Raw genomic sequence first — 120401 nt, forward strand, 5'->3', positions numbered from 1 at the left:
CCTCTGGTCTGATTGTCTGCCTCCTGATTGTTTCCTCCTGTGCCCTCACCCTGTGTATATATTGTCTGCGTCTCCCTTTGTCCTGTGCCAGTTCATCTTGTCTTTTGTGCCAGAGAACCAGCCATTTTCATGGAATTCATCAGTCACCAGGTCACGATTTTATGTTACTTTGTTCATGTAGATTTTCTGTTTGTATGTTTCCAGTTAATTAAAACTGAGATTTTTGTTGTTACTTTGCTTTGAGTCGTGCATTTGGGTTCTAGTCTTTGTTCGGTCATGACAGAAACATTTGGCAAATTTCAACACTTTTGATTTAATCTGATCACAATGCAGAAGACACTCTTTTTCTTTCCAGTCCAGAAGCTGTCTTTATGAGCCACATCATTGGGCTGATGCCCCTTAGTGCTCTGACACTATCACTGATCTGTGTAATCTGGCTCCGACATAGTTGGCATGCACACTTTCTACCCAGAGAATCACAAGATAGATTCATGACATCGGAGGGGCTGATAACTGTTCAACAGAGGGAGGGATGGACACCTAATCGCCGCGGCTGCTGACGGGCTGTTTTCATTTTAGACAAAGCCCCAATTAGATCCTGTCCCAGGTGACGGGTCCCGCAGCAACAGGCAGGACTGCTCATACCACTGTCATGTTGTAGCATCCTGTATTACTCAAAGTTTCTTAACACCGTAATCCCATTTCCATCTGCCTTTTTCTGGATGTACAATAAAAAAATTACAATAACACACAGCTGACTATGGCAGACATATTATATATATAATGCACTATTTTTTTTATATGTAATACACATTAAAGTACACATTTAGTAGATGCAATAACAGGAACATTGAAAACTATGTCTGTTTACAACTGAGTATAAATGTTGTTCGTTTTTTTTTTTTTTTTTTTTACACAAAAATCCCACTAACAGGCGCACCGTGGTCCGGACCCAGGCGCCGTTGTCTCTAATAACCACAGATAAAGTCCCCGTACACACATTTATTTTTTTAGACGACAAGAACACAAGATCTTGGCTCTTTTGATTGACATCGCAGGACAATTCAGTTAAATATTCTTTTCTAAAATGAAGTCCTATATTTTAAAAAGCTTTCTGTTTTAAATCCAGCATTTATTTTACTTTAAATAAGAGAATATTTATTATTATAATGTTATTTATTATTAGAGTATGTATTATTTATAATTAATCCAGTTCAATTTGAAATCTGTAATAATAAATATTGTTTAGATGTTATTCAATTGAACTTTCTTTATTTAATTTGAGAGTCAGTCGTTGACTATATACAGACGTTAATACAACTGTTGTCTACTCCAAGGCATATGGCACAAAAACATAGAGCGCAAAACTATACATTAATGTGATGTTCCGGTCTGAATTTTAGTTGAATACCCCTGATTTACATTGCTTTTTTTGTGTTATGTTCCCAGTGTTAAAACGGCACATACTGAAATCACAGAATAGGTAGGCTTATAAGTACAGTGGAAAATTAGAGCGTGATACTACACAAAATAACAGTGTACTGCATCACCACCACAGGTTATGTTTATGTCTCTGCAGCCTTCTGTATTTCTGTAGTAATGCTGCACCGGCATAACACAACGTAATGTGAAAAGTAAAAACATATTGCATATTGTTACTGTATAGTTAGAGGCTGGTTATTAAATACACAATACCTTTAGCACACAAAAGTCCACAACAAGCACAACGGAGGCTGGAACCGGCTCAGCAGTTCTCCTTCATGGTATCAATTACACCCGAGCTTCTCCTGCTGTGACATGCAACAATTTGTTTTGCTATATTAAAATTAAACACACAGAAAGGTACTGCATTAATCAACAGTGATGACAATGTCAGCCCTTTGGTGTGTGTGTACAAGACACGTTTTAACGTTCAACATAAGTTTATGCTTTTAGTGGTGGTAAGTTTTTTAAATATAAATAATAATAACATAAACGCACTCTTTACTCAAACTGTAATTCAACATACTAATAAAGAGGAAAACAACGGTTTTGTATAAAAGCTTGTCTTTATACATCTTCAAAGGTGGAACATAGAAGTTAACGTTAGCTTAACTTAACTGTAGTTAATGTGTTCCTACAGACCTGCCTCGCTTGTTGCACACAGAGCTACATTAGCATTCATTTAAGGAGCAATGGTCAGTCTTCTTTTTAGCTCCATTTTGGTCTGCACTCCTGAGAAAAATATACTGTATATCTTTGTCTTAACTTTCCAAATGTTTCTATGCTCATTGACGTTTAGCTGCTAACTGCCGAGCAGGGAGCAAAGTTGGTTTATCAGACATTATTTGCTACTTTGTTACCCTCCTTTCTCCACGGTGTCACTTTATTCAAACCCCTGAATTCGCCCACTTAAAGTGAATCACCTCAAAAACACCCCTCATTACGGCGAGAAAAGAAGAAAACAACAACAACAACAACAACAACAACACACATCTTACTTGTGTCGTTTTCTTTCTCCGCATGGAGAAGCTGTCTTCCCCCGTTGGTGGTGTCCATACTGGAAGGGCCGGAGGGCGATGCTCCTGAACGACCCGTCCTCTGCGGGCTCCTCCAGCCTGAGCTGAGGGATGAAATGCCCAAAGGCCATGCCCTCTTGTTCCAGGTGCGCGCGTGCGCTGTCCACGAGGTAAAGCCCACTTGCTAACCGGCAGTCCTCGGAGCTGGAGGGGGTGGAGGGATCCGCTCTGCCACTTACCGGGCGACTCCGCTGTTATTGACCTGCAGCTGGAGCTTGTCTCTGTGTTTCTGCTCTGCGGCTGCGAGGCGAGGTGGAAGTGCCTCGTGTCCAAAGTGGAGTCTGGGTAACCACGCAGGTGTCCATGGAGAGGGTGGTCAATGTGTCACTATAGTTAGAAGCACACTGTTTATTATGGAAGCCCATTTCCGACACTGTGAGAAAAAAAATTAGGATCCTGTAAGTCATGATTAATTTCGACTACTATCTCATTATAATGAGATACTATCTCATAATTATGACTTACAGGATCCTAATTTTTTTCTCACAGTGGCGAAATTTGGGCTTCCATAGTTTATGAATACACAGTCTTTTCTAAATAATGTTTCACCCACTTTTGTATTTTGCTGTAATTTCAGACACAAACTGTCATAGACTGAACTGTTCATCATGTTCATCCTTTGAAGCTGCTGGGAAAAGTACAAATTAAAAGATTGTCTTAGTGTTTGTTTGCCATGGTTATAATAAGTATTATCCCATCAGAGATGTGTTAAGTTCACCCTCAGCATTCAGATGATCACTCAACGATTAGTCCTCATGAATATGTCAAAGTAATTGTTGTCCTCTGGGTTATGAAATAAATCCATACACAAATCTATGTGCCGATGTAAAGATTACATTTAACCTATAGATTACTTGCTGGTGTAATAGTAAAAATACAAGTTGTACACAGCTCAGTCTGAAGGTGAAATCCTCAGCTGAGTGGTTCTCCTCTGCAGAGCATAGAATTATGAATCTCCTTTGTCTAATTTAGCCCACAGTTAATTTTACTTGCTTGCTCCATTAAAAGATATGGTATCATTAATTGCCTCATTTTTCAATTAGATGGACTAATAGCTTTCAGAATTAAGATTCTAGTTTACTAAATTGATATTGATGCATCTTGCTGTCCGTGTTTAACAAAGAATTAATCATTCGATACTGAGAAACCTTGTTGGCGTCACATCTGTATCTCGTGAAGCTGTAGCCTGCAGACATTTTTTGACAGACCACCTAAAAACAGGTGATTCATCCTCCACCTGGCAGCTCGTCATAAAACACATCACAAATTGTTCTTGTTAAGCAGCACTAAGCGGATGAAGGTCAGATAATCTGAATTTTAAATGAATGCATTTATCGGAGGTGTCATGGGTGCATTAATAATAATCGGGCTTGTCAGGCAGAACAGTATCAGGTATTTTAGAGACAATTGAGTCTCCACATATGGATCTTTTCTCCACTGTCCATCTATTCGCAAAGACAAGTTTTTTAAAAGTGGAATAGCAGTGTCAAAAATAGCATGCTATTAACCTCCCTATCTAAATTCACGGCAGCTCTATAATTAGTGTAGTTGCAGCAGATGTGGGTCACAGTGCAATTTTCATTACCCAGAGATAATCAGTGCAGAGACACACAAAGCACTGGTAAAAGGTCCACAGGGCAATACAAGCACAATTCATTGCCAGCAGTGGTGTGCTGAAATATTGTGCTTTTTACACCGTCCTTATTAAAGCGGATTGTTAAACATAATAGGTGATTAGCTCTCAGATGATTGAAACACATGGATAAAGTTTATTTTTTAACAGTACACTTTTTTGCTGCTACTCCTATTCATGCACTCCACCAGAGGGAGCTATACGCAAAGCCACTCATTTACAGTATCCACTGGCAATATTACTGTTATGCTCCTCCATTGAGCTGTGGGACAACTGTGCACTGTGGCTCCATAAATGGACAACTTCTCTTTTAACAGACCATGTTTCACGGTTGAATCATATTACAGTTTTCTTGCGCGGGACCCAGGATATGATGATCTGGTGATGAGAGATGAGATTAATGTCTGAGAAAGAGGAAAGAGGCCTCACAAAAGGAGATTATAAAAAAAGAATGACACAAACATACAGCTCAACTCCTGTTCCAAAACAAGCTCCACATTTCATTTTGTATAATGGGTCACACATGAGGTTTCTGGTGAACTAATCTCCACTGATGACGTATGATGTGTGACTTATGATTTCTCTCATCTCATTCAGAGCCTATCAGCATCACAGATAACGCCAGAGCTATCCGCCATCAACACCAGGGGGTGCAATTATATAAGTGACTTCAATTATGGGGGCCTCGTGTGGCAATCTCCAAGTATTTACTTTTGCAGATTACAGAGGGAGACCAAGAGCAAAATACGATTTGGTATTAATTAGGCTACAAAGCATGCTCAGAGCGAAATATGTCTTATCTGTGCGATGCCACATTCTATCAATTTTTTTTCTCCGTTTGGGCTAATTAGAGAGTAACTGTCCGTGTTGATCCATAATTGTGAACGCATCACGCTATTAGATGATTCGCAACACCACACAAAGTGTCCCAAATAAGCACAACAAATTGTGTAAATAACACGCACATATGATCGAGAAGACTGGAAGTCACTTTCTTGAGTTTTCCCAGGGTCCGAGCTGTAAACAAACAAGGTCGACAAGGTGTGTGTGTGTGTGTGTGTGTGTGTGTGTGTGTGTGTGTGTGTGAAAATGTGTGCGTGGGCATGGCCAGTGAGATGGGTTTATGACAGCACCAGCACACATGGCTAATCATGTGGAACGATGTGCACAGAGGCACGGAACTCGGGGAGAAATGTGATCTGGCGACAAACAAAATGGGGATCTTGCTAAATATGGATGCCGCGTTTTGAAAAGATGTACATTTAGCAAGCAGTCCTCAACAAACAGATGTCAAAGAACCTCTCGTGTTTTCTTCCACTCGCTCAACCCACTTTACTCCTTGAAGCAAAAGATAAAGTCGCGCTCCTGTCTCTTTAAACCAGGGTTGACACTGACACTCCATCTTGGCAGTTCAATACATTGTCAACATGAGGAGAACTTTTCAGAGGGAGGAGGTAAAATGTCAGTCGATAAGTGGCTGACAGGTCAATAGATATCGCTGACCTTGTTGCAGCAGGCTCGTGTGTCACGTTGAAAAGGCTGGGAGACCGTTGAGGAGGGAGGAGAAGCAGGAGCCCCCGTGAGCCTGCATCCTCAGCCTCGATAACACCACTGGTCTTACTGGGCTTAGTTATACGGCTCTATGTGTCTGTAAGAGAACACGTTGAAGGCCCATACCAGTGTTGTTGAAGCCATGTTGAAGCCATGGATAATAAGTAAGGTGAGAGAACTGGATGGTGCCCCATTCACTCTAAATGAAAGTGCATATGCAGGAAACATTCTTCAAGTTTGGGGGGTTTTGCCCATGAAATAAATATCTTCGAATAACAGTTCTAATACTGAGAGTCTACAGGCTCTGTATTCATTGTATGTAGTATGCAGTGCTTTGAGCTAAATGCACAAAACAGTATAGCATTGAGGACAAGACGATGCTAACATGCTGGTGCTTAGCAGGTATACTGTTTACCATGCTCACCATCTGAGTTTGCCAATTAGCACTAAACACAAAGCAGAGGCTTGCAGTTGTTTTTTCAAGTATTTGACAAATACAAATGTCTATCTGTTGATCCGCCAAAGTTAATCCAGTTCATCCTGAAGGGGACATGAATTAGGTGTCATTTCATGGTCATCCTTCTAATAGTTAGATGGTGTCAACCCTGTGGTGCAGCTGTCAATGTTGAGATATTCTCAGGATAAAGTGAAATATTTCACCTGTGGGCGCACGACCGGAAGCAATCAGCTGATCACCAAAGTTATGATTCATCATCTGGGGATCATGAAAGTCTGAACAAAACGTCACGTTGACTTATAGTTATTATGTGAATATGTACGAGTAAAGAGTATGAAAAGAGGCCCTTGTCACCGGGGAGTGACAATAACTATTATATATAATTACTTGTATCTCACTCGGGTTAAATATACCGTGCTGTTATTGTTCTGCATTTACTCATTTCAGAGAGGCCAAAACCCCAAATCACGATGCCACAAGACCAGTTAAGTTGTCATTGAATATTTTATTTGCAAATGAAAGAGTAATAACTCAGAAGTCGTAAAAATATACATTTTTTTACTTGTGATATTTACATGGATTGTTTTCATCAAACGAACGAACAAAAAGAAATCGTTACTGTTTTTTTAAAATAAAAACCAAAGAGAAGCCACGGCAGAAAAAACAGATGAGAGAAAGGAAAACAAAAGTGTCTTACATTTCCCTTCAGTGACGCCGCGCTGAGCGTGTCTCCCCCTGACATCCAAACAATGCAGTCAGGAGGAGCAGCCAACCACACAGATCCCACACAGGCCGGTGATGAGCATAGCACACAACAAACAAAAAGTGCAAAGTACATGGATGATGAGTTCAAAAAGAAGAAAAAGACCAAAATAAAGCTTCATAAAATCTTCTGTGAATATATTTACAATTGTAGGTTTTCTTTTTTCTTCTTTTTTTTTTTTTTCAAACGCTTTTTTTTTTTCGTATTATTTTTAGCCGAATACAGTTATGTTACATCAAAGCAAAGCATTCCCGTTCGTCTGCTCAATCTCCTAGGACATGCAGGTACCTTTGCTTTCTTTTCTTGAGGTTGAGTAACGCCCCTCCATCTCCTCTCTCAAAAGTAACAATACATCACATTCCCCTATACATACAAGGCCAAGCCACAAAGCCTGAGCCAAAGTCACATGGCCCTGCTCAATAGCTTCAATCAGAAATAAAACTGCTTAATAGAACATAAAACATAGTGGCTACATGAGATTCACACTCCTATCATATAACGCAGGATAACCATGTAATGATGTCATGTTTACTGCACCTCTGAGTGTTGATAATAAGACAATATATAGTGCTGATGGTTACTGTTTTAAAGAATGATACTGGATGTGCCGCTGACACTCTGAGGTGCTTTAAGACTTCCCTCCTCCACGCTCTGCTGAACTGACAAAACCTCCTTAAAATTCATTTTGTTGGAAAGAGCGCACGTTTGTCAGGCCACAAAGCTGCACGCATGAGAGGAGGGATGCAACGCGAGGGCTCATAAACTGGGGAATCTGCCACCTGAGACTTGCCGTTGCCGGAAAGCAAATCAAAAAGCTTGGAGGAATTTAACAGCCGGAAGACTTGAGTCCCGTCCTCCACCTCCGCCGCTACTTTCATCGGTGGTGGAGGGAATGTCAATGGCCTGGCCCATAATCAAGCCTGCTATACCTCTCCTGATTCCCAGTACCACTGTCACACATTCCCATGGAAGAAAAAGTCTGTAAGCATATGCTATCCAGATAGTTACGATGCATAGCAGAGTTTGTATTTCCGAGTGCATGTGCATGTGCGTGTGTGTGTGTGTGTTTGTGTGTGTGGGGGCGCACATGTCCCCTGGGTGATGTAGAGTGTCCCTTTCTGTGCTGCATTCAGTATCCTGGTTCCATCAGTCAGTCGTATTACCTCCAGACATTCGATCCATCAAATTGATTCTGAGGAAGCAGAAATAACAAGGACTGCTGTTTGGGCTTTTGTTTGTGCAAACTGTGTGTGTGTGTCTGTGTGTGTGTGTGTGTTTGTGAGCGCATGCGTGCATGTGCAAACTGTGAATGTGCATGAAGTACACACCTGTGTTTCCGTGCGGACCTGAATGTGCCATGTGTACCGGTTTATGTGTGTGTGTATGTTTATGTGTGTGTGTGTATATATATATATATATACAACTTTTGACCTGTTTTGTATTTTTGTGTGTGTGTGTGTGTGTGTGTGAGTGCCTTGAGATGCCATCAGTACACCCGGGGCCAAGTGCATTCTATGTTAAGAGACAACAAGAGCAAGGAGGGAGCGTACAAGTGGCCTCCAGAGCTGACAATATTATGAATTATGGACGTGCTTTGTCTCGAGACACCACCCCCACAAGCAGAAACATGACTGCTGCCCATGAAGCCGAGTTCAACAGGCATAGAAGTCAGTGAATACTAAAATAAACACTGCCAGTCTGCAGTCACATCAATTTGGATAGAGGTTACTTTGCCTGACTGGATCCTTCTCACTGAATGGCTAACATGAGGGTGTGTGGGTGTGGCCCAAGGGCTTATACTGAATTTACATGCACACACCCACACAGGCGCACTCACACACATTCACAAACATGCATGCATGCACGCAAGCACGCACACACACAGACACACGCGCACACAGTAGCTTCCCTGCTCAAATATGAATCGCTGTCTCTGGTTGAATATAAAAGGCATTTTTCTCTCATCTTCCCCTCACAGTTTACAGGTCACATGTGAAACCCCGCGCGTGAAAGTCAAACCGCATATGCTCTTTAGACAGATGTCATTTTTTTTGTAAAACTTTTGATGTTGGATATCATTCAAACTTTGTTTCAGAAGTGAAACAAGATCGAAGCCCCGCTGCCGTTTCCCAGAGAGAATAGCAACATCCATTGCAAGCTAAAAATATTACATATTACAGGTGACATTTGCTCTTCTTTGAACCAGTAATGGACCTTCAATTGTTTAGTTTGTCCCGAGTCAGTCAAATAAACACTGCTTATTTTCTTTGACAGTATTTAACAGGCTCACAACATTTGTATTTGATATATCTTATGCACATGTGAACATTTTAGCTGGATGGTGCGCCAGACTAAAGGTCAAGGTTCATCAAAGTCATAACTATTAGCTGACTATAAATACTTGTTATGATAATGTTCTGATAATCTGGCAGTTACTATTGAAGATCAATGGGTTCACCAGAAATCTGTATAAATTATACTGGGGGGGGGGTCAATAAAATCCATACAATATCTCATCAGAATCTGGCCACTAGTTGGAAAGAAGTCTTGATTTTGACAAGGTTAATTTCCTCCACTTTTACATTACATTTGTATGCAATATTTGTATCACATGAGAACTGGGTTCAAATGTAAAAAAACAAAAGAAAACTGTCTCATGTCACATCACAATTAGGGGGCTTCACTTGTTTGCACAACATTTGTACAAAAAACACACGGTTTAAATTCACTTTGGGGGTTTCCTATTTGACTCGTAAGGGGTACATCTACCCTCACACGCCTGTATTTATTAAATTAAATGACATCATGTGCGTATATCCATCTGTATGTACAATATAAAACGAGACCGATGACAGGATGTACAGTACAGTGTCCCATGGCATGGGATTGCGTTCTCACCGTGGATCATTCACTCTGCTCGGTGCTCCCTATTGTTCTGCGTCGGGGGCCAAGTTTCGTGAAGTTGAACCTTCTCAGCATTTGCTCAAAGCGTGAAGACGTGAACGGGGACTGAACCACCGGTGCGCTTGACGATAAGGACAAAGACAGAAACCAGAAGAGAAGAGGGATTGCAAAGGCACACTATATAGGCTACTTGCCCCTTTTTAAAAAAATTTTTATTTATTTTTTTAACTTTCAATCAAACTGCACTGGGTCCGTCTGAGGAGGCGACAAAAAAGGGAAGTTGGCTGATAGCGCTGCTCGACCAATGACCAAGCAGGTCCCGGTGATTCGGCGAGACGGCAATCGAGTGCCACTCCATTGTTATGGATCCGGTGGAGAGTACTGACAATGATACCATACACACCCTATACAATTGCAGTCTCGAGAATCATACTCCTCGCTCCCCTGCATTCAGACATAGTAATTGTAAAATTGAATGTCGAGGTCAATTCTTTGTGCCTTAGCTCGGATATTGATTCGGTACCTTCTGAGGGAGCTGAAGAGAATGGGATCCGCCATCTTCGTACCATCACACATTCATGGTGATAGATTTTGGTTTCAGTTCACACGTGTAGCAGGTAAACAAAAGAGTAAACAAAAATCAAAGCAACGATAATGACCCATCCTAGGGATTGGTGGCACTTCTTAATATGGATGAATAGACATATAGCTGTCTGTCACCCTTTACAACCGGTTCAGAGAGAAGAAAACACATGAGAACAGAAAAGAAAAGAAAAACAAGTCCAGCTGGTCTAATAGATGCTTATCCCCTATATTTAAAGTATTGACACGCTATAGGCCTAATACATACTATTTAATTATTCAGGAAAGATATTCAGTTCCATAAAAGGATGTCCACAGACGTAGACAGGATGTGGGAGGGGGAGGAGGGGTATCAATTCCACTGATTGGCTCCACTGTCAATGCTACATCCGTGCACCTGAAGTTTCACCTGCTGATTGGCAGAGCAGATGAGCTGTTTTGGGAGCCAGCTGAGTCAGTCTCAAGACCGCTGTGGTTTCTCAACGGGTTCGTTACGAGAGCACGGAAGACCGAGAGCACTGAGGCAGATGATGTACACGCCACACACACACACACACACACACGCTGTGTCCGTCCACGCGGATGGGCGCAATCGGTCCGGGCCCACGGGAGGCAAAAGGGGTTTGTGGTTTCAGAGCAGGTGCTGGAGGCGGCGAGTCGGAGGTGCAGGGTGACATGAATCAGAGAATCACCCCCCCACGCCCACCTCTCCTCCTCCCAGTGAGAGAGAGAGAGAAAAGAGATCAGCAGCTGTCTTACGCTCTTGCACTCTCTCTTCCTCCTTGTTTCCGTCCCGCTTGTATCCATCTTGTATTCGTCGGCAACCAAAAAAGCTCAACAGCTGCATGACTCCATTGGTATCTGGCTCCGAGTTTTGGATCTACTTCATCATCCAGCTTTTACTGTCTCTGTCCCCCTCCCCCACCCTCCCCTTCCCCCCACTGCATGCCTAAACCTTTGATTTGATGAATAAATAAAAGCTCTACTACTGTAGGGGGCTCCTTCCACCGCGGTGCTTCCCTGTGCCTTCGAAAGCCAAAAGACGGAACTCAGAAAAAAAAGCTCTGCCTTCAGGGATGAGACACAAACAGCGTTGCATCTCAGGTCATGTTTTTTCTTTTCTTTTGTTGTTTTACGTAATTCAGAAGGGGGCAAGCATGTCATATTTTCCCTTTTTTAAAGTATGCATTCATTTAAAGTACTTTTTGGACTTAAAGTATTGATTCTTTTAATTACATCCTTTTAACTAGTTGCATTTCTTTGTTTATGGAAGAGTCTTAGTCTTTGGGAGGGGGCTAGGGGGGCTCGGGCTGGGATGGGAGTCTCACACGGCTGCAGGAAGTGGTTGGCTTTCAGTCCTACACAGTCTGAAAGGCCTTGGTCTGGGCAGGGACCATGAGGGTTGGGGGTGTGGGCCCAGACATGTTCCTGGAGTTGTATTTGGGTGTGGCAGGGGGCTCGGGGGTCTTGGGCACCACTGAAGTGTAGGCTGGAGGGGACTGGGGGAAGCCTGGAGGCTGTCCATTTTCCTTGAGAGCTGCGACAGCAGGTGGGCGGGGGCGGTGGCCACGCTGGGCGCTGTTGTGCACCATGGACTGGGTGGAGGAGGCACCGGAGCGTGAGCTGCCGGATCGGGACGAGGAGAGGGAGTTGGGCTTCACCAGCTTGGCCTTGGGAGCCTCCGCATCCTCCCTGTGGTTAGAAATTACACAGAGAAACACACAGCAAACAATGACGACAAAGCTCCATTTATTTGAACTGTACTCCTTAAAAGAGAGAGAAGGAACCCCCCCCCCCCCACCCACACACACACACACACACACACACACACACACACACACACACACACACACACACACACACACACACACACACACACACAATAGACCACAAAACAGCTCAACACAGTACCATTCCCTCACACTATTCTTAGACTCTATTCACATGGGACCAGTATTATATTGGGACCCCGTGTAATTTATGAGATAGCCCCCAGCCTCTGAGTTTTGTGAAAAAACATTTGCATGAAATAATGAAATCTGCTGAAATCACTAGTTCCCCAGATACAATATTTGAACGGAGAATAATAAAGTTTTCGCTGAGAGCACAATGAAAACTTTCCATTATAATTCTACTTTCATGACACAAGGAGAATATTAAAAAAACGGTACCAAATCGCACAGAAGTAGAGTAAAGAAGTAAATTGCCAGTAACATTAATCACAAAAAATACAGTAATTTGTGCTGTGATTGTTACTTGGATGGTGTTAAAAATTACAGCGGATCTTTGCAGTTATTATAAATCACTGTCACCAAGTCACCAGGGTATGTGGGCGGCTGAGTCAGCAGGTAATATCATCCCATTGATATGAGGCTTATATTCTCGACAGAAAGTCAGAAATAGAAACCTCTCACATGAGCACTGTTGGCTGCGAGATGGTTCTAAAAAAAAATGAAAAATGACATTTTTTAAACAGCAGGTTCCGATGCCGTACCCAAGAGATATGTGTCACTAAGGCTGGTGGTTCAGCAGCACATTGGTGGAGAGGCTCTGACTCTTAACATGGTATAAAAACAGAAAACACTTCACAACATCTACATTATTTACTTAAAGCTGTCCCTCGACTGTTCTGCATTATGAATTGTTACATCAGTAAATGTGCACCTACTCGGATCCAGCAGAACAAAAAAATAAAAATACTGTTTCCGGTACACGGGGGCCTCCACTGCACGCAGGCAGTGAGGAGGGTACTCGAGTGTGATGCCAAACACACGCACACACACACACACACACACACACACACACACACACACACACACACACACACACACACACACACACACACACTCACTCAAGAGGGGTGTGGAAAGAAGGCCACTTTAAAGGTAATCGATGAACACTTGACCATGTAGTTGTTTTTATTTTCAGACACACACGCACACACTCACAGCCAGGTAGACAAGCAAACACAACCAAGCAAACAGGGGCTATTGCTGTGTCAGTTAGCATTTAACTTGGCCACACACACACGCACACGCACACACACACGCACACGCACACACACGCACACACACACACACACACACACACACACACCTATGTACTAAGATTGGTGCTATTGCTCAACACAAGCCTGCGTTCAGCTGAGCTGCAGCTAAATGGGTTCCAGAGGCTCGACTAGTGTGATACTCGCGTGTGCTGCAAATTATATTCTACTGAGTGATTCCCTGCGGACGTTAGACTTACTTTTCCAATCTTATGTTTTTCATTACGTTTTAAAGCAATTGCTAAGCAGTCAAAGCCAGTCAGAAAGCACTGTTGCATAGAACAACATACAATTACAGTTACAGCACGTATAGGCTTGTCACGTTTAATACTTTGGTATATCAATTATTGATGACTGACAGTATATGTTTTTTTCCCCCCTGTACAGATTTGTACTGAGTTCCAATGCAATAGCACACTCAGACATAACATTTTTATTTTAACTCTCGCACTTTAATTCTAGGGAAATATTTCAGTCTAGTCCGGGGGAGTGACCTGCATGAAATGGCCAGAGAAATTTCGACCTAAAAGTTTAATTGTAACGATAACTTCCATCGTTTGTCTGCATTGGTTTTTCACGTCTCACCTGCCAACGTTGCATACAAGCATGTGTATCACAGGGATCTGGGGGAATACAAAGAAATAACCAATTTGTGTCGGCTGTATATTGTTGCGCATTCCCGCATGTTCACCGCATGCGACTAAGCTTCAGATACTTCTCGTCTCCAGGTGCACCGCCCCCGGCCCCGGGTGGCTGAGGTAGCCTATAATTTTATTGTTGCGAGATATCTCTTTTCGGTCTCGTTACACCGCACATGCCTCCGTCTCCCTCACCTGAGATTCCTTGTTTGTGCATGAGATATTGCATCAAGCTGGTACATGGTTGTTGTTTTAACGTTCCTACTCAGTGTGTCAGATAATCAAAGAATGCAACTGGCCTTAAATGATTGAGGCAGATGAAAGAACACATACAGAAACACATGCGTGAGTATCTGCACTCATAATCCCCATATATGAAAACAATTTTCGCATTTTAGCATGTGTTTCAACTCAAACAACTAGTATTTTTAACTAGTACACATTATCAAAGAAAAGTGAACCAGTCACGTAAGAAAAGAGGATGCTTGAACCTGATCTCATTTGGAGTCTCCTCCTCCTCGTACTTCTTCTTCTCTTTCTTGCGGAAGACGAGCCAGATGATTAATATGACAATGAGGACACCGAGGGATATTCCCACCACTGCACCGGCTACCATACCGACATCCTTCACGTCTGTGAACGGAGAAGAGGAAGTGATGAGTGACGAGAGATAGAGTCACTTACTGTCACATATTATTCATCGTCCGCAAATACTTATGGTGCATTCTCGTTCACTGGAAATACCCCAACACTCCCTGCGTTGGGTGCCACGGCGCCCACATTCAATTTAATGAGCTACGATATGTGTTTACTTTCTCCACACCTGACCCCCCCAACCGTCCCGGGCCTCTCAGGAAATGTGTTAGTGACAGTGAAACATAACGGTTGGAGCATAGGTGGTGACCAGTATAGCCACCAGTTTCAGTAAAAGTGCAGTCCCGATAGTGTGAGAGCACTGGAGGGGAGAATGGGGAGAAGGAGGAGTGTGAGAATGGAAAAGGCAGGGAGGGGAAGAAATGTATTTCCAGCTGCAGTATTTGAAACAATAACCATCAATCAGTGTGGCAGTTTGGTGCGAGGCGGACGCATGCCAGGTCGACACTCCCTTCCCTCCCACCCCTAAAAAAAAACCTCACGTTGCATCGTGACCTCGACGGTGCAGTTTTCCTCGCCCACGTCATTGCTCGCCGTGCACCTGTAGACTCCTGTGCTGTCCATGGTGAGATTCCTCAGGGTCACAAGCTCCGGGTTCTTGAGATCTGGGGGAATACAAAGAAATAACCAATTTGTGTCGGCTGTATATTGTTGCGCATTCCCGCATGTTCACCCACAACGTCGGTTACATTTGCAGGACTTGAGAGACTGACGTGTATTTTATGGTGCAAGAAAGAGAGATGGCAGGTGGAAGAGGGAGAGAGAGAGAGAGAGAGAGAAATGTTGATGGAGTGTTTATTTAAGAACGAGGCCCAACACACTGAGGAGGACTTGAGGAGAGTAGCAGGCGCGTGTCTGAGAGAGCGATGGAGCCCCACAGCCCCATGGGATATTTAGTCATCCCCGCCCAATGACAACCATGTGATAGTACCTTTCACCAGACCCATAAATAATGGCCGCTGACGCTGTTTGTTATCGTCCAATGAAAACTAATTAGATTGAACAGGTGTTGTTCGGTGGAGGTCATTAATTTGACGTTTTTTTTCGTCTGAGCACGTGCCGCCACAGATGCCAATTGAACACTGGAGGGAAAACTGAGACGGAGCGAGAGGTCGGCACCCCGGGGATGTTCACGCCGGTTTATAGAATACACAGCAGGGAGAGTTGGCCTACCTTTAGCTTTTTTTGCTGTCAACTGCCTCTGTTGCTATTTAGAGGCGTATATGTCTGGTGATGATCCAAGAAGAATGCCAGAATCCCCACCATGTGAATAAAGTGTGCCTCAGGGCGACTATCGAGCCAACGTTCTTCTTTTTTTTTTGGGTGCAGAATGTAGTGGGAGCTGCCAGATCAGTTCTGTGTGTTATACATTTGATTTTCTCCACTTTACACCCAATCCAAGAAAACACTGCGTTTCCACTGCATTCACGGATGCAGGTGTAATTCACTTGAGCCAGGCTGACATTTCAATGTCACGGACATCGTCATCCGATGTCAGTGTCGGCTGGGATCCTCGTGTTTATATAACTCATCCCAACAAAGTACAACTAGAATATCACAGGGCTGTTTTCTGTTTGATTTCCTTGTGTGCATACTGTGGTGTTTAGCTGATGGATGAAGTGGCACCGGTCTCAAGATAAGAAAGGCGTGCAAGATCAGTGGTCTAATTGGGAGGATGTAGTTGCACTGGGCGGACACGGGTGTCAGTGTTTGCAAATGTATGAACGAGCAGTTGGGAGGAGGCGACGGAAAGGCAGCGTGCTCAGCAAAAGACTTCCTCGGATGAATGCAGCCTATAAAAATCACTAATATGAACATGAATCTTCGTAGCATTACTCTGCAGAGGGCTTGAATGATGAATCAGCACATCAGTGTAGTGGCAATTATTTCCCTTACCTATCAGTGCCAGGTTTGGCAACTTGCCCAGACTCTTGCCTTTGTCCAGCACTCGCTCCCACTTGTAGTTGATGGGGTCAGAACCATCGCTGGACTTGCAGCTCAGCTTGACGTCACTGCCCTCCAAGAGTTTGCCATCCATCCAGCATCTCGGCTTGGAGGGTTTGACTGTGGGAACGCACGGGCATCAGAAACATTTGAATGCAAACAAGCCAATGTTCATTTCTTTGTCACATTGGTACTACAGATGCACTTATTATTTTGAGTTTTGCATTCAAGTTCAACCATCTAGATGCGTTTGACCTCTGGTGATGTAACAGAGCAAACAAAGTGAAGAAAAATACATTTTACATGTACTGTATCAGTGATAGGTGCATTTTGAAAGAACACAAATAATTAACAAAATACGGCAAATAAATACATACACATTTACATACTATTAATTTAATTAGTGGATATTTAATCATTCAATTAGCCAGAGATACAAGACCAACGATTAATTTGTAGCTGTAACTGTGTGGTTGTATGGGAATATAGACACATCTCCTAATTTGGAAGAGTTATTGCGATCATAAAATAAAGCTTAAAAGTTCAAACAAATATTCTTTGAGTATCCAAAATACATCTTCCATTCATTGTCAATTAGTGATGATATTACTATCCAAGGGTTAGGGTTATCTATTTAAATAATATATAAAAAAATACATTATTCCACAATGTACAGTCTCATATTAAAACAACAGATAAAAATGAAGTGACCCAATAAAAAAATGGCTTGTCGCGTTGCGTTTAACACACATTGTAAACTTTATTAGAACAGGTCTGCCTTTACCCATTTCTTATAAGGGGTTATTGTAGCATCGCAGTCATTTCTCCGCGCTGGTGACACAAGCAGAAAAACAACAGCACCCATAGGGAATGGATCAATGTGACCCCAAAGCTGGCTGTGGACGCGTGGTGGTAATATGTTCTCCACAGGTCAAAGGGTTTTGGTCATAGTCCAGCTGCTGGAGGCACACAACAGTATAGTTGGTGCCTGCTGAGGCCTGTGCAGCTGCTCTGTTTAGAAACACGCTGAGAGGCACCGCTCAGCCAGAAAAGCAGGAAAACAGCACACAGTTTCCTCCCTCCCCACTGATGTATTTTTAGATCAGTGGTGAGCTATATTTAAACAACTATTTTGTGTTTTTGTTATGCTGTCATATTAGAGATGTCGACTTTTGTGGATTTACTGTTGCAGTATAAGTCTGTAATAACTCTGTAATGCTAAAATGTAGAAAGTTGGGAGTAAACGGTACACACGGCCTGATAGCTTATGTGCCTTTGTCCGTCTAACCCTCTTTTTTTTTTCTCCATCCCGTCCTCATCCCTGTGTGTGTGTGTGTGTGTGTGTGTGTGTGTATCTCACAGCTTTGTCAGGGTCAGCTAGGCCCAACTGCAGCCGGAGCAGTTGGCGCCACAGACACACACACAATGACAAACACACCTATGTTTGTCCACACACACACACACACACTTGCACAAACACACACACACACTAAACATCTGCACATGCAACTGGACACACTCTGGGACAAGAACGGTGGATGCGTTAACGCGCAAGCTCGCGAGTAAACGCATCCACTGGAGGCACGCATAAACCCTGGCGTGCACACAAATACACTCCCACACCGGCTCCTGCCAAGCCGGCTACCAGCCCGGCCGCCAAGCTATTATCTTAGCGTGGGGAGCTGGAGAAAAATGCAAATGTTTCGTCTCTCTCAAAATGGAAAGTGTCACCGCGAAGCTGAGGGCAATTTGTAAAAAATCGAGGCACTAACTCACTGAAATGTCTTTATGGAAGAGAGAGGAGAGTGAGCGCAAGAGGATTAACAGACTGTTCCATTAGAAAACCAATAACCGCGGGTTGAGCTAATCTCCCATGATGTTTTAATAAATCGCCTGCTTTTCTGACATTGAGAACGCTCTTGTTCCTCCCGCTGGACTTTGCGGCTGGCTTTTGTGGTGCAGCCGCTCCCCCTCTTGCTGTCTGTCCTTCAGAGTTGTTTAGCTATTTGAGACACTCAGGGAGAGACACATATTACCACTGAGCTAGTTGTAAAGCTAAGCCTAAGCCATTTAGATCCATTTGTATATTGGGTGAATGAGGAAAACAAAAAGCTAAAGAAGGGGATACAATGTAGATCCCAAAACAGGCTTTTCCGTAGTTGCAAGGGCTAAGACACGACTTCGCTTATCAGTGGTTACATTGGTGACTTTTTTCAATGTTATTTTCAACTAACCTTCCTTTCAGAAAGCACCCTCAAACTTAGAGCAGGGTCTGTTTTCTCATAGATCCCACAGAGGACTTGTATTAGCCTGTGCTACACAGGCACATAAAGCATTTATCTTGATGCTCGTCCATGTAACTCAGACCCTAACCCAATCAATCATGCTCTTCCAGACCCAGTCGCATGTCTCTGGTCTCACCTCATCAACAAACCAATCCAAACGAACCCAAACAGCATGAGCGAAATCAAATCACACTGTCTGAATCAAATTGAATCATTAGGACAGTCAGCATGACGGAGGAAATGTGCCAGGCTAATGATCCAATGACTAGGTCTTCTGTGTGTGTGTGTGTGTGTGTGTGTGTGTGTGTATAAATGGGTTTGAGTCTCTTCATAACCTGAGTGTGTGTCTATTACAATGTGTCTGACAACACTCACCCAGCACAATGAGGTTGACCTGGCTCCAGTGGTACTTCCCCCCAGTCTTGACTTTACAATAGTATTCCCCAGAGTCGGTCAGCAGCAGGTCACTGATGAGCAGGGAGGCGTCTCCGCCCAGGTACTCCCCAGCGAAGGACAGGCGGCTCGCCTCGCTGCTCGTCGCCTCGTTGGTGTACACCTGGCCCCCAAAGAAGGTGATGATCTAGGTACACCGAATAGAAGAGAATCAGAGAAAACATTTGAAACGTTGTACTGCGTTCACCGACTCTTCTGATTAAATACGAAACTCTCTTGTGTGACAAGCTCCCTGCGCCTCCTTCCGCATTAGTGAAGCTAAACTCTCATTTAGTTGTTGGGGGATGTCAGCATTCATCTAATTAATGCAACCGATCCCCTAAATAAGGCTTTCATATTACTTTACAACACGGTTGGTTAATTTATTGTAATGTCTATATGTCCCATGAGTAATACCCTTGATATATTTGACTGGTAGCCTGCCAGCGGCATTTAAAATGACATAACTCTAATAATGGTGCACATACGGCTCAAACATCTCCACCTAGTCCCTCACGGGGTGAAGAGTGTTGAGACAATCATGGGTAACATTGCTAACAATCCCTTTTTAATTAAAACTTGGGAAATAATATTTTACAAATCAACACGTTTGCTGCCAGTGTTCATTCAGCTGATTATCTGTTATCTCCTTATGCTCTTTCTACGAGTTGGAGCTGCCAAATTGACCAAATACAAATCTATTCTGGTACTGAGATAAAAGAATAAAGTGCCCACAGTAATAAAAGGATTGAAAACTAAACAAATGTCTCACACAACCCATTATGTTTTTTTAACAAGGGAAATAAAAAGGCAAAACCTAACATGACACAAAAATAAATTTTATTTTTGTGTCATGTTAGGTGTTTGTTCAGATATGGATCTTATTGTTGCCTTTTTATAGAACTATGAGGTTATGCAAACCAGTGTTTATTTTAAAATGTGATACTGTTATCTTACAATTGGTTTCCAGAGTTTTGCACTGTGACATAAACCATTAATCTTGAGTGCATTGAGCTATTTCAGTGTATAAACGCTTGCTGCATCAACACATTAGCATTCATAAGCATGTTGGCTAGCTGGCCTGTGTCATGACCCTGTGTGTATATATATATATATATATATATATATATATATATATATACTGTATATATTTAGAATATATATATATATATATATATATATATATATATATATATATTTAGATTCAGATGAACTATCTATGTGGGTAAGTCTTGTATGCAATATTTTTTTTATGTAGGATTTGCTAATCAGATAACTTTTGTCTGAATCACAACAGAAAACCCAAAAGAAACAACCATCAGATGACGTGCATCTTTTTTAGAACTTTGAAACAAACTAAAATTAGGCTGGAACAGAAAAAGGATGTTTGTGTTGCAGTTTGTGATTTTTCATTTTCCCTTTCTTGTGTATTTTTAGCACACGGTTCATTGATGTTTGCAAAGACTTGGACTTCAAACACAAAACCTGATGAGTTGAAGCGTCACTGCAGACATCTAACATCTGTAAACCTGAACTGGAAAGCTTTAATTTGATGTCTTTGTATGGCATATTTCTATATTCTCTTTCCCTCTCTCGCTCTCCATCCACATCCACAAACACAAACAAACACAGCTGTCACAGTGGCCTATTACTCAGGGCAAGTGAGAGCCTGCAGATGGGGACTGCTAAATGCCGGTGCCACAGTGCATCAGGGCCTACGAAACAGGGGTACCTGCTGTGATCACAGGTGACGACTGGCCATTTACACACACGCACACACACATGCTTTTGAGCAAATGTAGAGTAGAAACACTCTGTGAATGCAAACAGACATACATTAGTGTGCCACAGCTACAGGCACAGAGCGACCCGACCCTAAACACCTAAACAAAATGGGGCATATTTTTTAAAAGCACGTGCCTTCGGGCACATTTCAGCTGCCTTCATGAACTCATTTATTACTCACATACACGCGAGTATAGACCGCACTACAAGTGTATGTGTGTTCATGCTCCTGGTTATGTCTGAGTGTACTCTGAACATAAACTTATGACAGCAATAGAGAGATAGTGAAAGTGCCAGTGAGTGTGAGGAATTTAGAAAATGGCCACGGGCTGTTGGCAATTAAAATGAGGTGGTGTGTTTATTTGATGAAAGTTGAAAATACTGTATGCAGACATGGAGCGCTTCTACCTACCCTAGTTTTTTTAACAGATAGTCAGTGGATGAAGCATATCGAGTGTGACAGACTTCACCTGGACTCAAGTATATCAGTTCTTTGTTTATGTATCTTATTTCTATATCATACGTGATACTTTTGTAAAACAGATTGTTAAGGATTATTTGGACCAGATTTCACACTGATCAAAAAATGTTGTTAACATTCAAAACATTCAAGGCACTTGAGGTTTGGTTTTAAAACTGTGGTCCATTACGTGTTCAATTAGCCTGATATATTATTTATAATAAATAAATAAATAAATAAATCTATCTGAATCGTAGAATAACTACAGAAGAAAAGGAAATACAGAGAAATACATATTCTGCATAGTTGCTATTGTTGGACACTCTCTACTCTAACTTCTATTTCATGAAAGAGTATCAGCTAAGTGGGACACATTTGTCCTGGGAATGAACTGACAAAAAAGTAGACCGAAGTTCAAAATTGTTTACTGGATGGGCAGAAATGTTGCATTTTGTTGCATTGAAAATAAACAACCCTAGTATTACACCACTACTGGTGTTTTGCTGTTGCTCTGGTAATATCCGACGTTGCGAGTGACTACAGTTGCGGGTCAGCACAGAGGAGATCTGAGGGGCCAGTCTACAAGAAGGAATCAGATGAACTTTGGGGAGACGTCTCTCGCCCCTACGTGTCTTTAACACATGTAGCCTGTACATTTGTTAACGGAGGCTAAATGTTGACAAGATGCTCTTTCCCTCTCAACACGACCCTACAGCAGAACAAAAGAATGATTTATTCATTCCGCTACAGGCGCAGTCTCTTTCCTAATCAAATTTTCAGATGTTTGATTTTAATTAATGGCGCCTTCAATGTTATCATCATCATCCCGTTAAATATTCATCGCAATGTGGCAGCCCCCCCCCCCTATGAATCATCAAAGCATAAGACACTTGTTTTCTCCTTTCTTTCATTCCTAGCCCCTCTCGGTTTCCCCCTCCACGCACTCTTCTCCTTTTTTCTTTCTCACATCCTTTTGCTAACCAACACATCTTTTTGCTAACTAACACATCGGCGCACGAGCGAACGACTTCGAAAGAGAAAGGAAATCTCTTTCTTCCGACAGGAAGATTTTACGGTCTGTCTATCATCAGATACCACCCTCGATTTGGGTGAGGAAAAGGCAACGATTCAAAACGAAACTACACCAAAGATGTCCCAAGAGGCTGTGAGACACAACACCAAGTTAAGGCTCTTTAAAGACGTTCAGCAGGGGGATGCTTTACTTCGAAGGGAATAGTTGCACTGACATTATGATTACATTACATTACATTACATTACATGTCATTTAGCTGACGCTTTTATTCAAAGCGACTTACAATCATGTTACATTCATACACTGTAGACACAGCTACAGGGAACAATGCAGGGTTAAGTGTCTTGCTCAAGGACACATCGACTAGGGCGAGGATTGAACCACCAACCCCCTGATTGATGAAGTCGAGAATCAGCTGCCGTCTACTGATTTCATGTTTGGAGTTTTTTTTCTAGCGTTCAGGCTGACACGCAGCAAAGGAAAACCAACGAAATATCACTAAGTAGTGTAATGCAATAACATAAATCATGTGTTTGAAATTCAAGTTGTTTTGTTTGACTTTTAAGCAAACAATGTAAAAGATAGAGAGCATATAACAGATGCTTAATATGCCCAGAGGTACTTCAAAGTCATGACGTGATGCCTTGAAAATCACTGGGTAGAAACAAGTGGGCCTCTGATAACTTGCAAATAAAACAGGAGCACTTCAGAGTGACAGATATGCAGCGCAGACTGTCTTTCTTCCAAGAGCTGACGTGTAGGAAACAACAGCATGCCATTTCCTTGGAGCTTAAGGGAGTGTGAAAGCAGTCTGTGTCGATGAGGCAGGCTACAGCGAAAGCTCCAGAGAACCTGGAGTCGCCGCTGAAGCAGTTTTAAGGAGAAGAACTGCAGAGACGCTGCTCCGTCTGTTAGCTAACTTTAGCTTACGTTAGCGGTTTCTGGCTAGCTTGCGGCATTCCAGTTCTTCCGGTTGCTGCCGAGCTAACAGCGACACGTCGGATGGAAAGAGATGCAAACTTAGTTAGGACTGTTTTTCTGTGTTGGAGGTCACATTTGTAAAAAATAATTAAAGAAGAAAACAAATCATGCTAATTGAAAATCGTGTCCAAGTTGTTCTCTTGTTGTGTCTTTAATGCTATAGAAAAACATAGAACATTCTGGGCATGATTTTTCCTTTGAAAAAAGGTACTAAAACTTGAAGTGTCACAGCAACTTTTGAGTGAGGGATTGAGTTAATGTAGGCTTCAACTATTATGACTCAAAAGGAGGAAAGACAGAAGGTAGATACACAAAAAAGGATGTATGGAATTAGAGAGGCAGAGGAAAATAATCATTAGGAGAAGATATACAGTACATCAGCTAGAAAGAATACAGCCATGGTAGACAACATAGTCGTGTTTAGCGCAAGTGTTCTTGTGTTTATGGTCAGCCAGTGAAACACTTTTTTACCTCTGAAGAGGACACAATTCAGGCCACTCCTGTTGGCAATGCACATTTAAAGAAGCATTACCTTTTTTTTTAAAGTTTTACTTTTCAGTACTTCCAAGGGACTCATTTCGATTAATGTCTTCAACCCCCCAAAAAAAACAGGAAAGAAAAAAGGAATCTTATCTCACCACTTTCTGTTTGGAGTTTGGTTTCTGCAGTAGCCACTCAATGTCGAGAGAGCTGGATGATGGGAACTGGTGGTGGCATGGTAAGGTGGCATTGTCCCCAACGACCTTCTTCATCTCAGTCTGGGCACCCACTGACAGCAGGCTGAATAGAACTGAGGAGGAGAGAGGTAAGGAGTGTGAAGGAGGGGGAGAGAGGGGGAGAGAGGGGAGGGGGGGTAGAGAGATGTCAGATGGGGACACATGCTCGATCCAAACTTGAGACAAGAGGCAGATGCTTCAGATAGGAAGCAAAACCATGCCGATAGAGGAAATTGAGACGGAACGGCGCAGCAAGAGATATGACCCAGAATCACTATCTGACAGATGCTGAGATATGTCACACCCGGATGCTGAAGAGAGGGAATTCTTTTTACAGGAAATTGAGTTTGGCATAGGAGGTCAGAGAGAAGTATTATGATCATCTTTTTTTGGTAAACCCCTTTTGACAAAGGCAGTCAAAGAACACTTTCCTCTTCACAGCAACAGCTCTGTGAAATTGTGGCCCGGGAAGAAAAGGGACACAACTAAAACTGATTGGATACAGCCTCGTCCCGGCTACTTTCCTATTATTAAAATGGAATTGAGTTTGGATACATATCCACAAACGGGAACATGCAATCTTACAGTGGTAACACACTTTTCACTCAGTGAAGATCTCGGGTTGCAATGAAAAGTTGCAATAATTAGGATTGTGTGCACAAGCGAGTGACTCAGGCACCGGCCAGACTGTCAGGGCCTGTGTCTCAGTGGGGGAGCAGCGAGGCTAATTTATTGGAGGATGCGGGACCGACCGCCCTGCGGGCTTGAGTGGAATTAGCCAAAGGCGTCAGGGGAGTTTGCTGGAAGCCGAATCTACGGCCAGTGTTGGTGTGTGTTTTTTTGTGTGTGTCCAGAGGGGGTGGGGCACTGCTGAGATATTTGACTCCCTCGACCTGGTCGAAAGACTTTACCATACGGCAGAGCGCCACTGAGCTTACACACTCCAAATGTGACAGAATTTTTTGGCTCAACATCATTTAACTTAACTACCGGTCTTTAATGTGATTGCCGAACGAGCCAATAGCCCCTGGGGATTCTGAGCGTGTAAATATAGTTACATCTCCTTTTCATTGTCAGGCTGCTTAATAGCACGGAGGTTCAATATCCCCCTGCCCGTCTGCACAGACTAAATAAACATCACGGTGTGGAACACATATTTAAAGAAGAAAAAAACAAAAAACTGTACTGTACATTCACAGGTCTTGTGTTCGCGGTGGAGTGATTCTACCCGGAGCCACTTTTTTAAAAGAATTACATTACATTACATGTCATTTAGCTGACCCTTTTATCCAAAGCGACTTACAATCATGTTACATTAACACACCGTAGACACAGCTACAGGGAACAACTTAGGGTTAAGTGTCTTGCTCAAGGACACAAGGACAGATGGACTAGGGTGGGGATTGAACCGCCAACCCCCTGAAGACGGACCTGCTAACCACTGACCCACAGTCGCCCCATCAGAATCCCTTTGTGCTCTACAGACACAGCCACGTGCTGTCAAATGTTCCACGGGAGGCCAAATGCGCATCAGCATTCACTGGGCGCCTGTCCACTTGTTCACTCGTCCACCCTCGCAGGAGCCAACACCCTGTCCCAGAAGTGATCTCTGGGCCAATGAAAATGTCAGCTCTGTGCTGTGAAACCAATGAGTCAGTGCTGACGCAGGACACAGAGGAGTAGCCTCACACAAACCACTTCTTCCAAGGGAGCTTCAGTCATAGGGATGACACCGTGTGGATTTCAGCAGTTATTCAAGTTTTGTTTAAGCTCCGTCTCTACTTTGTGAGGCCTCCGCTATAAGCCAGAGCTCCTCACTGTCAATCAAGTTTAAGGTTTCCAATTGCCATTCACTAGTTGGACAGAAAAAAAAGGCCATTTCATGGTTGAGTGTTTGTGTGTCCATTTGGGAGCACAAGAGTGACAGTACACATTGCTGAGGTCCTTCTCCTTTGTTGGACCACCTGTTCAGTTCGAGTCATTAGTCAGCAGACAAATAAGTGCCACCTCTCCTAACAGCGGTACTTCAGGACCCTGAAGGTATCCCCTTTTAGGACTTTTTAATGCAGCATTTGCAGGGTCATTCATCATGTGGGCTCCCCACTGATATTAGTTTCTGTCAGAAAAGAGAGAGGTTTGCAGTGAAAAGATATCTCAAGAGGGATAATGATTATAGTGTGTGTGCGTGTGTGTGTGTGTGTGTGTGTGTACATTTGGTTGGACCTCATGGTGCGAGTTAATGCTTGATGGTTTTATAGGGGTCTGCTGGGAGACCTGTGCACACTGTCTCCCCTCAGCTCCTCAGGCTAACCTCTATAATCAGTGCTCCCACACCCATCGGGTCGCAGGCCTGATAAGAGCTGCCTGGCTCTTCTCTCACCTTGCACCTTCTACTTAACTTCCCACCGCTTCAACTGTAGGCTCTGTAAATGGAAGAGTTTGCCTGAAAGATAGATAGGACCAGGGTGACCGCTGAAAGCGGGGAATGACAATCTTTATACACACAAAGTACTCGACTTCCCACAAGCTCACTTTAGATTGACCTTCAAACAATGACTGGGGCCAGCTCTCAAACTTTGGAATTGCTGGTGTAGAAAATGTGCTTCATTGCCATGACAATGAGGATTTGAATGCCATAGATTGTACGTATTGTATTTCAGAGTATGCATTTCACAAAAAAGAAGAAAAAAAACTGCAAATGTGCCGTTCCCTATGACAGAAAGAACATTTGGTATTGGTTGGTAGAGCTGCTGCTCCCCACTTGCCCCACTTCCAGTATCAATGGTCTTGGAGAGGGGCTTTTATGCTGTGGAATGGATGAAACAGTGGTCCCAAAATAAGCCCACTTGATGTGCCTTTGCATTTGGATTGGCCTCATTTACACAGATCGTTTGCACAGCTGGGCCGATTGGACTGCAAGACCCCCATCATTTGTGTCAACATTAACTATGAGACAAAACAGAATTCATTGCTGTGGCAGCTATGCACACACAGTAGGAACAAACTGTTTGGTCAGTCAAGTTTGGCTTTATGACCTTGGTTTTCAATTTGCAGTGAGGTGACCTAGAAAGAATAAAACCTGCAAGACATATTAGCTTAAACCGAGATAAACCTCCCAGTCACGGTGCTGTTCATGCATGCACGTGTCTTTATGAGATTCCATAAGGACACGGGAAAGGCCATTTAAAATAAATGGTCATCTTCAGGGAAAGACAAATGTGGAGAGGACTTATGATACGATAGCTTGCACGTTATTCCAGGCCAAGTCCTCCATCCCTCTTTCTCTGTCAATGTGTCCGCTTTGCTCAGCCCTGTTTGGCTTCATGCTTTCATTTCTGGCCGAGGTTCAATCTTTATCCAAAGAAAGAAAGGAAAGAAGCATATCGTATTTAACAAAAGCAAGCAAGTGGAGGCTAAACACCAGAGGTTTGGAGAGAGAGAGAGAGAGAGAGAAAGACATATAGACACATTTGATAAAGCGAGAGAGTGAGAGGCTGTCGTGAAATATGGAAGAACCCATTTCTATGAAAAAGCCCTAGGGGGAGATGTGCTCCAGTAAATCCGCCTGCAATCTTGTTACAGTGTGGCCAGTGAGACGGACAGACAGACAAACAAGGCAGGCCTGGATCTTTCACGCTGCCCAAAGTCAAGCCCCATATCCCTTCAGTCAGCACATTGGCCTGGCTGGGGCCTTTGCTATGTCGAAAGCGTGTGACCTCTGGTACTCAAACACAGCAGATCAGAGAAGGGAGAGGGACAGAGACAGATAGGGGGGGGGAGGGGGAAGTGAAAGGACAGAGAAAAATGGTTTGAGGGAGGGGTGGAGGCATGGTGCAATGCCTTATTTCGAGCACTTACTGTAAGTCACTGGTGTGGAGGATGGATTATACCATCACAAAGGTGGTTTTAGACACAGGTTAGCAGATGCACAATAGGGGGAAATTACTAGGTTTTATTACTCCTGACAATTTCCTATGGTGTGCATTCACGCTGCTTTTTCGTATGTAGAATACATGTGTGCACACCGACATTTCCCGTGCATGCGTGACAGCTTGTGTTTATGATGCTTTATGTGAACACATGCGGCCTATCTACACAGCAGAGATGAGAGGGACTATCTTCTGCTGACAGTAAATAGTGCCTCAGCACACACACACCTTCAAGCCACATTTGAGTAACGTGTACTGCAGCAGGCAGAGGTAACATTAATCTATCTCCCTGCCAATATGTAAAAGGACTGCTTATCTTCTGCCAAATACAGTTTTATCAAGGTCAAGGAACGGGATTAATGGAGAGAGAGAGAGAGAGAGAGAAGGAGAGAGTTGTTTGGGATATGACCTCCGTATACATTCTCTAAAATGTAGGACTTTTTGCATGTAACTAGCAAAATCCTACATGGCAAATATGAATAAAATTCCTCCATTCTTATTGCTGACATACAGCTAGTTTTTAGCTGAATAGGGGACATGCTGAGAGGAGCATGGGGCTGATGAGACAACAGTGAAATACTCACAGCTCAGCGTGCTACAGCAATCCTGACCTGAATCGGCTCTTCGAAATGCCAAACATATATGCCACCAATGAAGCAAAGAGATCCACAGATTGTACATGTAGGTTACATCTTGCCCGCCCCTCTTTTCCAGATATCTTTGGGGATTTCGGGACTTGCTCAAAGAAAAGAAGAAAAATAAAATCTGACAAGAGGCCGCCTCCGGTTGAGTGCTTGCAAAAACAACCCCCGATGCACACTCTACGAGAGAGTCCTTTACGCATACAGCCACAGCTCGCTTTTTAATTACAGCTTCTTAAGGGGTAAGTCTCTTTAAATGTAACAAGTTATCATGCCCTATTAAAACACATGTTTTGCATATGGCACACTACACCAGTCTCCTTGTAGTTTCAAGGTCCAACTCATGAATATATTGCACCCGTGAAAATCAAAGGGGCTGTTTTTTTTCCACTGACTGGAGGCTGACTCTTTGAAGGGATAAAAAACCCATAATCCTCCTCGCCTCACACCCGGCGACCGACGCTCCCTTCTGCTGACACAGAGCATTTATTGGTAACATTTTACAATAGGGTATAAAGAGTCATTAACAAGGAACGAGTAAGGAACAAATAAGCCAATTTATTAGAGCTAGGTAGTAAACATTATCATGTAAAGTAATTATGAAGTAATGATCAATAACATCTAAAATCGAAGGCACCGACTTTTCTTGGCCGGATTAAAAATAGTACAGTGTCACCCTTTTATATCCACCACAAGGGCTACTTGAGGAGTCAGTCATATGGATGAAAACATCTATAAGTGAAGGGTTCATGTTCGTCTTTGACGAGGGGCTTCAAAGAAGTCTGGCTGGAGCAGTAATGGATGGATTTGAGGTAGAAAAGAAGGTAGGAATCATTTCCACGATAATCCTGTGACTTTGGAGGAAGGGGGGACGGTAAAGGAGAGGGAGGACCAATAGCTATAGGGAAAAGGGAAATGAAATACCACTGTGGTCTGAATAATGTAAGGCCTTGTGGTAAATGCTCTTATTGCCTTCATTAGCATCCCTTTCATGGCCCCGTCCTTGCTGTCACTTGGAGCGGTAAGGACGGCGTCCCGCTGACAGATCCCCAAAATAGATACAAAATGAGTTTCGCGACAAGCACTTTTAATTCCCTCAACGTATTCTGCATTTTCTCCCAGCAAAATAAGGAAGCAGGGAGGAGATTGGGAGAAAAGCTAATTACACCATTCCCCAAGGGAGGGAGAGTCAGTGAAACCTGCTCACGCGTCCTATCAATGGCGCATCTGGCGGCTCCACCCACACTCATGGGTGTACCTGTCCAAGATGCTCCAGTTACTCCATAAATCTTCTGGTCCAAAGAGCACAGAGCTTCTCCTTAAGGGTTACACTCAAAGGTCTTTCACTCCCGACTTTGCACCTAAGTTTACTCTCCTGGGTTTGTATTGGTCTCCAAACCAATAACACATACACATATACTAAAATCAAAAGAGACGCTACATATTATTGTGAGCAGCTTGACCTCATCCACCTTATGCAGTTTTTGTAATGGAAAGAGTGACAAGCAAGATACTTAAAACTCCTATCCTGCAACCAGAAAACATGTATTTTTTTTTCTTTCTTTTTTTCAAATGAACAAACAATTCATCATTTGGGAAAGGATGGTGCCCATTTAAAATGTGAATTACAGCAATGCATTTTAGAGACTTCATCCCGACTTGCAGACTAATCTGCCGGAGCTTGTGTGGTGTTAAACCGTTTACAGGGTTACATTTGGCTTAAAAAAAACAACAACACACTATTCCAGACATTTTCCGTCTGTTTAATGTATTCAGACTGAACAAGGTCCAAATGTCAAACGGTCTGTTTTGCACCAGATAACACGCTTCAGTTAAATGGGGCTTGGACAGTGACCTCTCCATTTTGCTGCAGCAACAGTTCCTCCCAACTTCTAAAGTCTAAACAGAGCAGCATTCACTTTTTTTTTTCTGCATGGGCATCTCCAAACCTGAGACCATAGAGAAGCACGCAGCAAGAGAGGGGAGCGTTAATGTCTCGTCGAAAGAATTCATCACCAAGGTTACCAAAGCTGTGCGTGTGTGTGTGTGTGTGTGTAAAGGGCACGTACGGCCGGCAGCACGTGCACACGATCTTGAACAAACCTGCTGTATCGCCACTGGAAAAAAAAATTTTTTTAATAGGGGACAGATGAGAGTGAATCCTGTAGCGTATTTAGACATGCATAAAAAAAGTGCTTCATTCTTTTTCTGCTGTTGCCGCGGACATTTTGCTGAAACTCATTTCCACGAGGCACGTGTCACAGAGGAGAAAACAACTGCCCGATTTTTGAAGTGGAAAGTCAGCAATTTGGGCTATCAAAAGGAAACAACTAAAAAATTCCGGTTCGAGAAATGATTATTTGCTTTGACGGAGAACTTTCTTTGCATTTCTGCAAAAACAAATGCTCCCGTTCCTCCTTCTTCATGAAAGCATCGTCCCAGAGCTAAGCTTATTTCTTGGTCTGTGTGGCGTTAAGGTATTTTTTTTGTTAGCGGGGCTTTGTGAATAAGATCTCTCGCTTCGACCCTGCATGCCTGACAGACGGTGCAGAGAGAAACAAGACGAGCTGCATTCATTAAAACATTGTAGACGACAGGTCTGCCTGCTGCTGCCGCTCAACCTAAAGCTTCCCTGTTGGGCTTTGGTATGGTTTGATATCATATCTCACTACTGCTGGAGTTTGGACAGATGGGCGAGCTTTGATACAAACAGACGGAAATGCCCACAGTGCACATATAAACAACCATTTTCTCTTGCCTCTTTCCATGGCGCATCATGCAACCTTGGGCATAGTTCCCCCGGGGACACAAAACGCTCCTCAATTTCCCCAGTTATTTATGTGGACTAATCTCAATTTGTGGCTGGCATGCGCGTGGACACGAACTCCTCTCTCATTGTTGGAGTGACTGGACATGGGCACTGACCTCAGCGGATCAATACTTAATAAGCTTTTGTGCTGCCAATTCCATTTTTGCTGCAATCTGCACATTTTCTTTTTTATGTCCATTAGGTTGAAAATATAGCTGACTAGGTGTATGGCCACGGGAAGCGGAATGTATCGCGGACGCCCAGGCTTTCTCTGATGATGGATGCTTCGCAGTAATGCGAAACCGATGTAAAACGTAACAAATACTATCTACTTCATGCACTATAAAGCACTACAGCCGTGACTTTTATTAAATGCAAGTCAATACCCCAGTGGTGTTTCAAAGAAGCCTTTAACAACTTGTGGAAAGACAATAAAAGCCACAGCGGGCTCTCTGGTTAAGTTTGGCTGCACGTGACGAACAAAGGGAAATGGGAAAACAAGCCCAGAGCTTGAGCTATATTTGGAGCGGCTCAAGCTTCGGAAGCATTGTAAGATAGCCCCGAACTCGATATGTAAGCGAGTGTGGTGATTCCGGACCCTCCTCGTATTCTCCTCCTCCTCCTCCTCCTCCTCTTCTTCCTTCGCCTCTCTCCGCACGCAGATTAAATTCCATTATTGAGGTCACTGCGATTATTTGTCACCGTCTAAAAGTCCAAGTTCACCTGGGGTTAGATGCAAAGCCTCTCTCGGCAAAGATGCTAATTTGCTGCACTGGGTCCACGAGAAAATAGGAGCTGAACACAACAGAGCAGCTCCCGTGTTGTACATTTAACCGGCTAATTGAAAACAGACGGGACGCTAACTCCCTCCCTCCATCCGCCCGGCTCGAGCGCGCTGCGTCACTGACATATTAGCGCTGTCCCCAGTCCTGTGGTATGCATTTGACATATCACTTTACTCCATCGGTTAAGCAGAGAATACTATATGGGGGACGCCTCATACGCAAACCAGAGGATGATATTGTTTCAGCCGTTCAAGCTCTGGCCGCAGCTGCAAAGGACATCGAGGTAACCTATCCATCCGAGCCCCGTGACTAGGAAGGACACGTCGATGGCTGCCATTTCCCCAGAGGTGAGCAGATGCCACGTCTGTTTTGGCAGCTGTACACTGAGAGGTGTTGACGGGTGGGGCGGCTGACAGAGGCAGAGTGGTGGCTGCACGACGGCCAGGCAGGTCAACAGGGGGATGAGAGGCTTCCAGGAAAGGCCTCACTTAGGCTCATTTAGAAGAGTTAATGGACCAACATACCATCTGTCCTTATGATTAGCTCAGCCAATTCAGGCAGGACACTAACCTTGTTCACCTGCTACACATACATAAAAAACACCTCGTGGAACATGTGCTTTTAATTGGGCTATGCTTTTATTTAAAGTGGTAAATTGCTATGTGGAATGCATGTACCTTGACTTCATAAATAAAGGAAAGGACACATTAAAGGTAGCATATTGAAGAAAGAACAATGTCCGGATTTAGGTGCTTTATAAATATTACATAAAACACTCAATCCAAGGAGAAATTTACACAGCCCTTATTCAGAAACTGGGCCGTTTAAACGAGCCGTCAGGACTTTCATAAGGTTACTATGACGATAAACTATAAAATCTGTGGTAGAAGTGCCGATAAACTCACACACAGAGTGAGTCCCTGACTGCAGTGACGCTGTGTGAAGATGTCATCAGCGCAGATGTGGAAGAACAGAAAGCGCTGACCTATCAGAGGAGACTGGGCCTTTTCAGGATGGTAATTTAAAGAGACAGTCACTAAAACGGAGCGTTCCAGACAGGGCTAAGTCAGCTTATGTTGAGGCACACAAAATGAGAAAAAAAAAGTGTGAACATATTCTAATATAAACCCAACATACAAGGGAACCTGAAAATGAGCATCATTTGTCTCCTTAAAGGGCAGTTAAGAAAAGTTTGAAAGACTTATCGGTGGTTTATGTCCTTTTGTCCATTTCAGAGGAACATACAAAAGCATTAGCACTTTTCTTTTTAAGTAACCAGTAATTCCCTGTCTCCTAACTGTGATACAAAAGACACACACACACACGCACACGCACACGCTCCTCAAAACAAATAAGCTTGCCCTTTGTGCGCCTCAGCATCACTTCTTCCCGCCCCCCCGATGTCTAGAAAAGGAATGCCCACGCGGCCACATCCGAGGGCGGAGAGAAGATTGAAACCAGATGAATGGAGCTCGGGTACAGCCTGCTCGCCGGGCCCATATTTCACTCCCCAAAGCCTGATTAAAACGAGGTGCGGCACTAGCCGGGCCAAGGCAGCTTATTCCGGCTCGGAGAAGGACATTTGCTTGCAGTGACACTCTAGGCGAAAAGGAAACGGGGCGAAGGTCACAACTAAAGTCTGTGCAATTTGCTCACACTGTCCCTGTGGAGGTTTCTTCAGTAGGGCATAGACGGTTCCTACATTTATACAGATACAATTAATCTAATGAAATGAGAGTCTGCCTGAAAACCAGGAGGGATCTGTCACCTTGCATTGTTTTGTTTTTTTCCTTCTTTTTTTTTTGCGGCTGAGGAGGTATAAAGTAGGCCGTTGGCGTGGAAACTGTTAACTGACGTGCCAACGGAAATAAGGGCAAACTGCAAGAATTTCTTTGCATCATACAGTGTTTAGATACAGAACGTGATAGGGATCATAGCGAAAACAAAAGCCATGTTATTGTGTAGACATTGGATTTTTTTATCAGGGCACAAATCCACGTCTTCGCGATGCACTTTTCTGATTTAACAGTTTTGGTGCCAAACAAATAACCTTTTAGAATAATTTAATAATGTCCCGTTGTGAACGTATGGAGTTTGAAAGTGTATTAGGCGTCTTGCAGAATATCACGTGGCCTATAAAGTGTTTCATGTGTTGTAGGGTGGAGCGCACATGTCACGAATAAATGCAGAATTTAACAATTCTCTGAGGCGTACTGTTCATGTCTGTGTCCACAGACATTACAGTCAGTGTTGAGCAAAGTTGCAAACTCAATTCACTGGGACTAAGAGGAGAGAAAAGATGTTTGTTTCCTCCTATATTGACTCGTTAGAGTGCTCACCCAATGGGTGTGTCTTTATGCTGAAGGTCATGTACAGTGACGCTCTTAAGAGTGACATCCACGTCCCCTAAAGCGGAGACGTTTGAAACCGCTGACCCCCCCTTTTTTTTTTTTTTTTTGTTAGAAAAACTCCCAAGATCGCATTTTAAATAGGGACGTTTGAAAAAGGATGACCTTTCTGGAAGAAAAAAAAAACAAATACGCCGCAACAAACGACATCGGCCTCGATCACCGGCGGTTAATTCAAATGTCGGTGACGAATGACATCTTGCTGTCCGCGCTAGCAGCTGTTGTGCAGTCCAATCCTGCATTCTGTAATGCCCACGCGAGACGAGAGCTATTAGCCACCAGACAGAGAGGGAGTCTGGGTGGCGTAGGTGTGTGACTGACTGATTAGCGGCTGTTTTCATCGGCTGTCTGCAGTCGCCTCTCCCCAGATAGCTCGGGCAGAGTGGGAGAATAACGTTTTTTTTTTCCCCGGCGCTGTCTGCTCTCTCCTTCCTTTCCCGTGCAGCTGGTTCGGCCGGCACTCGCCACTTGATGCCAAACACACTCCCCTCTATCCCCTTGACGTTTCAGCTATGTCACCGCTGAGAGAGTTGCGGCTCGCCTGCCTGTCGCCTGCCTGTACACATGAGTAAATAAGGCCCGGCTCATTTCATCGGGGGCCATAATGTTTAATCTACATTTGCTTGGTCAACGAGAGGTTAATCTCATTACCTTTTGCTAAGTGGCCTGCCCGGGCATCCTCTGACAAGACGAAGGCTAGACACGAGTTAATTAAGAGAGCAATTAAAAGAAGACAGTAAGTCCCACTGAACAGCGGTAATATGTTTCCTTGACACCAGCACAGGGATGTTGAGTAACACAGTTCTACGGTAGTTTATCACTAATAACATTTTCCCTTACGAACAAAGGAGACTAGTTATATTGGAACAATAGAACACCCTGGCACGAGATGAGCTTGTTTTGTGGTGGAGCATGTGCTTCCAACTAAGCTTTAACACTGTTTGTGGTTTACCTGCTGTGAGGGGCCTTATTAAAAGCAAGCTTTACCACAATACACACACACACACACACACACACACACACACACACACACACTATTAAAGCAGTTAATCAACTCGAACAGGTTGTTAAAAATCTGACATGCAATTAGTTGAGACTGGATTGGAGGAGACTTTTATGTCATATGACGTATTGGAATCGATCTTGTGTGTGCCAAAAAACACTAGTTTTGAGGCATATAACCTTCAAAGATGTACATTTTTACAGTTATCGAGAAATCCTGAGAATAAAAAGATAGAAAAAGATTCTAACAATGTTGTTTTTGTTGTTGCTTTTAAAAAACAAACATAATATGGTATGATTTACACTTTTTCCCCAAGTAGCAAAATCTAGGTCTAAAAAGTGAAGCAAATGCAAAACTGCCTTAAAGCTGCATTCTTTCTAATGGCCACCAGGAGACAACCCCTCTGGTTGCAGAAAATTACACTTGATTTATTACTTCAGTAAACATTGTAATCATGGGTTTATAGTCTCAATAGCCCGTTTCAAGATGTATTCAGTACTGCATTATGCTCATTTAGTAAATAAGATTCAGAATAAAATAAGACTTAAAAGCAGGATAGGTTCAAGGGTGTGGCTACCATGTGATTGACAGGTCGCTACCACGACATTGTCCCTGTTTTCGTCTTACAACTAAACTAAACTTCAGTCTATGTGAGGTAATTGTAACATTCTTTTAAAGTGTCTTCTTCGGCTTTCGGTTGCTCTTAGTTTGTGTCCACCGTTGGCATTGTTCATTCTTCATCAACTGAAGTTCAGCAAATCTGTTTTCGTGATTCACAGCAATATTGCCAAATGAAGTTGGAAAAGTGTATCAGGAAGCCTCTGTGGAAAAGAAAACTTGAAAACTAGTAAAGTTGAATTTCTACCAACATAATTATTATTATGGCCTCTGATCAATGAAAATCACAAGGCTGGCAGTCTATTAGAAATCTAATATGTGACAAACACCCATTAATATATGCTAACAGACAACTTCACACAATGTAATATTGCACATCATGACGCAGGATTTTACATCATAAAGATTTACATCATCCATGTGTAATCTGACTTTAATCTGACTTTACTTTAAGAGTTCTCCCTCTGTGTCATCTCTTCGAGGGCCATTAGGCACTTTTCAGTGTTCAGTGTCCTGTTGGGGAACAGGAAAGCACAGGAGCTGGGGAAGTAGCCTGCTAGCCGCCTGCCCTGTGGGTACCACTACCGGCTCAAGCCTCCCTGCACATGAATCATAAACAAGTCTCTCGGCCTCCGTGACTTAATCCCCTGTGACATCGCCACGGGGCCGTGGAGAAAGAGGGAGCGGGGAGAAAGGAAAACATGGCCCGTGCTCAACTCTCAAGTGAATTAAACATTAGGACGAAAGCGTATGAGGTGTATCTGAGGATACGTCATTGAGTTGAAGTAGTAATTTAACAGATGATAGCATCTGGATGTGAGGGAGGGGGGGGGGGGGGGGGCAAAGGGACTTACATTTTTTTGCTTCGTAGAAGTAAGAGTCACTTCATCTCAGGCTCTACCTTCGAGCTCCCTGCTTTTCCTCTCCATGTGTGTATTATGCTAATTCATGTCCCACAGTTCTTTCATTTAAATGTGGCCACACAGCTTAGGTCTGGGGAGTCTACCGAGTGTGGCAGCTACAGCTACAATCAACATCGTGCTCCTTTTAGGCATGAGAATGCATACCCAGGAGGGAGCAATAAATGGATTTATTTTAGGAACCTGAATGTAGAATCTTAGTTTGGGCCAGACGTGCTAAGTGCTTTGTCCCTTATGCATTAGCCCTTGGGCAGTGTTTCCTCTCTAATTAAAAAAAAAAAAAAAAAAAAAAGGAACAAGGTGCAGTCGCAAAACAGTGTAGGCAGTGTGCTGTAACCGGCCCGGTGGTGTGTGTGATTTCTTTCTCTCTAAAAGTTTGGGTTATGATTCTCACTTTGCGGGCACTCTGCAGGCTGTGCTGATGCAAGGAGCTTTTGTACTCGAGATTAATGAAAGACGTTTGGCTCTTTGGCATTTTGAATCCCACACAAAAGGTTAAAAACAGCCCCGTGACCAGTGAAAGGTTTATGGGGCGCGCCACTCAGAAGGTTCATGCTCGCTCAGGGAAGCAATTCTTTCATCCTACACTTTCGCGATACCAATTTTTCTTACCGACACGTCAAATAAATGAAAAGGTGCCGCGTCGCGTTTAGAACTTTTCTTTCCAAGTATCTCCGTCGACAAATTCCATTTCAATCGGCAGAATGAAACACCCCATTAACATGTTTTTTTTCTTCTTTTTTCGCTCGCCTTTTCCAACAGGTGTGGAGTGTATGTGTCCGTGTGTCGTGTATTCCAGCATGCTGACGCGGATAACAACAATCTGGCGAACGTATGTCTGTGTCGGAAAAGGCCTCGGTATAACAACTCCCTGAATCTTCCATGGACATGCTGGCATTGCTATTATTATCTGATGGAGTGATTTAGGCGGCCAGGTGTTCCGGGTGCCATCTGTCTTTCTGGCTAACCTCGGGTATTTAAAAAACACTCTGATGTATTCTGAAGTCGCTTTGATTTTTTTCTCCATTAAATAAACGTTGGGCAACACGTTTCAACGGGTCTCGGTGAGTCTGGGTGGTAACGTTCTTAAAAGCTTCCCGAGATAAGCGCTAATCTATCGCGGTGGGACTGCGTACATGTTACTCCAGGTTTTCCTTCCCATAAATTGTGAGAATCTCCTCTTATGATGGGGCTAAAAAGATTCAGTTGTGGACATCAAATATTACCTGACGACAGTCCAGATTACTACAGAACCGTCATGCATGATTAAATAAAAATGAAAAAGAGCAAATCCCTCTGGCTAACCTGGGAGCCTTTGAGGAAGAATGGTCGAAAAAGAAAAGACCCACTGAATGTGATTCCCTGCTCCAGAGGAAATGTGCCACGCAGCATCCCCTCAGGCTGATCTCTTTTGTGAATCGCACCGCCTATGGCCCTCAAAACATTTTCCCCCATCCCTTTGCTCTCACATGGACGAGGCTGAGAGGGAGAGGTTACTACCGCCACCGGCTCCTCTGCCCCGCCCCCACCACTATCATCATCTATCTTACACGGCTCTTATCACTCAGCCCTTGCCGTACATCAGATTTAATAGAGAACACGCGCACAAGCAGCAAATGCTGTGAAAGCACACTTTTTGTTTTTAGCCCCCGCATGGCGCCTGCTCAGCCGAGAGTGCGTAATGCCTGTGCCATGCATGGCTGGACCGATGCCAAGAATATGACAATGTTCTCCCCTGAGTCCAGAAGAAGAAACTGTTCAGACATCTCAGCTTTCCTATTACTTGCCACATGCTAACCACTAATTTCAGATGAAGCAAAATTACCACAGCTGAGATCAAGGCAAAGATGTTAAAACGAAGGCCACAAAGAAGCTTCTTATACCAAGAGAAGTGTCAAAGACAGAGAACACTCACAGATGTTGGAGTCTGAAGTGGCCTGTGAGCAGATCAATGTTAAAAGCAGTTTCTATCATGTTGTAATGGGGGAAAAAAGCACTTTAATTTACATTTTGTAAAAATGCATTCCTGAAAAGTGGACGTTTCATGAAGAACTCACTTTTTCAGAGCTTAAGCATGTACAATTGGGTATCTGAAGTACAGATGTTTGAAAACAGGTATATTCAGATGGACAGTATGAGAAAAATGCTTTTTAAAGCATCCAAACATGTTCCAGTAGAGAGCCAGAATACAAGTATGAACATGAAAATGAACATGGTATTTTGCCATTAAAGCTGGGAGATTGATCTATGTTATCGTACTTTATCTTAAGATGCATTGTAGAAACTCCTGAACCAAATAAACTGCATTTGATTAGAAAACAAGAGGAGTTATGCCACTGGCACAATTCAATTATCTCAGAAAGTACTATCCAGGAGAAGAAATGACTAAAAATTGCCTTCTGCAGTGTAGAGCCATTTGCAACAGACATGTGTTTATTTATCCCAATGTAGCCAATCAGGGACAATTTATCTCCCCTTATCCCTAATGGATTAGGTACTAATCTGTTTGCTGAGGGGGAAAAAAACAGAGAGAAAAAGGAGCTTTTCTCTCTCATCCTCCACATATTAATATTTATATTAGTGTTGGCTCCGAATGATGTGATGTGACACTTGTGGCTCCGCTTGAGAAGCCGGGCTATTAGAGGGGGGGGTGGGGGGGGGGGGAGAAGAGGAGGTCAGCCGGGGAGACGAGGATTTCGCTCCACCTGAGATCTGGCACCGCCGCAAGCCTGAGCGCGTGTGTGTCTGCATAATCATATGGTGCGCGTGTGTGCGCATTAAAGTGGGATCTGCTGGACTCGTCAATACAGATGTTCATTCGGTGTGTGAGCAGGGCGATCGGGGGGGGGGGGGGGGGGGGGGGGGCATCGCATGCCGATCGAGGCTATCTGTGCCAGAGTGACGGGGGAAGAAGACGACTCCCGCACGGTTTAATGAGCAGGAGGGTTTGGCCCCGCAGCGAGGTCTTTGGGAGCAAACACACATCCGTCTTGGAGCCCCCTTTCTCTTCCCATACGCTCGTCATCCATACCTAATTAATGTGTGGGCTCGCATAAACACCGCTTTTGATTATGCCTACCTAGCAGATTTGTAAACACACGGCCCGCACGCGAGTGAGAGAGTAATGCTGCCCGAAGCAATGTGCTACCGACTCCACGGCGTACGACCTTCAGGCCCCGGTGTCCTCCAACCCTGAGATGTCCTTTATTACAGCCTTGCTCCTATCCCACGTTGATGCGAGGGGAGGAGGGGCGGGGATAACATCTGCATGAGCTCGAGAGCGAGGATATGACAAGAGAATGGGAACTCCCCATCCCCATCTCTCTGAGCAGATCCACTCTGAATGGCTAATGTATTCTTGTCACTACAGTAACAACGTGCAATTCCCTTTACTCGTACACAGCGTGCATCTCTTTAAGTAACACAACCGGGCAGTTGCATATTGCGCATGCATACTGTGTTAAACACACACATCTAACATGTTAATGTCCTCGGTAACAAAGGGGATTTGGATTCCGATCACGACTGGGAGGGGGCCGTGTTCCTCCCCTTCAATCCCTCCAGCTACGCTGTGCATTAGATCATCTCAACCGCTAAAAGCACGGAGGAAAGAGAATGCCTAATGACATTTGAAGGGCTGCTCGTTGCCATAGAGTTACCATCGGCAATTTTCGCCGCTGCATTCTTCACTAAAGACCGCAGTGGATTAAAGATGGTCTGCGCTCTAGTTGGCCGACAGTCGCCGTAATGTCACTGGGTTTGAGCAGGAATTAGTTTTAATGTCACTCTGTCTCCCACACCTGAATGTCACTGGCTTTTAATTGGCCTGCTTGTGAAATGCCGGTTTTACTTGTGGCTGAGAGCTATGGATGGGTGGGTGGGTGGATGGATGGATGGGGGTTTAAATATAGTACATGGCATTGTATTTGAGCTAGTTACAGTTCTGGGACCGAGATATGGTACAGTGCACCAGACACTGCGCCAAATATTCAAAAGCACTTGAACATGTTCCATCGCAAATGGGCCGTAAACGGACTGCTCCACTACTGCATTGTTTCATCAGTGCCAGGGAAAAAGAAAGGAAGTGCATAGAAGGTAAAAGTTTAGTTTTAGCTTGCATTATTATCAGCATCCAATAAAAATCCTTCTGCAGAGCCACTGATGCAGTGCAAAGCTTTATACTAAGAGTCCCCCACGCACTTTAGTGGTGCAGCATACATAATAATGTATAGGACCAAATAGATCCTACTGCTTATTATACACTAGAGTCAAGTCAAAAAATACCATTCTGCAGAAGCAAATGCAGAACCCTGGGATGTACCCTGGGTGTAAAACATTCAGAGGTCAGAGGTCAAACCAGTCACAGCTGCTTTAAAGTCCATAGCCGGTGGGCTCTGGGGACACAAGGAGACTAATCAGACACACACATATACACATTGCCGCTCTTGCCTCTTCTCTCTCTCATACACACACATACACACACACACACACAGCCCAACGAAGCTGAAAAGGTCATCAGTGACATTACAGACCGCTGAAATAACCTGATGAGACCTACAGTGTCCAGCATCACATCCATTATGTTCACAAAGAACCGGAGAAGACGGAAGTCGTCTCCAAATGAATTTAAAACATTATTATTATTATTATTATTATTATTATTATTATTATTATTATTATTATCGTGTCGCTGTTGTTATGTCGCCATTCTCTCCTTTCAATTACGTGGCTCCAAATCCCCATTGTGTGCATACACAAGCACACACACACACACGCACACGCACACACACCCGCACACACACACACACACACACACTATCACACCACTGACCATCCCTTACCAAACCTTTTAGCCTCTTTCTCCCATTTAACCACAGCGACACTAATGCAGGATGGGTGTCTCCACTAGTGGCCTCTCAATAACCTCTTGACCTTAGCGGTGCTTCAGGCACACTGCGGTAAAGTGAGCTCTGAGTTCCTACTGTGGACTCACACACACGACGACAATTGTAAAGAAATATTGGAGTCAAGATTTCTTCAACTGAATGGTTCATTTGTATGATGGGGTATGCATTAAAATCCCTATTAATAAAGTTCAATACAAGGGAACAGTGTGCTGTGGCATTCTGAATGATCTTCAGAGTAAGTTGGCCGTGAGTGTGTTCATCGGGCTCCATTAGCTCACTGGAAAACCCATTACATACAATAGCCCCTGTTGATGACAAGAGGCTAATGATCCCTCTGGCTCAAGCAAGTTTCCAAAACCTTGACTGTATTTCACCCCGAAGGAAACTTCAGATCCACTCTCAGTGGTTAGAGTTTTATTGAAATGCAACAGGAATCTCAGGAAAGAGCCAAATGAGAATGTGTTACTGGAATGGAAAAAGAAGAAAAAAGAAAAGTAAATGAGGTTTCTACTTTCAGGAAATAATATGAGTTGTTTTTGTATCTAGACCCTATGTCTCAGAGCAAGCACTTAGACTCGGATTAACACAGGAAGAAAAAGTCACATTGGGATATTGAGAATAATAATACAAGTGTTGCTCTGGTGGATGTGGCTTTACTCCCTTGGGTTTGATTCTGGTGCAGACTGCATATCTTCCGGCAAGAGGGAATTTACCATCTCTCTGTGACTATAGATGGCAATCAAGGTAAGTCTGGGGATAAGTATAGCCCGCCCACCAAGAGGCTCCTTCAAGTTAACACAGCTCTTCGGTGAGAATACTGAGCTACAGGCAAACTCTCTCACATACACACACACACACACACACACACACACACACACACACATACACACACACACACACACTGAAACCCCCCCTCCACACTCATACTGGTTGACCCTTTCCGTCTATGACCAACAGTGCCGACATTCCTCCTTCTGGCTCAGCCTGAGCTTTGTTTGGATTAGCTGAGCGAGAGCTCAGAACCCCTTTGGTCCCTGTGGCTGCACGGCACACGTCAGCCTGCTGCTAGGCTGCAGTCACACAAAGATACACAAAGGCACACACGCGCGCACACACACACGCACACACTGACATGACATATATTCTAAGGAGTGCAGGCGCACATATACACAAAGTCAAACCCAAAAAACTCTTCTTGTGCGCCACTCAAGAGTGCACCGCGGTAAGTGAATTAACGTCCATAGATAAACACATACATGCGCACGCACTAATGCGCACGCACTAATGCGCACGCCTTATACAGGCATGGTGGCGACCCATTGCCTTTCATGGGAGCTGACTTCCTGTCATCCTGTCCTCGGGCTCTGTGTTCTCTGCAGCCCAACTAGTTCACAGCAGGAGTGGAGGGAGGTTGGAGGGAGGGCCGGGGAGAGGAAGATGGAGAAAGACAGATAAAAAATGGATAGGAGGGGGTGAGAAAGGAGGGAAAACCGGGAATGTGACAGGGGAGGGGTGGGGGAGAGATGAAAGAATGGAGGAGCACACGGCAGGAGACACAGGGGATGAAGTGTGCTCTCACAGTGTTTAGGTTTTAGTCATTTGGCACCAGCCTCATCCCCTCACAAAGCCTCTGTTCCCAGACTCCAAAACACCTGAGAGGCTCTCACAAGATCCAAGCCGAGTGGAGATGGCTGGACTGTGACAGCAGTGTGTGCCTTCAACTTCCGCTACACAGTTAATTCACACTAAGTCTCGTCTCCATTAGAGATACGGAGTCATCCGTGTACTGTCTACTGACATGTAACATGAAATGGGTTGGCACTTGTTTTCGCGTGCAGAGCTAATTGGATAAGTCAACTGGATAATGTAACGTAATAAAATGGAATTTTACATAAATAAGTACACAGTAGCGGCAGTCTGACACAATGTTAGAGTAAATGCCGAAGCTAGAACCTAATCAAACAACAACACCCAGACGACATCAGCAATGGAAAATGACTCTTAGCTCAAGCTAATCCAAAACAGCCGAATCATGCTACCGACATAAAAATCACAGAAGGTGCCAAATAAAGGTACCGAGGCGTATAAAAGAAAATGAAGGATCTTGAAACTTGACTAACCCCTCACCAGGCACAGAATCGAGTTCCTTGCTACTTACATGTGTGTCAAGCATAACACACAGCAAGCATGCGTAATTAAAAGGAATCCTTTTTGTAGTAATTGGGCTTCGATGCTGTTTAGTCTGATTCTACATGTGCCAACCTTCTCTACTGTGGACCATGCAGAGGGCTGGCTTTTTGACACACTAATACCACTGCTCTTCTTATGACAGTTATTATGTTTACAATTGTGACTATTATACTGTCCCCTTGTGGAAAGGCTTGTATTAAAAGTCTGATTTCTTGTTTCCTTGACTTTCTGGTCAACAGCTCTTATGTCTCCTTGGAGATCATTTTAAAAGGGCAGAGGAAAGAAGAATGAGTATATATCACTGATGGAAAAGCCTCCGAGGAAGCACAGAGGTCATCAATAAATACTCATAGCTGACAGCTTTGCATGTAAATTACATATGAATCAAGCAGCACCAATTTCACTGTTAAATTCCAAACGTGTACTAAATATAATTTTCACGAAGAGATTCTGCTCATTGCCTCTGGAAGTGTGGGGCAAGAGACTTGTGGGCTTCCTTGAGTGCCTAATATTCATTATGAATTTATACCTTAATGACCTGAACATGAAGCTAGGAAGCTATAAAAGAGTATACGCAACAATATGAATCCCAAAGCTCTTAGTTGGAAAAGTCTAAATCAATCGTGTATAAGGATTAAGGAAATGCTATTATGTATGGGTATGTTTAAACAAAAGCCACCTCTAAAACTCATCTTTGTATCATGTACAAAGATAAGTAATCTTATCTCCTACTCATTTTTAACTGATCTTCGATAGATTACTGTTCCTCATTAACAACCATGGCCTTTTGTTCTGTGGGTTTTCAAAATCAGGCTTCATGAAATTCATTTAAACGGGTCGTATTAAGCTCCAGTCCAAATAAACACCACAGCTGGAGTTTTGTTCTTTCCTGCTCTGTGATGATAAATTTGCAATTATAACCAAATGTGTTTTGTGCTAAATAGAACTGTAATTTTCAGCCCTCTTAAGCTCTAGATGCTTCTATTACAGCAGCGCCTAAACTCCGTATGTGGCACAGCTCTGTCTTCCTGGTCCAACAGGAGGTTTTGGTTGACCGAACTGTAAGATTCTGGTCTCCAGCGTGACTCAGGGGAGTCATCACCCACTCATTACAAACGAATGAGTCGGGCCGAGGCTACAGTAAATATGCACAGCACGACAGACACAGTGTAATGGAAGGGGCAGTTACAGACGTTTTTTCTTTTTTTTAACAAGTCCCAGGAAATCTGCAGGCCCAGAATATTGATTTTAAGTTAAACCATTATGACCTGACTTGAAAGCATCGCAGGAGGAGCAGCTGGGTGGATGTTTACGGCCATTTTTTTTTTTTTTATGTCTCCACCTTGTGTGCTCATCCGGGCGAGAAGGAAAAAACAAAACGGGAAGATTCTACGGTGGGTGGTGGTCGAAGCAATGCATGTGTATGATGTATGACAGGGAGGCCAGTGGGTGTGGGATGACGTCCCATGGTGGAGGTGAGTCACCGGGTAGTGTCTTAGACAAACAGCCTCATACAGACAACACAAACTGCTCTGAAGTCTGTGGTGGAGAACGAAGGTTGTTGGGCAAACCATCAAGGAGCCAATGTTGTAGCGCGCGGCGTTAACATTTGCCAATATCCTCCTCTGTCGCTGCCGCTGGCTAATGCACACGGCTATGAATAGCACGACTCGGGGTTACAGAATGACCATTAAGAAAGTGCCCCCTATCACTGCGCTGAAGGCCTTTTTTAGCGGGTGCCGGCGACACACTACATTCTGGCCCTCCAGGAAAATGAATGCATCGGTCATGCTACACCGCAGTGCTCTGCAACCCCCCTCCGCTTCCATTGCACCCTCGACCCAATCCATCATTTTCTGCAGTACGGTGGCCTCAGGGCACTGTCTGGGAGCTCTCTCCAAAGGAATGGGTGTGTCGGGGGGGGGGAGGGGGATGTGAAGGAGAGATGGCGGGATGAAGGTGCGGTGCACATCGCAGACTGCATGAGGCCACTCCCAAACTGTTTCTGAAACGCCTCCCTGTGGAACTACATTTTATGGCTTGAAAATGGAGTTTTGTTTTCAAATTTCTTCAAGCCGTTCATTGCTCCCCCCTCCCTCGCCGTCCTCGCCGTCTGCTGCTTTCCCATGAGCTCAACTCTGCCTCTCTCTGATGTCCCCTTTACTTCGCATCTGTAGTTCATTTCTTGCCTTATTGTCTCTTTCCCTCTCTCGTGCTCATTTCTCTCACATTTAGTTTTGTTCACCTCCTGACTCCCAACTACTTTTGTCCCTCTGGTTTTATTCCCCCATTTACTTTCTGTTCCCCCCATTTCTTTCTCACCGCTGTCCTCTCATTAACACAGCATCTCTCTCTCAGCTCTTTTATCCGTCCTCTGGTTCCCTTGCTCCCTTCCGCTGTCTCATTAGCTGACAGCTACAGCGGTCCTCCTATGAGAGCGCCAGATGAAACCCGGAGAGTGCTGTGACCTTCGCTTCACGGCGGGGCCACTAACAGTGACAAGCCATCAGCTGCAAGGTGCACACACACACACACACATGCACGTGCAAACACATACAATTGTTCTAATAGGCCACACAAGACCACCACGAGCACCCAAACACACACACACACACACACACGCGCGCGCGCGCACACAAACACGACACATCGTGACCTATCATGATCTGAGTGTATTTCAGAAGCCTTCAACCTTCAACCAGCTATTCACCAAGGCTAAAGAGGTGACACACGCAGCAGAAAGAAATGACAGCCATCTTGGCCCTCCTTCCCCTTTCTCATTCCTTCACATGATGCATTGCACGTCTGGGAGATCGGCGACGTGTGGGGGGGGGGGGGGGGGGGGGGGGGGGTTGTTGTGAGCCCAGGAGCCTTTCTGGGGCTAGAGTCCTTGAGACGCATGCACACGTAAACAAAACACACGGCAAACACACACACACACACACACACACACACACACACACACACACACACACACAAGGGACGTGCTGTAAATAACGGCCATCAACCTGTGTTTTAATCAGCTTCAGGGACGCATGGCTGCTCCCTGTGATGCTAACAGGGCGTCCTTCATCCATACGTTGGGGCGGTCCGGTGGACGAAGCATGGCCGCACAGACCTGGAAGGTCAGTGATCGAGCCCTCTGCTCGACCCCTTCGGCATGATAGTGACAAGTTGGCAAATCGCTGCCGCATTAAGCCGGGATGAAATAGCAGCAGGTCCGAGAGGTAGTAACAACCTTGACATATTTGAAAGGTGAATGTGGGCCGTGGACATACACCTCCTTACGATCTATAGTCTTCACACCGCTATCGGTTGAACCTCAAACTACCTGCAATACAGTCGATCCTGCACTTTGAGAGGGGAAGAGACAATCAGTGTTATGTAGGAGCCTCTGCTGAGATGATTGCAAAGAACCACCGGATGCCAATTCAGCATTAAGCGGGAGGAGCTGCACTCAAGACAGTGATTGGTAATTGCCTTGATTAGGTCCTCCTCTTTCCATTCCCTGAATTAAGACAGGGTTGTTTATTTCATAAGCGCACGCTAGAGCAACATCATACCCCTCTAATAAACAGCGTACCTCGGGGTAAAGAGAAAAAAAGCTTTCTCTGACGGTCTCTAATAAAGCACTTCATCAGTAAAGTAAAAAGGATAGGGGGAAGAAACAGCAAGAGAAAAATGGTTGATGGTGAAATAGTTTAATATAATGACATCATGGGAATGTTTAATGGGGTCGGGGCTGAGGCTGGCGGGTATGAAACGAGCTATGACTCCGTCGCACACGAGCACACTGCGCTGCATTGACGTTGCCAAGCTTTTCCACATCTTGCAGCGCGCTCCAACGGCCAGCTTGTCCACAAACATCTGGAGGACCAACGCGTCCCGGCCCATCGGTGACTCAGAAAACAGGATTCCTCCGGCCCCTCTGGCCCCCTCATTTAGCAAATCCAACCAGGATTTCACAAGCTTCTCTCAAGGTAACACCCTCATCTTCATTCTTCCCTCCATGTCAACACACCAGCTGTGTGACATGCTGAACTTTTCTCCTCCAACAAAATGGATCCCGCATGAAGAATTGTGATATTATATGCTTTATTGTTTTCATTCGCAAACTTAATAGACAGAGATGAATTCTAATGGACTCTCTTTGGAAGAGAAGGTGATTCACACCGATGGGGAAACAGCTCGAGTATAAAAAACCTAAAAAGAGGATTTACACTCGCCAACATCGAGGGATTCTCATTTCCACCTGCTTTGATGAATTGTTAGCATTATTGCGATTATTGTGATTAGCAAATGAGCAGCTACGCCGATGAAGTGGAGCCAGTGTGTCAGAGAACTTTACCGAAAAACCAACTGTGTCAAATATGCAAAGCTTGATCTGGTGCACCCCCCGGGGGCCTCGTGTGGCTTCCTCGCTATCTGTGCTGCACACACCGCTTCCAATACGTTTCAGAAATTACATTTCCGCAATCCAACACAGAACAATAGACAGAGGCGGAAAGAGGGAGACAAAAGAATGGAGTTATTACATAAAAAGGGGTTTTATTGACCAGATCGCTGCCGTCCGCTCGATAAGAAACGGCACACACCTTGAAGAGGCTCCTTACTTCTCCTCAGAGATAGGCCGGGCTGAAACAACATTAACCAAACTCTGTTACCCTCTGTGGCTTGTCTTCAGTGGCACTCTCGGCCAGTCAAAACCGCCTTTCCCTCACTAAATCATCTTATAACCAGTCACGCCTGAGTCTTCGGCTTTGCCGTCATTGTGTATTTGTATGCCGAGCTAATTTTCCATGACGTGGGTGATGCAATTGCTTTAGTAAATGGAGCTTTTGTATATGGTGTCTTAACTGATTAGGATGCAGGTGCAGCTGCTCAAATCTACCAGATGTATCCGTTTCGAGCAAAAAATGAATGTGCTTAAACACGCCCCTTAACCCTCCCTCCCCCCCCCCCCCCCGTTCCACTCAGCCCCGCCTGGGACCTGTGTGAGGGTGCCCGGTTCGACCCCGGAGTAATGGGGGAGGTGTCTCTCTTACTTAAAATGGAGCATTGCGCTCCAGCTCCCGAGACATAATTTGTAGGGACAGGCTAGAGTCTCACAGACGCTGCTGCAGTCGAATAGACAGGATCCCAGACAGATGTACTTTAATTTACACAAAGGAAAAGGGTGAGCAAATGCCATCATACTCCCACCAAAAGGAAATAAATCCTCAGGGTCTGGTATATCAGCAGAAAGCACTCCTAAAATACAAAAAACCCGCACACTAGTCCCTGATTAAAGTACCTGTGATCATTCGTCGGCAGCAGGATCCAATAAAGCACATATTGAACAGTGCAAAAGAGGTCAGCCGGGCTGTTAAACAAGCTAATTAACATACACTCCAATAGCCCATCATGTGTAGGGAGACAACGTTTAACACTTTAAACCATTAAGGCCCCCGTATCATCAGTGGGTTGTACTTCCTCCTTCACCATGCTTGTAGCTCAAAAAATGCCAGCAAGAGCTCCATCTGTCAAAAAGCTGCAGGAACTGGAGTGATAAGGATCGGCTCCCACAGTGGCCACGGCCAGCTTTGCTTCATCATCACAAACAGTCATCTAGAAAAAGTGGCCTCGATTAATCCGCCCCCCGAGTATACACTTTGTTTTTCTTCCATAATGAAATGCTCTGTTCGGTTCTCAATCACGGTGGATGCGGAACTGTGTAGTTCAGCGAAAGTTCCTTCTTCCCATGTTTCAGGCTCAGCCGTCATCTCCAATCGGAGGTGATAACATATTTAGATTTGGTGCGCTACATTTTAGGATTGATTATTCTCTCTTCTCAGCTTGTCTAAATGAACACCCAAAGTCAGCCGGTGTTCAAGAGGTTTGTTTAGCTCGACTTGCTTTGCCAAATGAACTGGAGACACTGAAACCCTGGGTGGTAGCGCTGCAGAGGAGAAAGGAGTCCAGTCACAAGTGGAATACTTCAAAGTTCTGCTGATTGCAGTTTCTCTGCCCGCCAGAGGCCGGCTACATAAACAAGCAGAAACTGTGAAGCAAGCGTAGTAAAATGTGGTCCTGGATACGACCTGGAGAACAAAGAGCCTTTTAGTTTGTGAGCTTTTCGCGATATGCTTCTGGCCGTGATGAGTCCAAGGTAAACATACCTCATGTGCAACCTGGTGCATAATACTCACAGAGGCGAAAGCAGGGAATTATTACTTATTCAAACTTCATGTGTAGTTAAAAAAAAACGAGGACAGCTATGTGCTAAGTTCTGTTTCTCCCAGTTGTACCACACCGAAAAGTTTATAAACTGTGATTTTTTTTCCCCCTCTCCATTTTCAGACACAACAGTTATCTTTGAATTGTTTATGGCTTTGAAATAGACACTGTTATATTATTATTATAGCAATATTGCCAGTGGATTATCAATCTCCTGTCTGACGTTGAAACGGTTGCTCTCGTTGTCAGAAGTGAAATGCAGCTCCTCTCAGGCGATCTGCTCCAATTTCTCTTAAAACAAATGTGTCATTCATGCACTTCCTCACCTAAAGGCAATCAGGCTTCTTTTTTTTTTTGTTTCTCTTCCAAATTCGTAACCATTATTTTTGAGCGGAGGAGTAAGACGTGTACGCAAAGGGACAAGAACTTTAATGATTCAAATCTTCTTCCTTCAGAAATGGCTTTCTGAAAGAAAGATCATGAAAAAAAAACACACACACACAACGGCTTCATATAAAAACGCAGCATGCTCGTCACAGAACAATAACTGTTATGCCTCTTATGGTGTTTGTCCACGGCTATGGAGAGATCTCATTGTGGCTCGGTCACACCATATTTAGCAAAGCTGTGGGATTGACAGACACACGCACACACACACACACACACATGCACACACGCACACACACACACACACACACACACAGCTATTAGGCTTGCAGTGCAGTTGCCCCCTGATGATTATAAGCTTGACTTAATCAGGGATGGAGGGGCTCCAGGTGTTTTTAATTGTGCATTAGGCCACTTTATTATGACTGGCGGAGAGCTTCACAACAGGACTTGCTAAACACTCTCAAACATCTGCACTTTTTTTCACATGTGTGCCTCATTTCTTCCTTTCAACTCGCTGTCTGTTTATTTGTCTGCCCCACATTCAGCCGCTCTGCCTTTCATCCTTTCTTTGTGCCGCTCTCTCTCTCTCGTTTCTCTGGCTCCTCGTTCTCGGTGGTTTTGTTCTCGCTCATGACACACTTCCCTGTGCGATAGAAATCTGCAACGCAGCCCCAGCCTTCCACTAGTTTTTTGGCGCATACTGCAGGGTCAGGTTGTATTGGGACAGGAAATGTTTTTATTTCATATAATATCTGATTGTGTCCTTGAATCAGTCAATCACACACGTGGGGTTCCATTGTGTTCCATTGAATCGCTCCAAATTGTTGCTTGGCTAACTCATATTTTTGGCTTTGTGTTGGTACGAAGCATAAAACGTAGAACTCTTAGCAGCAATTTGTCAAAACACAGAACTGTTTTATTAGGCAGCTGTTTGTTGGTTAGTTTTTATTTTATCACACAAGGTTAAACATGTTGTGCTGCCTGGTTCATTTGTGAGAGGGAGGTTAAGAGCTTTTAACAACGGCTCATTCAAGACATTTTTAAGCACGCGTGTTGAATATTTGCTCATCTTTGCTCTAGTCGTGAACTGAATATGGTTAGGTTTTAGAGTGTTGGTTGAACAAAACAAGCAATAAAATAAAAAATTCTCCTCGCCCCTGGACTTTTTTTTTTTACTACAAATGCAAAGTTTGAAAGGGTTAAATGTCACATACTCTGATTGTCTTTCAATCTCTGACGGCATAGTGGAATGCTTTTTCTCATTTATCTCATGATCTAATGACTAAAAAAAAACTTTTTCCTCGACGACCATCAGCGGATTCGCATGCGCACGTGACGATGAGGCAGACGAGAGCGAACGGAACGGACAGGGGAGACGCTAATGGTTGGGCTAATGCACTGAAAGGCACGCGCACTAATAAATCTATAAACAAATATTCATGAAATGCAGACTTGCGTGACAAAACGGATGGCCACACACATTCATAACACATTAGCAGGGATGTGCATTCATGTTGGTGAGCCGACGTGCAGAGTTACAGTTAAAAACAATCACACATACAGTATATACATTCCCTCACTGACAACGTTTTTAATCACGATATTTTGCATCCACTTAACTCAAATTCAAAGTCAGGACATATCATATAGGTGCAGCCGGATTTGCTGATACAAACAGCTTTGCCTCTGAAACACAGGCATACGTGCACCCCCGCTCACACACACCTATTTGCAGTTGTGAAAAATCAGCACAGTATAATATCTGTGGAGCATCTGTCGCTGCCCGGTGCAGTAGTAAATAACCCATCCCCTTGAAGGGAGGGACTGGCTAATGAAGTCGATCGTATGCCACTGCACTGCGTAACTCACTGAGGCTGGCCGGCCGCAGCGCGGGGGGCTCCTGCTTCACCGGGGCACTGGTCCTCGCTTCTCTATAGTGGCTTTTATACTGCAGCGGCACAGATCGATTCATGAATAAGAGAGATCATGCCGCTTTTACCTCGCGCGCCCTCCTCTCACTTTCACTCTCGCTCTCTCCGTGAGAGCAGAGATAGCTTTGAATGCAGTCATTAGAAATCCCGCTGATAGAGCTGGGATGCAGATGATGCCGACAGATAATAGAAGCCTCTCCAGCGTACGGGGGCCTCTCCTTCTTAATGCGTGCCGAGCTATCGTCTTGATGTCTTTTGTGCCAGTACATTGTTCCCCGGTTTGGAAAATGAGGTAAATCGGATTCAGAAAACAAGTGGATTAATTTAATCACCCCTCGGCTTTGACAATGACCTTCGCTTCTGAGGCATAATACGGATTAGTTGGAAGGACATATGCCACGCAGAAGAAAAAGATTAGAGTTCTCCCGTGACAGAATGATTGAAATGTGCTATTCAACATTCCTTCATGGTGCGAGGCTGTGATAAGAGTCCATGGAGCGATGCATCATAATACTTGTCTGTGATATTCAAAAGGAAAGTAATATTTGTAACCACGCACAGTAGAAAGTGCAGATATCTCAGCTACAAATCTGCTTTCGCTGTATAGAAATGTGCATCAACAAACCACAATAGCATCACGGAAACAGGAAGGGAAGAGTTCACATTTACATTAGAGCTATTGATTCCATGGCTGGCATATATTCCCCCACGAACCCTGTTCATTATAGCGAAATGCCGTAATATTCCTTATGGCCTATGCTACATTATTGATCCCCTGCACAGGAAGGAAGTTATTCTCAGTGCTGTATGAAAGACAATACAGATGCGATAGGACATCTACATAGGACATCGAAGTCATCGAGGTCATGCAAATTAATAACAGGCTTATGACCTTCGTCCTGACTTACGGAAAGGTGAGGTCAGGTGGGAATGTGAGGTCGCCAAGCGGGCTGCTACAGGCAAATGGAGGAAACTAGATCCCCGATAGCGGAGGACGGATGGCCATTGATCAGCAGCGTCAGAACAGGCTGATCAATCTAACACCAAACCCGGCATGCTTGCAGCTCTGGAAACTGATCCTTTAAAAAAAAGAATAAGAAATGAAAAAATAAAATACAGATTTGGAGAAGAGCCGGTGAAGGGAGAATGTGTTGACGTGGGTTGAGTGAAGGACGTGGCTGTCCATCGCTGCTGCTGCTGCTGCTGTTGTTGTGGTTGTCGTTGTTGTTGGGATCAGAATGTATGCTATTGTTGCTATTGTCAGCTAGGGAGGTTATCTATGAAAGGAGGCTTACTGAGGCAAAGCTGTGCATGTGCGTCTGCGTGCGCCTCGGCTGGTGAATCAGTAGATGTGTGTGTGTACAGAGTAGATGTGTGTGTGTGTGTGTGTGTGTACGGTGAATGTGTGTGTGTGTTTCTCTTTGTCTGTGTGTGTGAAGTGGCAGGACTGATGAGCAACTGTTTTAGTTGGAGGAAGGAAGGAACGGGGAGGGCAAAACATGCTGCAGTCCCTCGACCCCTTTCTCTCCTCCTTATTTTCCTCTTTCTGTCTCTCCTTGTCTCCCTCTGTTCTTTCCTTTCATGCCTCTCTCTCCCCTCCCCCCCCCCCCCCCCCCCCCCCCCCCCCCCCCCCCCCCTCTTCCTCCAACAACAAGGTGCCGTTTTGGGAGGCATGACATTAAAATGTGTTGACTGCGGTTACATAATGGGAGCTGGTGGTTGAGCTGTGTCTGCATGCGTTTATCAGTGCCTTCGCAGCCTGTGTCTTTTTGTGTGTATGTGTTAAACAGTGCCAACGTTCTCTCTGTGTGTGTGTGTGTGTACGACTACGAACTAATGTGATTGTTTAACATTGTTATTATTAGCCATGTATAGGTTATCCTCAGAGGAGTGCCTACCTGCATTGCAGCCACACACAAAGCATTGATTTGTACATTCATGCGCCGCACTCACTGTCTTTCTCACTGTTGATAAGAGAGAACGTGGCACTGTGTGTTGCATTAAGTACTACTTACAGCAGTAGATAGGGATCTGGTTCTGACGAGAAGTATACAAGCGGCTCACTCGGGCTGCATGATATATCGTTATACACATGTCCGATAGTCACGGTCTGACCTGAGCATCGGGGAATTCATTGTCATAAAACATTTTAGGATGTTTTTTTTTTAAAACTGTGTTTTACAAGCAGCATACTCGCATTAACTCAGCGGAGTAATAGGTTGTGTGCGTAACGTTAGTGAGTGCACAGTCGAGATAGAGAGAGAGAGAGAGAGAGAGAGAGAGAGAGAGAGAGAGAGAGAGAGAGAGAGAGAGACCCAAGCCAAGTTCCCATGTCTTGCTTGCCACCTGCTGATTAAAGGGAAGTTAGGGACAACTTTGGCCCAAGCTCCCTTAAGGTGGACTGAACTTTAAGGTGGACCAGCTTTTCTCATCTTAGTGAGAAGCTGCTCCTCCGCAGTATCTGCAACAGTTCTGGACACCAACCTTCTTCCTTCAAGGTGAGCAACATGCATTATTAATATCATGACATGTTAAATCATTTAGCTTTGATTGATAGGAGAGTATTGTAAAAAATGCATTGGTGTCAAGGTGAGTGAGCCAGTGTGGTCTATATTAGACCTGCAAAACCACCTTCAGGAGTAGACACAGCGCTCACCTGCCTTTGTGTTTGGTGCATTGCAAATAAATGTATAGCATGAAAGTTCACATGCAAAAAAAAAAAGGTCTTTTGCTTTTTAAAATTATTATTAGTAAAAATGTTCTGTCCAGATGCCTCCTCCCCCACCCCCTATTATTTCTGGATTTCTTTTTATAAATAAAAAATCGCAGAAAGAAAAATATTGCAACGTCAGATTTATCCAATGTCGTGCAGCATAGTGTATCTTCTACAATCTGCCACCCCTTTTTCATTCCCTCTCGTGTTACTAGATTGTTTAGGATGCCCCCACGTCCATGACAACTACCACTCTCAGCAGTGACTGAAGGTCTGCTAGCATGCCGGTGCTGAGAGTCGGAGGACCCGTGCACGCACACACACACACACACACACACACACACACATGCCGCACCGAGTCACGAAGCGTAAACAGATCGACCGGGCCGTTATACTGCAGCTGCTGATGCTGACTCACCCCGTGCATTACCAGCGAGGGGAGAGACGCAGGACGGGGCGGAGAGAGAGACCGCGGGAACGCTCTCTCTCATCCCTCCCCTATTCATGGCCCACCTGCTTCCCCTCCTCCACCCTTTTCCAAGGTTATCCAGCAGTGGGTAGGGGTATAGGGAGGGTCAGAGAAGGTGGACACCCCACCTGAAGCAGCCTCACTAAACGAGCCCGGACAAACAAGGGCCCTCCAATAGAGCGATGGCTCTGATTAGCAATCTGCACCGCTGGATACGCAAAGCTGATGGCGGGGTGGAAGCAGGTAGAGGGATTGTTACTGCGGCGCCTAAGCTGGCGGGTTGGCTGGAGAAGGTGTGTGTGAGTGGGGGGGCTGACGCGGGGGGCGGATGCACCATTTTTCTAGTCCAAAATGAGCCCAATGTCACCGTGACAGCGGCGCGCTCCTCTGAGGGCACCGCGGGCCAGGGGGGGGAAAATGATGGATGAGTGGCCAAGCAGCTCCTCCTGCTTCATCACTGCTCACACAAACTCACACACACACACACACACACACACACACACACACACACACACACACACACACACACACACACACACACACACACACACTCAAAGTCGGGGGAAACACATAGTATACTCACACGATGACAATGCAAACCCTGCAATATGTTCACACAAAGGTATCTGGGGATACACACACACATCCAGTGTGCACACACTACAAATATGCTCACACAAGGCCATCTGGGGAAATGCAGACACACAAACACACAAACACATGCATGTGCAGACACGCTTTGAGTGATTTATTTGTGTCCACATGGGTTATAATTAATCACCGAGATATAACCACCCCAGATGCAGATATTTGCAGGGGTTGTCAGTTATACACACACACACATGCGCACACACACACACACACACGCGCGCACACATACACACTCACAAATAGAGCACACAGCACTGGCTTCATTATGACTGCAGCCAATGCTAATGCCACAGGATCAATGACAGATCCTCTCTCTCTCTCTCTCTCTCTCTCTCTCTCTACCCTCATCACTCTGACCCAAAAGCAGCACCGCGCTGCCACGCAGAGCACCCTGCAGCGTTTATTCCTTCTATGACCGAGCAGCAGCATGCAATGAGGCCCTGGGGTGATCCTGATGCTATAATACTCCACCTCAACGTGTCCATCCATCCATTCCCCCCCCCGCATATCCCAAGCCCACCATTCAACTGCAACACCAGTTATGAGGGTTAGGGAGATTACTGCACACACAGAGGCAATTACCTAAAGTGCTGAATGTGTAACCAGTAATGCTGCTTGAATAGTTAATTCACGTCGCGGTCCTGTAAAAGCATTCGGCTAAATAGGGTTCATATTAATCGACACTTCTGCAAGTTGTGAGGAAGTTCCACAATTGAAATACCACAGTTGTATTGAGCTATGCAACTCTGAAACATCACAAGCATTCATGATCTGATTACCGCATATTTACAGTAACTGCAACAGATTACAGATGTCATCTTTTTGGAATCAGATTACTGTAATTCCATTACACCTAATCAAATACTCCTACTCGGCCCTGCTGAGCTCACAGAAAGCAGCAATCCCTGACTGTCCTCATGCAGATGAAGGTGTATGTGGCCAGTGAGGGAGAAAAGATGGCCAGCCTCTGGTGAGCAAAGAGGGGGGGGGGGTAGCTGAGTGGCCATCCATCAAGACCCTGCGGCGGAAAGCTGTACGCGCTCCATCCACTCAGACCCCTCGTCTCCTAAGATGGAGAGGGGATTGGGAGGAGACAGGACGGTCAAGATAAAGGGCTCATAAACATATTCCCTCAGGATGGGGCTAGTGTGGCATGTAAAGTCCTCCAACATGGGGCTGGAGAAAAGAAAAAAAAAAAGCCAGGCCTCCTAGATTGATGGACTAAGCTTCTGCGCTTGTAGTGTTTTTCTTGCAGCACTATACACAGCGCTGTATGGCTATGATTACTTGTAGTCAAGCCACGGCTGGGAGTGGATGGCTGCTGCAGTCCAAATATTAGGATTAATGACCATGCTGGTCACTCTAGTGAAACATCCTTCATACTTTGAATGTGTTCCAGTGGCATGTAGGCAAACAATGGCAACACGGAGAACGTTAGGGGTCTGCAGGAAAAAAATAACCCCAAAAAAAGTTTTTATACAATCAAATATAAAGCTGTAGATTGTGACAGATTACTTGAGCCGAACTACAGTTGAAGAAATCCAAATGTAAATTGATGTGTGCAATGGTATCTGACAGTGTCTCAACACGGGACAGGGCGGGTTGAAAACCTTCTGTATAACCTCCACTCTCCCTTTCATCAGATCCGTTTCAGAAGGTGAATAAACATGCCGTTGGTCTGGCCGAGAAGAGGACAACGGAGAAGTGAAGCGTCGGAGGCGTCGGCTCTAACTAGGTCGCAAGGAGAGCTCCGCGCTTCAACACAATAACTTTCATTAATAATCCAAATGTGCTGGCGCCGATGCATTATGATTTCCCCAAAGAATCTTTTCGTGGTTCAGTTAGCAGACGACAAAACGGTGCTAACTTGCACGTCGACGGAAATGGCTCCCGAAACACTTCGCAGGGGGGGCGGCGGCGCGAGGGAGTGTGACAGCGCTATCGACTCCGCCCCAGGTCTATCTGCCTTCACGCGAGAGGCCGCTAGCTTGAGCTAAAGGGCCGGCGTCGCTATATAGTCAACATAATGTATTCAACTGTGACTCCAGTGCATTAGTTCAAATACAACACAAGCATAAAGGAGCGTCCCCTTGTCTTCTTCCTCCGCTGCTGCTACGTGAGCTGCATATTGAATGGAAAAAAAGTCCTTTCTGAGTAAAAAGCCATCACAAAAGCTCTCTCTCAAGTACATGTGGAGCCAAAGAATGAAGTCTGGATCGAGCTAAAGAAGACTGTAAGTGTGTGATGGCGGTGCGATTCAGTATATTTCGCAGTAAAGGAATGTAACCTGTGGTGTCCAGTGTCAGTCATTCTAACACACATGGTCTGTTGCCTGTGCAGCCCACTGCCGACTGTGCACTTTGTCCTGGCGCCATTGCCACTATGCATCTTTAGCGTCCTGTAACTGGAAACCTGCCAGTTCTGTCATCCTCCACTTCAGAGACACGAGCGTCTCACACCCCCAGCAGAGGTAATCTCTCGGTATTGATCCGGTCACATGGCGAAAGGCAAATATGTTAAAGTGGACAGCGTAAGCTGCACAAGAGGGCTGACATCTGATGCTTGAGGGAGCCGCAGTGTCGCGTGGCGCTTAAGCACACCGTCGCCTGTTTACATAAGCTCCGATGAATCTTTCGCGATAAGTTGTGGCAGACTGTCGAGGAAGCTTCAGAAGAACCGCCCATTGATTTCTGGTTCGGTACACCTTTCGTCCGCTAATGAGCGGCAGTTTTCATTCCAATGCCGAGTGAGACGTCCTTTTTTTTTTTTTTTTTAGAGATGGAAGAGGGAGAAGGAAAAAAAAAAAGAAGGGGAAAAAAAAGAGTATGATGGTTAAGCCTGAGCTTTAAGACAGACAACTATGTCCCCTAATCCCTTCTGAGCAGTCGTAAGCTTTCCGTTATCGCTCGTTAGAATTGTGCATCCCTTAAACACATTAACTTAGGCCCTAATGCTGGGCCCTTTTGTAGGACTCGCAGCTGCACATAGCAGCCAGCCACTAGGCGGAGAGGGAGGAAACATGCTAATTGCTTGTCATTTAATTGGGTAGCAAGTGCGTAACTTATTTTTTTTTGTATGGATGGTATCAGCACATTTCACCGCAATCGATGTTATCCTGGAAAGCTCTGGAGGAAATTGCATTTCCGTGCTATTCCTCAGAAGTGTCAGCGAGGGGATTTGATGATAAACACACGCGTTGACGGACACTCGATCATGTATGCGCCCACATGCTTGCATGTCCATAGCTTTCTCTTTCCTTCTGCCACACGTGGGGGGGATCGGTCTTCTAGCTATCAGCATGCAGGTGAAAAAAGAGAGGCATAACCTTGCTTTCCTCACAGGTCTTGTGGGACTCGGATCGGAGCTACATCCTCACTCCAGCCCACAATGTACACCGCTCTTCAGTAGCCGAACTACCTCTCAGTCTGTCAACCAGCAAAAGCTCTTTTAGCTGCATGAATAACTCATAACATCAAATAAACATGGTATATACTCGAGTCAACCGGACGCACAGAGGCTTAATACACGAAACAGGCATCAGGCTGAAATGTGATTTCAGATATGTTCATTCATTTGCTGTGAAGCATTGACAAAGGAGACCATGCAGCATTTATTCTGAACTGTGCAGAGCAGGGAGTAAAATCATTGGTTCACTGTTTCATTGCAGCTGTGTTATCCCAAAACGATGTGCAAGCATGTTGTGGCCCATCACGGCGTCACAATAGCTTACTTAACTAAGAGCCATTCCATTTTCCTTTCGCTGCGATTCAGTGCGCATGCATAAATAAATGCGTCCCCGATGCCGCCGCCTGTGATCCCCGGCCGCGCTGAGGGTCGCACCGACGTGGGAGGACCACAACGACCGGGGGCGGCGACGACAACAAAGCGGGGCATTGTTATGCATTCTGACTGCGGCGCGCCGAAGATTCTTGGTGTTTGCTGAGACAGCATATGACTGGCCTTGCTCTTTCTGCCCCTCGCTCAACCAAGGCAGGATAGACTTAATTGCCTCATTAGCAAAAAAAAACGCCAGCAAGGAGTCGGCCTCTTCCACATTGTTCAATGTCAAGAGTGCAACCGTGAGGAAAGGTTAATAGAGTAAACAGCATCTCCCTCTCCTTAATGGAAATTTTTTGAGTTTTTTTTTTAGTAGGATGGGTCAGTGCCCAAAAGCTTTGTTTCCCTCCACAGTGACAGAATTATGCATGTCATTTCATTTTATCCGCACACTGCATAATCTAACCTTCATTATTCCTCATTTCGGAGTATAACACAGCTCACTGTTGCTGTGTGGTAAGTCCTAAAGCCTTGGTCTTCTTTTGAGCGTGGTCACGTCATGAAAAGCAGCGTCGTCATGCCAACTTTAATTATTTTAAGAGCCTGAATTTTTGCAAACTCTGCTATTTCCTCCTCTCTGGCATCTTTGGACCGCAGACAGCAAATCAAGCCAAATGCCAACACTCTTGATTTCCCTCTTGAAGAAAGACACACAAAATTAAAAAAAATAATGTCTGCTGCTGAGAAAAAAAAGATGTGGGATCCAAAAAAAAAAAAACCTCAATGTTTAATGACTTTGAGAGTCATAAAACTCAGCGGGGCTTTCACTCACTAAAGAGCATCACCGGCCTCATCCAGAAACCATAATAAGATAATTTTCATTCAAAGTGTGACAGTTTGGGCAACAACGCCAAACCATGACGGGCATCTCAAAGGCAGTTCTAAGCCCGGGCCTGTCTCTTCACTAGAGATGTGGTGATGTGTAAGTCGGGCCTCACAAAACGCCTGATGGAGCCGAGCTAAACAAGAATGCGCGGGACAGTAAATGCGGGAGATGACGAAAACAAATGGAGGAAAACACGCCGTTACCCTCACTGAATGAGCTGCGAGTTATGATTGGAGAGCTGTTGGCATCATATCGCTAGTCTCTGAGGTACAGTCCATTACTGTAGTGAGTTCACACAACCACACAAGCACCACTAACCCACAGCTGCAGAGAGAGAGAAAGAGAGAGAGAGAGAGAGAGAGAGAGAGAGAGAGAGAGCTTGTGTATGAGTGTTTAGTTGCAGCAACAAGCACAAACACACTCCATGTTGTTTATGCCCATACAAAGCTAATGCTGCGCTCATGGAAAAAAAAAAAAAACATGTCCGCTTTTGGAAAAGCAAAACATTGAATCCTCGTGAGATACAAAAACAGGTTGTGGATTATATCCTCCTTATATGCCCGGGCACGTTAGAAAAATATACAGCTGCACATCTGCATGGGCAGTATAGCGTAAAGGCTCCATTTCATCAACAAGTCGAGTCTAACGACTCGGAAAAAACAAAGGTGGTGGTGCCATCTGTGCTGAACCACTTTGCAGGGAAAGAGGGGGAAGGGAGGGGGGGAGAAGCTTTTTAGCACTGTAAATATAAACTGCACTCTGACCGCAGCCTGAGCTCAACCTTTCCGGCCTGATGGAGGGCTCTGCGCTCTTTGATATGAAATACTGATGCTGGAAAGCAATCGGCGACATTGCGTACATAATTTGTGGACAGCCCAGCAATTGATCAACGATATTCAGATTACAATGTTTTTCTCTGGCCAATGAGAGAGCGAACGGCCGGCATTGCGGTTGGGTAATTAAACCATTTGTCACACAACATCCACTGCAAGAGAACAGGCTACCCAAGACTCGGCCAAAGTTATTGCTTGCTACAGTTCCTCGTGACAACTAAGGATTTCATCCTATACATAATTAATCAGCAAAATTGCCTATCTTCTACAGCTTTAGATGTAATTCCAACTTTGTTTTTTGTTTTTTACAGTCAATAAATAGAATAAGCCCACTGAAGTTACTGCGCCATCGGGTTTTTTTCCCCCTCGGGTTTTTTTCCCCCTCGACCAAAATGAAATCCTTTTCTTTCTCGCACACGGCAGAGATCTAAATTGGTGCTGACTTCAGCGATCATGCACTAAGAGTGCAGAGGATCTTCCAGATGGTGTTCAGGTTGGGCAGGTGACCACTTTGTCTTCCGCCACTCTAATCAATGGCCACCAAATCCCCTGCCTTCCAAACACCATCCATCTTTAAGTCTTTCCGGGCTGCTCGGTGACGACCGAAAGCGTCTGAAGACAAATGTTTAATGGGCAGGAGGGCCGCTGCTGATTAAAGCCACTAACGCTTTAGGGAAAGCCGGCAAGCAAAAGAGGAAATGGAGTGAGACAATGAAGCATGCAGGTTCAAAACACCTAATGGAGTGTACTGCTTGCTTGGGCTGATAAACTGCTTCAAATTGAAAGGAACAGCAGGCGTCTAAATAGAGCGACGTGGAACATTTGCTCCCGTTCATTCAGTCAGCTCCCAATTGGAAGAAAAAAAAAACAGAGGAAGAAGGGGAACAAAAAAAATAAATCAAAAAAAATACTCGCCTGGGTTGCCATTATTTGGCGCAGCGCAAGTTGCTTTTATTCCTCATGCAATCAATTCTGGGGATTGTATTTCAGAGGAGTGTCATGCAGAGTGGAAGGAAAGTCAATGTTGTGTGCTTTGGAATAAATGCAATAAATGCACACTTTGGAATTCTTTCCGTCAGCATTGAAACAAAACAAAACAACAACAAAAACACGCAGAAAGGGAGGACGCCATGTAGTCGCAGTCTGGCTCTCACGCTGATTCTCATCTCAGCAGAAAGAATGTCTGTTTGAATGTCCGCGTTGATATTCCGGACGTGATGATCAAATAATCGCAGTGTGAGATGAGACGCCGCACAGGTCGGGGGTCTGGCAGGTGAACCCCGTGACCAATTAAAGTGCGAAGCGATCAGTAAGAAATGTTCAAATATTGACGGTTCACCGGGGTTCCCCATGTCACTCACTGAAAGTGTCCGTTGGACCAGCAGTAACCACATCAAACGGTTCAATATCTGTTAAGAGAACGGCTTCTTATCGTCTTGACTGCACGTGCGATCGGCGTGATCAGGCGGGGTTAACATGTTACACAGGCTTCAGAGGAAATCTGAGAAAAGACACACGGGCATGACCGCTACTGAATGTCACCCCCCTCCCCCCCCCCCCCCACCCCTGTGCTGCTCGTTAGGTGTACATGTTTTATCAAGAGTCTGCTCTTACTTCCTTTGTGCCATTGATGTAAGCGCCATGCTAAGCTGCTTGAAAGTGGACAAAGAAAACACCCCAGCGATGGGGGATTCTTTTTGGTTTGTTTTTTTGGAGCTGTTTATTTTCCTGCACAGTTGGATTGCGCTGCAGAAACAGAGATATACCTGGTTTCAGAGACAGGGAACATAGATCAAAAGCATGTTCTGCTTAGAGACGACAAGCATGCCAGCTTTATTACGCTCTGCCAGTTTTTCACTAAGGCAGAACGCACTTGAAAGCACCACAACAGGGCTGGGAGCTCTCAGATGATACCATAGACAGACCGCCCCACCCCCCCCCCCCACACCCCTGATAGAAAAACAAAAAAGGCAGAAAAAAAGAAGAAGAAATCAATTTAGATGGTATTTGTGTAAGATGTATGAATTCTCATCACCTTTTGCTCTCGCCGCTGAGGAGCACTCGGCCGGCGACAGATGGAATCCTATTTCCAACAATAAGCTGCGAAGAATTAATGTCAGGACAGACCTATCGGAGGGGGGAATCAATGGGAGACACTTCCATGCTCCACCTCGCTGACAGCATCGGCATTTATCTCCCCGTTTTGTTCACTCTTTGATCTCCCCACTGCCGACATAAAACAATCATAGACCTCGATTCAAATAGTTATGCACACAAGCAGCAAATCGGTTCACATTTTCTAAGAAAATAGAAAGCTGTAATCGCACCTGCACCATTGACTTTCAAACTGCACATACGACAGAAATCCTCCCTTTGGAGGAAATAGCCATGTCGGAAGAGATTAAAGGGAACAAGGCGAAAATGCAACGTTTCAGTGTCTAACAGTGACTAACGGAGGTTGTAAAAGGCTCCTCGTTTAGGTTTTGGATCCTAATTCATCTGCTTTTTGCATCATTTATGTGTTCGTTTGGACTCCATGTGAGGCATTTCATGGGCATATTAAAAGTACGTCCTTGAATCCATAATGTGATGCCCAAACTATTATCTGTACACATCATCGTGTTCATGACATGGTTAACTGAATCCATTTCTGCTCAGCTCAGTCAGTGGGCGGTGGGGTCAAGCGATTCAAGAGGTGAAGGGTTATTTCGGAGTATGATTGCTATCGTGATTGCTGTCTTGTAGTTACTAGATTAAAACAAGCCTCCCTGGTGGCAATGTGGTTTTTATAATGTGCTGATCGGTTTAAAATGTGTTGCCTAATAAAAACTAAATGCTGAATTAGATAAGACATGCTAATCAAACCAAAACAATGTACCTGACAATACCATAAACAACAGCAACAAGTCACAAATCCTCATCATTTAGTGTGATGCTCACCACAATTTATTCACCATTTAACAGTCGCAACAGCCTGTGGCGTATACGTGTAAGTGAAACACACGTGCGGCATGCTTTCAGCAATTATTTCTGACGGGTATAATGTGTTAAGAAACAATTACTTTGCTTTAATTTGACATGCCTGGAATTTAACAAATGACTCAAATTATTATATGGTTAGATTAGAGGTCCTATTACCCCAAATACCAAACTGTAAATATCATTTGTATTCCTCATTTTAATATGATCTTCCTCACAACATTTGACGTTCTGATAACCAGCTTACCTATTGTATAAAACAGCTGGCAAGTTGTCATATACGTACGTGTTAGTGTCTCTGCCTATAATTGTTTGTGTACAGCAGTATGCTAGTGCAGTGCCCTGTGTATACTGTGCATGTGGCTCCAGTTAATGTGAATGTGAGCCTCTCCCGAACATCTGTCAAAGATTAGCAGTAAAGTGAAATAGGCAGTTCCTGTTCATACATTCCAAAATAATCTGGCAGTAATTTTCCCAGTAAAGGATGAAAAAGGGGGAGGAGGGCGCATCGGACCCGAAGCTCCACACAAACCCAGCTCCGTCGATGCATGTGTCCTGTGTTTTACAAGATGCAAGCGCCAAGAGGGCCCCCCGCGCGTTGGACGGCGTGGACAGTACGGGGGCGCGGCAGGAACACACACGGGGAGAACGTTAAAGGAACCGTCTAACCGAGAGAAATGTTGTGCAGACGCGTTCAAGAAAAGCCTACGTTCACTCCGACCTTTATTTTTCACCTCGGATGTCATCGGGCCGCTGTAAAAAATCAACCGGCGTGGGGCCCCTCAAGTAGTAGGAATAAAAGCACTTATAGTACAAAGGAGGTACACTTTCACATACAAACACTGGCATCCAGCTTGCTGCGACAGAACAGAAAGACCGTCGGACTAAAAGCACTAAAATCAATGAAACATGAAGAATCCCTCAGGTACAAAAGGAGGACGGTTTGTTATTCAGGGAAGCACGCTGTCATTCAAAGGCCGTACCCATCGGGGGGGGGCGGGGGGGGGGGAGTGTTTGTTAATGATATGGGTCAATTGTTTTGAGGACGGCTTGACCCCCCCCGGGCTCACCTGGAGGCCTCTTCTACCACCCTTGGTCGAGGTTTTGTATCCCAGAGTGCTCTGTCCTTGCTGAGCCGTTCAGTATTGCGACTTTTGCTTTGAGTAATAAAAATCCTTTTCTTGAAGGGAAATCTGTTTACACTTTGTTCTGCATGTCGAATCGCTGACACTGTAGGTGGAAGTCAGTTCACTATGTGGAGCAATGCATTGCCGGCTGTTTGCTATTCTTCCCTCAACAGCCACATCTGTACTGCGCTGTGCTTGTGTAGCTTGAATATACTATCTACTTGATGCTGATCCCCTTGTACACGTGTATTGTGATGCTTTTGTCCTTCTGTTTTGTGTGCGTGCGAGAAAAAAAAAAGCGTTGGATGTGTCTGCATCGCTCCTTTAAATGAATTCGACCAGCCAATTATTCATTTAAAAAGGTCCGCGCTTCTCCAATGTGAGATGAAGGTTAACCCGCTGCAGGGCTCCACACCTAACTGACGAATGCTTTAAATACCGCGCACGTCCCGCGTCCCGCAAAGCAGATCTGCCACACGTTTCTCTCTCTCGAACAAAAAAATAAAAAATAAAAAAAAACATGTTCCAAGCTGAGTGTGTACTTATAAAGGATGGCGCGTGATAACGCTGAAGAATAACGCGCATCAACAGGGTGGGGGGGGAGATCAAAAACAAGACTTAATGTATGGTAACTAGACGTCAAATATCGAAATGTCTCCGAAGGTTTGAAGGAATGTCAGGAGTCTGTGGCCGGTTGTGTGTGGGAGTGTGTGATTCAGCCGCGAACACATCAAGATGTCACTTCATAACCTCTGGCTCGGGAGGCTCCTGTCATCTTCACATTTCAGAGATCCTCTGCCTACCCCCGGCAGACATGCTAAATATAGAATGGGCACAGAGTTTCTGTTTGGAGCCACTGCTCTCTTTATCTACATCTAACACGAGCAGGCGTGCACGTGCGCCACCATCTTCTCATTGTTGTACACGATGTATATCGCGCGTGCGACGTGGACAGTGCGCTGTGCATCACGTCAAGACTTGCGTCGCAATCGTCTCGCCGATTCAGGGAAAATTAGACTCCGCCGAGCCCCCGAGTGCAGAGTTTTTTTGGATCTCACAGTAAAAGCTGCTCGTTCTTTCCAATTACATTTCTGTCAAGTGACTTACGCGATGTTATTACTTCTTGGACAGTCATTTTCAAATCCCCCTCACTCCGAATCATTTAATCGTTCCTCAAGGACAGATCGGCGATCCATCACCCGCTGCGTCCCTTTACCTGGATGGATCTGCCACGCGGGTTACTCAGTTACTCTATTTGACCTTGTTCTGTTTCTTACGCCGTATCGAGCTATGGAACTCCCCGTGGCAATTAATTGTGCTACTTATCTGTAATGTGAACAGTGGATATTACATCTCCAGCAGATATTAAATTAAGGATGTCTCAGAACTCGCGAGGCCACAGCCAAATAAAAAGGAAATGAGCCCCTATTAATGACTATCGATTCCTTTATAATAAAACAGCCACTTCCTCTCTTAACTGTTGATCTTGAACTAATATGGGCTATATAACTTTTGGAAAATGCCCTTCAGTCCAGTGCAGCAGAGCAGCCCAGCCGGAAAGGTAAAAAAGCTCTTTTTGGCTGACTGGCAAATAAATTGTTCTCGAATGAGAGACACATGACCCAGGTCGCTGTACTGTACTGGACATTGACCCTTATGGTATTGTTTTCAGCTGCATTGTTTAATATAGTCATATCTTGTGACACGACAGGGCACGCAGACAATGCCTCTCACCATGGCAACAACAAGCCATTTAATACTCTAGGCACAGCCTGATGGCTATTTTAAGAAAAGCGCACCGTTATCATAAATATTAGGGAATACAATACTGCTGTATGATTTCCGGTGTAATGTGTTCAGCTGTGCCAGCTAAGAATTCTGTGTTTTAAAAAAAAACTCTTTGTCATCATCATCAGTAGGGAACTGCTATTTAGATAATCTACATTTTTAGCCAGAATCACATCATAATCTAATACAAACCAGGCCGATGGCTGACACCAAAATACACATTGCTATGCAGCGTCCAGTACCGAGTCAGCTGCTTGCATTGGATCAGGGGCCCCGCACCACGGAGCACTACTGTGGATTCACTGGTTGGCCAGTGTAAAGCTCGACAAGTCCGCTTGTATGCAGGTCCACGTAATGTCTCCATCCTTCTATTTTCTTTACCCCTTATCTGATTCAGGGTCACAGGGGGACTGGAGCCTTTCCCAGAATGCATTAAGCAAGGTGCAGGTGTGTTCTCTTGAAAGGTCACCGCAATACATAAGCAACTGAATAATGGGTGACCACAAACTCTGGAGGCATTTTACAAGCCTTTCCGAGCGATCCTTCGTCCAGCATAAGCAAATAATGCCAGCTGTATATGTTCAATCTGAAAAAAAATGACACGCAAAAGACTCTCTTCTTGATTCCTCTCCAGACTGCGACGCCACGAAACAGCGAGCACCGCTCAGGCCAGAGCACGACTTTTGGAGTCAAACCAAAGCAGACGAGCCGCCAGCTCTCAGTTGTATTTTTCCCTCATATCACCACGCTTCCAACGCCTGTTACTTTAACTCTGGGGCTTCCAAACTTTCTCATACCAAGCACCCTCATTCGGAAGAAGAACTCTGGTTTAACCCCCGCGACACCCGGATCATGTCGGGATTTCGCTGCAGGTGATGAGACAGCAGAACGGAGGGTGAACCCTCTTACTGGAAGTCATCTTTACACACGGTCTTTCCGTGCGACAGTAACTTCCAGTAAGTGAAGGAGCAGTGATAAACAATCCCTCGTTTAGCTCGGAACCTGGAATGTCCCTTATTCCTACATTACTGTGAAATACTGTAGAGCTTGTTGGAAACAGTATCAGCAGCAGTGGTGCCGATGACATAAATAGGCAAACGGAGCTTCATTTATGATCGTAAGAACTGTTTTACCATTAAAAACATTTTTTTTTGTTTCAAATAAATGATGTATCCCAACAAATTCCAACATGAAAATGATATTCAGTACACCAGTAAGAAACATCATATAGAAAATATCGACCTTTGTGGGGTCTTTAGTTGTTACTGTACTGTTATGTTCTTTTTTTTTTGCTTTTGTCAAAATATAGTAAAATGCATTTTGATCAACTGCAGCAGATCTGTTTTTTTAAATAATTATTGTCAATACAGGGTCAATAGATCTGGATGCTGTTTGCAGATCTAAAGGGAGGGGTCAGGTGAACTTTTATCCCCTTTAATTCCACCAAGTAGAGCAGCCGTGCAAACCGCTGTTGACTAGTGCGTTTTCCAAGAAAATATAATATATATAATTGTCAGAAATATAAATAGCAATTTCTTAACATGTGTGCATTGTCAAGCCCGAGCTTGAACATAACATTAAGACACATACATACAATCTGACATCATTCTGGTTTCGAGGCTGACGTCTGCCTTGCCAGATTGTGTCTTTACAAGGAACGTCCCGAACAATACAAATGCATAATTCATACATCATGTTGCCACAATAACGAGCGGCGTCCGAGTCCCAAAAAACATCGTCCGAGTGACGATCGTGAGTGCGAACACGCTGCGCCGCTTCTTGAACGCATGCGTTGTCTTCTACGGGAATGAGAAGTCGACTTACCCAGAAACAAAGAGCGGAATATTGCAGACATCACGGCTGGAAATCCCATAAAGCAACGGAGCTGGAAAACAATGCGCTCGGGCTGCCGTTCACGCGCATTCGGCTGGCCGAAGCGGCAGCATCGGCGAATAAGAGGGAGCGAAATCGGAGGAAATAAATCTTCAAAGAGCACGAGAGTCCAAGGACACTATATGTTGAACGCGGCCGACATATCTCTATCTAAGCCTCCCGAGGAGCGGAACAAGAAACGTGGCTCTTCCTCTTCATCGTCAGTTTCAGGGCTCAGGATACTTGGCGTCAGATCAAAGTTCCCTGGCTGTCTGGCTGCTGGCGTGGGACGTGTTGTCTCCGGGTCCCCTCTGTCTCCTCCTCAGCAGTATCTCCTCCTTCCCTCCTCCGCTGCACAAAATGCCAAAGAGGAGGAGGAGGAGGAGGAGGAGGAGGAGGAGGAGGGAGGGAGGAGGGAGGAGGAGGGCGAATAGGTGGATGATGAGGGGATGCTGAAGGATAGAGACCTCTAGAGTCTGAAGTTCTCTTACACAGCCCGAGCATCGTGCAACACACACTAAAAGGCTGGTTGAGAGGATGCCCTCTTGTTTAGGTGGGAGCTGATTTCCTTGACATGAATGGAATGATGTTCCCATTAATGTAAATCTTTTTTTGAGCGAATACATATTCCTCCAATACTGTGGTTCTCAACCTTATTTTCAGAGATGTACCACCTGTGAAATAGCCGAGTACCCCCCCCCCCCCCCCCCCCCCCCCCCGACCAGCGCAAAGCATTTTGGGTTGAAAAAAAATGACCCATCCGTGTCTGATTTGATATAGACTATATTCAATTCAGTTTCTCACACGCTCAAGTATACACACACACACACACACACACACACACACACACACACACAACCCCATCTCTCCTTTTCTCCCATTCTCAATGCAGACACAAAGGAAAACACATGTAAGCAGAGAGCAGCTGACGAAACACAGAGAGCGAGGCGACACATGTACATTATTCCACCACGCCGGCGTGATGTCTTCGGTCCTGTGCGTGTATACTCTGTTCACAATGACACTCGTCTGCAGTCTTCTTCTCTCCTGCTTGTGTTGCTCTGTTTACCTTTTTTGCATTTCGCAGCTGAATATATAAAAGTTCATGGTCTCATTGCAACTCATCTTCTGCAGACGTGTGTGTGTGTGTGTGTGTGTGTGTGTTCTCAGGAGCCAGCTGCAGTGGAGTTAAGTACAAAAGAGGAAAAACTACTCGGAAAAAGCTGTCGCAAAATCAGCTGTCAAGCTTTGATGGATGGCTGCTTGTAACAGACATGTTTGTCCCTGCAATCACCACAGTCCTCCTGTAATCTGAGTTCTGATAACTCTTGATTGATTGAAAACGCACCTGATGACCAACATATATTACATTTCTGTTTCCCATTTCCTAAAGCAGGTGCACGATACGGTCTGGATACAGGGAGAGAGTATGCAGCCGTATACAGTGCATTACATCGCACTGAGGTTATCGTGATTGCGCCTTTTAAGAGAGTAACCTCACTTAAGGGACGACAACCCCAACATAAAATATGGGGGCAGATCCACGGTTGATAGTGGTGATTCTGCGATGTGTTACTACAGTGTAGATAGTGCCATGGGAGGAAAGCTGTCTGTGTTTGGTGGCTTGGCCTTGGTGCATGATATAGCACCCCCAATGCAGATGGCCTCGCAGATGGTTGATATTTATACCACGCGGGGGCCTTGAAAAGTCACCAGTGTGGAAAGTGCTCTTTCTCCCTGATTAGTTTCACATCAACAAGAACACGGCAATCTCCACAGACCCCTTTCTCACTGCACTGAGAACATATGACCAGTTGTAACAACAATTATGATGACATATTAGGAGGAATATAGTGATTTAGAATCACTAAATCACTGTGTGGGCTCTCTCCCCCCCCCCCCCCCCTCCGCCTTTTTCTTCTTTTCTAACGCATGAAAACGTAATCCTCCTAAGTGCAAGGTCCATGATTTTTTTAAAGTCTTCCAGACCCAACACGGCTTGCATTTTAGCTGCAGAGCACTCTTGACTTGTGTACTTTAAGTGGATTTGCAATTTAAATTTGGGCAACAAGACGCTCCTCAGACCTTCTGGCAGAGTCGGAGTGTTCCCATCCGCCATGAACAGCTGTATCTCCCTCACCGTGACATCACAGGGAAGCGTTGATGTTTTGTTGACGCACGGGACGCCACCCTGCGAACACACACACCGACCGGCAGGCTGCGATGCCTGGATTTGGCCCTGTTGTATTTACGTTGTTAAAACACGTTGATCCATTGTTAAAACACACACACACACACACACACACAGAAGTCATGGTTTCTGTGACATGTACTTATACGGGCATACAGATATGTTAAAACGCTTCTGGGACCTATTTCTGACCTTTGCCTCAGAGAGCAGGCCCGTACACGAAAGTCATACGTGATACTTGTCACGTCTGAGAAGGCGCAAAGGCTTCTGGGGCCTACGTCAGAAAGCGTCTCTCCTATATATAAAACCCTGTACAAGAGATGTATCACTTCCTGTTTTTTTCGCTGTTTGTAACTTCCTGAAAAGGACAGTGTAACGCTTCTCATCCCGTGAGTCTTAGACGGAAAGAGAGGAAGCAACGAGGGTTCTTTGGGGTTCACAAAAGCACACAAACGCCGCACTCTTGTCGCGCCGACCTCCTGTTCCCCGTCACTACTGCTCCTTTTGAGGGAAAAACAGACACCCGCGTCCCGCAAAGCAGATCTGCCACACGTTTCTCTCTCTCGAACAAAAAAATAAAAAATAAAAAAAACATGTTCCAAGCTGAGTGTGTACTTATAAAGGATGGCGCGTGATAACGCTGAAGAATAACGCGCATCAACAGGGTGGGGGGGGAGATCAAAAACAAGACTTAATGTATGGTAACTAGACGTCAAATATCGAAATGTCTCCGAAGGTTTGAAGGAATGTCAGGAGTCTGTGGCCGGTTGTGTGTGGGAGTGTGTGATTCAGCCGCGAACACATCAAGATGTCACTTCATAACCTCTGGCTCGGGAGGCTCCTGTCATCTTCACATTTCAGAGATCCTCTGCCTACCCCCGGCAGACATGCTAAATATAGAATGGGCACAGAGTTTCTGTTTGGAGCCACTGCTCTCTTTATCTACATCTAACACGAGCAGGCGTGCACGTGCGCCACCATCTTCTCATTGTTGTACACGATGTATATCGCGCGTGCGACGTGGACAGTGCGCTGTGCATCACGTCAAGACTTGCGTCGCAATCGTCTCGCCGATTCAGGGAAAATTAGACTCCGCCGAGCCCCCGAGTGCAGAGTTTTTTTGGATCTCACAGTAAAAGCTGCTCGTTCTTTCCAATTACATTTCTGTCAAGTGACTTACGCGATGTTATTACTTCTTGGACAGTCATTTTCAAATCCCCCTCACTCCGAATCATTTAATCGTTCCTCAAGGACAGATCGGCGATCCATCACCCGCTGCGTCCCTTTACCTGGATGGATCTGCCACGCGGGTTACTCAGTTACTCTATTTGACCTTGTTCTGTTTCTTACGCCGTATCGAGCTATGGAACTCCCCGTGGCAATTAATTGTGCTACTTATCTGTAATGTGAACAGTGGATATTACATCTCCAGCAGATATTAAATTAAGGATGTCTCAGAACTCGCGAGGCCACAGCCAAATAAAAAGGAAATGAGCCCCTATTAATGACTATCGATTCCTTTATAATAAAACAGCCACTTCCTCTCTTAACTGTTGATCTTGAACTAATATGGGCTATATAACTTTTGGAAAATGCCCTTCAGTCCAGTGCAGCAGAGCAGCCCAGCCGGAAAGGTAAAAAAGCTCTTTTTGGCTGACTGGCAAATAAATTGTTCTCGAATGAGAGACACATGACCCAGGTCGCTGTACTGTACTGGACATTGACCCTTATGGTATTGTTTTCAGCTGCATTGTTTAATATAGTCATATCTTGTGACACGACAGGGCACGCAGACAATGCCTCTCACCATGGCAACAACAAGCCATTTAATACTCTAGGCACAGCCTGATGGCTATTTTAAGAAAAGCGCACCGTTATCATAAATATTAGGGAATACAATACTGCTGTATGATTTCCGGTGTAATGTGTTCAGCTGTGCCAGCTAAGAATTCTGTGTTTTAAAAAAAAAACTCTTTGTCATCATCATCAGTAGGGAACTGCTATTTAGATAATCTACATTTTTAGCCAGAATCACATCATAATCTAATACAAACCAGGCCGATGGCTGACACCAAAATACACATTGCTATGCAGCGTCCAGTACCGAGTCAGCTGCTTGCATTGGATCAGGGGCCCCGCACCACGGAGCACTACTGTGGATTCACTGGTTGGCCAGTGTAAAGCTCGACAAGTCCGCTTGTATGCAGGTCCACGTAATGTCTCCATCCTTCTATTTTCTTTACCCCTTATCTGATTCAGGGTCACAGGGGGACTGGAGCCTTTCCCAGAATGCATTAAGCAAGGTGCAGGTGTGTTCTCTTGAAAGGTCACCGCAATACATAAGCAACTGAATAATGGGTGACCACAAACTCTGGAGGCATTTTACAAGCCTTTCCGAGCGATCCTTCGTCCAGCATAAGCAAATAATGCCAGCTGTATATGTTCAATCTGAAAAAAAATGACACGCAAAAGACTCTCTTCTTGATTCCTCTCCAGACTGCGACGCCACGAAACAGCGAGCACCGCTCAGGCCAGAGCACGACTTTTGGAGTCAAACCAAAGCAGACGAGCCGCCAGCTCTCAGTTGTATTTTTCCCTCATATCACCACGCTTCCAACGCCTGTTACTTTAACTCTGGGGCTTCCAAACTTTCTCATACCAAGCACCCTCATTCGGAAGAAGAACTCTGGTTTAACCCCCGCGACACCCGGATCATGTCGGGATTTCGCTGCAGGTGATGAGACAGCAGAACGGAGGGTGAACCCTCTTACTGGAAGTCATCTTTACACACGGTCTTTCCGTGCGACAGTAACTTCCAGTAAGTGAAGGAGCAGTGATAAACAATCCCTCGTTTAGCTCGGAACCTGGAATGTCCCTTATTCCTACATTACTGTGAAATACTGTAGAGCTTGTTGGAAACAGTATCAGCAGCAGTGGTGCCGATGACATAAATAGGCAAACGGAGCTTCATTTATGATCGTAAGAACTGTTTTACCATTAAAAACATTTTTTTTTTGTTTCAAATAAATGATGTATCCCAACAAATTCCAACATGAAAATGATATTCAGTACACCAGTAAGAAACATCATATAGAAAATATCGACCTTTGTGGGGTCTTTAGTTGTTACTGTACTGTTATGTTCTTTTTTTTTTGCTTTTGTCAAAATATAGTAAAATGCATTTTGATCAACTGCAGCAGATCTGTTTTTTTAAATAATTATTGTCAATACAGGGTCAATAGATCTGGATGCTGTTTGCAGATCTAAAGGGAGGGGTCAGGTGAACTTTTATCCCCTTTAATTCCACCAAGTAGAGCAGCCGTGCAAACCGCTGTTGACTAGTGCGTTTTCCAAGAAAATATAATATATATAATTGTCAGAAATATAAATAGCAATTTCTTAACATGTGTGCATTGTCAAGCCCGAGCTTGAACATAACATTAAGACACATACATACAATCTGACATCATTCTGGTTTCGAGGCTGACGTCTGCCTTGCCAGATTGTGTCTTTACAAGGAACGTCCCGAACAATACAAATGCATAATTCATACATCATGTTGCCACAATAACGAGCGGCGTCCGAGTCCCAAAAAACATCGTCCGAGTGACGATCGTGAGTGCGAACACGCTGCGCCGCTTCTTGAACGCATGCGTTGTCTTCTACGGGAATGAGAAGTCGACTTACCCAGAAACAAAGAGCGGAATATTGCAGACATCACGGCTGGAAATCCCATAAAGCAACGGAGCTGGAAAACAATGCGCTCGGGCTGCCGTTCACGCGCATTCGGCTGGCCGAAGCGGCAGCATCGGCGAATAAGAGGGAGCGAAATCGGAGGAAATAAATCTTCAAAGAGCACGAGAGTCCAAGGACACTATATGTTGAACGCGGCCGACATATCTCTATCTAAGCCTCCCGAGGAGCGGAACAAGAAACGTGGCTCTTCCTCTTCATCGTCAGTTTCAGGGCTCAGGATACTTGGCGTCAGATCAAAGTTCCCTGGCTGTCTGGCTGCTGGCGTGGGACGTGTTGTCTCCGGGTCCCCTCTGTCTCCTCCTCAGCAGTATCTCCTCCTTCCCTCCTCCGCTGCACAAAATGCCAAAGAGGAGGAGGAGGAGGAGGAGGAGGAGGAGGAGGAGGGAGGGAGGAGGGAGGAGGAGGGCGAATAGGTGGATGATGAGGGGATGCTGAAGGATAGAGACCTCTAGAGTCTGAAGTTCTCTTACACAGCCCGAGCATCGTGCAACACACACTAAAAGGCTGGTTGAGAGGATGCCCTCTTGTTTAGGTGGGAGCTGATTTCCTTGACATGAATGGAATGATGTTCCCATTAATGGAAATCTTTTTTGAGCGAATACATATTCCTCCAATACTGTGGTTCTCAACCTTATTTTCAGAGATGTACCACCTGTGAAATAGCCGAGTACCCCCCCCCCCCCCCCCCCCCCCCCGTCCAGCGCAAAGCATTTTGGGTTGAAAAAAAATGACCCATCCGTGTCTGATTTGATATAGACTATATACAATTCAGTTTATGAATGATATATATATTTTATTGAATATTTATTAAATAACGGATGGATGCTCATCTCACGTACCCCCATTTAAGAACCACTGCTCTAATAGATAACGGCACAGGGTTTATAGTCTTTTTTTATCCTAAATATGACCATATTATTATAGGGGGGATGCTATGTTAAAGGTATTTCGCAACCCGATAACATGACACTATATGCCATTACTTTACCATTATACATTAACAGTGTGCTGTACTTTTTTTCGGGCTGAAATGATGAATCGTTAATCGATGAGTTGACAGAAAATGAAACTATTGTGATGTTGATTGATTAATCGCCGAAATAATCTTTTCAAGTGAAAATCATAACCTTTACAATTTCCAAATGTAAAGATGTTGCTGCCTTTCTTTGCCTGGTGTGATTCTAAAGGGAAGTGAAGGATTTCCGTGCTGCTGATCCCCTTTGGGCTGTGCATTATGTTCGTTTGACATTTAAAGCACCGAATGATTAATACATGAATACAGGAACTCCTCTGCAGATTCATTGATAATCAATATAGTTGTTTTTCGCGGACCTATATGTTTCTGTTTTGTAAGCAACTCACCACTAATGGTAATAAAGGCGACAGATTACTTTTTTTCTATCAGTTTTTTTTATCTCAAGGACTTCAACTGTCAGGCTAATCTGGAATGATTTCATGTCAGGAAACACTAAAAAAAAAAAAAAAAAACATGTCCTTAATTTCAAAAGCATGTATTAAAAAAACGCCATGCATTTTCTCGTCTATTTATATGTTGCATGGCTGTGATGACTCATTGCTCGTGATCAAAGGCACGTTAAAGATCTGTTGTGAACCGCGAGGCACGCTATTTTTGCTCGTTCATACCATTTTCTTCATTTGTCGACCAGCTTCTCAATTTTCGTTTTTTCAACGCTGCCCCACAAAATGCAAAACCCATCGCTGGCTTTGGGTGAGATATTTTACAAGTGCAGCACGGTCTTAGTTAGGTAAACAAGCAGCATGGGGGAGTTCTGCTGATGGCATGCTCTCAGACCTTGAGACAAATGGCTCAACAATCTACAGAAATAACAAAAGGATTTTGTCTCTCTCTCTCTCTCTCTCTCTCTCTCTCTCTCTCTTTCTCCCCCTCCAGTGGCCTGCTTTTCAGCACCAGCCCTCCTCCATTCCTTTCCGTTCCAATAACTAGATAGCTTGAAAAAATTTCTCACACGCTCAAGTATACACACACACACACACACACACACACACACACACACACAACCCCATCTCTCCTTTTCTCCCATTCTCAATGCAGACACAAAGGAAAACACATGTAAGCAGAGAGCAGCTGACGAAACACAGAGAGCGAGGCGACACATGTACATTATTCCACCACGCCGGCGTGATGTCTTCGGTCCTGTGCGTGTATACTCTGTTCACAATGACACTCGTCTGCAGTCTTCTTCTCTCCTGCTTGTGTTGCTCTGTTTACCTTTTTTGCATTTCGCAGCTGAATATATAAAAGTTCATGGTCTCATTGCAACTCATCTTCTGCAGACGTGTGTGTGTGTGTGTGTGTGTGTGTGTGTTCTCAGGAGCCAGCTGCAGTGGAGTTAAGTACAAAAGAGGAAAAACTACTCGGAAAAAGCTGTCGCAAAATCAGCTGTCAAGCTTTGATGGATGGCTGCTTGTAACAGACATGTTTGTCCCTGCAATCACCACAGTCCTCCTGTAATCTGAGTTCTGATAACTCTTGATTGATTGAAAACGCACCTGATGACCAACATATATTACATTTCTGTTTCCCATTTCCTAAAGCAGGTGCACGATACGGTCTGGATACAGGGAGAGAGTATGCAGCCGTATACAGTGCATTACATCGCACTGAGGTTATCGTGATTGCGCCTTTTAAGAGAGTAACCTCACTTAAGGGACGACAACCCCAACATAAAATATGGGGGCAGATCCACGGTTGATAGTGGTGATTCTGCGATGTGTTACTACAGTGTAGATAGTGCCATGGGAGGAAAGCTGTCTGTGTTTGGTGGCTTGGCCTTGGTGCATGATATAGCACCCCCAATGCAGATGGCCTCGCAGATGGTTGATATTTATACCACGCGGGGGCCTTGAAAAGTCACCAGTGTGGAAAGTGCTCTTTCTCCCTGATTAGTTTCACATCAACAAGAACACGGCAATCTCCACAGACCCCTTTCTCACTGCACTGAGAACATATGACCAGTTGTAACAACAATTATGATGACATATTAGGAGGAATATAGTGATTTAGAATCACTAAATCACTGTGTGGGCTCTCTCTCCCCCCCCCCCCCCCTCCGCCTTTTTCTTCTTTTCTAACGCATGAAAACGTAATCCTCCTAAGTGCAAGGTCCATGATTTTTTTAAAGTCTTCCAGACCCAACACGGCTTGCATTTTAGCTGCAGAGCACTCTTGACTTGTGTACTTTAAGTGGATTTGCAATTTAAATTTGGGCAACAAGACGCTCCTCAGACCTTCTGGCAGAGTCGGAGTGTTCCCATCCGCCATGAACAGCTGTATCTCCCTCACCGTGACATCACAGGGAAGCGTTGATGTTTTGTTGACGCACGGGACGCCACCCTGCGAACACACACACCGACCGGCAGGCTGCGATGCCTGGATTTGGCCCTGTTGTATTTACGTTGTTAAAACACGTTGATCCATTGTTAAAACACACACACACACACACACACACACACACACAGAAGTCATGGTTTCTGTGACATGTACTTATACGGGCATACAGATATGTTAAAACGCTTCTGGGACCTATTTCTGACCTTTGCCTCAGAGAGCAGGCCCGTACACGAAAGTCATACGTGATACTTGTCACGTCTGAGAAGGCGCAAAGGCTTCTGGGGCCTACGTCAGAAAGCGTCTCTCCTATATATAAAACCCTGTACAAGAGATGTATCACTTCCTGTTTTTTTCGCTGTTTGTAACTTCCTGAAAAGGACAGTGTAACGCTTCTCATCCCGTGAGTCTTAGACGGAAAGAGAGGAAGCAACGAGGGTTCTTTGGGGTTCACAAAAGCACACAAACGCCGCACTCTTGTCGCGCCGACCTCCTGTTCCCCGTCACTACTGCTCCTTTTGAGGGAAAAACAGACACCCGCACACACACACAGACACACACATGCACGCACACACCCACTCATTAACCCCATCTGAGGTTGATTACACCTGTCCCGTTTCCTGGACCACCCCCCCCCCCCCCCCCCCCCCCCCCGCCCCCTCCACCCACTCTGCAGCCGAGCCTAACCACATAACCTATACTGCCACAGACAGAAAAACTTTAAAAACTCTTTTGCCAATAAAATACCCACTCCCATTGAGAGACTGGGGTAAAAACACGGTCTTTCCGTGCGACAGTAACTTCCAGTAAGTGAAGGAGCAGTGATAAACAATCCCTCGTTTAGCTCGGAACCTGGAATGTCCCTTATTCCTACATTACTGTGAAATACTGTAGAGCTTGTTGGAAACAGTATCAGCAGCAGTGGTGCCGATGACATAAATAGGCAAACGGAGCTTCATTTATGATCGTAAGAACTGTTTTACCATTAAAAACATTTTTTTTTTGTTTCAAATAAATGATGTATCCCAACAAATTCCAACATGAAAATGATATTCAGTACACCAGTAAGAAACATCATATAGAAAATATCGACCTTTGTGGGGTCTTTAGTTGTTACTGTACTGTTATGTTCTTTTTTTTTTTGCTTTTGTCAAAATATAGTAAAATGCATTTTGATCAACTGCAGCAGATCTGTTTTTTTTAAATAATTATTGTCAATACAGGGTCAATAGATCTGGATGCTGTTTGCAGATCTAAAGGGAGGGGTCAGGTGAACTTTTATCCCCTTTAATTCCACCAAGTAGAGCAGCCGTGCAAACCGCTGTTGACTAGTGCGTTTTCCAAGAAAATATAATATATATAATTGTCAGAAATATAAATAGCAATTTCTTAACATGTGTGCATTGTCAAGCCCGAGCTTGAACATAACATTAAGACACATACATACAATCTGACATCATTCTGGTTTCGAGGCTGACGTCTGCCTTGCCAGATTGTGTCTTTACAAGGAACGTCCCGAACAATACAAATGCATAATTCATACATCATGTTGCCACAATAACGAGCGGCGTCCGAGTCCCAAAAAACATCGTCCGAGTGACGATCGTGAGTGCGAACACGCTGCGCCGCTTCTTGAACGCATGCGTTGTCTTCTACGGGAATGAGAAGTCGACTTACCCAGAAACAAAGAGCCGAATATTGCAGACATCACGGCTGGAAATCCCATAAAGCAACGGAGCTGGAAAACAATGCGCTCGGGCTGCCGTTCACGCGCATTCGGCTGGCCGAAGCGGCAGCATCGGCGAATAAGAGGGAGCGAAATCGGAGGAAATAAATCTTCAGAGAGCACGAGAGTCCAAGGACACTATATGTTGAACGCGGCCGACATATCTCTATCTAAGCCTCCCGAGGAGCGGAACAAGAAACGTGGCTCTTCCTCTTCATCGTCAGTTTCAGGGCTCAGGATACTTGGCGTCAGATCAAAGTTCCCTGGCTGTCTGGCTGCTGGCGTGGGACGTGTTGTCTCCGGGTCCCCTCTGTCTCCTCCTCAGCAGTATCTCCTCCTTCCCTCCTCCGCTGCACAAAATGCCAAAGAGGAGGAGGAGGAGGAGGAGGAGGAGGAGGAGGAGGGAGGGAGGAGGGAGGAGGAGGGCGAATAGGTGGATGATGAGGGGATGCTGAAGGATAGAGACCTCTAGAGTCTGAAGTTCTCTTACACAGCCCGAGCATCGTGCAACACACACTAAAAGGCTGGTTGAGAGGATGCCCTCTTGTTTAGGTGGGAGCTGATTTCCTTGACATGAATGGAATGATGTTCCCATTAATGGAAATCTTTTTTTGAGCGAATACATATTCCTCCAATACTGTGGTTCTCAACCTTATTTTCAGAGATGTACCACCTGTGAAATAGCCGAGTACCCCCCCCCCCCCCCCCCCCGACCAGCGCAAAGCATTTTGGGTTGAAAAAAAATGACCCATCCGTGTCTGATTTGATATAGACTATATACAATTCAGTTTATGAATGATATATATATTTTATTGAATATTTATTAAATAACGGATGGATGCTCATCTCACGTACCCCCATTTAAGAACCACTGCTCTAATAGATAACGGCACAGGGTTTATAGTCTTTTTTTATCCTAAATATGACCATATTATTATAGGGGGGATGCTATGTTAAAGGTATTTCGCAATCCGATAACATGACACTATATGCCATTACTTTACCATTATACATTAACAGTGTGCTGTACTTTTTTTCGGGCTGAAATGATGAATCGTTAATCGATGAGTTGACAGAAAATGAAACTATTGTGATGTTGATTGATTAATCGCCGAAATAATCTTTTCAAGTGAAAATCATAACCTTTACAATTTCCAAATGTAAAGATGTTGCTGCCTTTCTTTGCCTGGTGTGATTCTAAAGGGAAGTGAAGGATTTCCGTGCTGCTGATCCCCTTTGGGCTGTGCATTATGTTCGTTTGACATTTAAAGCACCGAATGATTAATACATGAATACAGGAACTCCTCTGCAGATTCATTGATAATCAATATAGTTGTTTTTCGCGGACCTATATGTTTCTGTTTTGTAAGCAACTCACCACTAATGGTAATAAAGGCGACAGATTACTTTTTTTCTATCAGTTTTTTTTATCTCAAGGACTTCAACTGTCAGGCTAATCTGGAATGATTTCATGTCAGGAAACACGAAAAAAAAAAAAAAAAAACATGTCCTTAATTTCAAAAGCATGTATTAAAAAAAACGCCATGCATTTTCTCGTCTATTTATATGTTGCATGGCTGTGATGACTCATTGCTCGTGATCAAAGGCACGTTAAAGATCTGTTGTGAACCGCGAGGCACGCTATTTTTGCTCGTTTATACCATTTTCTTCATTTGTCGACCAGCTTCTCAATTTTCGTTTTTTCAACGCTGCCCCACAAAATGCAAAACCCATCGCTGGCTTTGGGTGAGATATTTTACAAGTGCAGCACGGTCTTAGTTAGGTAAACAAGCAGCATGGGGGAGTTCTGCTGATGGCATGCTCTCAGACCTTGAGACAAATGGCTCAACAATCTACAGAAATAACAAAAGGATTTTGTCTCTCTCTCTCTCTCTCTCTCTCTCTCTCTCTCTCTCTCTTTCTCCCCCTCCAGTGGCCTGCTTTTCAGCACCAGCCCTCCTCCATTCCTTTCCGTTCCAATAACTAGATAGCTTGAAAAAATTTCTCACACGCTCAAGTATACACACACACACACACACACACACACACACACACACACACACAACCCCATCTCTCCTTTTCTCCCATTCTCAATGCAGACACAAAGGAAAACACATGTAAGCAGAGAGCAGCTGACGAAACACAGAGAGCGAGGCGACACATGTACATTATTCCACCACGCCGGCGTGATGTCTTCGGTCCTGTGCGTGTATACTCTGTTCACAATGACACTCGTCTGCAGTCTTCTTCTCTCCTGCTTGTGTTGCTCTGTTTACCTTTTTTGCATTTCGCAGCTGAATATATAAAAGTTCATGGTCTCATTGCAACTCATCTTCTGCAGACGTGTGTGTGTGTGTGTGTGTGTGTGTGTGTTCTCAGGAGCCAGCTGCAGTGGAGTTAAGTACAAAAGAGGAAAAACTACTCGGAAAAAGCTGTCGCAAAATCAGCTGTCAAGCTTTGATGGATGGCTGCTTGTAACAGACATGTTTGTCCCTGCAATCACCACAGTCCTCCTGTAATCTGAGTTCTGATAACTCTTGATTGATTGAAAACGCACCTGATGACCAACATATATTACATTTCTGTTTCCCATTTCCTAAAGCAGGTGCACGATACGGTCTGGATACAGGGAGAGAGTATGCAGCCGTATACAGTGCATTACATCGCACTGAGGTTATCGTGATTGCGCCTTTTAAGAGAGTAACCTCACTTAAGGGACGACAACCCCAACATAAAATATGGGGGCAGATCCACGGTTGATAGTGGTGATTCTGCGATGTGTTACTACAGTGTAGATAGTGCCATGGGAGGAAAGCTGTCTGTGTTTGGTGGCTTGGCCTTGGTGCATGATATAGCACCCCCAATGCAGATGGCCTCGCAGATGGTTGATATTTATACCACGCGGGGGCCTTGAAAAGTCACCAGTGTGGAAAGTGCTCTTTCTCCCTGATTAGTTTCACATCAACAAGAACACGGCAATCTCCACAGACCCCTTTCTCACTGCACTGAGAACATATGACCAGTTGTAACAACAATTATGATGACATATTAGGAGGAATATAGTGATTTAGAATCACTAAATCACTGTGTGGGCTCTCTCTCCCCCCCCCCCCCCCTCCGCCTTTTTCTTCTTTTCTAACGCATGAAAACGTAATCCTCCTAAGTGCAAGGTCCATGATTTTTTTAAAGTCTTCCAGACCCAACACGGCTTGCATTTTAGCTGCAGAGCACTCTTGACTTGTGTACTTTAAGTGGATTTGCAATTTAAATTTGGGCAACAAGACGCTCCTCAGACCTTCTGGCAGAGTCGGAGTGTTCCCATCCGCCATGAACAGCTGTATCTCCCTCACCGTGACATCACAGGGAAGCGTTGATGTTTTGTTGACGCACGGGACGCCACCCTGCGAACACACACACCGACCGGCAGGCTGCGATGCCTGGATTTGGCCCTGTTGTATTTACGTTGTTAAAACACGTTGATCCATTGTTAAAACACACACACACACACACACACACACACACAGAAGTCATGGTTTCTGTGACATGTACTTATACGGGCATACAGATATGTTAAAACGCTTCTGGGACCTATTTCTGACCTTTGCCTCAGAGAGCAGGCCCGTACACGAAAGTCATACGTGATACTTGTCACGTCTGAGAAGGCGCAAAGGCTTCTGGGGCCTACGTCAGAAAGCGTCTCTCCTATATATAAAACCCTGTACAAGAGATGTATCACTTCCTGTTTTTTTCGCTGTTTGTAACTTCCTGAAAAGGACAGTGTAACGCTTCTCATCCCGTGAGTCTTAGACGGAAAGAGAGGAAGCAACGAGGGTTCTTTGGGGTTCACAAAAGCACACAAACGCCGCACTCTTGTCGCGCCGACCTCCTGTTCCCCGTCACTACTGCTCCTTTTGAGGGAAAAACAGACACCCGCACACACACACAGACACACACATGCACGCACACACCCACTCATTAACCCCATCTGAGGTTGATTACACCTGTCCCGTTTCCTGGACCACCCCCCCCCCCCCCCCCCCCCCCCCCCCGCCCCCTCCACCCACTCTGCAGCCGAGCCTAACCACATAACCTATACTGCCACAGACAGAAAAACTTTAAAAACTCTTTTGCCAATAAAATACCCACTCCCATTGAGAGACTGGGGTAAAAACTAAATTAACCGGGTTACACTCCATGTTTTTACAACATCTAGCCTGACTTAAAAAGGGTAAGTACCTGCGGGAAAACCATTTACAGACAACATAATCAAGTAGCTGAAAAAAGATTTATTCTAAGGTTCCAGTGTAGGAGGTGTTACGGAAGAGAGAGCTCCAATAAGGTGGTTTACAATTAGAGAGCCGTGCCCTATATAGGCTTCAACCAAGGGCTATTCAGAGACTGAGATGCTCTGTGAGAAGGGGGAGAATTAACCACGCCCAGAAACAAAATAACTAGAGCCGTTCTTAAGACATCAAACTACCCGCAAGGTTTAATACATAAAGGTATAAGAATCCGGATCTAAATGAACCAAGTTTGTTTTATAGAGTTTGTATAAGAAGACAACCTTTCGTTTCCTCGACAAAGCAAACCAGCTTAGAAGAAGAGACTAATAACGTTCAACTTTTGAATACTGGACTGAAATAGATGCTATTAGGCATATTATTTGTATTAAAGGGACAGATCCAATCGCAGAACTAAATGACACACCAGTAAACGAAGGGTTAGCTCAGAATAAGCGTTTTGTGTTTGTCGACGACGACGCACCCCTACTCTCTGCTGACCTCGGGGAATGAGAAAAGTGGATAGTTAAAAGGATTCCTGAGTAACAATATGGATGTAGGGGCATATAAAAAAAAAAAACTACAAAAAAAAACTCTTTTGTTTAGGCCTCTCTATTTTTAGCAACCGCTGCGATGCTTCACCCTCGGTATTTCACGGCTCGCAGATCCTTTATAATTTAATGAGGGAGAAGGCGGCCCTCTGAAATTTATGGTTGAGCGTCTCAAGGCGGCATTGGCCACTCGGCTTATTGATCCAAATCTGATGTTTGTTTATGGGTCAGTAAAACTCTTTCCCTCCGGTACAATGCAAGCCCACCATTGGAAAATTTAAATTGTCAGCTCATTCTAAAGCCAATAAAACAAATGCACTCCAGGTTCATTATTTCAGCCTCTCTTTATACATATTTAGCCAATCAGAGACGTGTTGTCGTGGAGAGGCCGCAGCCATGTCGTGTACAGAGACCCGACTGTAAACGGCTTCTTTCCTTCTCCTGTGTCATATGCACAGAGGCCGGTGTGTTGATCTACACACACTCAGTCCAACAAGCACACGACACATTCTGTTTTATTATATTCAGCAATATTTGCTGCACATATAACCTTCGATAAAAGCGAAAGAGACTATTTTCCCCCCGTCGTCTGCTGCGAGCATTCCTTGTACTGCAAAAGCCCAGCGAGTTCAAAAGTGGATGTTCCTCCTCAATTTATTTATGAGCCTTTCACGGGGAACATGACGCAGAGAAGGATAGAGTTTAAAAACATGTTATCGTGCTCTAATTAAAGGGCGAGGCAGACCACTGCATCGAAATCCAGTGGCCCAGCAGCATGCACAGTTTCATTTAACATCTGTTAGTCTGTGGTGGATAGGCGCATGAATCAGCTGGAAGGGAATGATTGAATGAATGAATTCATCAACCAAAGCAAGAGTAAATGGCTGCATGAACCGAGCACACATGATGGTTTCTCTTTGGAAGAGGGGAATAAGACTGATTGTTGTTTATTTGAAAAAAGCACACCACTCTGTCTTTGGCCAAAAAAAAAAGTAATGATGTTAAATTGTTGCTTGAGCCGTTTCATGATAAACAGATCAATCACGTTTGAATATCATTTCCTCCACATTGTACGTCGCATTAGAACTTGTTTTTCCTCAACACTGGCAATTTCCACAGCGGTAGTTTACGGGAAAATGCCGTATCCTGCCCGTCCCGAGCATACAAAAAGAAGAAAAGCCAATACATTTTTAATTAGAGGAGGTTGTTCGAGCTATTTAGACATGGATTTTCATTTGTGTGAGAGCCTCAATGAACACCACAATACCGTATGTATATCTGTAACCTGAGAGCGACAATCATATTACACTAAATAGAATAATAAAAGACTCACAATTATTTAATTTTACTCAATATCCCAACATTATATTCAGCCAGTGTTCAAATAAAATCATTAAAAAAATGGTCCTGACAAACTAACCTCATTTCAGTAAAACAAACTACTTGTCAGCTAATTGTTGCAATGGTATAACTCATAGCATAAAACTAAACATTCTGTGGCTCACTTTGCTCCTCATAACCACCTTCTCTGCTCTTTCGTAGCCTCACCGCTCAATGAGACAGGTATGCGCATAATATATGAATGAAAAACTGTGGCGGTTGTATAACTCGACCCCTCCGACCACAGTTAACTGACTTATGTCAAATGAGAAAACAATAGTATGTTCATTACCGGGACATTCGAGTAGCCTTCACTGAGAGCTTCGGAAAAACCACACAGAACAAAGCAAATGAGCTGATTAGCCTCGGATTTAAACGCAAATTGAATGGCTTCTTTGTCATTGATCGCTTCGCCTCTTCAGGTTTATTGACACAGGACGGAGGGCTCTCGAGCCCGTTTTTCGTTTAGAAAACAAACAAGGGCTGGCTTGATTGAGGACTAAATGGAGGTGAGCGGTGGGGTGTTGAGGGTTCTCATTTGATTTGATTTTGAGATTCCCCTTGTCCCCCCCCCATCTGCTCTAGGACTACTACTTCTACCGCTGCCCTCTCCCTGATGAAGTGGTCTCCACACTGGTCATCGGGGAAATGAGTCATGTGAGCCACATGGTGGTAAATCATCAAGCATCATACTGTATGTCAGGTGTGGGTGTAGCTGGGGGGGGTCATCCATCTTCCACAAACGTCACTTATCACTTGAGGAAATGACCAAGATGTTGATATACACTTTGACCAAAGGTCATATTTAAGAGCCATACCCTCAGTCTCACACTGTATGGCGATACCAATTCTGTACAGAAATACATCACCTGAGGGTTGAAGGGCAACCGGGAGAACTGATACCGTGTTAAAAAGGTGAAGGCTCACTGAGGGCTTTTGAATACATCTGTTTCATTAGTCTGTTCAATGACTGAGGGATGCTTCTCTATCCCCTCACGCTCTCCCGGCTAACGCAGACTGCGAGTTCTAATGTGCCGGCGGATTTCTTGAAAGGATTATTTGTACCAAAAGCTTCTTCGCTTTAGCAAGTGCCAAAAGGCCCTAATTTCAATTTATAGTCATGAAGTGATGAGATACGGTGAGAGGCTCGGTGGTCCTGAGGGAAACTAATTGCAGAGGAAGAGGTAATTATTCCCTGGTCAAGGTATTTAAATCATTTACGGTAGTAAAGATTGCAAAAAATATATGTATCTTTTTACACTCAAATCTCCTGATAACTTAAAGTTGCCATTATATATATATTTTATGGTAAAAAATACATACACAGACACAGATAGCAACTAGCTGGTGAACACTGTAGAGCATTAAGCAGCTAAAGATACAGATATTTCCATCCAGAGTTGGTGGAGACCAAAACAGAGCAAAAAGTAGAGTGAATGTTGGACTCATATTCATTTGTAACGTCATGTATGAGATTGATTCGCATATATAAAGCTGTATTGAAAGTTTGTAGGTGAGTTTATATTTTCAGCACAAAAAATGTCTGATTAATTAGACACAGATTTGTATGAAATATAGTGTAACATATGCACGCTAAGTGACCGGCTCACTTTGGCTTTTGTTCTGGAGCAGCAACATCGTACAACTTGTCTTCTTATTTCTACAATATAGAGTTAGGGGAACTCTTGTCTGATAAAGACATGGCAAAAACCAATGTTGAAAATAAAAATAAAGAAGGGACACATAGAGCCCAAGGATAAAATGAGCCATGCCATTTTTCTTTTCTTTCTTTTAACTAGGCATAAACAAAAAAAGATATAGGATTATGTTGTAATGCTTTGGGGGGGAGGGGGGGGGGGGGACCTTTTCTGAAGGTAAAAAACCCCCGATATTGGTCACGGACAATTCCACGCTCTGAGCTGGGGACTAAAGCCCAGGCAATTTTCCAGGGCAACTAGCGGCTGAGGCGTGACTGATGCAGTGACCAGTGAAGCAAGATCATTTCTTTGACAAGCCTTACCAAGAAAGAAAGAATGACAAGAAATGAAAAGTTCAGCACAAAGCAATGATACCCTTATTGGCCAATGTGGACCATGTGACACACACACACACACACACACACACACACACACACACACACACACACACACCTGACTGTTGGGGGTTTTCTTTACAGATGATCGTGAAGCTTCAGTCCACCGTGCCTCACCGAGCCTGGGTTACTTAATATCCGTGATGAATAAATATCTCGGTTAAAAGACACATATTCCTCTCTGCCGTGAATGTCTCAGCACAGTGATCAAATACTTTTAGAGAAATACCAGCACACACACTCCCTCACACATTCAACCCCCTTAAGTCTGAACTCATCGGGGCTACAAAACATTCTCAGCAGGAAGCTGCTAATCATGCTGGGGGGATTTTAGGACCATCTGCAGGCGACCACGATTAACACACTTACACAAATCAATCGATCGATCTGACCCCTGATTCCTAAGCCGTCCGCACTGGTGCTCGGTTGCGCCTGATTGCTTGTCTTCATTAACAGTTGACTTAGCACACACATGTGCACATAAAAAAAAGCGAAGATGTTTGTTGTTGAAGGGAATCGCATGAATACATGCAAACGAAAAAAGGCTTTTTGATGGAAGGCGTAGAGGAGTTCTCTTCGCAGTCATCATTCGCGATGCTGTCAGCGAACAGTTTGACTGATTAACATTGCCCTCGACTCATGTGAAATCGTTTTTGATCGTTGCCCTGATTGATGGGGCATTACCTCAACAAATTAACAAAAACAGAGCAGGCGACTATGTGTAAAAAGGTCATTTCTGGTTATCACTGTTTCCATTCATCACCTTTAAGTCTCCATCTCTGTCCTCACCTTTCAAGCTGTGTACAGATTTCATTTTTCACTAAAGTTGGGAAAAAAAACTTATATATCTCTATAGATAATGTATTTATCTATGCGGTGAAAGCACAGCTGTTAGCACCAACATTCTGGTTTTAATCCAGCCCAGCCATTTGGGGTACATCACATAGCTTCAGTTTAAGGCCTTGGAGGCGCAACTCTGATGTCCATCTTGATTCTCTTTCTCATGGGCAAGTTTATTCATGGTCTTCCTAATTTGCCCCGATGGTATCTCGCCGTGCACACAGCCAATCACAGCTCGGATAGGACGAGTCATGACGAGAGTAGTTCCACGTAAGACTAACATTAGCCGGAGAAAAGAAGCTCCGGTGACCTCTAGTCTTCGGGAGGAGGCTCGCCTGCGTAAGAGGAGGAAAGCTCTGCCCTGCATGTGTGATTTCCAATATCGCAGGTAATGAATATGATAATGAAGGTTTGGTCTGCCTCATATGTCAATCATGTTTTGAATCAAGGTAAACCGTCACCCCACTTTGGAAAATATCACGCTTGAGTTGATGCAAAGGCTCCAGAGACGTGGACAGAAGAAACACAATCAAGTGCAGCTACTACAGTCCCAGAGCATTCTGGGATGCCTGGCAGCTACTGTAGTGAGAAATGAACAGAATGAATGAGCAGTAAGTAATGTGGTGGAGCAGGTGAAGAGAGTGATTAGCTACAACGTGGAGCTAAAGATGCTTTTTTTGTTTTTGTTTTGCTTTATAAGCTATATAGCCTGATTATGATTACTTTTTCCAATTCACACCTGCTTTGAGTATTAAATTAATCAAACATTGCTTATAACAAGTAGTGTATTTTGATATCTTGTGTAGCTATGTAACAATGCAAGACTGGTCTGAGATGTCTTTATGGGCCTTTTGACATGCTCTGAGTCCACATTGTAACAGCTGTAAAAATCAAGCTAATTCCCAATCCATTAAATCCCTCTGCGAAACAGCAATAAAGCCCACAGAGGGTGCATGTTTAAAACTTTAACAGGTTTCCAGTGAGGTAATCCTTCTTGTTTTAAAATCAGGAAATGTATCCTAGTGGGTAATTAGCAGGCATTACCCACCTGTTTGTTTCGGGGTGTGATACATGGATTGGCAGGTGAGGGGTAAAGGGTATTGTGCAATTAAAATACGAGAACTCATAAAAGAAATAGAGGCTCTTGGCTGTCAATCCACTGCACAATTAATCAAGGGTTTACGAGTGGACTTTACCACATAGTCCACATCAGCCCTAGTGGTAAAAGTAATTGTCTTATTTTTGATTTAGGACATGAACAATCTGATAATGCTTCATAGGAAAACAAATTAGCATTGTATAATATCCATTAGCATGTATAATTTGAAAAAAACAGTACACTTTGGGTGAGATTGTCTGTGGATTTCAATGGTTTCACAAGCTTGATCACAGACTGGTGCAACTTTTACGCACACTGAATAAATGCTCTAGGACAGCGATTTAACATATCCATATTTTCAAGTGGCAATTTATCTGAATATCTGTCGAAGAAAAACACTTGGGTATACATCATTCGGACTGATACATAAATCTGTTTGACAAAAATAATGTTTTCTTTTTCAAAACTTTGTAAGGAAACAATTTGTAAACCGATCACCTCCCTCCCACCCCCACCCACCCAAGTACACCGCATTGCATCGTGCTTCAGCCCCGGAGATTGGAGGTAACTGTGTGTGTGCTTGTTTACTTACCATTGAAACACAACCCGTGTGACACATTCTCACATGTAATGAGCTTGGACACCGAACTGGGGTTTTATAAGAAACAAATTACAACCTAGCATGCAGCTGTCACTTTGCTTTACTCAGGAGGGCCACCCACTAAATATCACCAGGCTCATTACTGAACCCGGCGTTATGGCCGCTTGCACATGGAAATAAAAATCCACTCTTAAAGGTATTTCTAATAAATACACATTGTGATGCACAACAGAAGAATCCTGGTACGTATTCAGCTTGCTCCCCGGGATGTGTATGTTTTGATTTGGTAGCTGATTCTGAACCAGTGTACACACTTAGTAATGTATTACACTGGTATAGGAGGTGTCAGGCTTAATGCCATTCTCTTTTTAGTTTTACTGAATAAGGTTAAACAAGGTGTTTTTTTTTTTCCAACACAACATGCCCCGTGGGGATAGTTGCCATTTATGCATGACTGCACTGGTCTGCACCACGTTAGGGTCAACTGCCGTGCTGTGGGTGGATACCAGAGCTGTATTTAATGCTTCTAACACAAGCTTTCATTAAACAAGTGAAACAAGGACCTGAAGTAAATTAAAGCAAAATGCTTTGCAGGCCCTGCTCCGGTGGACTGTTCACTTCCACTTTGATCGTGCTCCAACACTGCGAGTACTCACCGCCGCTTGGCTGCAATCACAAGTTGCGGATTGTGACTCACATAACACTGACTGATTTGTGGCCCCGCAAAATGAATTTGTTGGGCCGAGGCCAGCCGTGCAGCCTCTCTGTCTTCCCATGCTGTCACTTCCTCTCTCGTTTTCCATCGACAGTCTTTCATAACCTTCATCCTCTCTTCCTCTGCTCTCTCCGAGGACGTTCACTGCCACGGTGTATGTGTAATGGGCGAGCTCGACCATACAGGCTTTTCCAGAAATGAAATTTTTTAACACTTTGATTCCAACACTAAAATGAGACAAAAGCTGCAGCGCGTTTCCAATATGCTGTGAGATTCATAATCGGGGAGATACGGAATACACGGGGATATGCATGACGCCTATACTGTGATCACGGCTTTCAAAATGGAACAAGAAAATGAAGTGTGTGTGTACTCACATCCTGCATGCGGTAGCCTTGACAACGCGGTTAACTTCAGCGATTTACAGGAGTGACCTCTGCGCTGCCGTCAAAATACAGATAAGAAAAAGCCATATGGCTGCCATAATCATACCTGTCACATTCAGAAATAGCTCTCTGGAAGCAGAAGAGTTAAATAATTTTCTTTTTCTTTTTTTCGGTTTCGGATGAATAGGTGGAACAGGGGAGCGGTTCCCCGCTGTTCCACTACTCCCTTGGTCTGAAATGACAGCTCACAAATTGGATATTTTTTTGAGGATGATACAATCACAGAGTCATATCACTCTCATGTCTTTGTCTCTCTTCAAACGTGCCCCAGAAACAATATCATCAAGGCACTGAAGAGATTATCCTATCTGATGATTTTCTATTGCTTAATAAAATGTGCTCTGTGTGTCTGAGGCAAGCAGCTGAAATGGGGCAAAGGGGAGTGTTTTTATTTTAATTTTATTTTCCTCCCCGTGAATCTGTTTCTTCTCTTTTGGCAGGATGGACAGGGATAGTCACGCGAGTCAAAGAGAAGAAAAAAAATGAATGGAAAGAGTGCAGTGTTAGGAGGGAGAGAAGGAAATGATAGTCAAACAAAATTGAGAAGCCAAATGTTTGAGTAGAGAGTGAGAAAGCACACGTGAGAGAGAGAGAGAGAGAGAGAGGGAGAGCTGCCTCTGCTCTCAGCTTGTGGTGCTTGCACAGGGGAAGAGGAGGAGTTCTCTTGCCTGCATTAGCACTGCAATGTCAGTGAGGACTCGCGTATATCACTGACTGTATGAATGGCTTTCTTGCATAGCTCCAGCAAGAAACTATTTTAAAGCCTGGCTATGCAGTTCATTAATTTGCCTCTGGCTGAGTCAAATTAAAAGATGCCCAGATAAGTTTCTCTAAAAATAGAACCTGTACTGTAGTTTTTCTTCTTCTTCTTCTTCTTCTCCCGGGCCAACTTTGGGTGTCTATTTGTCTGCGGCGGCCATGCGGGAGATAAAAGAGGAGAGGAGAGCGTGACACCTTGCGATTCATCAGCACATGCCGGCATGGAGTTGAACGAGGGGGGCAATGCACAGATGCCCGGCTAGCACATGGTACGATTTGCAAAGGAGCGTACGGTGTGCTGAAATATAACATTTTAAAAAAGAGAGAAGAAGAAGAAAAAGAGGAAGGGAAAACGAGGATCAAGGCCAAAGCACCAGCTGTTAAAAATAGCTGCCCTCCCTGGCATTTTTCTATACCTTCCAGCAGTTCATCCTAATAATAGCAAACACACACACACACACACACATAGCTCAGGGCCATTGCAAACAGAGCGGGAGGGTTGGGCAGACCAGCATGCCTGCAGGAGAGATGCGCTAGGTTATGGTAATGCTTTTGGAAGACAAGCTTCCTCCTCGGGACATACTGCTCACCTCACCCCGTCCCTTAGCCCACTTTAATGAGCTCCAACAGACAGAAATGAAGTGTGTGGAGAGGGATCGGAAGGGAAATATGGCACAGTGATATATTGGCTGACCTGTCCGTAGCAAACAAGAATCATTTCCAGACATGCTATAAAACATGGGGGAGAATTCACCTTGAGCCTGGTTGAATACCAAAGTCCCGGGCGAGTGAGGAGCGCACACGGAGGATGCTCGGGCCCCTCTGAGTGCGTCCAATACAATGACTCTAATTACATGCATTTCAAGGTAGCACTTTAGCAGCTAAGTCATGGCCAAGTAGACAAGGCCTTGAGGGAATAGTCCAACAAATGATGGATGCTTCCCTCCACAATGGTGTACTACTAAATAGGTCTTTTAAATTCATTAAATACTTCCCATACTTTGGATTAGCCCATGCAGGCTAGAACCATTATACTTGCAGATCACTCTGGCACGGCGCAGGCTGAAACTCATTCCCCAAAGATTTTACATATCTGGCCACTGCGGTGGAATATCCTCTGTCACTTGCCGTTTGTGATTGGTGAATACACAATGAGTGTTTTCCCCTGGCACGCCAAACAAGCGAGGGTGGTGGGGGGGGGGGGGGGGACACACACAACATCAGAACATTGCACGAGACATGAGAGTTGTGCTTGAAGGAGTACACTTCTTCGTGCCTTTTGTGTGATTCAGCCAACAAATTACTACAAAATGTGACGAAGGGGAAAAAAAAGGGTGGCGAGACCTCCTGTGCACGTGAAGAATGGAGGAGCTCAGACAAACGGCGTGGCCTCCTGCGCCACTTGAAAGGAGGGAGGGAGGGGGGGCGTCGTTCAAGCGCGGCAGATGAAATTCAGTCCGCGATGGAAAACAAATACAGCCAGTCGTCTGCGGTGTGATTCCTAATTTGCTATTTGCCTTGGTGATGTAGAGGCGGTACTGTTTCAAAAATAAACCATCTGAAGGTGTAAATTGGATGCGCGGTGTAACAGGGGGGGGGGGGGGGAGCTGTTGTTTGCGGGTCACACTTTTTCCCGACCAGCGCCTTCAAGTAAATGTCTGACGGCGTCACTTGAAGCGAGACGGCATACATTTACAGAACAGAAAGAATTAGCGTGTGTATGTTACCGTGGGCGAGTGTGAACCAAACAGCATAATTAGGGGTACTTGTACTTTTGGCTTACTGGAGTGGTAATACAAATAAAATAATACTTCTCCCAGAGAAATGTTTTTTTGTGATTTCTGGGCTTTATTAGCTGCACAATAACAAAAACACAGCTCATCTCCGATATGGAGTTAAACTGCTGTTAGTAGTTACTATGATTTATGTCACAAAAGACGCCATCAGATTATCAAACACATTTTTCTGACACTGGGCATTATTGCAGCCGAATACCCGGTGCATCTCCTCATTTGTGAAACGGAGGCGGAGGACAAATTGATTGTTTATTTCACGTTTGTGTGTTTTTTCGGCACACAAATGCAGACCCAATTAAATTTTTTCTCTCCCCTGAAATATCTATGATAATTCCTCCACAAAGACTGAACCGAGGCTTTCCAAATCCCAAATGGTCGTGTCATAATCCAGTAAATTCGGGAGCCTAATTGGATTTCTGGAAGGCCCAGAATAGTAGCAGAATATTAAATACGAGCTCCGTCAAATTCTGTAATGGAAAAGGGGTCAAAAAAAACGTTGACGACACGCACGCCTACAGAACGGCCTATAGAAAGTAATCTTTTTCCGCATATCATTTACCCCCTTCCCGTGCCGAAATGTGGTCAGTCACCAGAGCCAAACGCTAATGACGAAGTTAAACTCCGGAACAAATATGAGTAAGTAAGCCTTTCAACATCCAAATATAGACACTGAAGATGGTAACGCAGAACCTAGAAACTAATTAAAGCCCGTCTGTGTGACGCACAGCGACATGCGAGCATCCAAGTCAACCGCTTCCCCTTCAATATGCCGAGAGAGAGGGTGCTCCGACGGCTCCTTCTGTCTCATTTCACATCACAATGGAAGTGACCAAAGCCAGGCGCAGCAACCCACTCGTGTCCTCGTGAAGTAAAGAGAGAGGGAGAAAGAGAAAAGAGAAAAGAAAAAGCCAACAAAGTACACCAAATCTCCAGGCTGTGCATTAAGAGAAGGCAAATCAAGCTGAATGTATTGTGGGTCTGACGCTGGCTGAAAGGGGCTGGGGTTTACAAATTGGGGTTTACCTTGAGAGTCAAGATACCCAAAATTTGCATTAAAAATAACTCCCTGGAAGACCAGAAAACCAAAAGTGGAATATCGGAGGTGGAAACCTAATTTCGTTCACATTTCAGTCACTCCCGGATACCGCCAGCATTACTTATTAATAACATTTTGAAATGAGAAAAACGCACACAAGCTGGGAAGAACTGTGGAATATGGTTTGTTCATCGGCACGTCGTGGCTCTCTGATTCATAAGGCTACTATGAAAATGATTTCCACACGGGATGAAAGAGTACCATTTTATAGTATAATTGGGGTGTCTGAAAAGTCTCCTCGAGGGTGCTGTCGTAATAGTCTCAGACCACGTGTGGATACAGTATCTTGATTTGTTGAGCTTCTAGCTTGACATTTCCTCCCCTCAGGTTTTACCACCGAGCTGTTTCCATCTGAGTTACTGGGGGCACTCTCTTAATTAGAGCCTGAATCTGGTCCACAGCCTCCACCTTCTTCTCCTTATGCATATTTCAGACACATCAGTGGAGGTGATGGCTCCGGGCACTCAGTGATTACCTCCCTATCATTTCTTTTAATTGCACCTAATGCCATTCAAGCCCTAATGGTGGCATACCTGGAGAAAGCTGGCAACACAGGTGTTTATGAGGGTCGGGGGGGGGGGTATTCATTGGCCCCTTGATGAATACTTCCCTTGGAGAAAGGCCTGACAAGTGAGGAATTAGAAGTCTGTGTGGTAATCACGCCTCTTTGTGCGCACTAATGAATGCAGAGACTGATCCATTTCCCAATCTGTCCTCTTGTAATGAAAAGTAGAAGCCCCCCCCCCCCCCCACCCGCAACGCCGCCTTGTGAGCCAAGCTAGCACACATGTGTGCCACCACTGTGACTGGCAGTTTGTATTTGCCTTTAAATGATTCACTAATCTCCATCTCCCAAAAAAAAATAATAAAGCCTCCTAAACAGGCTGCCGTACATTTTGGCATGATGTATTATTTGCATTTAAAGGGGTGGGCGAGCTGAGGTGGGTCTGGCAGGCAGAGGTTCTGTACAGGTGGTTGAAAGGGAACACAACCAGCTGCAATGTGGGCTAAGATGACGCTTGTGAAGTATATTTTTTATATTCTTACTCAAACAATTCCCTCCCGCGGTGAGCACAATGTTACGGTGTCGTGGGTGACAACATGTAAAAAAGCGGTGTAAACAGTTTCCAGGGAGCACGTGCTGTGTTTTCCGTGCAGGTGAATAGTAGCTGGCACTTTGAGTCTTTTCAAAACGCTAATACACCACTGCTCTAAACAACAAAACTAACAACGGAGCCACCAAAGCCTGCCTCGGCAAACCCCGCAGGCGACGTATCCGCGGCCTGTCGGGAGGCGAGCGTTGAATCCGCTGGTTTCTCCGGCACCTGAACAAATCACTGAGAAGCGGCGCTCGCTGAGAGGAGCAATATCTCCCACATGCAGTACCGCCAATGACACACTGAGCCAAGTTTGAGATTTTCAGTATACGGGTCACGTGCCCACACTGGGAGCTGTCAGCACGGTACACTCCAGTGTGTACAAACGCTTTGTGAGGGAGCGAAGCAAAAGGCAAACAACTGCCAGATACACGATTACAGAGCAGTTTGTCACAATATGAAAGTAAAGTGCCCATTTCATGTACTGCCATTTTTTAAGATTTTTCATTTTCATGATTAGTAATGGATTGCTAAATAAATGAGAGATACAGGACAAGATGTTAAAATATGAGCATTTGCTAAAATATGATTTGGGTTTCCAGCATGCCAAAACGTTGACTGATGGTCATGCTCTCTGGCTTTTGGGAATAGGTCAAACGATCAGATATAAATACGATTACATTGTGTTTACTTGTTGTACGCTAATAAGATATGTAACCTTGGGTAAGATTATGTGCATGTGAATGCCAACAGCCAGTAAAAGGTCATATTTGGATAATAAATTCAAGCATGATAGCAAACTTGAAATACGTTGATATCTGAAATGCCAAACCTCCTGCTGTTTATATTTGTCATAGCTGTTCTCCGAAAGGTTCATAGTGACAATATATACTATTTGCACCTATTCGAATATGTGTGGCTCGGGAGAAAGAGTGGCCGCAGTTCAATCCCCGGCTCCTCCGTTCAGTCATAGTGTCTTTGGTTATGAACCCCCAAATTGCCCCCCAAAATTTCTGCTAATGTGAGTCTGTGTGAATGAGTGTTTTAGATAAGGTCCTCACAAACAGGTGGCGCCTGACATAGCAGTCTTTACCATGTGTAAAGTCCATTTTTACCAAGGACCGTCTCCAGAATATGACTTTGACTCGCATTAACTGTCACTGCAATCTCCGGGGTGATTGCGGCTGCTCACCAGAGCAACTTTCTGACCTGAGCCCTGTCTGCCGTGGGGACCTCTGTCACTGCTCCACCATCTATTTTCACTCTTTACCTCACTTTTCACCCCCTCTCTCCCCCCGACACTGTTCAACCTATCAAACTGTACCAACCCCTCCGTGTTCACTTTCCACTCCGCTGAGCCCATGTCATCATTCCTACATATCTTGCCAGGTAGAATTGGCCTCCTTTTCTCCTTCCTGTTGTTCAACTGCTAAAAATAAAGCTCCCCTTTGCGGAGCTGCCATGAGGCTCCAGTCTGCTCCTCCGCGGGGCTTAAAACGTCCCTCCTAGACTCAACTTTCAAGAGTCACAAGCAGAGTTGTGTGAATGTTCGAGTGTGGCCTGACAATTATTGTCTGAAGTACAGGGTTGATCTCATTAGTGTGCTTTATAGTGACTAGTTTAATTTAAGCTAAATGAAAACCCTTGTGTAAGGTACATCAGACAGATAGCTTACATCATTACATTTTCATTATACTAGTTTATTTGAAATGGACTTATTGATTAACAGAAGAAGAAAAAAAAAATACAGTTAATTAGCCAAACTTTGTTTTTGACTATGCTATGTTGTTTATTCTGTACATAATGACATATTGTTCATTCTGTCCATCCTGAGAGGGGGAATTACTCCTCAGTTGCTCTTTTATTTTTTTCATTATCGAGGTCAAAAGACGGAAGGTGTTATATGTTGTTCAGATTGTTTGGGATTTGTGATATTGGGCTAAATAAATCAAATGTAATTTAAAATGTATTAGCTTCAACGCTCACTTATTAATAAGTAAGAAAAAAGGGTTTATCCAGCTCCTTTCACTGTTAATCTAACCTTCCTTTATGTTCTTAATTCATATTTCATGCTGAGAGGTTAACATTTATGTCTTACTATAACAACATTGCTAAATTAGTAGCAAATAAGTGGGTAAACGTCACAGCCTTTGATCCAGACACAATGTGGGCTACTTTTGTCTTAAGTCTACATCCCCTCAACTCTTGCAAGTCATTCTCCCTCAGGGACCATCTTTGTTAGCTCTTGTGGAAAAGTAGTTCATAAGATCCATAAGATTATGGCTGCGAGTTAAAACTCTGCAGGCCATGTTCCAGTCTCCTCTTCAATCCACAGTACATGTACTGTAAATGAGTTGGACGTCTTTTACACTACGACAGCAACTTTGTTGAACTTCTTAAGACTTATTCTGTGTTACTACTTATTCTGTGTGCTACTGAGTGGAATAGAACCGAGATCCATTCCCTCTTGAAAGCTTTGAAGCTAAAAAAAACAAACAGAATAGAGAGCAAACGGATATTTTTTTGCTTGGAATATAAAACGGAATCCACATGGTCATAAATTCATGTTTCTTTCTGTGAACTCGGGATCCGCCACACAATAAAAGACATTTGGACAAGCAGAGGATACCGAGATTGCCTCCACAATTCCAGCCCAAAAAGCCCTCCTGCTGATCATCATGGAACATGAATGACAAAGCACAAGTATGAGTAACTGCTTTGCAGCTTTGCGTGATTGTTTAATGGGGTGTGAGGCAGCAACTCAAGAGTGAGACAATGCTTGTGTTTTGGACATTTTCAATAATGTATCGATGCACTAAGTCGTAGGCCAGATGGGTTCTCCCGGCACAGTCTTGTCATGTTTCAGCTGTGACTACTGAACAGAGAGAAAGTGCTGAATGGTACAGCAGCACGCCTGGATTATTCAGGTGAATTAAACAAGGTCATAGTGCTTCGTCAGTGGAAATATGACTTTGGGAGGAATATTTGATGAACTGTCCTCATGTTGGCGCGTTGCTGACATTTGAAGAAAAAGATTTTTAAAAAAAGCTCCGTCGCACTTTGTCTTCTCAGCACATTACCAATGTCGATTAGCCACGGCCCTCGTAATGTCCACATTCTCTATTTGAAACACAGATTCAAGATTCAAGATCCAAGATACTTTATTGTCATTTGCACAATTAACAGACAGTTACTTCGTACAATGAACATTTTACTTTGCTAGGTCCTCCGTCCACACCGAATTACAATAACTTAAACCCAAGGTAAAAACATTTTAAAATACAAAGAAAGGAGGTACATGCTAGTAGTACAAACAAAACATAAAAAAGGCACAGACATGTGAGAACAGTACTGCACAATCAGTTTTACAGTAAGTGCACTATGCATTGTTGCAAATATTGCATGGTATGGTAATTGGTGTGACATTTGGTCACAGCATCAGTCGTTCACATTTCAGTGTGTGAGTGTGTGTGTATGGGGGGGAGGGGGAGACATGAATTTTCTGTCATAGGGACAATTATATTACACTTTGTTTGTTTGTGGATGAGTATAACATATTTGTTTATGTATGTCCATACAATAGCATTGATTATAGCCCTGTTTAAGTGACTCTGCAAGATCAGCAGCCATTGTCAGCGCTCATCTTAATACCTTTGAAGCGTTACATTCTCGGGACGTCTGTGATTTCATTCCCACTGAGGAGCAGCACTTTGATTTGTGGTTGAAAATCTATTCGGACCAAATGTCCCACGTACCAGTGCAGGTGGTTGCTCATCTTGATCATGCTGAAGTTCACCTGTGAGCGAGCAGAGAGCAGATCCTCCTGTCTACACAGATGGGACTGGACAGATGGAGATTTTAACAGGGCAGCTGATGTCCCAGGGCCCTCTGGGATGGAAGTCTTGTGGATGGAAAAGTAGGTAACTGCCCGACATCATATTAGGTGAGTGACGAGTCCGAATACTTCAAGCTCCGGTTCCAAACCCACTTTGTCACAAGAAAAATATGACAAAAGAATAACGATTATACGGATTGTTTAACTATTTATTACTGTATTTAATATCCAAAGGATGTTGGTTTATTTCAACATCCATCACAGTAGAATATCGACAATTCAATAGCGTTGCCGTACAATTTGGTACACTGCAGTCCCCAAAAGATCTAGCGTTTTTGGTGTCAACATTTTGACTTGCCAAACATTGAAGCTCGATACGTGTTAACACGCTAAACCTGTAAGCTTGCTCAGCATAATTATGGAAATGATCAAAGCATCGAGCAACGACCGACTGAAAGTACATCTTAAACTGATAAAAACAAGTGAATCTGAGATGTCCTAAAATCTCAGATTTCTCCAGCCTTTTGGCCTACTAGTGGTAAGGTACAGACAGACATTCAGACATACAACAAAAAAAGGTATTATTGGAATGTCTGTAGACAATATCTTTATAGTTAACATTCTCATAGACACATTCATCCTTCCTTTAACGTTGAAAGAATCCGGTTGCCTTGACTTCAACAGCTTTGACTTTGGCTGCCTGATCCTAGAGGGTCATGAGGTTGAGTGCTCTAAACCCCAAAGGAGCATACCTCCTCATTTATCCCCCTCTTATCGCTCAAGAGCTGATTACCTTCATCATTTTCTTTTCTTTTTTTTAACGGGAGGGAACTTACCAAGAGGTTTCCTGACCTCTTAATGACCGTAGGAGAGCCAAATCGATTCCCTTTGCCATAACTGAAGCAGTAAAATGAAACAGTGCTCTGTTTTGGCGGTAACATCTTTTTTTTGGTCTTCATTCCGCACCATCAACCGACATGTAAAGCTTTATACATCAATAAACCGAGAGGACATGCTTTTAACAAAACATTGCAGTGGACATTACTGTGTTCATGCTATATAGCAACATTGTTATGAGCAGTATAACAGACTGTGTATTGATTTCCTCCAGATATCCCCGCCAGCTTTTCCTCTAGTTTTGCTATCCCATGTATGTGTGGACGCAGAGATACATTAAAGCAGCATTGATTGTTTTGTTTTTTTCAATTTAAAAGGACAAAGGAAGAGGAATCCATTGCCCTGCACAATCTGCTCTAGCAGAAATGCAGAGAGAAGCCTTGTCTTCTAGCAGGTGTCACTCACAGACACCCATTGTGTTTGCGTTTCCAGGGACATGCTGCGACCGTTTGATGGAAAAGTCCAACTTTGTTGTGGTTCGTGATAGAAAGTAAGCTAACAAGCTTAAGGACACATTTTGTTTACGCGCTCCTCCGGCTAATTTGTCAGCTGGAGTGTTGTTTACTTAGTGCATCCAATTACGAAACACCTTAGTGTGCCCATTGGCCAATGTCATTGGCGAGGCACTTAATATAACATTAAGGTTATTAAGCTGTTTATTTTTGTATGTGTATATATATAGAGATAGATAGATATATACTTTATTAATCCTCAAGGGGGAAAATTTGTTGTCATAGTAGTGCCCAACACTTTACAGACACCAAATGGAAAAGACTGAATAAACTAAACACACAAAATAAAATAAAATATAAGAACAGGGATGACAGATATATACAAAATAAAATATATATATAAAATATATATACACAATAGAATACAAATAACTGAATATATAGAATTTATATATATATATATATATATATGCAAATGTAAAATTATATATATATTATTTTTAGATTTGCACTTCTTCATGTCTTAGATTTTTACTTGCTGTACTTTCTTTTTTATATATATATCTAAAGAGCCGTTTTTATGACCTTGAATCATCACTAATTCCTGTTGAGAACTGGTACGCCATAGCTGCTCCACAAACATTTGTATTCTTGTATATTAATCCTTTTTCTACAATTACACAAATGTAATGACCAATGAATCACAGCAGTTAATCGCCGCTTTCTAATACCCCCCCAAAAAAATGGATCCCGCAGGTGTAGTTATTGTAATTAGCCCGCTCAAAGCAACTGGAGGAAAAAGGCTGCACTCTTACCAGTGGGGGGGTAAGATTGAGTGAGAGGACTAGAGAGAGGAACTGGCTTCTAAGTTTGGAAAGAGGGATTCGCTAAGACAAAGAAAAAGTGCCACAATTTAAAGAAGCCCTCCCTCAACAACAACACAAAGTGTTATTGCTCACTACATTCCCATCCCTCTGTCCACACAGAACTACTGAAGGATGATTCTCTGGCCCCACTTTTTGGAAAGATGGGAGGCCACATTGTGACCTCTAACGGACCAGAAGGTGGTCTCATTTAGCTGCATATCAGAGGGAGTGGGTTTAGCTTAAAGAGACGAGTACTTTAATTACATCTAAGGAAGGTAAATATGTGTCTTTGTGACTGTGTAAGGAGCTTTGAAGCACTTTAATATCCGAGCTGTTTTAATCCCCATATTCACTTAATATTCACAGTTAAAGGCTTTTGGTATTTCTGTGCAAACTCATTTCTGAATATCTAGTTCATAGAAATCCTGCTAACCAAGGTGTTCAATAAGCTAAATATGAGGGGTAACAAAAGGATTAAAAGGTATGAGAAAGAAAAAGAAACGTTACACAAAATCATGTTCACAATTCTCTTTTGTTAAATATTGGATACTTTCAACTCTTCAGTTGTCTAAATTGACTTCAAAAGAATCCATTTTACTAAAAGACATCAACTCATGTCCACACTGAAAACCCTAATCTGTGATTACAGGCAGATATGACATCATTACTAATGTAATAGGTTGAATGGACCTTGATTATTCATCACCTTGATTATTCCTTTTTAAATGGATAATACATTGCGAAACCTTTCTTGAAGCAATAAATAAAGACATTTTTGGAAAGCTTTCTAATTTGCTTTCTTGTCATTAAAGTAAGATGGAAAGATCAATACCTCCATCATATAACAGTTGGTTCTAAGGAATTGTAACTCAATAATATACTTTTTTATTTATGTGTCAGATACATCTATTTTTTTTTTTCTTTGAGCACGGAAACATGCTCAATACCTAAAAGGATACCTCCGCAGCTGCGTGTGCATGTCATCATGCAAGGATACAACCACATTGAGTTGGCATGCTGTTGCCTCTGGAGCCCCAGTGTATCCCCCAGCTGTGTGCACACTTGGGAGCAGCCAATAGACGTACGAAGGTCACCTTGGCTCGGATGCCGTCACCTCTCCGCCGACCTGCCCGCCTCTCTTAATGAAGTGGCCTTCCGTCGACTATGACTGATTACGTGAGAGCGTAGCGCCTTTTATCAGATGACATACTCATACAACCTCTTTGAAAGCCTCACACGAGCTGCCACTTCAACCTGCTACGTCTCCATTGATAAGACAATTACCTGGGTCTGAAGCAGAGTTTATCCCTGGGTTTGCCTCCACAAGACACTCATTTGCAAACTCAATTGAGTGAAACAAAAGGTTAATAGGTGTGTGGGAGGCAGAGAACATAAATAGTTTGCAAAGCAACTTGGCGGAAATGGATTCTCGTGCGAGAGAGGGTTAACTAAATTTGCTCTTACGACTTAATGCGTGTCTCCCCGGCGCTAATCTGTATCAATACATCAGAAAGCCAGATGGCAGCGAGTCATTGGGGGAATAGAATAACTGACAGGCAGAAGAGGTCTTAAGACAGATGGGGGCAGAAGCAGAGGCACACAATTCAATTATACTACGTAAATAATTGAACACCCTATGAAACAACAACAAATAAATACAGTATGTGGTACATTTGTACAATGATATCATCATCATATATAGAATATACAATATAATGTATTATCTTAATTAATTATATAAATTAAATCAGTATATATATATTGCTGAACTATAAAAAAAAGAAATGCATGCTCATGTATGCAAGGGATTATTAACACATGTTCAAAGTTAATCCGAAATCGAATGTATAATATAATATAATTGACACTGCAACTATTTTTGATTTTCCAGTTTTCCAGTTTTCAAAAGAGGGCATGCCGCCTTTGTCTGGGCTGCATGGGGTTTCCCACGGCAGCTCTTGACTGACATTTTGGGAACCAGCAATGCTTGGAGACATCCTGTCAATTCTTGTGATGATAGTGTGTGTGTGTGTGTGTGTGTGTGTGCCGAGTGGCCATAACTCCCGAACAATGGTTGAGTCCCGTCAGTCAGGTGTCAGGTGACAGCTAGTTTCAGAAAGAAACATTTTTATCAAAAGCTGTATCACTTTCACATTTGTAGCCCGAGGCCTCAGGTTGAAAAAACTAAACAAAACTAAATAAAATCTCTACTTATAAAGCGTCTATTAGACAGAAAAAAAACATACATTTGTATGAAAACTACCATAAGCAAATCGTACCGAATCCGCTGTGTATTTGCTGTCTGGAACACAGCACGCAGCGTTCCTCGCGCGAAGGCATGACTTGAATCGCTCTCCGACTCCCAGAATCCCAGAATCCCAGACTCAGACTTTGACTCCCAGACTCAGACTCCCAGAATCCCAGACTCAGACTTTGACTGTGATCGATAAGTTCAGTTGAGCTCTCATGTCACTTGCAGGTGAACATGCAGCCGGGGAGGCTGCATGTTCACCTGCAAGTGACATGAGAGCTCAACTGAACTAAGAAACAAGCAAATTGTTTGAGGAAGTGATTCAGTCGAGTTCGTTCACCCAAAAGATGAGTTTCCTAAACGAAACACAAATGTTGTGTTGCGATTCAAGTTTTTGCTTCAAGTCCCGCTATTAAATCACTCCCATTTTTTTTGTATCACTGCACGAAAACCACACATCCAGGCAGAGTCACAGAGTGGCATACGGAGAGCTCAAACCCCCGATGGGACTGACAGCAACATACAAATGACACAGCATTGAGGAGCGGGCCGAGTCGCGCCACAGTGCGGAAGAGCATGAGGCTTCGCCTGCTGTCACGACGCCAAGACTTCCGGTGTGTGGGATGCGTGTTCTGCATTTCAGCACGGTCTTTTATCTAAAAATACTTGACATTTAAAGCAAATTCACGAGCAAAAAAAACAACAACAAAAAAACAGAGCCTGCGCGCTCTTCCCCCTTGGGATGGGGCAGTCCCTGGACATCTGCTCGCGAGGCACCCTGAGAGCTCGGCCCGTGGAGAAGAAAGCGATGCCGTTTATTTTGGCCACGTGCCCGACCTCGCTTGAGATGATGACGAGCGAGCGATGTCCCGCACGGAGGCAGAGTGAGAGCCGCTCGGGTTCGATGGCAGTGGAAGCAATTACAGTGAACACGGAGACCCGGTAGGCATGGCAACTCTCATGAAATCTTGCCTTGTTGATATATGAATGGGGGAAAGGGACTGGTTGAACGACATAAAAGTATACAAAGCGTGACTTTGTCTACATCACACAGAAGAAAATATGCAGGCACAGAGGAAGAGGCTGAAGACAGAGAGGTGCCTTTTTTGTACACGCCACGATCCAGACCGGAGGGCAGGAAGTTTTCTGTTTACACTTACAGAAAGCCATGGTTCCCCTCAGTGTAAACTCTGATGTTTAGTCCTGGATATAAATTACACTGAGAGAGCCTGGTGAGCTTCTAGGGAAAGAATCACAAACAAGACGGGGGGGGGGGGGGTTGACGGTGGTTTGAGGGTAATGGGGACGATGTGCAATTAGATTAATTTCAATTTTACATTAAGAATAATAACATTCTCTCCGCTGAAGAATCTGTTTTTATTAGTCAGATTGCAACAAAAGGGTGCACACAATTTATTCAGTGGATGACATTAGTCATTGTTTTTTCATCGTGGTAATCAGTAAACTGGAGCAAATCACGTTTTTTGTATTAATCTCTGCAACCTTGCCATTAACCTTGTCTAAATCTTTCAGCAGTCTATTAACAGGGATTTACCATGGAGCCCGTACTTGCAGGCATTTTGCTGTTTACTTGATGCTGCTAGCCAAGTTACACATTTACCATGGAGCCTCGGCAACTGTTTGAGGCTACGCCGTTGCATGCACACCACTCATCTCACATTCACGAAGAGGAGGGGGAAGAGATTTTTTTTTTTTTTTTTTTACAATAAATGAATACATTGAAAATGAAATCAATCTATATATTCCATTCTTGTTGTTTTGACCATTACCTCTCGTCGCAAAAACACGTGTCCTTCGATCCCAACGAAGAGCAACTGTTACGGTTTGTCTCTGACCCCAAGCGCACGACAACAGGAAGGTTCTAGTCTTAGCCGAACACACGGCGTAGTTTATTTGAGCACAAAAGAAACACAAAAAAACTCCTCTTCTCCAGGGGAAGGGAAAAAAAGGTGTCACTGTGTGAACGGGCTGAGGAGGGAGTCCGGCTGGCAACGTGTCAAATAATATTTTAGATTTTTCAATTTACTGCAGATACTCCGGATTCATCGTGTAGATCCTGGTTTTGTTCTTACGGCTTCAGCTAAACATCAAGCGCATTGTCAAATTTTTTTTGAGGGATTTGGTCACATTTGCAGACGAGTTCACAACAATACGACATGATGCATTCTCCTTCCCCTGTCCCTTCCCTCTCATTCCCCACTTGGAGAGAAATGACAAGCCGATGTTCTGCAGCCAGCCAGACACGCTCTAGTGGATGGACTTCGGCGTAACGAGTGACAACTGCATTATGACACGAGCATCAGCGATAATTACGAGCAATATGTGGCAGCACGATATACCACAAATAGTGGTCAAATGATTATATGAAGGCTCTGAGTATTTATAACACCTTCTGACATGAATAAGTACTCCATTTTGTATTTTATTGTCGAAAACCATTTACGCTACACGGGTTAAAATGGACTAAAAAAGGCACTCATCATTTTGACCCTCTTCCCTTTGGGAAGCCAATGTTTACTTTTGGTTTCACACACACCAACAGCTCCTGGGTGAAAGTCCTGTGTTTGTCCTTAGTGGACTTTTCAATAACCGTTGCTTGCGGTACGTCACTTGCTCTGACCAGATGCAAAAAAATGTCCACATTCAAAAATATTCGTGGTTTGCATAAAACATACAAACGCCAGCACATTTTTCCCTTGGAAAATGGGCTCAAAGTTTAGTCATCTGTAACTTGATTTCAACCTAATCCACATCATATATTCCTGTTCCAACATACCACTTGTGTGTGTGTGTGTGTGTGTGGTAGGGAGATGCATTATTCAACTCATGTCTAAGTGAGGGGGCTTAAGGTGAGAACAGAAGTTTGCAGCAAGTCGTGAGGCAGCAGATGAGATTGCTGATACTGGCAGGATATCACGGGGCCTGTTGGGTGAGCGAGCGCCGGCATAAATAAATGCAAATGTTGGCTAAGTGCCCACAGAGGGAGCTAGCATCACACAGCTGGGCCAGCTTTGACTACCTGCCCAGGTACAGAGAGTACTATTTTTTATTCTTTACTGAAATGTGGCAGGAAATCATTAATATGAATCACGCTGACCCTTGGGTATATGAAAAGGAGGTCCGACACAAATACCCCCCCACATCCCCCTCCACTTTTCAACATCTTCCTTCCTTATGTGTTCTTTTTACCTTGCTTTCTTTGAGGTAACAGTGCTTACATCCTTTTTTTCAATGAGGGCTGTAAATGAGCCGGTTACCTTGCGATGCTAAACAAGCGAAGCCACGGTGCAGTCAAGATTGAAGTGAACATCATAATTGGAGCTAAAACTCACGTTAGATCGCACACTGCTACGCTACATGCCTCGCTCTGATAGGATTCCTGCCCTTTTATATTTAGTGAGAGGCATGAGCGGGGATAAGTGGAAGATCAGCGATTGCCCCCCCCTACAGACGGTTTCCATTTAGCTGGTGCCAAAAGCCAGTTAGAGACCACAATCCCATCACTGCGCAACCCATTTGCACTATTTATTCAGGGCAAATGGAGACACCCCCCCACCCACCTTTTAGCACCCACACAAGTGAGAAAATGAAGTACTTGTTATGAACGACCGCCATTATAGAACATCATTTATTAAATGGCACTTAAGACAGTAGGCCTTGTCACCGGGAATCAAACGGTCTCACTAATAAACGAGAGCTGTTTGGTATTTTAAAGAGCAGACAAGCGGTTTGCATGCTGCATGCGTTTCACATGACCGTCAGCTCAATACCTGACAGAGGTCAAATGCACCGGTCTGATTTCCCCCCGAAAAAAGTGACAGAAAAGAAGAGGGGGCTTACCTCATCTCAGTATTGTGATAAGGTCAGATCCTTTCCGACTGATTACTTCTCACAAAGTTCCCTGTTATTCACTTTTTGACAGTCTCATGTGTATCAAAGTCCTTCCGTCATTGGATCCCTGCATTCTTTCCAAGCCTCCCGCAGCCAGCCTCTGAGGGATGACTGAAGGAGTGTTGGAGACAAGGTGTCCAGGATTTGTAGGATCTTGTCAGGTCTGGGGATTGGGGGATGTATAGTCTACACCTGTCAACAGAGGTGTCATCCGCCATCGGCTTGCAGGAAATACAAAATGATAGGCGCATGGCCTAATATTATGGTGGTTTTCCCATAGTGGGTGCTGTTTGGAGAGAATGTCCAGACGGATGGTTACTAAGGACCCTTGTCTGTCACTAGCTCTGCCTTGGGGAACTGAAGAATGGTTGGGTCAGATGGTCCATCAGGAAAAAAATGCAGGAAGTTGAGAAAATAATAAAAGTGAAAAGAAGTGTGGAGTTGCCCTACCCTGCAGCAGTCAATATCCTGCATCCTCACACTTCGGGAAAGGCTGTCAGTTACCAGATTTTTCTCTCTGATTGTCCGACCATGAATTATTAATGGGAGCGCCAGTTCCCTTAAGCCTAGGCACAGGCGTATATTTTGTAAAGGTCCATCATTTTCTCGGAGTCTTACGTAGTCAAGTGGTGGTGGTGTCAGAAATCGGAATAATTTCTCAAACGCAAAAGATATGTTTAGCGAGAACAAACAATATCCTTGGATTTGATCCCCTCTGACTTACTGAATTCTGTGCGTGTGCATTTGTCCGTCTGGCCCATTAGATGGGCAGTTACAGGACCAGTGGTTTCTAGTAGGTCCGCCGGTCAGCTCTCTCTGTTTTCACTGTTGATTTGCTGGGACTGACGAGCATGCAGTTGTCACTCGTTACGGCGAAGTCCATCCACTAGAGCGTGTCTGGCTGGCTCCAGAACATCGGCTTGTCATTTCTATCCAACTGGGGAATGAGAGGGAACAGACAGGGGAAGGAGAGGGGATGAGTGGCGGGGAAGGAGAATGCATCATGTCGTATTGTGAACTCGACTGCAGATGTGACCAAATCCTTCCAAAACCCCGGTGACAATGTGTTTGATGTTTAGCTGAAGCTGTAAGAACACAACCAGGATCTACATGATAACGCTGGAGCTTCGGAGTAAATTTAATGGCAAGGATGAGTGGATGTGACAAAGCCATCGTGACAGAGAAAGAACAACGGAGAGAATCAGTCATATATATATATATGATTTAATAAGGAGTGATACGGGAGTAATCCCTATGTTAGGTCTAAGAAATGGAAATGCAGATAGCAAGAACAAAACAACCAAGTCATCGGTCGTGGTCATCGTCGCAGACCCTGCCCTGAGGAGGAGGCTTAGGCCATAACCATGTAAAGTAATGTTCTGACTCAGCACCCAGGCCTGATGCAAAGAGCAAATGTCATATTATAATAGTAAATTACTCATTAGATTAGGCTATGAATTAATGATTTTACAAGGGGATTAATTGGAGGCATTTTTATGGTGGATTATTTCTTATAGTGCAATACTATCCTGAGGCACAATTGCATCATGTAAGAGTGACGACGGCCCAAAAATAACCCCAAATTACAGTTTGTATTATCATTTGGAAAAAATTGTTGATAATATGCAGATTTTCACAACGCTTTGTACCTGTGTAAATTGAGTATTTTGTCTTCAGAAGTTGAAGTAGCTGCCTGAACTGCTGTTCCACTAATAAGCACCATCCTGCTTTTCGAGAACGTTACGTCTCTGCCGTTAACGTTAGCTAACGTTACCGGTTCTAAGTATTATGAATTCATTAAATAATCCAAAATCCTACTAAACAGCGGGAACTCATCACGAAGCTTTGCAGGACCACACAATAACATTTATGAAAAGGAAAGCTAACTTTATTGGAACCAGGTGAGTGGATGGATACCTGAAGTGAGCTTCCTCAAGTTAATAAGTTAAAATAAATAAATACAGTAAAGATTAAAATTTACTTAGTTTTCATTAACTGAATCACAATTAAATGAGATCAATCAAAGATATTTTTAAGTACAAACTCACAGATAAGATGAGTACAGCCAATGTCTAACATCCGAGCAAACAACATGAAATAATTGCCATATGATACTTTTACATAATCTAGGAGTCCAACCTGCGTATGGGTTATCTGTGTGAGTCCACCGTCTTCCCTCTGCAGCATCACCATTTTACCCACTTGCATCAATCATGCTTATGTCCCATAATGCAATCAAAAGCTTAATGGCAAACACAAACCCAGCGGCACAATGCTGATGCGGGACATTTTTCTTGCTGGCATAAGTGGACACGTAAATAAGTGAGTTAGGGTAATCAGGGAGTGGAGATAGTAAATAGCGGCTCTGGGATACGCGTGCTCTTTTGTGCGTCCGTCTACAACGTTGGCCCCCATATCGATCACATTCATAGTTGGCGGGGTCATGTTGGGCAACCTGCCAGCCGATTTGACAGGTGTCCTTGTCGGCCTAATTCCTCTCGCGGCGCTTTTGTCTCTCCTTCTCTTTTCAGTACCCCGTGGGGGGGGGGGGGGGGGGGCAGTTCATGCGACAGGTGTCCCAGACGATACGGGAAGCACAGACGAACACAAAAGGTGAAATGGAAAGACACCTGCTATTGTGGCTCCCTCTTTAATATGTCGGCCGGTGACCTCTACGCAAAGACGCGCGGCTAACAAAAACGCTTTAGCACAACAAACAAACAACCGACGCTCAGGCAAACAAACACCGAGGTGTCCTCGTGTGACCGGATGGAGGTCAGGGCGAGAGGCGCCCGCCGTGTGTGAAGAATCCTCGGGGTATAGCTCGATCGGCAGGAGGTGGTGAGCACTATTCAGAACAGCAAAAGGCTCTTTATTACAGGGATACACTGCAATGATGCAAGGCGGTCTTGCATGAAATTGAAGAACCGGCACACTGTGTGTTTTCATCTCCTTTTTTATTCGCGCAGTTCAATAACACGTCGAGTCCGTCACTCACTCAAGTCGAGTGACGCTGCGCCTTATTGTTTTTTCCTCTCGCGCTCAACTCTCTCCTTATCTTCACACTCGACAAGGTAGGGGTGAGGGGGGGGGGGGGGGGGCTCGAAACAACGCACTTCAGTGACACCTGGAAACTTGTTCGTCCGCATCCGGAAGGCTGAATCCCTGTGATTGAGGGAGAGAGACCTTCCTTTGACAAGCCACAGAAATATGTCCAGGAGAATGGGTGATAAAGGGGTTTTTGGGAAGGGGCTGTCAGCAAAAATGAATATCAGCACAACAGGGACACAACACGGGCAGGGAACGGTTCAGTGGTTCGCCACGTCCTGGCAGTTATTCACAACGACAACTTTTCCAGACACGGCTCCGCGTGACTTTTTATCTCTGAAATAATGCATTTGTCCAAACCAACAGCATCTATCTGGGTTAGCAAGGCTTATTCCAGGCTTGTGTCAGAAATGTTATTCAGGGGGGGGGGGGGTTCATTGTGTTACGGGTCTCAATTTAATGAAATGCTAATTCATGGCAATGAAGATAAAGAATATTACACAAATACTCTGCAAAGTCTTTGTGATTTTTTTTTCATTTGTAAGGAGTCCTTGTGTCCTGGATAACCCCGCAAGTGCTTTCCTTTCTCCTCGACACATTTTCAGAGACAGAGACCCAAAGAAACACGCTGAACCCGTCTGCTTAAAGGATTAACTATTTGTATGGAAGTGAGTGACAACTCCAGGTTAGTATTCACTGTTCAGTTCTCCTGTTCAAGCTTATTTCTGGGTGAGTTGATACTAAGTATGCCACATGTATGCCAATGATAAATGATAATTATAATGTATCATGTAGGTAACTGGCTTTAATCCACAAAAAATGATATTATAACTGATTAAATGTATTAGGAAACATCCAAGTTATAAAACAAAAGCCAAAAAAGGAACTACTCTGGTTTACCTTGTCTTTTGTCCTGTTCAGCAGTTCGCTGAACATACATTTCTTATTTTGTCTCATCGTCCTTCCATCATGCTCTTTATTCTGTCAGACTCTCACTTCTCTCCCTCCACTTTTGGCATATCCCACTAGGCCTCCTGTCCCGACACTGCACTCTCTACAATGCATTCGACCAGCTCTCATAAGACATTTTCTTTCCTCTAGCTAAGCTCATTCTTCTGTCTCCTGCCCTAAATTCAACCATCCATTAAAACACAGATCCCAAAGGATCAAATGTTTTTGATGTTCTCTCCCTTTTATATAAATATTCCATTTCATGACAAACTAGTACAAAATATGTAGTGATACGGAAGAGTTATGAATTACTTAAAATATATATATTAGCCATCACACACTGGAAGTGAACACGATTCAGTTTGCAGGTACACCGTGTGTGCAATTTCCTTCCATACGACCAATATGAGTATTTTCTAATTAGGTCACTTTTGGTTACGTCTCTACTGGTGTTGCTGAATTAAAAATAGACACAATTTTGCACACAAATCATAATGCCATATCGGGCTGGGGGGGAGGCATAAAGTGGGAGGGCCCCTTCCCCACTTCCTACCGCCCCCTACATCTGGTGCCCTTAATCGGAACACACCCATCTTCAAACTCCGCCTTCATTTTGATCGCAACTACACACCAGTTAATCCAAAAATCTTCTCAATAAACTAGATGTCATCTACCACACCGTCGCGGGTGCTCCTTTCCACACTCACCACTGCAGCCTGTACTATATAGTCAACCGGCTATCAGTATCCACCGGTATCCGTTCATCTATAAAACCATCATTGGTAAAAAAATAAAAAAACACATATCTCCGCTACTCTACTCTTCATCTCCAACAGTAACCTGCAATTTACTCTCAAAGCAATTTCATCAAAATGGCCATTCCAAAAGTCCGCACCGCCTTCGGCCGTTTCTCGTTCCAGTTTGCTGCTCCATGCGACTGGAATGAGTTACACAAGAAGCTCAAACTCATTCCGTTACCCGCCTTCAATAAATTATTACAGACGATCGTCTCTGATCCCTGCAACTGTTTCTGATATATTGTTCATATTGTCGTTACACATGATGTTGTAATTTGCTGTACGATATTGATTGAGATGTTTCCATGTTTTATTGGTTTGTTACGACTTGCCTCCTGTGGCTTCTTGGCCGGGTCGTCATTGTAAATGAGAACTGGTTCTCAATAGAATAATCTGGTTCAATAAGGGTAAAATGAAAAATGTAATTAAATACGAGTCTCGTGACTGCATCTTGCACGGTTGCAACATTATTGAGGAGAAGAAAAACTGTCCACAGACAGAAAAAATAAACTCAAAAGGGTTTCTGTGGTGGTTTCCAATGCTGTGGGTGTCTCCAGGACCACATATTTCCATGATGACTCACACGCAGATTCACAAGCAGAAAACAATATTAGCCCTGCAGTTACACCCATGTAGCAGGCATTGCTTAGATTTCACATACTAGTGGACACACACTGCTGGCTTGCCAGAGTGAGACAATCTCACAATCAATATCAAATACCAACCATGTCTGATAATGATAGGGACGGTATGGGGGGTGGTCAGACCCTGCCTGTGTTTTCAGTTCTCTGGAACTGGTTTGGCATTCAACATCTGAAAGTTGGCCCTGTTTTTATTCCTGGAACCGAACAACGAGAGCAGCTGGATGGGCAGCTATGACTTTATACTTTGTTTGGGTCCAAGCATGAACCTGTGGCATGCGAGTTGAGTCAAGATTTCCTTAAAAGCAGGTTAGAAAAGTCTCAGGAATTGTGACCAGGACTTCAGAACTGAGGAGAGTTTATGGACTTGCCCTGTGCCGGATCGGGGTTTTATTTCCGTGGTCCAAATCATCAGTACGAAATGATGATTTCACAAGAAGCACAGACGCTGGTGAGCTTATAGCCAGCTTGTGTGTGTTTTATACGAAGCACGCTTGCTCCGTCGTTGCCATGGTGTTTTACGATTTCCAATTGAAATTAGATTTGCAATGCAAGACGATCTATTCAATATGTCTTGAAACTTCTTTTTTTCCTTCTCCTTTTTTTTTTTAAGAAGCGGCAACGTGAGCAATGTGAATGGAAAAAGCAATTTCTCGCGTGTTAATATAGAGTTTAAAGCCATCGTTTTCTCAGAACTCCTTGAAAGAAACACCGACGACGTTTCAGAGGGGGGAATCAAAAACAGAAAGCAAAGGCAAGCCTTTGCCGACTAACCACAACTGTGGTGGATGGGTGCATAGGCAGATACGGGGGTAATAGTAGAGAGAGACTGTGGGTAATATTGCATGTCGGTATAGTGGGAGGTGGAAACTGGGTGTATGGAATATGAAAAGCCCTAACACGGTTATCGTTGACTGTCTGCGCATGCAAGATGCGATGTGACAGCTGAGCGGGGCTGTGAGGGCAGAGATGAATTCACAAATGGTAGCCCTAGGGACCAGTGGGTGTGGGGGGAGGGGGGGAGAGGGTTGGGGGGGTTATCAAGGGCCTAGCGAGGGTAAAATATTTGCAGTGCAGCCAGGATTCTCCCTCAACCCCTTCTGCTCTTTGTTGTGATGGAACATCTCAACAACTCACCTTTTATGTGATGCCATTCTACGATGAGACATAAGCAGAACACTTCATAGATATGTTTATGTATGTTTGAAGCCTTCATAGCGCGAGGTAACATTCAAGGTCCATACAGGACTACAAGTTTGCACCGACACATTACTTTAAAGCAGATTACTGCTGTTACTGTCCCTTTATCGACAAACCAACAACAGCTGTTCCTGTCTCGTAGGCCACCTGTTGTTTGTTGTATTTACTTTTTATTTTAATCTCATGAACATTAACAGTAATCTGAAGCCCAATCAAGATGATTTTTCCTCAACCTGGTGCCGGGAGTTCTGACAAAGCGTCAGTATGTTACGAGTTGGGATGGGAAGGCGTTGAGAAGACAGACATGTCTGTGGCCAAATCTCACAGCAACCAACATTTACAAAAGCTCTTTCATACAAACTGCCATAACTTTGCTTTATTTGTATAAACTATTCACACTACGACCATGGCCGTCAGTGTTGTCTGTACTGTGCGTGTTGTACTGTATCTATTCTGATTCACCGTGATGTGTTTTTACAAACCTTTGAAGCCGTGGGGCAAATTTCCACATTTGTGGGCAATAAATATTAATATTATTATTTCCGCTGATTGCCTGAGCAACCTCATGGTGATGACAAGACTCAGAAATGAAGTGATTAAAGAAACACTCCTGCACATAACCGCCTGTAAAAAAAAAAAAAAAAACTGTTTCCAGTCATTAAGCTAAGCTAAACTAATTGGCTTTTGGGTATTTAGAAATATATAGATATAGATCGTTTTAATGCAGCGTCTCACACACTGATACCAACTGCATTCATTTGCAATCCAACCATTTAGAAATGTACGACATCTCCTGATTTGTCATCCTCATGATTCAGAGAGGCTCGCAGTATCTCCACCAGGAACGCGTGTCACATAGCTTCTCCCATCACAACAGGACACTGTACATTATACTGATTAAGACATATAATGGCATTTAAATATTTCAGAGTGTGGCATAAAGAAATTCACCTGATGCGTGGTGAGTGTGGATGCTAATCCCTTGTTCCTGTGAGTTTGGCTTCCAATCGTCCCCGACCAATACAACTCAATATCTTGGACTTGTTAAAAGAAATTCTGGGGTAATACAAGACTGCAGATGGCATTAGGCGTCAATCAATCCATCAGTGCTCTGCACCTCCTTCAATCTCATCCCGCAGCAGAACAACGAAGCCCTCCTCACAGCACAGGAAGAATTAATCACAGATGCCACGAACAGTGAGTCTGACAGCGTTGAGGGAGAGGTACGTGTGTTTGTGTGTGTGTGTGTGTGTGTGTGTGTGTGTGTGTGTGTGTCAGTGCTGGTTGGGTGTTGGGGGGGGTCTGTTGAGCAAGAAAGAGAAAATTCAAAAAACCATTTAGCATTTTAAATAGCTGCCGTGCCCCATTAATTAAAAGGACATGCTCCGTCGAAGCCCAAATGAAATCTCACTCTTATTCACTGTAGAAGACGTCTGTGAGAATGATCCCCCCCCCCCCCCCCACATGCCCCATGGTAAAACCATGTAATCTAGGCTTCAGACTTTATCATAATTGGATGAGGATGATTTATGCCAGGTAGAGAGAAATGATGAGAGGAAAAAACTACTCCACCACTAACCCCCCCCCCCCATTACACACTCTCACACTCCTTCTCGCACACAGTCAGCTCAAGAGGATGTCATATACTCCTATGTGCACTCACAGCCTCGAGCATACCGAGGGGGGTGGGGGTTCTCAATTATCTTGATTGGCAGCTTCCGTCTCATTTGGAGAGCTGTCGTCACTGTTTTGACACATCTGGGTAATTTCAGCGGGGGTTTCGTTTGCACTTGATTCGTCGAGTTGTTGCCGAGCTCAAAAGCCACATTATTAAAACGTAAACGTGATGATTGCGCTTCCCAAAAAAAAAAAAAACATTTGCTTTAATCTTTGAAAGTATACAATTTGTGATCGCTATTGTTGTGCAATACTTCTACTGTGAACACGTGCACTCTAAGGTCTTCACAGCCACTCTGAAGGTAAGCCAAGCTGTGACCGATACATATTTATGTGTGTTGATGGAGAGAGTTAACGTCAAATTCCCAACGTGTCGAGCTGACAGTCCCTTCAATACAGCGGATGCATTTATTTGGGCCTCTGTGGAAATGTTCAGAGTGCTTTGGCAATCTATGGTTGAATTGTATATCTTATAAATTATCATCAATGAGTCTGGATCAAGTCTGAATTAAAACGTTTGAAAACTCTCTTCATATTTAAATTGATTATGAGTCAAGTTTCATATGCTCATGATTTGCCGTGTGTGGTTGTGTAGCAGCTGAATACCCTCATCAGTGTCCTTGAACCTCTAAATTTAGATGCAACCAGAACTTCATGTGTGTGTCTGCGATTGTGTATGCGAGCAAGCATCAGCATTTGCATTCATGTTTTTATTCATGCGTTAAGGAGTTTGCATTATTTCCTCCGCTGTTGCTTGCTGTGGGATTTTGCTTGTGGCTATCCGACCGGCTCAAATTTCAGGTAGCTGCACTCCTTACCCCAGAGAGAGGTCCTTAAGGGAGGTCTTGTTGTTGGAACTAAACTTTTCAACACACCTCTACTGTAAAAAGGAAAGTGCTTGCATATTGGTGTACACCATGCATGAAGGAAGTAGAAAAGAGAGAGAGAGAGAAGAAGAGCAGGACAGCTTTAATAATATATTCTCTCAGGGCTTTTAACCTATTCAGTCCTGGAAAACTACAAAGAAACTTATATATATATATATAAAAAACTAAAAGATAATCTGATAAGCGCACATAATTCTTCCTCCAGAGCTTGTTAACTCTCATCAGAGATGGCATAGTGAAAGAAAAGAAAAGGGATGGGGAGGTGAGAATGCTGCTTCCGTATCACGGGGAGCTGATGTGCAGCTAATTAAATGGACGACGCAGGCGACACGTTGCTGATACCGTGGTAATTACCAACGGCTGCCACTGCCTCGGTCACATGCTCCACCGCCCTGAACATGACTTGGGGCAATGCTGAGGGCGACTCTTCTCTTGCTACTTCCTCTCCATGCCTGTCCCTGCTCCTGTCCATCTGCGCCTCTCTCTACCTTTTACTTCTCTGCTTGGCCCAGGCTTCCAGTCACTGTATAACGGTGCCAAGTAACAGGACAGTTAATAGGTTTCCTCTATAAATATTAAATGCATATATTTTACATGGTGAATTCAGTGTCATCTTATATAGTTCGTTATTTCCAACGCACATGCATATTGACCTCCTGTAGATGGTACTCCTTGAAGCGTAGGAGTAGTGCTATTATATATTCATTAGTTTGAACCAATCTCATTGGAAGACCAACACTAATAACAATTTTGGTTCTACTAACAAGTATCGTCTGCACAACCTGATATGGCAATATATAGATATAGGCATATAATGCCTTTGTTCAAATACTATAAAAGGTTTAAAAAAAAAGGCCCTGAAAACTTGGTTTCAAAGATTCTATATTAGCCATAAACTTCTTCAATTTCCCTTCCTTATTCACTTATA

The 120401-nt window shown here is 44.1% G+C and overlaps 1 protein-coding gene across 2 annotated transcripts; it reads right to left on the bottom strand.

Moving 5' to 3' along the window:
* Positions 1-6744: 6744 nt before the first annotated feature.
* Positions 6745-81946, bottom strand: clmpb (CXADR like membrane protein b). Of its 2 annotated transcripts, none has more exons than XM_034548090.1 (7): positions 81259-81946; positions 24345-24496; positions 19391-19595; positions 16683-16850; positions 15269-15391; positions 14624-14765; positions 6745-12140 (listed from the first exon to the last, which is right to left on the bottom strand). In XM_034548090.1, exons 1-7 carry the CDS (start codon positions 81305-81307, stop codon positions 11807-11809), a joined length of 1173 nt encoding a protein of 390 aa, XP_034403981.1. In that variant the 5' UTR covers positions 81308-81946; the 3' UTR covers positions 6745-11806. The 2 variants fall into 2 exon arrangements, with proteins under 2 accessions (XP_034403981.1, XP_034403980.1); XM_034548089.1 differs by lacking the exon at positions 81259-81946 and adding an exon at positions 70217-70747.
* Between the last annotated feature and the right edge of the window lie 38455 nt (positions 81947-120401).

The sequence above is a fragment of the Cyclopterus lumpus genome, chromosome 13, assembly GCF_009769545.1.
Source record: "Cyclopterus lumpus isolate fCycLum1 chromosome 13, fCycLum1.pri, whole genome shotgun sequence".
NCBI lineage: Eukaryota > Metazoa > Chordata > Actinopteri > Perciformes > Cyclopteridae > Cyclopterus > Cyclopterus lumpus.

Excerpts from the sequence above, each read along its gene's own strand:
- clmpb (XM_034548090.1), bottom strand. The coding sequence starts at position 81,307 with ATGGGATTTCCAGCCGTGATGTCTGCAATATTCGGCTCTTTGTTTCTG. Across the intron at positions 15,392-16,682 it reads GCCAAACCTGGCACTGATAG|ATCTCAAGAACCCGGAGCTT; the intron begins GTAAGGGAAATA and ends GTATTCCCCCAG. Across the intron at positions 14,766-15,268 it reads CGTCGAGGTCACGATGCAAC|ACGTGAAGGATGTCGGTATG; the intron begins GTGAGGTTTTTT and ends CTCCGTTCACAG.